The following is a 144,179-nucleotide window of genomic DNA, read 5'->3' on the forward strand; positions in this document are numbered from 1 at the left end:
TCGGATTGGCAGAAAAGAGCTAAATCCCGCCTAAATAGCAAGACAATTTTTGTGAAGCAACTAGAGGTAGACTGCAGAGCCAAGGCTGGATTGAACTACAACTGAGACCAGTTAGGTAATAGACGAAAATATAGTTCCTTGGTGTGATTCGTGATTTGGACAAAAAGTTGGCAACAGTAGTACGTACAGCTGGGTTTCCCTCCCACGAAGGAGCGGAGTTCTGTCGTCTGCTCAGTGCTCACCACACAAACGTCAAACTGACCCGAGAAAAGTGTGGTTCTTCTTCTTCCCCTTCGCAGATCACTGCAAAGAAACGGAGACAGATGAAGAATTGACAAAGGTCTACCACTATTCATTGGATTTTCGTGGTAACTGTCTCATGAGTGGTAGTTCTTTCTACGAGTGTTTGTAGCTAAATCACTGTGCTGATTGCAAGACAAGAACGAAATGAACAAATATCTAGCTCGAAAAAATATTTTCTTTACCGAAAGGGGGGGGGTTGTAATAACGTCTAGCAGGCATAATTGTCGTACTGATAGCCAGTAACACTTTTTAAAAAGTCACGCCACGCCATACTAGGATTGCACAATATAGAGAATGTCTCCAATTTCGTTAATTTTTGGTATACTAACTAAATTTGGCCTTCTAATCACGAATCTGTTGTTAAAATGCGGGGGTCACGTGAAAAATTGTACACTTACGTCTATAGCCTATATGTTGCCATGAACCATGCACGGATAGCCCCACAAACCATTCACGGATAGCCCCACGAACCATTTCCGGTAAGGTTAGGTTAGGCAAGCTTAGTTAAAATTTTATTCGCAATACAATGCGATACAGCTTTTTTTTAAAAAAATCTCAACTTACATCAGCTTTTTTCACGATTTCCAGACGTGACCCCCGCATTTTAACAACAGATTCGTGATTAGAAGGCCACATTTAGTTAGTATACCAAATACAAGTAACGAAATTGGAGATATTCTCTATATTCTGCATTCGCTCCTGTATTTATTTTATGAAGCATAGAAATATTCGCTCGTGCTCAGACCCTCTGATTGGGGGGTAGGGGGGACAAAAGCCTTGATGAAAGTTTAGTCGGAGAAAGAAAAAACATTTCATCTCACTATTTTATTGTATTGATGGGTACTAAATAGGGGCGTATGTTTGTGTGTGCCCGGACCCATCGAAAATCATTCTATTAGAAGAATTCCAGCTTTCATGGCACAAAAGTTCTCTGTGCCCCGTTTATTTTCTTTCTCTATGGTTCAGATTAATTTGCATATAAACATGATTTCGTACAGCAGATTCAAAACAACTACACATAATTTATTCATTTCCAAATTCCAATGTGCTACTATTATTCTGCTACCACATAAGTGTAACATAACTAGGCTTACGAATAAAATGCATGTTTTAATAACAAGTAATTTACTGAAGAACGAAGTTTGCTTGTTTGAGTTGGTGTCTGAGGTACACTTTATACACAGTAAGTCTAATCGGTACTGGACATACAGTTTAAAGTGGGATCCGAACCACTATGTGCCTCAACCGGATATCGAACCCGGGATCCCTTGATTGCAAGGCCATCATTGTGCCAGAGGCGTATCCAGAAATAAAATTTGGAGGGGGTCCATCCAGGGGTGCCCATCCCTCAAGGCAAATAAAGCATCAGCCTCCCCCCCCCAAAAAATAGTACGAGAATGGTTATCTCGCATTTTTGTTTTGTCATTCTTGGAATCGCAATTTCAGAATTAAATTTCTGTTGACATTTTTCAGAAGCAGTTTGAAATATTTGGCTGAACTTGAACTGTCCTCGTGTCAGGGAAACAATTTTTTTAATTATTATATTTTTGAATGCTCTAAGGCATTAGGTAATAACATGAATACAGATATGTATGTGTGAATGTGTGTGCCGGTACGATTGAACGAAGATTCAGTAATTAGTGGAAAAGCACTTTACATTATTATTATTATTTAGGTTTTTATATTCTTTGCATAGCAACTATGTATGTAAACATATCAGAGCAGAGTACGGACGCGTGTTCGTCGTGAATATCGTCGTGTGTACGTACAATGAAGAGGCACCACATGAAAATAACATTCGCCGGTGGATGCAAAACGTTCCGCGAGTCTGTTGAAGCTGTACGGGAGAACTACCTAAGGAGCCCCAAGAAATCAGTGATTGTCTGTGCTCGAAATCTAGGTCCGAAGAAGACAACAGTTCACAAAGTTTTGAAGGAACGTCTCCGTTTTACGGGTTACAAACTGCAGTTGTTACATGCAATCCACCCAACCGATAAACCCAACCGATTTGATTTTGCTGTGCAGATGCTTGGTGAAATGGACAATGATGATCTGTTCTTACAGAAGATGAGGCAACATTCCATGTGTGTGGTCATGTTCATCGACATCACATCAGAATATTGGCTAATGAACAACCTCATGCCTACATGGAGCATGAACGTAACAGTCCTAAGGTGAACGTCTGATGAACCCTCACACATGATGAAGTTATAGACCCATTTTTCTTTGCGGAGCCTACAGCGACATCAAACAACTACCTTGACATGTTGGAATCGTATGCAGTGCCACAAATTCAAGATGAAAGTGAAAATGTCATCTTTCAACAAGATGGTGCTGCTTCACACTACGGCAAAATTGTTCGTGAGTTTCTGGATAAGACATTTCCACAGCGGTGGATAGGAAGGGCTGGATGGAAGGCATGGCCACCACGATCGCCGGACCTGACGCCTTTACATTTTTATTTCTGGGGCTACGTCAAACAATGTGTGTATCGTGATCCTGTGAACGACATTCATAATTTGAAAGAGAGGATCAGAGTATAAGGGGAAAGGTTTTTGTTGGATTGGGGGTTTGCTTTGTCTATATTATGTTGCTTTAAAGTTGGTTTTACAAAAAGTTAACTTTAAATATATGATATATCAAAAACAGCAAAAACAAAAGAGAACCACGCTTTACGCGGCCACACGCAGACCCTATTCCACGTGTGGTGTTCCGTATAGTAACAGATATCCCCTGAGATATCTGTTAAGCAACAGACGAACTTTAGCCTAACTTTAATAATCGGTAACTAGAGGAGGGCTTAATAGGCTTATGATTCACTAAAATGATAGAAGGTCAGACACCTTTAAACGACATATTTATTCATTGAAAAGAACACCACTTGTGGCATAGCTGCCACCAAACATGAGCATTTCACTGTACATGGCACAAAAAAGATATACAAAAGATTTTGTACTTACATAGGGTAAGGACGGGGCAAACGGACACCCTAAGGATATATTGCAAAATAACTATCAAACTGTTTATTGAAAAATTATTTTTATGGTCGATATAGAAAGTGTGAACATTGAGCTAACAAATAGTACAATGTATAATTCAAAATAATGAACGTTGTCCTCTAAATTGTTAAATGAATCAGTGTGTGTAGCAGTGTCCGTTTGCCCCGCCATGGCGGGGCAAACGGACATGTGAGAGGGGCAAATGGACACTAGCTCATTTATGGACTGTCATGTCTCTCAGAAGAAGAACACACAAAGTATGGGTCATTTCCATTTGCAACACACTTTACGTGGAACCAGACAGAACACACTAAGCACTGCACCCAGTGTTGACCCTGCTTGTACACAACGTTGCATACACGGCACACATCTTTTGCGGTGCGTTTAACATGCTTTCCCAGTCTTGTTGTTTTATTAGCTGCAGTCGGTTTTTCTCTTTGAGGCGAGCGATGAAAGAAGGATCCGTTAATAAGTGCGATTCCCCCGTTTTTCTTTTCCTGCTCGAGGTCCCAGAAGTTGATGGCAAGATGTTGAGTTCTTGAAATCTTCCTTGGGATGAGGCATCGTCTGTCGCTAAAGGTTCTGGTGATCGCTGATCTTGACCATTCACTTCATGCACAGTTCCAGGAATAAATGCGTGCTCAGGCAGGCGTTGTGGATTAAATGGATGTATCCCACACGCATGAAACCCATTTAGTGCATTCCCCACTGTGGCCGCACGATTCCAAGCCTCTGCAAAAATGCCACCAAAGACCACTTTATTGATACCTTTCCCCGGATTTCTTCGCACGTAAACTCTACAGCCGTCGTTGTAAAATGTTTTAAGTGGCCCAAAGAACGAAACGTCGAGCGGCTGAAGTTTGTGTGTGCTGTGTGAAGGTAAACACAGAAGGTATACCTCCACTGCATTTTAAAGCGTAGTGTGCTGGCCAAATTTCGGAATTTGCACGTTGCTACTCACCCGTCTCTGTAAAGTGATCCGCGGAACAGACAATGTTCTTTCGGCTGTAGCTAGAGGCATGCCATCTTGTACTGCATTAACAGCCCTCTGCATATTGTCATCTGTCCAGGAACAGCGGTCTGTGGATCGTTCACGATGTCGCACTATCCTGTAACAAGGACACATTATTTTAGAAAGGCATACATCTGAAGGGTAAAACATGTATTACATACAATTCACACAGTCCTTTCGACTTTGAGTTAAATGTAGATTAGTTGCTGAATTACATAATACCTTATAGTATTTAAATGATATGCACTTTATGCATGTCCGTTTGCCCCAACACAAGCCTGTCCGTTCGCCCCGCCTGTAGCCTTGGGCTTTACATTTTCGAAAAAGCCCACCAGATGGCAGCAGCATGTTGCCACAGGCTGTATATGTCGAGGAGGCAATGACATATCGACACTACAAAGCGCAACTTTGGCGGGACCATCATAATCCAAGCAATCCTTATGTTCCGCACACAGATTTTTACTGTTTAGGTTTTTGCTAGTACAAATATCCTTACCTGGTCAGGTTTTACGGCTGGATTGGCGTCCTTCTTCAAGATTTCAACCGATGTTCAACACACCTTCTCGCCAACGTTCTGCTTCAAATCACAACGCCAACCGATGCAGTGTTGCAAACTTCAAAGCCAAATTATTCGTATTTTTCTTAGGGACTGTCCGTTTGCCCCGGTGTCCGTTTGCCCCGTCCTTACCCTATCAGCCGTTTTCACACTATATCACTCATACCTGGGGCCTTACACATGCTATTTCACTCTTTATTGCCACATCCCGACACATGGACAAATTTGTGGTATACCACACTAAAAAAAATTACTATTATGTGCTTCCTTGGTGTAACAAAGGCTTTGGGGGGTGATAAATGAATTTTCCTGGCTTTTCTTGGAAGGATGGCTAAGAACAACTTGGATATTCTTTGATATCCTATGGATGCTTCTATGGCGTCAGTTCTGCCGACCATGTGGTCTGGATTTCCACATGGAGTGAGGGACACAAAACTCGCTATTTTGCTGAATTTTCACTGGGATCCTTAAATGCACTTGTGGACACAATATCCCACTTGGTCACACACACTTAGGCCTGTGTTTACTGTAACAGGACCTTAGATCCTTTTTCCCTTTATGTATCCTTTGTTGTTGGCACAGGTGGCCATTCACACACTGGATTTTACCAGCAACTTCCAAGCTGACCTGCTCTCAGGTGGGTCTGTAATACAAGTGAGCTTGACTAGCAAGCTCAGAACACACTAGGCCATCTGAAAGTCTCCTCTGTGACGTCACAGCCTTGACGACTTCTCATTGGCCAGCTGGAGTCCTTTGAGATCTTTCCTTGTCTTTGGGAGAGTTGCCACTTTCTCCCACCAGATGGCAGAGTTATCAATTGCTTAAAAAGCATAAACAAAAGTGTTTTTCTCAGCTTTTCTGGCTTAGTTATGCCAGATAATTGCAAATGAGTTAACTTTTAACAAATTAGGCATTATTTTACCTATGGGTGAGTGTTATCTCTGATTTTCAGTAAAGAATAAAAGATTTAGTAAACATGTGATTTGGAGCACATGGTTTTTGTTCTCCAAAATGGCTACTGTTAGCCTAACAATGGTTGGTTCTTTATAAATAAAGCATTTCTACCCCTCCCATGAGTGACAACTGTTTGGTAAACATGACCCATGATTCTAATTGGGGGTGGGGGGTATAAGTTTCTGGGAAAATAGCTCTCACAAGCTTTCCCTGATGCCAACCTAATGGCCCTTGTACTTAGGTTGGCCTGTGGTTATTTGTGTGTGGGCATGTATGCCCAATGCTGATTGGTCATACATATCCCGGCCCCTCGGGAAAAAGAAAAAGGATTCGAGAAGCGATTCGTTTTTCTTTACCCTCACTAACCTTAAACACTATTATGCAAACACACAAAAATAAATATTCACGGCTATATAAAATTAAATTACACATATGCCGTTAAAAGAAACACTTGAAATGATCTTGCATATTGACATTAATATACTCCTGTAATAGACATGTTGAAAATTACCATACTTGAAATATACATATACATTGATGCACTCTTGGAAATATACATATTAAAAATATTTGTAATACATTGGGGACAGAGTTTCTGCCTCCTATTCCATTCCTATCCCTATTAAAGTTCTTGGGTGTCTTGAGTCATGACTACCCATTTTGATAAAGAATTTATATAGATGTACATATATATATATATATATATAAGATACTTTGATCACCGTACGTAATTTGTAAGACTGTTTGTTCTCTTCGCCTTGAAGGGAATGGATTACTCTACCCTTTCAGCACTTAGTCCAAAGAGACACATTTATAAAAAAAACCTTGAACACTGTTCTTGTGTACCTAAGTCTGCATACACACATTGGATTTTCTTTATACGTAGGTTTGGATATCACTTGTCTATGCGCACTTACACAATATGCACTATGGGTATGTCCTGGTTTTCATGGTTGTTAATTTCCGCTCGGTAATCTTGGGGGGTGACAACCACTATTCGAACACTCCCCATGCTTCCTGTGCCTCAGGGGGCATGGTGGATAGTTCCCAACATCTTGCTTGAGATGTATCGCTCTTCACCCCTAAGCCTGTGTGTTTTGGGATGGTGGCACACTTGTGATGGGTCACTGCACACTATCACTTGCCCCATTACTTACACAATTTGGCTGTGTTGGTGGTGAATTCCCATGTTTGGCTTTGGCTGTACCTTGGTTGTGTCGACATTTACCTTTGGCCTATTCAAACATGGTGGTAGTGGAGATGTTTACTAATTTTGTTTTGGCATTTTGAGCTCTGAGGGATGTTTCTTACCATACCCTCAAATAGAACAACATAAATGTGAAATACTCTAAATATAGGATATATTAGAACATTGACAGTATATAAAATGCACAAAAATGAAATATAGGACCCATATACTATTTACAACTGCTGTTCTGTATTCAGACAGAACTGAACCCCATCCACAACTTTGCTTAGCATTTTTGAGGCACTTTGGATGCTAAATCGGGATGTAATAGTTTGAGCTTGTCGATGTACAGGTTGTATACTTTGGGACTACATCTCCATAGCTTCATGTTATTTACATGTTGATTACTTATACTTCTACCATTGACACAATGTATAACATTAAAAATATTACATGTTACTTGACTAATACAAATAAATGGGTACTACACTGTTACAATTATCCCTAACCAGTTCCTTTTCTATAGACACACTGTCGTCCCTGTTACAGAATGGAACATTTATTAATCTATGGGGATTTACTTTACCCTCGCCACCATTAATTCCTACGAGAGCAGCGTTGGCTAGTTTCCCGTGGGTGGGGTGTATGGCATTATGGCGTCTACATCCTCCCATTGTTGAGGTGACTGACATTTGTTGGTCTCTGGCTGATGCTGGGTAAACCACCGTACCTCATCTAACGCCTTGAGAATTACGTCCATGCCCCTGGGACTGAGGTGAACCAGGTCAGGCCTTTTGTAACTGCCATACCCCATGGTTTCCTCAAATAAGGACATATTTAATTCTTGACCCTGGTGAGTAAACTTGGAAGAAACATCAAGCACTCTTATATTGCCTTTGTTCTCCAGTGAGGTAATTTTACCTAGGAGAGAATCATACCCTGCCCAGAACTTAGCTCTATTTTCCTTAGCTAGTCTGGGAATTGGTGGAGGTGTCAGAATGACTATCTTCTTGGCACCTTTCCTCTTAAGAACCCCTACTATGCACTCGAGGTTCCGCAGCACTCGGTCGCTGTCTTCCCCTCGGAGCATGTCATTTGTTGCAATCATCAACACTACTTTATCGTGCACACTTTTAGTACGACGGAGTTCACTGAGCAGCTGGCTAGAGGATTGTCCCGACTTACATAGCCCTACATGGTATCTACCGTCATAGTCCCTTTGGACTGGGTAACCAAACTTGTTTTGAGCTAGCCTAGACAACATTGAATCTCCAATGGCTTGATGAGCCTTAATGATTGGATGATGATTACACTGGGTTGAACATGGTGGGCTTAATCTAGGTTAGGCATCGCCCCTCCCCACTTCAGGACGTTGCCTATCTAGTTTCCCTGACTGTGGCTTTCGGAATGCACCTCAGCTATATGCTCTGTGGACCCGAGAGGTCTTAACGAACTCCTACCCTGGGGTTCTATACCCTTTCTTGGTCCTTTACCTTTTTTCCCGCTGATGGGTTCCTTAAACCTATTCTTATCCCTACGCCTGTACTGGTTAGTGTATGCTTTATCGGGATCTGATGGACCACTTGTGTCATCCTTCCCACGACTCACGTACGTCTGGTTGACGTGAGGGGTGGTTCTCCCATATGGAAGTCGTGCATGCCTTGTGCTATCCCTCTCAGGGTTTTGTGGCGCCTGTACACTTTCATACCTGAGTATGGAATTGGCCACTGCCTGTAAAGAGGTAAAGGGGGCTAGGACCAGCTGATCCCTTAAGCTACGTGGCAGCTGTTGGATGACATGTGTAAAAATCTGGTGATCTGCAATTTCTGGTAAGGCCAGTCTAAACATCTTCACCTGTTTCCAAAAATATTTATGCATTGATCTATGTAGGTTAGGGTTATATTTGCCATTAAGGGCTTTTGATAATGAGGAAGCCCTCCACCCATCACCTTGAAAATACTTCAGGAACTGTTTCTTAAAGTTCACATACGATCGGAACTTGTGTTCGTTCCTTTCGAACCACTGGCGTGCCTCGTCCCGCAGACTATACGACACTATTTTAAGGGCATCTTCTAGATCTATTTCTAGAAGATCAAGATCCCTCTCAAATTCTTGTAGGAAATCAGAGGCCAGATTATTTCCCTGACCGCTAAACGTGGGCAGTTGTTTTAGGTCTGAGAACCTAACCCTGGGTGCACTTTTACCCCTTCTTCGGTTTTTCCTTTTCCGTTGGCTTCGGAATTCTGTGTCCGAACCTCCGGATGAGGATTCCGAGAAGTTATGTGAAGCATGGTACCTTTGGGGGGAGGAATACCCACTACTATGATCTGACATTGGACCTCTGCTAGTGGCTTCGGGAACCTTGTGCAAGTGGTTGGTGGCTCCGACGGCAGACTCTTTACTTGGGTGAGGACTTGGCTTGGTGCATGGGTTTACCGGAGCAGGTGATTTAGTAATGTACCTCTCCAACCCCTCTAGGCACGCCAAAATTTTCGTGAGGGCTGCACTATCGTTAGCCTGTTCGGTTGCCCGATCCTCCTCACTATTGTCTGATAGCGGAAGGGCAGGCTGCGGAACACTCTGACCCTCGGAGATGCTATTGTGCGAACTAGGTTCTTTAACCATACAGTTCTGCATCTCCCTCCTCAATCGCTCAAGAATTCTATCTTCTATGGCGATGGCACTATCACTGCGGGCAATTTCCCTGCAAGTGTCCTCCAGGGCATCTAACCTGCCTAGGAGTTGTGCTACGGTGGTCTGGTTGTCTGTGCCATTTACCCCTTGCACTATTTCCCTCAATTCACTAACTTGTTCAGATAGCTGGACATAGTCCCTATTGACCTGTTTTTCCAGCTCGTTACATCTGATTTCTACGTTACTGATCCTGTCGGTATTTGACGATACCGACCTAACCAGTGCTTCGGAAGTTTTTGTCGTTACGTTGTGGATGGAGTCCAGTCTAGCCTGGAACTCCATACGAACAGCCTCCAGTTTCCTATGCATCTCTGCTGATGCCTGGACGATTTCCCTTCCCTGACTGTCAAGCTTTTGTCCCTGACTATCAATTTTTTGCCCCTGATTGTCAATCTTTTGCCCTTGACTATCAATTTTTTGCCCCTGATTGTCAATCTTTTGCCCTTGACTATCAATTTTTTGCCCCTGATTGTCAATCTTTTGCCCTTGGTCTTTGAGCATGGCTATAATTAAGGCTAGTTGGGAGTCTCCACTACCACTGGGGGATGACATATGGCCGGCTGGCCGTTCTAGTGACTTTGACCTTGTATCCATTGTAGTGAATCTGCTACCTCTGAGTCTCATAATCTCGTATAAGGGGGATTGGTTTCAGTTGGATTGGGGGTTTGCTTTGTCTATATTATGTTGCTTTAAAGTTGGTTTTACAAAAAGTTAACTTTAAATATATGATATATCAAAAACAGCAAAAACAAAAGAGAACCACGCTTTACGCGGCCACACGCAGACCCTATTCCACGTGTGGTGTTCCGTATAGTAACAGATATCCCCTGAGATATCTGTTAAGCAACAGACGAACTTTAGCCTAACTTTAATAATCGGTAACTAGAGGAGGGCTTAATAGGCTTATGATTCACTAAAATGATAGAAGGTCAGACACCTTTAAACGACATATTTATTCATTGAAAAGAACACCACTTGTGGCATAGCTGCCACCAAACATGAGCATTTCACTGTACATGGCACAAAAAAGATATACAAAAGATTTTGTACTTACATATCAGCCGTTTTCACACTATATCACTCATACCTGGGGCCTTACACATGCTATTTCACTCTTTATTGCCACATCCCGACACATGGACAAATTTGTGGTATACCACACTAAAAAAAAATACTATTATGTGCTTCCTTGGTGTAACAAAGGCTTTGGGGGGTGATAAATGAATTTTCCTGGCTTTTCTTGGAAGGATGGCTAAGAACAACTTGGATATTCTTTGATATCCTATGGATGCTTCTATGGCGTCAGTTCTGCCGACCATGTGGTCTGGATTTCCACATGGGGTGAGGGACACAAAACTCGCTATTTTGCTGAATTTTCACTGGGATCCTTAAATGCACTTGTGGACACAATATCCCACTTGGTCACACACACTTAGGCCTGTGTTTACTGTAACAGGACCTTAGATCCTTTTTCCCTTTATGTATCCTTTGTTGTTGGCACAGGTGGCCATTCACACACTGGATTTTACCAGCAACTTCCAAGCTGACCTGCTCTCAGGTGGGTCTGTAATACAAGTGAGCTTGACTAGCAAGTAGTGATGGGTCGTTCGTGAACGAGTCGTTCCTTTTGAACGACTCCCTCTTGGGAACTGTGAACTGCTCGCTCCTTCGGAGTGAACGAGCAGTTCCTCTGTGGTCGTTCCTCGGAGTCGTGAGCTTTGAGTGTACGTTGTCAACCGCTCCTGCAGTTCCAGCTCCGTCGATGACTCATGACTGCGAGAGAGAGCGACGGTGTTTTGTTTTGTTTCTGCTGTGTACGTGCTCTGGTTTTCTTGTGGTAGGTGGAGTAGTAGGCGGAGTTCCCTCTCTCCTAATTCTTTTCACTCAAGCTAACTCCAGCAAGTCCTCCCCCACCCCCCTCACTTCAGCTGCACGAAACCAACATCGAGAGGAGTTGATCGTTCCTTTGAACGGCTGCTTGAGTGAGCGAGCTCCGGTGAACTGCCTCCCGAAAAGGAACTGCCATGACAAGTGGTAGTTCCTCAGGGGTCGTGAGCTTTGCTTGTATGCTGCCAACGCTCCCAGTCGATGACTCACTCCTACGAACCTGCGCGAGAGAGGGAGAGAAAGAGAGAGCGCGAGAACGAGCGAGGTCCCGTCTTTTGTTGCTGGTTGTTGATAGTGGCGGTTTTCCGCTTAGTTATGCGTGCAACTCTGTTTACAACAGCAATGCTGCAGTAGCTCAACAATGAGGGAGGGATGATGATTTAAGAGGTTCTTCAGTTACCAATTTGGTTTTCCTGATTTTTTTTAAAAATACTTTTAGTTGAAACTTTTGAATTTCTCAAAATTTCGGGAGGGAACTGCAGCCCCATGAGTCCCCCTCGACCCAATCACCCATTCAATATTACATAAATTCTGAATTCAACCTAAATTTCAGGATCTTACTAAACATTCTGTAGATACTCTTGTGAGGATATCAGTAAAACACATAATGTTCGTTCACTTCCAATCAATATATAATTCACTATTTGATATCGCTGTGTAGACAACAATGAAATTAATCTAAACTATAAAGTATGGATAATATTGAGTAATCGGAACTCGACGTAGCTTATCGTCCCCCCCCCCCCCCTCGAGAGAATCCACTCCCAAAAAGGCCAAGCACGGAGAAGCCGGTTGCCTAGGGGTAGCAAGCGAAAGCGTGGGTCTCCGCCTCCCTGCCTCTGCCTGAAATGCGAGCGAGCGAAGGGTGCATGTTGACAGGAAAAGATGTCCTGTACGACTGGACAAAAAAAAAATCAGACTCTCAGACGTTTGGCAACACCGCTTTCGCCCCCCCCCCTTTTTCACACTAGCACAAGTGGAGACGAAAAGTCTGGGGTTCCTCAAGTCCAAACTCTAGCCGGAGTGACTTTAGTAGCTGTTTGTTTTCTTCCATTCTTGCGCGAAGGCGGATTCCTCCCCTCTAATTCTTTCCATCCCCTCCCCCGCCCAACGAAACCAACTTGGAGCTGTGTTGGTATGGTAGCTCCTGTGAACGACTCTTTCAACGAGCAAGCTCCAATGAACTGCCTTTCTAAAAGGAACTGCCTCGTCCGAGAGCATGCTCCGTGGCCTCGTCGTTCCTTTGAACGACTCCTGGTGAACGACTCCTTTCGGTGAGCGAGCTCCGGTGAACTGCCTCCCGAAAAGGAACTGCCATGACCCATCACTACTAGCAAGCTCAGAACACACTAGGCCATCTGAAAGTCTCCTCTGTGACGTCACAGCCTTGACGGCTTCTCATTGGCCAGCTGGAGTCCTTTGAGATCTTTCCTTGTCTTTGGGAGAGTTGCCACTTTCTCCCACCAGATGGCAGAGTTATCAATTGCTTAAAAAGCATAAACAAAAGTGTTTTTCTCAGCTTTTCTGGCTTAGTTATGCCAGATAATTGCAAATGAGTTAACTTTTAACAAATTAGGCATTATTTTACCTATGGGTGAGTGTTATCTCTGATTTTCAGTAAAGAATAAAAGATTTAGTAAACATGTGATTTGGAGCACATGGTTTTTGTTCTCCAAAATGGCTACTGTTAGCCTAACAATGGTTGGTTCTTTATAAATAAAGCATTTCTACCCCTCCCATGAGTGACAACTGGTTGGTAAACATGACCCATGATTCTAATTGGGGGTGGGGGGTATAAGTTTCTGGGAAAATAGCTCTCACAAGCTTTCCCTGATGCCAACCTAATGGCCCTTGTACTTAGGTTGGCCTGTGGTTATTTGTGTGTGGGCATGTATGCCCAATGCTGATTGGTCATAAGAGAAACTGATGTTCTGAGTCGTATGTGACAAGAATTGGAATATCGATTATATGTGTGTAGGGCAACAAACGGAAGCCACATCGAATTGCACTAAACGTGTAAGGAAACACTTTGAGTTTCTCTTCAATACAGTTTAGGTAATCACCCTTTGTTTTTGTTTTGTTTAGATATTATAGGACTCTGAAACCCCACCATGACTTTATGGATATACTGTATTTTGACTGAAAACCTTTTCACAGATAAATAGTGTAATTCAAAAAGTCCCTCTCAACTGCGGGTAGATGATCACTTGCTTGGGATGGGTCACTCTGACAGCTCCATTTAACTGACAAGGGTGAAGAAAGTAAACAAAAACATGAAGTGAATCATATTTTTTTCTTGAAATCATGTTTCACACACTGACAATAGTCAAAAACAGATTCTCAACTGACAAATCACTACCGAGTTTGAAACTTGAAAACTTTTTATTGATGTTATTTTAGAATCCAGAAACCGTACACACGGAGATAATTGTTATACACCTGTTATAATGTGTCTCATCGGGAAGTATGGTGAATTTACCATGTAGTATTTTTTTTAAAAAATAAGAAATTTGGGGATCCGGACCCTATGGACCAACCCCCTGGATACGACATTGCGATTGCTCCATCGGGGAGTCCCTAGAGAACGAAAGTGAGATAGTCCACTTACATAGGAAATAAACCCGCCGTAGTTGCTTGGAACTTTCGTCGGCTTGAAAATACTTTATTTGTTAATAGAATAATATTGTTTAATAGCGGTAATAAAATTTCTCAACATTAAATTTCTAAGTGGCAGTGTTACCCCACGTGCGCACGCCTACGAATACTACAGGAGAGAAAATCCATGCCAGATAAATCAAAGGCGTGCCGGAGAGTGATAAGTGTGTTAATCGCTTTCTTTTGTGCATGATTTTGATTTCAGAGGGAGGGGGGGCATTTAATAAAAAAAAAAGTAAATGAAAAAGATGTCCCTATTTTAAGAGCCTGGTGAGGATGGTAGTCATGCCTTGCCGTGGTATGACTAGTTTATTATTATTATTATTATTATTATTATTATTATTATTATTATTATTATTATTATTATCCAGTGGAAACACTGGCGGCGCCAGAGCTTCTGGCTTGGTGTCATATATTTAATTGGCCCAGATCTTGTAATAGAAAATGTATTTTGATCTTCACAGTTATTTTGGGATCCATACAAATGAAGTTCCCATCATAGTCATCATTAACTATACAAGTTAATTTTATATTTATAATGAAATATGTCTGTTGCATTTTGACAGAGTTGGTCGACACCTTTGTTGAGGTGGGTCATGACCCACTTAGGCCATGTTGCCGCCCTTGGAGGGAAAATTCCAATAACTCGTCTGGATCTGGAACCGCTGTTGTTGTTGGGATTGTTATTTTTGTTATTTAGCGTCGCTTTTCTGCTACTTCGTGACGATGAGAATGAGTGATGATTTTGATTAGATGAAATTGATGAAGGAACACTGACAAAGAACACCCATGCCCAAGCCGGGACTCGAACCCGGGGCCATCGATGGCGAGATCGAAATGCATTATTGAAATTGTTCTTATGATTCTTTAATTATTATTTGGGGGTTACCGTCTTTTGCAGTTTTCCCCATAGCAATTTACTGTGCATAATCTTTAATTTATTTATTTTTTACATTGTCTGCATTATTTTCTATACATTCCATTATTGATACTTTTGCTAGCCTATACTGAAATTCCACATTTACTAAGGTTATGTTCATCAACGATTTCAAACACTGTGAAAGAGGAATTGTACAATTTATGTTTTTGTAAAATGTCCCCCTTTACCATTATATACTTATCACGTTCAAATATAATATGATGCATATCTTCCTTATTGTCGGGGAGCGAGCCCCGTTCCGATTTGTATCCAAAAACTTTCGGTGGTTGGGTAGGTGAATTTGCAAAGGACACTCACCTTATGTAAACTACATGTTTAATGACAGACACATAAGTTTACATACATTACACATTCCCTGTCACACAGATGACAAGAGATAAAACGGTAGACACAAAACGACGTCCTGCAGCCATACTTGCTGCGCACTCGAAGACAAGTGTTGCCAACACCTACTTGGCAAATATAAAGAAAATGTCTTGGCCGCCATGTTGGATCCAAGTACATTGTGGGGGCCAACATACCGCCCACCTTGAAATATATAATTTCAAAAAAATAAAAAATACAAAAATAAAAATTAAATGGTACACTGCAAACAAAAAATATGAAAAACAATTTTACACATATTGTACACTATAACTATTTGAAATTATTGAATGCAAATGTTCAATTTTTAGGATGTCTTTTAGCTCTTTGTTTGCACCAACAAACGTAGTACCACAGTCACTGTAAATGTCACATTTCCTCGTCGAGAGACAAATCTTCTAAGAGCAGCTAAAAAGGCTGCAGTGGTTGCACTACTCCCTACTTCAAGATGAATAGCCTTAGAGGAAAAGCAAATAAACAATGCGATGTAGCCTTTGTAACTTCGACGAGAACGACCACTCATTTCCTTAAGAATTACTGGTCCAGCGTAATCCACTCCACATTGTAAGAATGGCCTATTAACTGTTACTCTTGGTGATGGCAAGTTTCCCATTAGTTGTTTTGATATGGTGGGATTATATCTATGGCACGTCACACATTTTTTCACTAATTGACGCACTCTGTCACGACCGTGAATTATCCAAAATTTCTGGCGTAGCGTTGCAAGAACCAGTTGTGGCCCTGCATGCAAAAGAATAATGTGCTCATATGCAATAATTAAGTCTGTTAATCTATGCTTTTTGGGCAGCAAAATAGGATGTTTGGCACTGTATGGAATGTTACTGTGTTTCAATCTGCCGCCCACCCTGAGAACACCTAGTTCATCAAAAAATGGATTTAAACTATGCAAGGTACTACCTGAAGATATGGGTAAACCATTGTTAAGAGCATTAATTTCACTGGCAAATTCACTCTGTTGCACAATTTTCACTAACACCAGAAGTGTGTCCCACAACTCCTTTGTGCTCAATGGACCATGCAGTTTGTTAGTTTTGTTGCGGGCATTGAAAATGAACCGTTTACACCAGGCCACTACACGTTGCAGTTTATTTAGAGAAGAATACCTCTCAAATAATGGGTTGTCTTGTGTTGACACAAGGCTTACAACAGACTGCTTCTGTTCTACACTCACTTCATTACATTCTTGTATGTCACACTTGTTTTGAAGCAATTGTAGCTCATGTAAAAATGGAGGTCCTTGCCACCATAAATAATGTGTCACTAAGCTGGAAGGGGGAATCCCACGACTAGCACAGTCGGCAGGATTGTCTTTACCGCTGACGTGACACCATTTTATATCACTTTCCTCTTGTATTTTAGAGACCCGATTCGCCACAAACGTTTTCCAACGACTAGGACATGAAGCTATCCAAGCTAAAACTATTTTGGAGTCCGAATAGGAGGTAACAGTTGAGAAGTTGACTGGCAATGCTTTTCGCACATAAGTAATGAGGCGAACCAACAATAATGCAGCACAAAGTTCCAGTCGTGGAAGTGTTATCTTTTTCAGAGGAGCCACTCTTGTTTTTGAGGCAACAAGTTTTACCTGGACTTGTTCATCAGCACACACACACCTAAGGTAAACAACCGCTGCATAGGCTGCTTCAGATGCATCACAAAACCCGACTAAATGAAGCTCGATACAGTCTTTTGGAATGATGCAACGTTCAATTCTAATAGTTTGCAAATTTGGTAAATCACTGCAGTAACTAACCCACTTATCAACTACATTAGTTGGAAGTTCATCATCCCAGTCAAGTTCTAATTTCCACAGTTCTTGTATCAATAATTTGGCTTTCACTGTGGTAGGTGATAGCCAGCCCAAAGGATCAAACAACTTAGAGATCTCTGAGAGGAGAAGTCGCTTGGTCAACACAGAATGCATAATTGGACTCACTACATTAAAGGAGAAATGATCCAAGGAAGGACACCACTGAATCCCCAATGTTTTCTTACAGTCACTGTCATTAAATTGAAACGGCACGTTTCTTTCAAGCAACTGGCTTGGAATACTGTCTAACACCTTAGGATCATTAGAGGACCATTTGCGAAGTTCAAAACCACCTTTAAGCAGGAGTTGGGTTAGTTGATGGTACAGTTCTATAGCACCCTCCGTAGAATCACTCCCACTTAAAAAATCGTCTATGTACACATGATTAAGTAACACATTTGAAGCAAGGGGGAAATTTGCACCTTCATCTTCACGTAATTGTTGCAGACACCTCGTAGCTAAGTACGGTGCACAAGCAGTACCATAAGTGACAGTCAATAATCTGAAGTCTTGAAATGGTTCACTAGGATCCTCTCTCCACACAATTCTCTGAAAGTCTGTATCCTTTCGATTGATTTTCACTTGTCTATACATTTTTGAGATGTCAGAAGTTAAGGCTACTTGATGTATTCTGAATTGTAATATCACACTAATGATATCACTTTGTAACTTAGGGCCAATCATTAAAGTGTCATTAAGAGAAACACCTGTAGACGTTTTACAACTGCCATCAAAAACTACACGAATAGGTGAGGTTGTACTGTCTTTAAATACAGGATGATGAGGAAAATAAAAGCTTTCACTAGGCACCTTATCTATTTCTTCAGGGGGGATGAGTTCCATATGTCCAAGTTCTCTATACTCAGTCATGAAAGCATTATACTGTTTACGAAGTTCAGGGGAGTGAGAAAGTCTGCGTTCTTGACTTTTAAGTCTCCTAACTGCTGTTTCTCTTGAAAACCCTAACACCACATCATTATTCTTAAATGGTAAGCTAACTACATAACGACCATTCTCTCGTTGTTGATTAGCTATGAAATGTGCTTCACACTTTTTCTCTTCTGACGTTAAATGATTAAGGGTTGGCAATGCTTCAAGTTCCCAGAAATTACGTACGTTAGTATTCAAATCACATGACACATGGAAAGATGAGACTGAGTTGGTATTTGCATTACCAACACTACCATCAATTTGCCCTGATAACACCCAACCGAAGACTGTTTCTAATGCTGATGGAGTACCAGGAGGTCCCAAGCAGCGTCCACTTCCCAACAACAAAGGAAAAATGTCGCAGCCTAGTAAAATATCCACAGGAGCACTCACGTTAAATGTAGGATCAGCCAAGGGTAAGCCCTGTATGTGTGACCAAGTGCACGCCCCTGGTGCTTGCACCCTTGGCAAATTACCTGTAATTTTCTTTACTACCACAGTCCTGACACTGTACAGTTGTGTCTTACACTTTGACAGAAACTGAACATTGGCTATAGCATTGGCTGTGTAAACACCCTTTTCAGTTATGCCAGAAATATTTATGTTAGTGCGTTGCTTAGGTAACTGCAACCTTTGTAAACACGTTTCAGACACAAAGGACACTTCCGATGCAGAGTCTAGAAGTACACGACAAGGCTGAAAGTAACCCTGTTTGTTTTTAACATTAACAATAGCAGTACATAACAATACTTGTGATACACCAGAGGATTTAACTAACTTGTTTTCTGCAACATGAGATGACACTTGTGGGGGAGAGGAACTGGTCGACTGCCCATTCTTGTTAGCCTTGTCAAAATGAATTAAAGTATGGTGATATTTTCCACAGACGCGACACCCGTTTGATGTACATACTCTTAATTTGTGCTGTTGAAAACAATTAAAGCAAAGCGCCTTCTCTTTAACAAAACTGTGCCTTTGTTGCACGGACATTTGAAGAAACTCTTCACACTTGTGTAGTTTGTGTTGCTTGGTGCGGCATTTCGGGCAGAAGGAAACAGCTGATGTTACAAAGGAAGAGGTTGAAGGCTTATTATGACTCACCGCCTTCCGCCGATTGTTGTTTTCACTTGCCATTGACGACAATGCACGCGCACGCTGATCTAGGAACTGGGTCAACTCGGAAAAACTAGGCACTTCTTGCGACGTGAGAGAGAGTTCCCATTGTTTTCTTGACTCAGGATCGAGCTTTTTTGTTGTATGATAAACAAGAATCGCGTCCCAAGATTCAACAGGTACACCGAGCACCTTTAAAACACGAATGCACTCATTTGTAGTGTCGATAAGACGACGTAAACTTGTGTGCGAGTTCTCATTCACTTGCGGCTGATTCACCAGTCGCTGGACAGTGTTGCTAACTAATTCCCTCTTGTTAGAATAGCGGTTGTTGAGCAACTCCCACGCATGTTGATAGTTTTCATCTGTCACTGCTAACGATTGTATAAGCAAGGCAGCCTCGCTCTTGAGAGAAGCCTTCAAATACTGAAGTTTTTGTGCACCACTTAAGTTCGCGTTTTTATCGACACTTGCACTAAACAAATCATGAAAACTTAGCCAGTCCTCCAGCGATCCACTGAAGGAAGGAATTTCCAATCTCGGTAGTTTAACTTCACCTACATGTTGCTGGGGTGGGCTGTCACGTGATGATGACGTCACTGATGTAAGACTTCCTGATGCCGTTAATTGTACGGACCGAAGCTTGTAGACAATCTGATCAAGTCTGTCTTCTTCCACACCTAATTCACCTTCATATCTTTCGAAGTCACTAGCGTCCCTTGTAGCAAGATCGATTAATAGTTGCTTGCAGTCACTTGATAGTTGCGTCGCTTTATCACCACACAAAGACATCGTGGCATTGTCTAAAGTCCCGGAATTTACACGATTCTCGAGACGCGTAATCTCACGTTTTAGCACTGTCTTTGCTGCGAGAATTCGCTCCATTTTGACGCGTTCACGAACCGCGAACCGACCGAAAATTGGCAAACCGGATTGCACTACACGCTGGTAACGAAAGATGCTTGTTCAGGCCAGCACCACGCCTTGATGACGTCAGTTTCTTTGTTCGCGTCTCGCGGGCGAGGAACTAACGAACGGAAAATACGAAAAGTGTGATAAGAAGTTCTGTACAGAGACTGTCTTTGTCACACAAATGCACACTCACAGTCACAGTTCACAAATATGTATGTAGAAAAACACAAAGTCACTAGAATCACTTTCACAGAATGTCACAAATCCGGCCCGGAGGACCATGTCGGGGAGCGAGCCCCGTTCCGATTTGTATCCAAAAACTTTTGGTGGTTGGGTAGGTGAATTTGCAAAGGACACTCACCTTATGTAAACTACATGTTTAATGACAGACACATAAGTTTACATACATTACACATTCCCTGTCACACAGATGACAAGAGATAAAACGGTAGACACAAAACGACGTCCTGCAGCCATACTTGCTGCGCACTCGAAGACAAGTGTTGCCAACACCTACTTGGCAAATATAAAGAAAATGTCTTGGCCGCCATGTTGGATCCAAGTACATTGTGGGGGCCAACACTTATTGTCACACATACAATAAGGATTTTGTACAATTTGAATATTTTATAAATTATTGTTTGTAGTATGTCCTGATTGAATGCGATTTAGTAATGCTACCACATCTCTTCTTACCTTTCACTTTTGTGAACCAGGGTCTGACTGTATTAAAATTATAGCTATTTTCTGATAAAATCTGCTCACATTTTGAAATCACACCAATTCCACCAATTTTCATTCATTTTTCTCCATCCTCTGTAAAAATTCCTTATTATTTAACAAAATATTATAAACAGCATTTGTTATATTTTTAATTAGAGAAATAAATATAACTGAAGGCCGCGATGGTCCAGTTGGTAAGACGTCTGACTGCCCTGCGGGAAACCCGGGTTCAATTTCTGAGGTCGATGAGGAATTTTTCCAGCGCTGTACCTACATGGAGTTACTCCGGGGTTCACCCAGCCCCAGCGTTAAATAAAGCCCCTATCACACGGAACTAGATTTCTATTTGGAATGCTCTAGTTGGCGATGAACTGATTTTCTGGGTCGTAATCATGGCCGCCTGGCTGACTGCTTGACTGGTTTTGAGGAATAGGACATGTTCTAATTGCTACTAACTTCTTCGACTAGATTCTGTGGAACAGCCAATCAGAGCAAAGTTTGGCCATGTGAAGATATTCTGTGTGTTTGTAAAATAGCCTTTTTTTGTCTGTGGCTTCCGAGTGCATACAACACGAAAGGCATGTTTACAATTGAAAAAGCTAAAATATTATTCCATACGTGTATAGTAAACGTTGTAAAGTATGTATTTTATCAGCGCCGTTTTTCTCTACCTAGAACCATTTAATGCGATGCGATATTCCTCTCGGTTGGATAGTTATCGTATTTTAAAAGTGTGAAGTGATACGATGTTTACATCTCGTGCGGCCGCCATTATAAGAACGAAAGACTATCGACAAGTACGGTACAACAAGTACCGTGTGAGGCGAAAACTAGCAAATGGGTAGCCAGTCCAGCGTCAACTAGAGCATTCCAACTAGAAATCCAGTTCCGTGTGATAGGGGCTTAAATAGGCCCCTGGGAGACTGGCAGGCAATCTGAGATAAAAGCGACAAATGGCCGGTTATTATGATCGTATAAAGCCCTACCTTCACATACTCCCCTTCCAGGGGCTCCCATTCCCCCAAGACCGTGCACGCATCCCCCTCCCCCAAAATTCCAAAAAGGAATTCTTCATCATAACCCCCGCTACACACACACACACACACGCAAATATAGTTAGGATAATCACGCAGTAATATTGATTTTTGTTTCAATGTCGATAATTTGACTTCATTTTCTAAAAATATGCATTTTCGAAATACTTAAGCCTTAGACAATGAAAATTGACAGTATTTTACAATTATCCAGTCAGTCGTAGCACAGGAACACATACAAACGAAACAAATCGTGCCTGAAATCATCCAACTCTAAAACTGAATCCGCATGACGGAAGTTACGAGCAGACTCGGAATTACCACAAAGAGACAACCAGACATTGCTTACCACTGGCCGAGATGCCAACAATCGAAAGGCGCATGAATGACATTCGAAACCCTTCGTTGCAACAGGGACGGCGCTACAGGGGGGCTGGGTAAGGGGGGGGGGCTGAAGCCCACGCAAAGCTTGTTTCAGCCCCCTGTAGCCCCCTACATTTTTGTAGGATGGTATATGCATTTCGACCGAAAACTTAAAAAGTAAGAAATTTACGTTTTCCATTCTAAAACTTCCATTGAGGCAAGTACAATGATCAACTGCATTTTCTAGTTCAGTTAGATCGCAAAGCAATTTTATTACGATGTGTTCTAAAATGAAGAGGAGGGGGAGCAGCTGGATAACAGTGGTCACTGATAATTTGATACTAAGTAATTGACCAGCATAACTCATCTATCTCTCTACAAAATCTGCTTCCAGTCTGGTAGCTGAACGCATCCAGTGACTGTGAGATTGTTCTTTGATTATTGGCATTACAGCTAAATGTGTACTATTATTAACCTCCATAAATCGTATCACTATACTTCGGAATAGGTGAAACAGGTGTGACAAATTAATTTGTATGAGTAAGACGCGTTCAAAATCTAAAGCATTATGTTTTTTTTTCTGTTTGTTTGTTCCTTAATTGATTACCGACAATCACATGTTGTTCTCTCATCGATTTCATTATTATATCTATCCATAACGTTGCAAATATTATAGAGAGAGAAATACGATGTTAAAGAATCAAATAGTTGACAAATTATAATTCTTAGGGCCGGTTGCACCATCGCCACTCAATCTGCCACTTTACAAAGTGTTGGATAACGACAGGCGGGAGATTTAGGCGGCGGTGGGTTGCACCAAGCATTTTTATCCTCCGCCTTGTAAGGTGGAACTTTCTCCTGCTTGCCGTACGACCTGGCAACAAAAACTGGAGAAAGTTGTGTTTTCGATTCTGTTTTGTTTGTTTATTACGTGCTAATGTCTGCTTGTCAATTCCAAATGCATGCTTTTTCAACTGAAATATGTTTAAAAAACTAAATATTTATTGCAATAAAATGAAACAGCTGATAGAAGTAGGTAATGCATGTGTCGTACTCTCATATAATATCAAATGTATGTTATATGATACAATATAACCCGTAATCTTTCGAAGTAGTGGGAAGCTTACAAAATTTTCAATTTATTTTTCACGTACTCCAATTAACATAATGCAAAAAAGAATATTCCTCGTCTTATCTTTCAGTAAGACATACGGTCACTTTTTAAAAAAATATTAAACACTACTAAACAGTGACCAAAATTTTACGAAGTCGTAACAAATGCAAGTTACATTTATTCAATTTTTAGTGCAAGGCTGACATATCTGAGTTTGTGTAAATATACTGAATGAGAAGAGCAATCTTCTATTCTGCTCTTACTAATTTATCATTCGTTTCTGTTAATAATTTATCAATCCGTAACCCCTTCTTTAGCGAATAGCGAGTATAGTATTATCAACGTTGACCATCTTATAGGTTTCTTCTTTATTTATAATGAAGCTTTTGTGCAAGATTAATATTGAAAGTTGGTTGAGTAATAACGATGCAGATGAAAATTATTTTTTTATATTCAAAACAAATTCGAATAGCACAAAAAAAATTGTTAATCAACGGTTCCATGTACAAGGTACATTTTGGGAATTACTATCATCGTAGCACAAAAAGGAAGAATCAAATAGTAATGTAAAGTACCGTAGTACTGTATGTATGCAAGTTTTATTCTTATTGAGAAAAAAGAAGAAACTCCAGGCTGTATATACTTTCAGATAGGTAGTTTCGTGCAACGTTATATGCTAGTGCAATGCAAGAACGTATATATTTCTTTACAAACAACACTAATATTAACCAGAAAAATATACCTTGTACATACGTACAAGCTGTGGTCCTTTTTAGACGAGCGGATAGGGACAGTATTAGCTTAAATAAACAAATTATAATTTGCCAAACCTATTTACATGCTTATTTATGCTATTATATGCCTACGTGGATAGGTTAGGCAGGCCAGGTTTGGTGTTGTTAGCATGTATTTCCCAAGGTGCTAATGCTGCCCCTAGCCGCTCGTATTTTTAGGCCAGTTATTTTGAAAAATCAAATACAAGATCATGTGTATTGCATATGAATGTTAAAAAAAAAAAAAACAGAAAAAACTTGAGTGCACGTTTTATGCATCTTCAGGCATGTAGATTCGTGCAAGGTTTATTACAATGGTGCATTTTCTTTGTATCTACGAAACGTAACACCATTCGGAAATTGTTCCTTGTATATACGTATCAACGCCGTAAAGATACTGCTGTACCTGTCTCTATTATTATTATTCTTTGCCAGTTTTAAAGTTAAAGTACAAAATCTCGCACAATGTAATTAAAAATATGTTACTTCGCATAAAACGTTTCCTCTAAGTAGTAAATACCGAAAAAAAACTTTGGCATTTACGTCTTATGCTCTCCCATGAATATTAGGGTAGGGTTGGTTAGGTTAGGTACAAAACCAATATGAAATTGTCCCTTGTACATGCATGTCAACATCGTAAGGATGCTTGTTAACAGTAAACTTTTTTTTGCCAATTTTGGAAGTTAACATACAAAATCACACATATACAATGTATACGTTTCTTAAAAGATTGGTATTATGTCGTATGTACTACTAGGTATGTAGTTTCTTGCAAGGTTATTATTGTAAATGTGTGTGTTTGTAAAAAACACACCACCATTCGGAAATTGTTCCTTGTACGTACATATGTATGAACTGGACGGTAAGAGTAGCTACTGCTAAATATTATACGTGCATTCTTTGCCAGTTGTTATTCGGAAACAACACATTACTTGTTTATTTGCAATGTTACATTCACACCAATGGCGACGGAAGTGACTCTAATAATATTACACGTGTTTTAATCTTAAAGATTACAAATTACTGGGATTGCGAAAAAGCAACTGATGCATGGTGTACATTTCGTGTATTGCGTTTGGTTGAAAATAATTGTTACAGCAAACACACATTCATTTATTTGGAACGGCATTTTAATACAATTTTGCAAGCATCAAACGCATTACTTTAACCTGGTTTTATTTTCTGTACCCGCATGCACTCAAATCCTACATACAAAATTACAGTGAAACTGCTAATGCTAATATCAATATACAACATTTTCGGAAAACACACGAAAATGACCACCTAATATTCATTTCTACACATATATTTACAAACGTTGCTTTATTTATTGCCGTTCCTGGGATAATTAACAAATCCGCCTTGTTTTGCTGTTATTTGGTAATGCAAAACATGCAGCAAACTTCCGCAATTTGCAACAGCTGATCGAGACTTTGCCATTTTATCAACTATAAAAGTGTAAACACAGATTATACTAGGTGCTGCACGTATCTGTTGGCTGCACAGTGTACTGCTTTTCCATGTTTACCTGGCACTTAACGCGTTAGGCGGAGCCCCGACCGCCACTTACGTTACACGGGACTTTAAGTGCTAGGTAACGTTAGGCGGACATTGAACAACCGCAAAATGGTGTTAAGTGGGGGATAAGACGTTAAGCGGAGATGGTGCAACCGGTCCTTAAATGCTAAGAATTGGAAAGAATAAAATTGGGCTCCCAGCACCGATAGTCTAGTGATAAAACTGCTGTTTTCATATCATGGGGTCGCGGGTTCGATCTCCGGTGGAGGTGATATTCCGGTAGAAGCTGTAGCTCTTGTGCCGATTAGCCTCTGTGTATATAGTGGTCCTTAATACAAATCCAATCAACTAATCATTGCAATACGGTGTACGCTTGGGCATTTTCTTCGGCTCGCCCTCCTAGCCCTACATGACTAATTAGAACTATTTTGCTATGGTTCATTCTCTCATTATAGCAAAAAAAAGTACTCACACTCTTTACATATACATAGTGTTACGTGTAGCAGGCACGTATCCAGAGGGGGGCTCAGGGGGCTCGAGCCCCCTCCGAAATTTTTCGATATACACTAGATAAAATGAGGTTTTTGGCTTGTGTATGTGAAATAAAATATTGTGATTACAATTTAAAAGATATAATTATCGAGGAAAGGCGGAGAATGTTCTAGAACCCTGAGGAATAACCCTGTTATTGATAATATTGTATGTAAACTTTTCTTGCTCTTTCGGTGTTGTCGCAATGAACTTGAGCATTATTTAAAGATTTGTCAGCATTTGGAAGTTGCACAACAAAGCACTGTTGAAGGCAGCGTCATGAGTCGGGCGATTCGTTGGATTACTAATTCTCTGAAAAGCTAGTGAGGGAACGTTCTTGAATAGGAGGTGGAGTCGAACTACAAAACATTTTATGTGCGGAACATTCCAGAATATAATATGGATATAAATACGCGGATTCAATTTCACGGTTGGTCTGTACAACAGAATCATTCAATAAGACTTCAGGAGTAAGTGTGACAGTCGATTAGTGATCAGTCAGTGTCTATTGACAGTTTTATAAGATGTAGAGATTGGGGGGGGGGGGAGAACTAGTGACACATTTTGCTGGAAAGTGCTGAAGTCTGCCACTATTACAAGTTCAGGTCCAAAGCTGAAGACATTTCCGACAGTGTAGTGCTAGTTTCGGGTCATGAGCCGAAGAGATCGAAGGTCATTAAAGTAAATATTTCAGCAGTAATGGGCATTGGAGCATCATTTTTAAAAAAAAAAAAAAAAAAAAAAAGGAAATAAGCTGCACAGATCGACTGAAAATCTAAGTTTTGAGTGACGATTTATTAGTGACCGGACCAAGTTTCCTGTATGCAGACCGAAAGTTTCGTGGGTTAAAAAAAGACTTTTAAATCAACTGTTTTGGAAAAACACTCAAACACTAACTACCACAAAGGGGCAGCCATGAAGGCCGAACATTTTATGAATGTCGAGAAGAGAAAGCAAGAAGATGTTGCATATGTGGAAATTTTAGCGGGAAAGCAAGCTCGACCATGACTCGAAAACCAGGGTCTCTGACATATACCGTGCCATTCTTTGTTCTACCAAGAGAGGTACCGAGTCGCCCTTGGCTTCGCTTGATCCTTTGCTGTCGCTGTAGAGCAATGACACGGTATGCCTGGTGTAGCCTGCATTTCCGCTAAAATTTCTGCATAGCACACCTCTTGTGTATGCCCAACCGTAAGATGTTGCCTGTTTAATTAACAAGCACAGAAAAAGGAGATAGAATAAAACTAAGGGACATTCCCACCGGTTGACAAGATATTTTTCTTCTGTGGTCAACACGAGCTGCCGTTTCAAGGTGACAATGAGATTGACCCACCAGGTTTCACACCGAAGCTACAAGCTATACGTGTCGCTTGAGGATTTCACAAATCGAACACAGGTTTATGCAGCCTGTCGTGCCGCTACGGTGTGAAAAGTTTCTGTTGATTGGGTCACTCATTGCAAACGACGTGTGCGTGCCTTCGGTCTGAATTCTTCTTAAATCTTAAAGATCCAAGTCACAAGGATGGAAAATGAGGATTTTTGTTAAGGTTACGTTTCGAAGGCAGGCGACAACACCATAAAGGATCATATCCAAACCTGGAAGAACACATTCGAATGGGCCGGACCCTGTGGCTGAGTGGTTAGAACATCGCGCTGCGATGACAAGGGTCCCGGGTTCGAATCCCACTCGGACATGGTTGTTTGTGAATGTCCATTCATCAATTTCATCAATCATCCTCATCTTCGCAAATTAGCCAAGAGGCACAAACCGCGAAGTAAAATAAAATAAATCAAATCAAAATATTCGAATGGATTGTCCATTGCATAACAACTTCGTGAAACGGACACATACTGAGATCGTTTCGGATCAAACTCAACGTTCGTACATTGCAACAGAGGAGTCGAGTGATAAAAAATGTCCCGATATCACGTTCTGAAAGAAAAAAAAAACAGCAGCTTAAACAGTGGCAGATTTAGGAGATAGTTGCTCTCCATTTTTAGCCCCGCACTATGGCTTTTTAATGCTAACCTTTGACTACCAAGAGAAAATAAACTTGTCTTGCCCCTTGCCCCCCCCCCCCCCCCGTTTTGGAACTGAATTGCCACCATCGACCTTAAACCTTGCGAGGTTCTATCTATACCCCTGTAAAAAAATAATGTTTAGCCCCCACCGAAAAGAATTTCTGGATACGTGCCTGCTGACGTGTAGTATTTATAGTATATCCAGCGAGTTGATGTTGACTGTAGTTTATGGTATATTTTGTACTGTTCATGATAATAGTAAGTGTGTGACATTATTGATGGCGTAGGAAAAGAAAACAATATTATTATTGCATTTTGTTTGACATAAAAAATCGTATCTAAAGTACTCTTGTATGATGGGAAAATATGCAACATCTCAGTGATTTATCTTTGGATTGGACTGTAAAATATGTCACTGGTAATATTATACCGCAGTAATCTTATTAAGTAAATACATTTTACTCGACATTAGTTAGCCCCCGAGAATTTGACTCCGAAATCTGTTGCTCCCCCCACCCCCAATTATTTCAGGCTGGCGCCGTCACTGCGTTGCAGCTGAAATTAAGAGACTTAAGAAAGAAATAGCACGGCTCACTTTCATGTTTGCTAACTAAACATAAATAATAAGTCAATCAAACGAAACGACCCCCCCCCCCTCATTTTTGCGTGAAGATTGGTAGCTAAACTATACACTTTTGTCCCCCAAAAAATTCCCATGACGCAGGCGCGTCATGAATCCCCCCCCCCCTGTGGGCACTCTTGCATACCCCATATATAGATAGACCCTCCATGCGCGAGTAGGATGCACAGGAGACGCGATTCTGCGCAGGTCCTTTTGCCTGTGGTCCCACTATACCTGGGCACTTCACTGCACATACCGTTCTCAAATTGAAAAGTTACCCTGAGGGAAATTTTTGTCTCATTCGAAAATTCCCCTCCCGTGGCAACACTTGCAACCCGACAAATGAGCGTCTAATCGCGCAGGTTGCACAGTAAACCCAGGCAAATTCAATATATAACAGAAAGTGAGTTACAATTGTATCATTTTTGTATACATAATCTATATTTCCCTTTAGTATCTCTGACACAACAGCGATAAAGAGCCAAGAAAATGTTTGGAAATGCAAATTTGCCCGACGTTGATTCCGTTGCTATGGGAACAGCTACCGCGCGCGTGGAAGCCACCTGCTTGTTTTTTTGATCAATACAAACATATTCTACTAGGTGATAAACAACCAGGGCAGTTCAGATGTCAAGAAGACATAGTCGGGAGTGCATCACGTAACAAGAACTGACCCGGGCGATAGACAGTAAGCTCTGTTTGTGCAGAACTTGTACATATTGTGTCGTATTTCTGAAGAAATTTATACCTGTCCACTTATGATTCGTCAGGAACGCCCAAGTTATTTCCACGTGCTTCGGGCCGGTGGTAAGGCCAATTGAGAAGTTTCTAAGACTTCGAGAACAACTGAAAAGTTCAAGCATCTGTAAAGTGGCAAAGGTAAGTGAGACTAAAGATACGTATATCGCTCATTACGAAGTTTTCGATATTTCTAAATATGTATTTTGCAATAACGTTTTGTTCATTAGATTTGCTGGTGAAGAGGTCATTGAACGACGGGCGTGAATCTATCTATAGCTTTTTTTTGTTTTTTCCGGAATGTGTGTAACGGAGATTCAATTTCTTAGTCAGGCGTGAGCTTACAAGCTCGATCTTTTACTAAATTAAGCAGCATTAAAATGATTTTGTTTTACTCAAGAAGCAAGGAAAATAGATAAAACTACCTGGAAATATATTGTATATAATCTATATATATATATATATATATATATATATATATATATATATATATATATATATATATGTGTGTGTGTGTGTGTGTGTGTGTGTGTGTGTGTGTGTGTGTGTGTGTGTGTGTGTGATGGTGTGTGTGTGTGTGTGTGTGTGTGTGTGTGTGTGTATGTATGTGCATGTGCATGCATGGGCTGCGGGAGGTGTGATCGAGCAGGTCCATGGACATGCCTGAAAATCAACCATTTCAAGCTAAAATAATTCAGGATGCTTATTTCTTTATTATTAATAACGGAAATAAAGTTTCGTTAGTTATTATTCGAACAGAATAACGAAGTAAAAGATGGACAGTAAAACATATATTCTACCATTTAAACCAAAGAATAAATGGTTTCACAGTTTTCAGAATTCAAAAAATAATTTTATGTGAGTCGTTACACAACACAAACACTATGGTTAAAATTTCCTCCTAACTTTTGATATTTTTTCTTGAACGAGCTGTGTAAAGTTAATAACAAAATAGAATAACTGTGCATTTCAGCACACAAACTGTATGAAACGTAAAATAATAATAAAATACAGTTGTGCTGGATATTCACTTGTCTGGTGGATCGAGTAGAAAAGTCTCCACAAGGATATACTATTTTTAATAATAATAATATTAATTCGGAATAAAGATGGTTTATTTTTATTAGCTTACAAAAGTTAATATTGTATAATAATAATCATAAGCATGATAATAATAATCATGCTTAGACCCGGCCGACATGGAAATTTTCCCCTGACGCCTGAATTTTTAAATTCAGTTCTAAAAATATATGTACTTGTATTTCATATTTCGAGCTCGTTTATGGAAATTTTCATTATGTTTTTTTCTTAAACAACGAGTAGGCTTACAATATGTGTTTCTTAATGTTTGTGTGTTTTCTGTATCACGTGTATCATTAAATCATCATAATAAACATCCCATTATACATTTTTGCACTGTTGCCAGCCGAAATTTAAAATATACTGCGATATGGTGGAGTCGGCCATATATTAGAATGTATTGCATAGTTATGCATGCAATTACAAGTTGAGCCTTCTTTGGGAAGACCACTCTGGCGCAAGAATTAATTATTTTAATAATGTAAAGGGCAAAGTTACCCTTGCCATGAAGGCACATTTAGGGGATTTCGGGGTAGGACTGTCGTTTCTCACCAGGGTTGCCCCCAGCATCCATTGATTTCAGGATGGGTGAGCCCCAGAGCCGCTTTATGCGGGGAAAAGTCCGGAAAAATTCCGACCATAGATCACCCACTCCGCGAATCGTACCCGAGTCTCCCGCGTTTCAGTCAGACGCCCTACCGACTTTTTTTTAACATTATTCATTTTTTTCTCAGATTTCACATTTGTAAATTTTTACTAAATTCTCTGTTTTCTCATTGGAACAAACACAAACATCCATGACCTAACCGGGATTCGAACTCGGGACCTCTGACATCGTAGCGCCTTCGGTGATCAGTCCCCACGGAGGTCGAGGATCGACTTCAATCTTCTATTGAAGGTTTATCAATTGCCTGACCTCCCTATGAAAAAATTACCTCATGTGTGTGCGTGTATGAACCTTGTTTTTCGAAATCAAGCGGGTGGCCTCCCCGATGGCGTAGTGGTAGCGTCGTCAAATTGTAATCAAGAAGTTCCGGGTTCGATACGCGGTGGAGGCACATAGCGGTTCGGATCCCACTTAGACTGTAGGTCCAGTCCCGAAACACCGAATCATTGTCCGAAATTTCCTATAAGTGGATGAAAATTGAAAACACATTTGGTATGCATACTGTCGCAAAATAATTCAAAGTATATTATATTTTTTTCATGTATTACATGGAAAACCTTACGGTAACCATACATTTTATGCTAAAAGATAACATTTTGGCGAAAGTATTATTTTATAAATTATATACAATAACCACGAATGGGACACATACTAAAAAGTATATCGAAAGTTATATTTTGGTATTATTTCCCTTCACAATTTTCCCACACTGGTTCTTCCTCGAGGGGTGTAAGGGATGATCCTCTTAATGTAGTTCACTTGTCAACGTCACTTCTACGTAGTACACACTGGACTGCATTTTGTAGACTATCGAGGACCTGCTGCCAGTATAATCTTCTTGGCACTGTGCGTGCGTTGTCCTGTGTTTTGTCCTTACGTGTGCTGAGTGTCCCTTTACAGCATAAGCTCTTAACTGAAGTCAGAATATTTTAGTCTCCGACATTGCAGTTATGTTAAATTAGCCATATTTTAGATAAGGTAAGGGGATGGCCCCGATCATAACAGGTTCAAAATAGCCTAAGTGATGACGCATCCAAAATTTTAAATTCAATCAATCAATCAATCTTCTTCGGAAGTTGAGCCTCACCCGAGAAAAAAGTATTCTGGCTATACAGGATGTCGCACGTAAATTGGATTCAAATTCACGACTAGATTCAAATTCACATTCTGGCTATCCTTCCATCTACCCTTACTGAATACACATCATGTATAAAAAAGAGAAGTACACGACAGTCGGAACGCCTAAGGGAGGAGGGGCAGGAAGCCAGCCCCGCCTCACAGTTTTTAGAAAAAATACGCGGAGATCCGGGTTCGATTCCCAGGGTGCGTGATCTAAAGTTGGAATTTTTTGGGCTTGTCCCTGCACAAATCGGCTTCGGTGTTTACTCATTTCGACCTCCGTGGCGGGGTAGTTAGCACAGCGTTTGTCTGAAATGAGAAAAATTGGGTAAAGACTGATATGTGTGAAAACTGATATATGTGAGGAAAAATGAGAATAACCAAGGGAACCTACCGCTTAGGGGTTTATATTTATGAAGAAAAAAAAACAGCGGAGTGGTTAGCACATCGCGCTACGACGCTAAGAGTCTCGGGTTCTAGTCCCGGCCTGGTCATGGATGGTTGCGAGTGTCCATTCATCAATTTCATCACATCATCACTCATCCCCATCTTCGCAAATTAGCCAAAAGTGGCACAAAAAAACGAAGTAAAATAAAGCAAATCAAATTATGAAAAACAGCCTCAAATTCAAATAAATTAGTACTTGATACCAATCTAGAAGGGGTTGACTGACCCCTGACCTTTCGACCCTCCCTTGCGTTCGAGACGCCCATGATTGTGATACTGGTTATCTGTGACTTGATTGATTGATTGATTTGTTGTTTTAAGTCCACTTTATGCACAGTAAGGCTAATCGGGACTGGACCTACAGTTTAAAGTGGGATCCGAACCACTTGTGCCTCCACCGGGTGTTATATGTGACTGTTCTATGTCCTCTGTAAGAACGAAGTCAACGTAAACAAATACGTATGGCTACTGAGAAATCCTATTGGTTACTTCAATGGCAGCTGTGCAGGAATCTTGCGCTCAGGAATATAGTGCATGCGACAAAGCCATTCCACTCAATGTAACTGCTATATTGAACTTGAGCGACTTCATAATATGAACTGTACAGCTACGACCAATGTACGAGGGATGATCGAAAAAAAAAAAAAGGAATACAAAGCCTGTAAATTCCAGTCGGTGTTTATTAGACGAATACGAATGAACTCGGGTGAAAGGATACTTCATAGACTACTTGTCAACATAGTCTCCTCCCCGGTTCAGGTAATTCTCCCAGCGCTACACGAGGTTCATTATGCCTGTCTCAAAGAACTCAGGGTCCTGTTGTTGGTGCCAGGCCCGTACTTCGTACTGCACAACATCATCCGAGTGAAACCGACGTCATTACAACGCCTACGAACAGCGATTCAGAAGAAGATACTCGAACTTCTTACCGCAGGAGTCGTTCTGCTGCATGACAACACGACTCCACACAAGGCTCACAATACACGTGACGTGGTGGCAGGTTTTGGGTGGCATGTGCTCCAACATGCACCACAAATCCCGGGCCTTGCTCAGAGTGATTACCATCTCTTTGCTCTTTTGAAGAAGCATCTCGGATAATGTTGTGTAGCATGAAGTAAGGGCTTGGCTCCGACAACAGAACCCCAAGTTCTATGAGACAGACATCATGAACTTCGTGATGCGCTGGGATAAATACCTGAACCGAGGAGAAGACTATGTTGAGAAGTAGTGTATGAAGTATCCTTTCACGCGAGTTCATTTGTATTCGTCTACTGGAATTTATATACTTTGTATTCTTTTTTCCGACCATCCCTGGGAAAAATAACACCAGAACATGCAGGAAACGAACTGTTTCTCAGACGTCACGTGGCTTTGTTTGCAATAAGAACTTCTTTTTGCAGTGGATGGAGAATAGTCCGTAGCCTGAATTACTCCAAACGCAGTGAGCGGAAGGCGCACATTCAGGCTCCATTATCCGTTCCCTCAGTTCCAATTACCCGGACATTGAGCTTGAATTCAGTCTGCAATCCCAAGTGACAATTGGGGACCAACTTTCCTTAAGAAGCTAGGGATTCGTTCGCTGAAATTGCTTGAAACTCTCACACGCCGGTTTTAATTCAACCACTCTCTGGACTCGGGGGGAAGAAATTTTGTAACAATCTTCGGAGGGCCAAATAAAAAGAAACCCCCGTACCAGCCGCCACTGTTTGATCGAATTCCACTTCCGTCAACCCCATCAAGAGAGTTTAAAGAGACCAGGCTTCGATTAATGCTTTGCCAGGTGTGAAGAGCTTTTCTCCGTCTCACGCGATTCCGTATTTTTCATTTTCCGCTTCTCAGCGTGCACAGGGTGGTCCGAAAAAAAAGGACCACGGGAAGGGAAAGGGAATGTGCCATTGCAACATGAGCGTTGGGCATGACCTGGTTCTGAACTTCCATAACGTGTTTTGAAAGTTAAGATTTTTATACGAGGCACGCTCAGCAAGTAGTACCCGTAATAAAAGAACGAAAGAAGTTAGTTGAACAGAACCTTTTATTCTGAAAGTACAACCTTGAGTTATTTTTCTACATAGGCACCCAAGGCATTGAGGCTCTTACATAAATTTGCCGTTGCGTAGATACCAATTTTCGTTTCGTCTCCCTCTCTCTTAGTATCACGTGTTCTACCCTGCTCGAAAACCTTCGCTATTGTTGCCATATTGTCATTCCATTCCTGGACACACTCGCGCAAACATCATTGAAAACAATTGAATAGCGCTCCAGCTCGCGGTTCACACCGTTCGGCAGGGACGGTAATGTGGCAATATAGCACGGCGTAGTGGTTGCTTCTTTTATGCAGTGCATGTTCATTGGCTAGCTAGTAACTAGTGTTGCCAACTGTAATAATGAAGCACTATTTCTGTCACGGAAGGGGAAAGGCAGGTAAAATGACGGTGAGTTTTGTTGGATTGGAAGCACCATATTTATATTTTATACTAAGTATTTTACCGGTTTGACGTTGTGTGCGTGTATTGCGTGTGTGTATGTGAAAGTGTATGTTTGTTAATGAACGTTAAATTCCATAATGCCTCCAGTTCTGTCAAAGTTGAAATCAAAAACCTTGCATAGCCAAGCTCGGGAAATTCTAAGCAACGTGCACGAGTTCATGAAGGAGGAAGCCAGTGAAGGTGTTAGTATCCCAATACAGCATTTTGGCAAGAGAGCAGCGGCTGCGACTGGAGTTCCTGAACGAACAATCAGGGCTATCATGAACGAAAGACAATCTCCTGAGATGTCAGAAGGCCCCTCCACATCATTCCACACTCCCGGGAAAGAACGACAAAGACCAGCGACCAAATCGTCAGTGGACGCTTTCGATGAAAACGTTATCCGTAGGCGCATATACGACTACGCTCTGCGTGAAAATGAAGTGTCGAGATTGAAAAAATTGCATGTCAAATTACAGGCGGACATAAATTTTGCGGGAAGTCAAGAGAGTTTGCGACGTTTGCTGCGAAAGATGGGATTTAGGTGGAGGAAGAGGAGGCTGTCATTTTTGCTGCTTAATGCGATGCATATTGTTTACTGTGTTAAAATTGCCATGCTTTGATGGATGACAAAGTTCATAGCAGGGCCGGCGGAAGGGGAGGGCGAACCGTGCCACCGGCCAGGGCGGAAAAATTTGAAGAGAAGAAAGAAATAAGCCTATTGAAAACTGTGGTCGAGCGAGATATTCTTTTGCGCTTAATAGTATTGAAATAGCATAAGAAGTCTCATTATTTATTTTATATTTTGATGTTTTACTTAGGAATATATTGATTTTCAATTTCCCGTTGCTGCGTAATGGCGGGGGGGGGGGGGGGGTCGAAATGGAGCGGCATCTACCGCCACCGCCCAGGGAGGCAAAATTACTAGCGCCAGCCCTGGTTCATAGCAAAAGAAAAAGCCGCGCAGCTTATCGTCTAGTGGCAGTATATGTACTTGTTATTGTTGTGGAAGCCGGTATCGTTTGTAAATGTAGAACAAAGGCAATCGACTTTCGCCGATCACAGAGAGGAAATAATAATACTGCTTGAGGAGGAGTGTTGTGGTCCAATTGTCGCGGTTTAACACGTTGGCATGTTGTTATCTGCCGTTGCAGTTCCGTACCAGTGTATACGGGTTTTGGGAGTGAAAAGTTAGAACGCCACCAGTGCATTAATGCAATGAAAAATAATATTTTTTTTATTTTGTTTGAAATCACTCAAATAAGGAATCGTATGAAGAAGTCTTCTTTGCAGCATTTTTGGTAATTTTACGTATGTGTTAGTTCATATTTTACGAATTTTTAGTCCATATGTATGTAGCTACATACAAAGCCACTTGTTAGTACATATTAATCCTAGTCCTGGTATAATGCATGACGTTTAAAACTCAACGTTAGATAGACCTGAATTCTCTAATTTCCTTGTTGTACGTAACAGCTGTGCATCGGCGCACTGCAGCGATTTTTCTATCTGCTCCATTAGCAACACTGCTTCTTTAGTTCTGTCGCGCATCGCACGGCAGAAATATCTGTTCTGGACTCTACTTTCTGTACGATTGGTTGATTTGGTGTATTTTACTTCGCTTTTTTCTGCAACTTTTGTCTAATCGTGAAGATGAGGAGAGCGATGATATGAAGAAATTGATGAAGAGACACTCACAAAAACAACCATGCTACAGGCTGGGAACCGAACAGTTGATCCTGGCGTCGTAGCGGTGCTACCACTCCGTCACGGAGATCGGCTAGTTTCTGAACGAGACTTGTAGATGGGTCAGTATTAGGATCATAGGCATCGCCAGAAATTTTGTAGGGCAGACAGTTGATACAAAATTAAATAAATGAAATAATAATAATAATAAAGTCCTCTTGCACTTTGCACCATGTCATAAGGCATAGGAGGATGTGGGGAGTAGGGCCCCACACACTCTATCGATCTAGGTCATGGTGGAGGTGATGTGATCAGCACCACGCTCCGGCCGCCTTTTCCCTCAAGGTTGCCTCCAGGTACCCATTTAAGTAAAAATAATGTTAATAAGTAATAATAATCCAACAAACAATTATTTCGATTGTCAACTTATTATTAAATTGTGCAAAAAAAAAACCAAGGTTGTTTTGTGACATGTAAACATGAGGAGTGGTTGGAATCTCTTTTTAATTACAAACTCTGTAATTTAAGGAGTAAAGAAATAAGTGTATTTGTACAGAAAATACTCTCATCGAGGGCTGCTTGATAGTGACTATTTCTTTGAAAGCTATTGCTTATAAGTTTCTTAATATTAGTACTGCATAAAAATCTCTTATCTCAGTAAACAATAACATGCCGATTGACTGGTACGAGTAAAAGCTAGAATAAATAATTTAAATGATGTGTTGTGAGCTCATTGCAGAAATAGTTTTGGCCATGTATTTGGTCATTGTTGTGGTCAGCACTAAGGATCCAAAACTATTAATACTATTATTATTATAGTAGGGAGACCAGCCCCAGCGTTGAATAAATAGGCCCCTGGGAGACTGGCAGGCAACCTGAAATAAAAGCGACAAACGGCCGGTTATTATGATCGTATAAAGCCCTACCTTCACATACTCCCATTCCAGGGGCTCCCATTCCCCCAAGACCGTGCACGCATCCCCCTCCCCCAAAGTCCCAAAAAGGAATTCTTCATCATAACCCCCGCTACACACACACACACGCAAATATAGTTAGGATAATCACGCAGTAATATTGATTTTTGTTTCAATGTCGATAATTTGACTTCATTTTCTAAAAAAAAATACATTTTCGAAATACTTAAGCTTTAGACAATGAAAATTGACAGTATTTTAGAATTATTCAGTCAGTCTTAGCACAGGAACACATACAAACGAAACAAATCGCGCCTGAAATAATCTAACACGGAAGTTACGAGCAGACTCGGAATTACCACAAATAGACAACCAGACATTGCTTACCACTGGCCGAGATGCCAACAATCGAAAGGCGCATGAATGACATTCGAAACCCTTCGTTGCAGCAGGGACGGCGCTACAGGGGGGCTGGGGGTGGCTGAAGCCCACGCAAAGCTTGAGAGAACAACATGTGATTGTCGGTAATCAATTAAGGAACAAACAAACAGATAAAAAAACATAATGCTTTAGATTTTGAACGCGTCTTACTCATACAAATTAATTTGTCACACCTGTTTAACCTATTCCGAAGTATAGTGATAAGATTTATCGAGGTTAATAATAGTACACATTTAGCTGTAATGCCAACAATCAAAGAACAATCTCACAGTCACTGAATGCGTTCAGCTACCAGACTGGAAGCAGATTTTGTAGAGAGATAGATGAGTTATGCTGGTCAATTACTTAGTATCAAATTTTCAGTGACCACTGTTATCCAGCTGCTCCCTCTCCTCTTCATTTTAGAACACATCGTAATAAAATTGCTTTGCGATCTAACTGAACTAGGAAATGCAGTTGATCATTATACTTGCCTCAATGGAAGTTTTAGACTCAACCCACCAGAAAGCGTCGCCGCAGTGATAGCGTCGCCGCTTGTAATCAAGGGGTCCCGGGTTCGATACCCGTTGGAGGCTGGTTGGGATCCCACTTTAAACTGTAGGTCCAGTCCCGTTTAGCCTTACTGTGCATAAAGTGGACTTACAACACCACCTCAATCAATCAATCAATCGACCCACCAGAGGACAGAATATCCGTACGACTGACTTTATTTTCTTCGTCGTTAATATAGTGAAATTCATAAACATTCTATTTTGGTGTTAACTTTTGCACGTCTTGTTCAAAGAAAAATGCTAATATGACAGGGGAAAGTTTTAGTTATGAAATTAGTCACGTCCTCACATAAAAATCAGATTTGTGGAATTTTGAATACTAATGAATGAAATCATTTCTTCTTTTAAGTGGTATGTATATGAAAACCTGAAGTTCTGCATTTATTACTATTTTTATCATTTAGTTATTCTGCTGGAAGACTAATTGATTGAACTTTTTTGTTAGCGGATATCATTTTTTTTCTGTAATTTGAAATGAATGATGATAATTTCTACAGGAGCGATTGCTCACCTTTCCTTCAGGCTTTACTGAGACAAATTTACCCTAACGTTCAATGAATACTTACTTAGTGCGCACGGGTCATCTTAATACTCATTTGCTAAAGATCTTCCATTTTCTCCCAGTGGCAATACCTTTTCACTTTGTCCCAGAATCGTGCAATGAAGAAGATCCATAGGTTCGTTTAAGTTTCCAAAGGAACCAATCAAACATTGGCGCGCCAAGAACAGGGATACTGGAGGCCATAAACCTCGTTTTGGGCCAGGTTTTGAAGAAAAATTCCAAAGGGAGACGAAGCGACAGGCGACGCTTGAAGATTTTACTAACAGAACACAGGCTTGAGCAGCCTTTCATGGCGCTACGTTGCTGTTGATTGGCTCGTTCGCAAGCGATGTGTGTCGCGTGTCGCTTCGGTCTGAAATCACCATGAGCCGGGAAATATTGCAAAATATAGACTGCTCAAACAAGAGGTACATAAGCCCTTCATTGAGGTCATATCCCCCTCTCCCTTGAATAGCCACGTCACTGTTTTGTTTAACATGATTGCTAGCGTGCGGATTTACAAGAAATAAACCTTGTCAAATAGACAGACAAATAGGCAATTAAAGGCATTATGAGGCAAAAAAGAGGCATTGAACACTAACTTATTAATTTCTTATTCTGTTACACATTTATTGATTTGCACTTTGTGTATTCTGTTGTATTTTTCTTATATCTGCGTCGCTTTTCTGTTACGTGTTGCTAATCGCGACGATGATAATGAATGATAAAATTGATGAAGTGACACACAGAAAAAGTGATTTTCTTCTGACAGTATTCTTGAGAGAGGTACTATCAAAAGAAAGCGGGAATAATAATTAAAAAGGTACATAAAACTACATTTTGTACGATTAAGCAAAATGGGCAATAAAACTAAACATTTATAGGCATTCGAACAACATGATACAAATTCAAAACATCAAAGCCTATATTTCAATAGAAAAGTATGAGAGTAGCAAATATATATATATAAAGACATTTCCCTAATTCTTTTCTGCAAGAAAGCTCGTGTCCGTTAGAACATATTACTAGACTAGACGACGGAATAAGATTACTGAGCTCTAAAATCTCTGGTTGGATCTCTGTTTAAAATTTATAAGTACAACTGATTGTGCAGTCTGGTACGTTGTGGGCCTGTGAGAAAATGAACAGTCCCTTTCCATCCGTCCGGCAACGAGGAACATGACTTTACATAGGATATGCCTGGTTGAGTTGTGAGAAAACCGCAGTATGTAACTGTGTAGTGTGTCTCTTGGGTGTAATTTGCAGACATAAAGTAAAAAAAAAAAATCTGTTGAACGGCGGGTTGCACGATAGAGTACCAGTGTGTGCCATCATCTCCAATAGTCCCAGGATCCTTTAATGATTTCTATCTCCAAGGATATAGTAGGGTTCCAGACGAGCACAATTCGGACGATAGGATGGGGTAAAAAAGATTTACCAGGATTTCGAACAGCCCCATAATATTTGTTTTTGTGCTTGTATTTCAATGGTTAGCGTTTATTTTCTAAATATAGCTTATTCATTTTTAAAATACTGGGCAGTATATAAAAGAATTTAAGGTTATTGTATTAATTGATCCTTTCCCTCCTTGATACTAACAAGGCTCTGGTGACTGGGCCTTCTCTTCACCCTTGAACTTTGATATGTTTCCATAAGTGGTAGCAGGGGAGACGTGATAGCAAATCCTTTGTTTTATTGTTTGTTTCGTTTAATATATTAAATGTGACTGCCTTCCCAGAAATAATTTTCCTCTTTGCTTGCCCACTTATTTTCTTATTAAATATTATTATTTTTTGGCACAGTCACCATTTTCGAAGCCCACCTCTTTCCTACTTCTATTATATATTAATGTTACATTTTTTCGAATTTACGAATGCATCTCTTGTATAATGACCATAAAGATTTGTTGTCTTGCGGCAAACAAAAAAGGAAAGAAAAAGGGAGAAGAGTGTTTCGGATCCCACTTTAAACTGTAGATGCAGTCTCGATTAGCCTATCTGTGCATAAAGTGGACTTAGAACTCAAAACATTTTACAGTACTATTCCAATGCAAGCAAAATGCTTTTTTATTTACAAGCATCTGACCACTAACACCAGAAAGTTTGTTTTGAAGATATAAAATGACAAGGCTTTTGTAGAAATATTTGTCACTGAATGGTTGAAAATATTTTGACATTATTTGTGTAAGTTCTCACCTTGCTTTGAATTGCTGACAACATAATGGATTAAAACATTACAAGATTAATTAGTCATCTATTATCTCTTCTGCTTTCAGTTTAAGATGTCCGCCAACAGGATGAGACCCGGTAGAGGCCTTCTTAGGCAGCGCTCCTTGGATACCCCAAATCCCCCAGCGAAGAGAGCTCCCCTGAAGAAGCAGCTGTCGGAAGACCATACCCGATTGAACCGCACTAAAATGACGCAGAATCACAGGATGAAGGAAGAGGATGAAGCAGACGGAGTACTGTGGTGCGGGGACAGGCACAATGTGGGTCAAAACACAGACACTACCTTCCGCGTGGTCACCTGTTACTCCTCTCACTTCCCGCAGGACAAAGAGGTGTCCACAAGAGTCCTAACCACGACACGTCCCCGTCCCGTGAAAGTGGCGTGGGTTGAACGCGCGGGGTCTGCAGTCCGGCAGCCCCATTTGCAAGACGAGATTCCGAACCCAGTGGAACCGAAGGATGGTAACGTAGAGCTGGTGGCTCGTCGTTTGGAGATACCTCGTCCGAGACCTCAAACCAGGCTGCACAACCTTCCGGCCATTGGTGAGAAAGAGGCCATTCTATACTCTCGACAGCAGTTGGCTGAGAAACTACGGAAAGCTTGGAGAGAACGTGAAAAGAGTCGCACAAATATAGACATTTTCCTCCATCAGAGTATAGACATTGCGAGTGAAGATGAACCGTCTTATATGAGTGGACTGGAGTCACTATCATGCACAGCTCGATCAAACATAACTAATAACAATCATAATGCAGAAATTGAGTCAAACACAACTGCAAATCCTGTACCCAAGAATGAGTCAATTCCTAGTGCCAAAATACCCACAGTTTCCACCGGCAGATATTTTTCTCTTAATAAAATTGATAGAGTCACATCCACGGAAATGCTTAGTTCAATTTCGAGCAGGTTAAAGGAAGACTCAAGTGTCGCGTGCAAAAAGTCTAACAGCAATGATACCACGCTGACTAACATCAAGAAGAAAGAATCTTGGACTCAAAACAGCTCGAGTGGAATTTCAGGTCAGCCAGAAAACAAAGAAACGACGAAGACTGCGCCGGACACAGAAACAGTGAACACGACGATGACGAACGTGAAAATTCCTGAACATATTATGTCAGAAATTTCTCCTGAGCCGACGTCTTCCTTGAATGTGACAGTTCCAGGAGCTTCAAGAATATCAGTGGTACAAACTGGCAGTATTTCAACAGAAGATGTAGCAGCAGAGTCACCTTCAATAGCTGAGAGGTCCGTGAAGAAAGTTACACGTGAGGACAATAACACCAAGTATGATTCACAAGATGACAACCCACGGAAACAACAAAATGTAGATGTAACTGTTGCTGTTTCTAAGTTGTCTGAACTTCAAGAGAATGAATCTTTAAATTTTAACTGTGCAGTGAAAAGTGTAAATGAGAATCGAAAGGAACCTTCTCAAGTTGATGATGTTCCGAAAGTGTCAAAAGGTGCTCCTATCATTACCACAAATACTGAGGTAACTACAAAGGCAGACACTACTAACTCAAATAACGCACAAAGTGTTAAATCGCACAGTAACAGTGCCCACGAAAGAAGAGTTCTTTTCAAAAACAGCGTGAATAACAGCATATCCACGATACCCAAACCACCAGACTATAAAACCCGAGCCAAAAGCGCGTTCGTTACCAATAGATCCATCTCACTACCTCATACGGACAGTAATTACAAAAATCTTCTCTCCTCGGTCAACAAGAAGACTGCAGCTCTGCTTGCGGGATACCCTAAGAAAAACAGCAATGGCACGATAGACCAAAAGTCAACAGAACAGAGCGGTAAAAATGCGGACTTACCAAACAGACCATTGAAAATCACACAGGGCCGGGAGAGAACCTTAAAGTCAGCACCCATCAGGCTTCGTCGACCGAAGACGGCTCGAAGGAAGTCAGAGGATCTGGGCGATTCTTCCGATGGCGAGGAAAACCGCGGGAAGAAACCCAGCAAAAGTTCACGTGGTCGGCGGGGTTTGAGATCCGGGGCTGAGATTGTGACCATGGTGTCCCTCATAAGCCCCGCTGTGAGCGACACCGAAAACGAGGTGATGCCCTTCGACATCGAGAAGAGCCTTGAGTGGGAGCAGAAGAAGACGGTCGAAACGAAAAAAGAAGAGGAAGAAGAGAAGGACATGAAGCCAGAATGGTATCCGACACGAATATTCATCAAGAAGCCGAAAGCAGGTAAGTTATCCAATTAGCTAGTTCTAGGGACCTTGATTTTTCGCAAATTGCGATAAGAGCAAAAATTGTTAATTGTTGCAAAAAACGGACGGGCGGGAGATACTAAAGCAGACATTCGTAATTTAAAACAAACGTGCAGTTGGTGGAGATGTAACGAACGCTACATAGTGCATATTTCCTTGTAAACGACAAATAAAATTGGCCACAAACATGCTGTGCGCATCCTGACTTCAGATGAAACCCACCTGTAGCTTGTAACAATAGGATACTAATGAATGACTTTATTCCAATTAAAAGACAATTGGTTATTTAGTCCATGTATTAACTATCCTAGTGGTGATATCAGCCTACACGAGACTTGGCATAGTATGAACTCAAATGTCTCGTTTTCTTTTACCCTTGGAGAATCTTGTCAACCTAGTTATGGGGAGATGATAAAATGAGGGCTGACAATTCACCCTTGTTGCCAGTAATACTTGGGTCTAGTGGGAGGGTCCCTGGCTTCCTCCGTTAGTTCACACCCTGCCTCATATTGTTTGAGGTGATCTCATGGAGTGAAACTAGAATGATTGGAGTTGCAACGAGAAGAAAACTTAGCGATATCAATATGAGCCCGTTAAATCTTATTGACACAGCACTCTACGTTCAGGGAACTCACGTACCCGGGCGGGGGGAGATGATGGGGTTGCAGCCCTTCCCAAAATTTTTATAAAATAAAAATAATAAAATGAAAGCAGTAAAGAATTCGGGGAGAAAACAAAGTGATAAATGGAGAGATCCCTTAATATGATCTCCGATTATCATTTTTGTTAATGCACAATTTTTAAAAGGAAGGTTACAAATGGTAATTACGGAACATTTTATAATGTATCCCCTCTCCTTAGAATTCACATTTACAATCCCAACCCCTTCCGAAAAAATATCCTGGTATGCTAGTGGCAGAAGGGGATGTAGCGGGGGACGATATCCTCCATCTAGAAAAATTTACACAAAGCATCACATAGCTACCCCTACCTAAGACTTAAGCAAATATCTTCCCACCTAACAATTTCCACTTGAAGAGCTGCAGTCAGCTACAGAGGTCAATATTGGGAATCTAAGGCGCATAACGAAGAAAAAAAATATGTAACGAACATGCATCACGCATGCTTGAAATAGTTTAGGGTCGTTGCAATCTGTGTATTTTATGAGTACAAGCCGTGAATAGAAAAGCACTTTACTGCTCGTAGATTAATTTCGTTCCTATGATGGCTCGTAAGCTGAGCCAAGCTTCAACGACTTCCCGTTTAATTTCGGTGGGAAATTATCAGGAAGCGGGCTCCCCTACTTCACATTTTTATTAAATCCATCTACCAGGTCCCTCCGGATGCCGGGAAAAGCTGCAGTCTGCAGTGGCACATTACGAACACGAGTCAGAGCTGTTTTTATGGAGGTTTCTTCGCATGTCGTGTAGCTCTCTCTTAAAAGTGTGAGCAGCGAGCATTCTGGCGTCGGAACAGCGGAAACAGTTCATCTCTGTGCGAGGGAAAGGTTCTCTTCAGGGTAGAAATTCCCCAACAACCACTGCTACTACTGCTACTAGGGGTCTCACTCATCACACACAACTTGGAGTCCACTCGTGTTGTGACGTCATTGCTGTATGCCTTCATTGTTAGGTTTAATTTTCTTAGCAAAAACACAATGCAATATTTCGGTGATTGGCCAAAAGTATTTTTGCTAAGGAAACTAAACCTAACAAGACTAACATAACAACGAAGGCATACCGCAATGACGTCACAACACGAGTGGACTTCAAGTTGTGTGCGATTAGTTAGACCCCTGTTACTAGGGGGCAGAGCTGTAGCTAATGGTGCCTTCCTTAGAGTATAGAAGGGAACAGAGAGAGGGCAAGCTTGTTTTCTGGGCAAGGAGAATGAAGCCGTGAGGGGAAAGGGGTGAGGTAAAAACACCATCTTGGGATGTGCCACAGTTACAGCTGATACAGTGGTGGAAGTAGGGATTTGAGCGTGGAATGTTCGTTTATAGTACATACTATCTGTACATTTCAGTGACACTGCGAGTAGATAATAAATAAGAAGATATGCCTCTGTGCGCAGCTTTCGGATGCAACAATAAAAGTGGCAAGAAATGTTTTAAAAAAAGAACGAATTGGGAGGTCCCGAAATAAGCATACTTACAACATATTTACGTTTATTATACACGCATTTCTGTTGTGTTTTTATTAGTGGTATTATTATTAACGGTATGTATAAAATTTTAAATTGTGACGTATCGGATTAGCGAAAATCGTTAGCACGTTTCATAAAGGTAACTATTGCAAATGTTTATCCGTGTTGAGAACTTTGTGGAATGTAAATTCATTGAACGAACCAAGAGAGACTTCAGACACGGAAAAAGATAGATGTAACTAACTAACTAACTAACTCTCTAGCCTTCTTAAACCCGAAGGTTCATGGCTGCAGCAACACAGGCCTTCCATGTTTCCCTATCTTGAGCAAGATCTATATAATCTTTTCCATCCCTACCGATTTCCTTTAGGTCCATCTCAACGTTGTCCCTCCATCTTCGTCTTGGCCTTCCTACAGGTCTCTTACCATCTGGTTTCCCAACAAGAATCCTGTGAACTCTTCTTTCCTCTCCCATTCGTGCCACATGGCCTGCCCACCTAAGTCTTCTTGATTTAATTATTCTAATAATATCTGGACATGAATACAAATTATGTAGTTCTAAATTATGTAACCTTCTCCACTCACCTGTCTCCTCATCCCTTTTAGGTCCAAAGATTTTCCTAAGGATCTTATTTTCAAATACTCTCAATTTATGTTATTCTTTCAATGTAAGGGACCAAGTTTCACACCCATATAATACTACAGGCAAAATTACTGTTTTGTATATTTTAACTTTTAGTTTCTTAGATATTAAACGAGAAGACAAAAGTTTATGAAGAGAGAAGTAACATGCATTTCCTGAATTAAGCCTACTTTTTATTTCCTCTTTAATATAATTTTCATTTGTTAATATTACTCCTAAATATTTGAATTTGGAAACTGGTTCAAACGAGTTGTTATCAATAATTAGATTTTGATTATTACCTAACACTTGGTTTCGGCCTGTAAGCATATATTTAGTTTTCTCTTTGTTAACTTCCAAACCTATCTCTTTAGCAGTTTTGAAAAATATTTTAGCATTATTCTTAATTGTATTCACATCATCCCCCAGTAAGTCTACATCATCTGCATATGCTAACAACTGAGTCTCACCATTTAATTTTAGTCCTTCTTTAGTTTCTTTTACCTTCCAAACAGCATATTCTAAGGCAAAATTAAAGAGCAATGGAGATAATGCATCTCCTTGTTTTAACCCATCATGAATTGTAAATTTGTCAGACATATTAATACCCACACGAATTTTACTTTCTGTTTCACTGGTGCATACTTTTATCATACTAACAAGCTTCTTAGGTATTCCAAACTCTACTAATATATTATATAATTTATCTCTTTTGACCGAATCATATGCTTTTTTGAAATCAATGAATAGCTGATGGACATTTTGATTATATTCCCACTTTTTTTCAAGTGTCTGTCTGATGTGAAAAATTTGATCTGTAGTTGACCTGTTACGTTTAAATCCACATTGATAATCACCTATAATTTCATTAGCATATGGGGTTAGTCTTGTTAAAAGAATGTTAGACAATATTTTGTATGTTGTTGAGAGTAGAGAAATTCCACGGTAATTACTGCAGTTCATTTTATCACCTTTTTTAAACACAGGAACAATTATGGATTCTTTCCACTGTTGAGGGATTTCTTCTTTATTCCATATTAAACAAATTAATTTATGAATTTGACATATTAATGAATTTCCACCATATTTAATTAACTCAGCTGGTATTAAATCAATGCCAGGTGCTTTGTTATTCTTGAGCCTCTTAATAGCATCTTTAACTTCCGTCAAGTTAGGTTCTGGAACTAAAGGTTCTGCTGTGTGGACTTCATTTACTTCTGATTTATCTCCTACATGGACATTTAAAAGGTCATTAAAGTAGTTCTTCCATCTATTTAGAATATCGCTTGGGTCAGCTAGAAAATCACCGTCTTTATCTTTTATCAAGTTTACTTTAGGTTGCCTCCCCTTTCTAAACTCATTTACACCTTTATATAAATCTCTGATATTTTTATTTTTGCTGTTTGTTTCAATTTCGTTAATTTTGCTTTTCAAGTAATCTCTTTTTTTACTTCTAAACGTGCGGTTAACTTCTCGCTTTATTCTATTATAATTGCTTAGATTTGTATCATCCGAGTTATTTAACCACCTAAGTCTAGCCTGATTTCTTATTTCTATTAGATTATGACATTCATTATGAAACCATGGCTTACTTTTTCTTGGTTTATGGTATTCTATACTTTCTTTAGCTGCTGATTCTATTGCATTACGTATGTGCTCCCAATTCTTATTTACGTCTGTTTCATTTATATTTTCATCATCATTTAAATCCTGCAAAACATCAAATCTATTTGACAGTTTAATTTGGTAATCTTTCTTAATTTTTTCATCAACAAACTTTCCTGTATCAAATTTTATAACTTTTAGATTTTGTTGCTTACGATTTATCACTGAGAGTCTTTCTCTTAATTTAGCAATTACTAAATAATGGTCACTGGCACAGTCAGCACCTCTATGTGTACGAACGTCAATTATACTAGTATGCCTTCTCTTATCAATGAGAATATGATCTATCTGATTATGAGTTTTACCATCTGGAGAAGACCAGGTATATTTATGGATATCTTTATGTTTAAAAGTGGTACTTTTCACAATTAAATTCTTTGAGGTTGCAAAAGTAATCAATCTTATACCATTATCATTACTTAATTCATGAAGACTTTCTTTACCAATCGTGGGTTTAAAAAAGATAGACGTGTCGCTTGGAAACCAACCATCAGAAATAAATGAGACCTTCCGAACCGAAGCGACACGCCAAGCTACACGTGTCGCTCGGACTGGGTCGTTTTCTTAAGAGGCCATATCATGGGCAGCGGAAAAACAGATCTTCATTCAGTACTCTTTTACTCGAAAACTATTTGAGACATTTGAATGAGCTTTGTGGTGAATTGATTAGAAAGGATGAATCTTAACAGTGAACATTGAAATATTTTTATCACTTCCATATTTTAAAAGATATTAGCTGTCAAATATCTCAGTTTTTGAATCGGCATATAGAGCCCGATTCTAAGTTAATGTAAAAATTTAACCTTTCAAGGCTTTCTTGCATCCTTCCTGAGTAAACTGATTTTTGTTTTTTTTCAAATTGAGAGGCCCATTGTGACAATACGCCATTGCACACATTGATATGCATTTTCAAACATATTTGAGAATGGCTTTATTCGAGTCATAGCGGGGTCTGGCGGGGTTATGTTCAAGTCCTACAAGTTCAGTCGTCTGCCGATAGATGACTCTGACCAGGTTTTACTACAGTAAGCGTTGCCTGGCTTTCTTCTTCTTCTACCCTTGGCATTGTCTTTTCCCTTGGGGGCGGCTTTTGTTATTGTTTTTTGCTTCAGACTGAAGGAGCCCGTGTCGCTTGTAGCCTCAAATAATGGAGCGTTCATATCTAATGTACACGCGACTCATGTCGCGTCGGAACTTCCCAGCCAACGTTTACACCTGCCTTAGCGGCAAGACAGGACGCACAAGGGTGCATTCGTTAAATCCTCAAAGCGGCACGTATCGCTTGTTGTTTCGGTATGAAATCTCTATTCAGACCGAAGTGACAAGCAACACGTGTCGCTTGGAAGCGAACCCTTAGAAATCAATGCAACTTTTCGAAACGATGCGACACGGCAAGGTGCATGTGTCACCCAGACTGGTTTGTTTTCCCAATAGCGTTTATCGTGTCGCCTTGGTCTCTTTATAGCGCATGCGCGGTGAATGCTTGCTTTTAGGGAGATTACATCGAAATGTGACACGCGGCATGTGTAGCTTAAGGATTTCACCAATCGAAGGCAGGCTAGTGTGACCTGTCACGCCTCTATGGTGTGAAACGTTGCTGTTGATAGGCTCGTCTCCAAGCGGCATGTGTCGCGGGAGCACCTGAGAATTCACACCGGAGTGGCAAGTGACACGACATGTCGCTTGAGGATTTCACCAATGCAGCCTTGTGCGGTCTGTCCTGCCGCTAAGACAGGTGTAAACGTTGGCTTGCTCGTTCCAACGCGACGCGAGTCGCGTGTACATTAGATCTGAAAACTCCATTATTTGAGGCTACAAGCGACACGAGCCCCTTCAGTCTGATGCAAGAAATAACTGTGCATGCGCCAACAAACCGAGGCGACACGATGAACTGTATTAAGACAACGGCCCAGTCCGAGCGACACATGCAGCTTGGCGCGTCGCTTCGGTTCGGAAGGGCTCATTTATTTCTGATGGTGTAGCTTGTCATGTCGCTACGGTGTGAAACGTTTGCTGTTTATTGGCTCGTTCCCAAGCGACACACGTCGCCTGTCGCGTTGGTGTGAATTCTCACCAAAGCAAAATATTCACCTCAGATGCGCAACACATCGAAGCGACACTATTTATGTATGGTATTGGGAAAATGACCCAGTCCGAGCGACACGTGCAATTGTCGTGTCGCTTCGGTTTTAAAAAAATGCATTCATTTATGAGTGCCAAGAGACACTTATCGCTTGTCGCCTGTCGCTTCGGTCTGAATGCTTCCATTGAATGAACGGGCTCCTGTCTTTTGTCGCCTATCGAGTGTCGCGTATCGCCTGATGTTTCGGTCCGAAATCTACCTATAATCTCGACTTAGGCTTACTAATTGAGGTGGCGTAAATTGTGTTATTTCGTGTTAAACCTTTGTACATAGCTCATATTTTTATATAATAATGTTTTGCGATGCATTTACGAGTGTAGGAGTTAAAATGCAATTCCTATTTTGATTCTATTGTTATTTCATTATAAACTCTTTCTGGTATAATACTAACGTAGCATTACATATGGTAAATGAACATGTCCCAGTACATAAAAAGGTCTAGATATCTTAGTAACTCCTAGTTTTGACGAAGAAACAAAGAGCTTCGTGTTATTTTTCTGACGATTTAAACATAAAGAAACATAACAAGCAGCCTTACTTTTCCCGACAAAATTCCCTCTCCGTGAATGTTAACAAATAGACGCAACAGCCGTGTGGAACATCCCAACATGGCGGCCGCCGCAAGCTATTTTGGCTTCAGCTGACGTCACACACGCTCTGTCTATACCTTCTATACTCTAAGGGGCCTTCTCATACGCCGAACGAGCTAAAAGATAAAAATGTAAACATCGTGGGGCGCCTCGTGACAGCATTGGCGCCCTATTAAATTAATGCAGGGCGTATGATTCCTCGCGCAACTGCGAGCCCACAGCTCCGGAAAAAGCTCGGCAAGGTCAACCCCGGAAGCCCAGCAAAGAAATCGCGGCGGTTGCGCGGGGAACCATCCTCCATTTATTCTTGTCGGTTTGCAAAAAAACTGTATGCAATGCTAATTAGACAATATTCATTGTCTAGTGCTTTAACACGACAGCTGGGAACGACCCAAATGACACCAAGTGCTCTTTGTGTGTAAACGAACGGGTCATTCCACATAAAATCAACGCAAAAAACAAAGATTTTGTCACCCACAATCTCAGATTTCAATGAAACTTGGTGTACACCTTTTACTTATGGTTGATTGATTGATTTGGTGTTTTAAGCCCACTTTATGCATAGTAAGGCTAATCGGGACTTGAGCTACAGTTTAAAGTGGAGTCCGAACCACTATGAGCCTCCACCGGGTATCGAACCCGAACCTCCTGAAATATTTTCACTGTATCCCAAACGGTTTTAATTTTACAGCTCTCCAAAATTTCATTAAATTTGTGTGGTCTGTCGGTCTTGAGACCCTCGGCACAAGATACCCTTGCTTACATTTTATTATTAAATTAGGCTACAAGTATATTATTAATCTTTTTGACGCTTTCATAAAATATTTTGAGTGGTAATGTATTATTTCTGAAATCTCATTATTTCATTGAGCTTTCCGTAAAATTTGAAAGAGATCTGATCATTGGTTAAGGAGGGGAAAAAAATAAAATGTAAGCAAGGGTATCTTGTGCCGAGGGTCTCAAGAGTGACAGACAACATAGATTTAATGAAATTTCGAAGTACTGTAAAACGAAAACCGTTTGAGATACAGTGGAAAAGTTTCAGAAGGTTTCTTTCAACCATAAGGGAAGGATGTACACCAAATTTCATCAACATCAGAGACTTAGGGTGACATGCCTCTTTGAAATTACGCGGAATGACACACATTTTTATTATAAATGTAGACGAGAAACTCTCGATTTCTGTGAAAATAATGTTTGAAATGCATCAGCGATGTAGTCCTGGGTAAACGGAGGTATACGTCGGATACAACACCTTGTAATCAAGGGGTCCCGGGTTCGATACCCGGTTGGGACACATAGTGGTTCTGGTCCCACTTTAAACTGTAGATCCAGTCCCGATTAGCCTTACTGTGCATAAAAAGGACTTAAAACCAAATCAACCAATCAATCATATGGCAAATCTGATTGATTGCTATAATGGTTTGAAAAATGTAATTTTCTTCAATGTTCAAGAAAATAGATCAGTGGACTGGTTGTTTCACGAACAGAAAATGAGCACGATTTTTCAAGGTCGAAGGCGAAATGAGGTTTCCAGGTAAGCTTCGACCAGAAAGCATGGGGATTCGGACATGCAAGTATAAGTCACAAGTTCTCCGTAACTGCAGAGCCGTGACAGTCCCCTCGCGGAAAAGTTTAGGAATCTCGCTCAAATAATTAAGACCCAGAGACAAATTGAAATTAGTGGCATGATTCTGGAACACGCGAAACTCGCTTGGTGTGAATGTTTCCTTCGTGCACTTGGGAGATGCAGAGGACGCCGATGTCGTGCACCTCAGCGCTCCTGGCGGCCGTGACAGACAACTCACGCCACCACCTAACTTCTTGACATCTGAACTCGCGCCTTAATTTCTACGGCTTCCAAAAACCTGACACCATCATTCCCGCCTGAAATTAAAACGGACCATCATTTTTATTTGCGGGCGTAAAAAAAACTTCTCAAGTTTTTGATTGTTCGTGGCTGTAAAAGGGAAGTGGCCTTTTGCTGTGAGTGACGTAAGCCGAGTTCGAACACGCAATGACCGTTTTCCTCAGTTGAGGGTCTCCAACCAGTGGCGGATTGAAAACTACTATTTTCTGTAGAAGTGAGCCCAGGTTGTCTTTAATGACTCTTCAAGACCATTACATGCAGATCCGTACCTAAGGGAGTGAAAGGGGGACAACAGGGGTACTTGCCCAAGGCGATGGGTTTCAAAAACACCCGGAACCAGCCGGGTAGAATAATCTATGGACAAAATAAAGAAAATTTGTACAGTGCAATTAACACTTTTGAATCGGAAAATAAGTTATGTGAAAATGTAAAGAGACGAATTATTTTTGACAATCTGAAATATAGATTACTTAAATCATGCTCTAAGCTAGCAAAGTACTGCATTAACCAGTTTCTTAACGTTTCGATATCATTCAGAAATAGTTCATACACACAAATCCTTTACCCCTCTCTTTCTCGTAAATTTATCAAAAATTTCTTGGAAGTGTCAGTTTTAGAGGTAATGAGCCTTAGAGAATAGAGTTTCTACAATTGGATATTCACCTAAGCTTCCTTTCGATTTTCTGCGACCCCAAGGGTCCCGGGTTCGAATCCCGGTCGGGCTTGGTTGTTTGTGAATGTCCATTCATCAATTTCATCATTTCATCACTCATCCCCATCTTCGCAAATTAGCCAAGAGGCACAAAACGCGAAGTAAAATAAACTAAATCAATCAATCAATCAATCAATTCCTTTTGATTTTATCAGAGTCAAAGTTCAAATTCACTTTTTGCTCAGATAGACTCATCCGGATTGATCCTGCAGTTAAATGGGATCCACTTCACTGTGCAATGTGCCTTCAATGAGAATCGAACCCGTGACTTCTTGATTTCAAGACAACATCATTACCACTATGCCATCAGGGAAGTCCATACGTACACATGGAAGAATAGTTAAATTACTATTGTTTCTAAAAACTGAGGGATAAATGCAGCGGCGGCGCCAGGAATAATCGTCTAGGAGTGCTGCGGAATGAAATTTAGGGGATGCTATGTTGAAAATATAGAAAACGTCAAAAGTAGGATTTTTATAGGAAGGGGGTGGGAGCAGAGTAAGTTTTCCTATCTTTCCAGAAACTTACATTTTACCTTTATTATTGCTTCTGTTGTTATGCAAATCATAAAATTTAAATTGACTTGAAAATACTTTGGCGTTGGTGCAAAGTTCAGGCACGAGTCCACTATTTAAATAGAAACTGGATTCACCTTAAATCCTTTCTATGAACATCAGACATTTTGTTGATAAACAGTTTTGTCTTCTTGTTGTTTTTCACGATGCATAGATATCGGAGAATGTTCAGTTTGTGTGCGTTGGGTAAAGGAAAATCGCTATGTAACCTGAAGTTCTACAATTTGCAAATATAATAAGACGTACATTTTCATGTAATTATCAGATTGCTTCCCTTACATTGAAGTGTACCTTAACAACGAAAAAGAACACCAGGGTCGATACAATTCCCGTTAAATAATTTCTGGGACACACAACCCGATGTTCTACTGAAAGCAACTAAAATTTTTGTTGCTGCAGTGCGATTTTGAGAGTAGAGGAAGGGAAGAACAAGTAGGTGGAAAATAAAACAGTCTTTTATCAAGATTGCTAAAAAAAATTAAAACATGAAACAACTCACACTGAGCTGTAGGCAATTATCGAAAATGCCACCGAGATAAACACAAGTACAAACAATTCTTAAAAACTGTTGGATAAAATAATAGCGGTATCACTTCAATACCTAACATTCGACGCTCAAAGTTACGACATTGTTTTAATAGCATAACGTAATACAGGGTTGCCCAAAAAAAGGTAACCGAACACATAAGGCAACGTTCTACATTTCGGTTACCTTTTTTGGGCCACCCTGTATAACATTTCATAAGGTTGAAAATATGTTTACAAAAGGGGGTGCGGAAGAAAATTAAGGGGTGCGCAAGCTACCCTTCGCGCGCCCCTGGATAAATGCCACTCCTCTAGCGTTGCCACGGCCAGTCATGTAAACCTTGCCATGACCCCGAGGGTCATTTACCTGGGAGAAGCACACAAAATGTCATAGCACTTAGCCAGAATTGATGTGGAGCTGGTCCCCGCCCCCACTACCGGAAGGAAGGTAATTTTTCCAGCGTTCGCAGTGTCACACAACCGCAGGAGTTGCAAACATTGCGTGACTTTGACCAGGGGATAATATTGACTCAGTGTAAGTTTCCTCGTGGAGAAACGGTGTGCAGAATTGCCTTCATATCTAAAATATCAGTATTCCCTATAAGCTACTAGATAAAACTATTTTCTAATCAGAAAATGTACCTTGGCTCGATTCCAGCGGGGACGAACATGGACGCAAAGATGAAGATATTTTACCATAGTTGAAAGTGGTGCTGTCAGCACCAGGCTCCGACTTTTCCTACTTTCAGACATTATGTGAATTAAATTTTTTGCTTTGGAAGGATGCAGGAAATCTGTTTTCTTTTTTGGTCAGACAAATGCACCACATCCAGCTACACTCCTGCCTAGCCCAATGGCCAAGAGTTCGAAAACACCATCACATAGAAGATATGTGGAATATACACAAAGATTACATATACAGGGTATAAAAAACACGTTAATATACACGTCACCAAAACAACAAAATACACGAACCTAAAACCGACCGGTGTAATCAAACTAATAAATAACCAGATATAATTAATAAACATAAAGATCAAGTAATGAACTTATTATTACAACCTACAGTTTGAAGTGGATTCCGAACTGCTATGTCTCCACCTGGGATCGAACCCGGGACCCCTTGATCACAAAGTGACAGCGTTATCGGGCAGGCCTGTACTTTGCTCAAAAGTTATCTCGTGAGATAACTTATACTACGAGTAGTTTTTTTTTTATTTCGCGGTAATCGATTTAGTTCTATATTGTTGCGTGTTGGGACTGAGGGGTAAACATCAATATTACAACGTAAACAAAGTACCTCACAGCATCGGTCGGTGTCTTTATTATAATTTCTCCGCTTCATCTTTCTCCACCTTAAGAATAATTTCTGCGATTTCGGCGAAAAATTGCCGAGGAATTCAAAGATCAACAGCGAAAGAAAATTGTGCGCTCTCGTGCAACGCAGATAAAGGAAAAGTTGATAAATGATGTTGACCTCCATTGTTATTCGTGATTGCGTGAACACTAGCTGTCGGATGACGCTTATATCATGGAAAATAGATAGTAGGGGGAGGGGTCATTTCATGCGAATATATTATTAATGCTCTGTGTACAGAGCGGAGACTCTTACAGCAAGAACAATGGTAAAACATCTATCTGGGTTAAAGAATTTAGATCAGGTTCTATACAAGCAGTGTTTCGTCCATGTTCATGTTGCATGTAGTTTTTCTTGTGTATGCTTGTATTCATCTTAAAATGTTTACGGACTAAAGATTGGAAAGTAGGTACAGTCAACGGCAATAAAAATGCGACACTTAGATCTTGAAATACTCGTTTCCCTGCATTGCGTTATGTGTTTTACCTAATCCTACGGTGGTGACCGAATTTCAATAGCAAATTCTGACGTCATTGACTTAGGCAACACACGTCATGCAGGAAAGCGAGTATTTAAAGATCTAAGTGTCGTATTTTTATAGCCGGAGCTAGAGGTGTCTGGAAGGGGAGCAAGAGGCGACACGGACCCCTGGAAAATTAATGTCAACTTAAAATTATATGCAGTAAAACCTCGTTAATCCGGACTAATTGGGGATAAGTTAACGGAAGTCCGGATTAACTGAAATAACCTAAAAGAACAGTAGAAAGTGCATTAAAACTCCGTTTATTGCAACAAAACAGGTTTATTATAGTGTATTTAAAGGGTATAGGCCTAAATATATTATATAGTACAGTAAAATGTAACAGCAATATGACGAATGCGATTGTTAACTTCTAGCTACATTTAAAACCTTGCATTCTGCTTTTTTTTCCTTCTTTTTTTTTGTCTTTTGCCTGTCCGGATTAAGCGAAGTCCGGCTTATCGGGGTCCGGATTAACGAGATTTTACTGTATTTCAGTAGTTTATGTTCAGTTATTGTTAGGGCGTTGCAGGAATATGTTACCTTCAATCTGAAGGAGTATTTTGGTAGGTCTTCACCTTCAAGTGACAAAGACCATCGACTATTAAAATTCCTTATTATTTTGAAAATAGCAAAATAAAACATGTCAAATCCTTTTGCTGCTTGTTTCATGAAAGAAGGTGCAAGGAAGGAGCTTCTAGCTTTTAAATAACGTCATACATCATAACCCTATTTTCAGTACTTGAGTGCAATATAATAATAATGTCGGCAGGTCCCAAACCAAAGGATAGCCTAGCTCAAATTTTATAAATCTCTTTTTGGTGAGAGCTTCTTCGATGGCGCAGTGGTAGCGTCCTCGCCTTGTAATCAAGGGGTCACGGGTTCGATACCTGGTGGAGGCACATAGTGGTTCGGATACTACTTTAAGCTGTATGTCCAGTCCCGATTAGCCTTGCTGTGCATAAAATGGACTTAAAACACCAACTCAATCTTTCTGGCGAGGACTGTAGATGATCCATGGCTGTTTGAAAAATAGGTAATCCGTAGTCCTTAGATTATTTTGAACGAATTCTTAATAATATTTTCTTTTATTATTTTTTTACATATACTTTTAATCTTTTTCACCAAATTTAAAGTTAAGCCTTCAGTTTCATCCGATTATGTTCTCTGAATATGTCGTAATTCTTTGCCTGTTAGTAACCTTATGAGCGGTGAATACGAAATCGAATATTAACACCACTACCACTATGTAGAATAACATATGAAAAGGGTGGAGAAAAGCTATCTTGCGTGCAGGGAATGTTGACGGAGAAGTACGTATATACATTCCGGATAAAGAATATGTTCATATTGAGCGTATTTTCTCTAACCTAGTAATTTTCTTGGACATTCGGAAAGCAACCGCCTATCTCATGATCTCGATTTGGTGCTTTGTATTCTTGGAAGTTTCAAAATATTGTTGTGTTGACAATTTCTAGGAAAAGATTATCCAATAATATTGTATGTATGTCATTTCCTGTTTTCACATAAGCCGTGGTGAGTGCAAAATTTGAAACATTGTTTAGTTTTTAAAGTAGTATCGATAGTAAGACACGATTTATACATATGGAGGCCCGGCTCAGGGTTAAGAAACATTTCGCAGCCCTCTACTGACAACTACAGTACTATATACGAGGGCTGATTGAAAAGTAATTCAACGGGAGGTAGGAGTTACAATACCGCGCCGATGTTTGTTAAAGTCATACATTTAAGTGTCTGAACCTGCAGTTGGACTGTCGTAGTAACAGCGAAAGGAAGCACCTCGTACGTGTCGTCATGGAGATGCGTAAGACAAAACGGCCTGCTACGTGTCTCAAAATCGATTTTGAAAGTTAAGTAATGCATTGAATGTGAAGGATGCTACTTCGAAAGAGCACAAATGTTTAGAGCCTTTGGAATCTTTCAGTTCTGATTTTAAAAATCAGTCTAATTACTTTTCAATCAGTCCTCGTATATAGTTATAACTGTTGGGCCAAGTTATGTCAGTTATTTCAGATATTTCATAGCTGCTACTTCTCAAACTTTAGTTGTTTTCTTTTAAAAATTATGTCTCTTTTAAAATAATCCTTTTCTTTTCAGTGGCGTTCCCTTCGCAGATGAAGGGCCGGGGTTGTAACCCTCCATAAATCCGGACCTTGAAGAATTAGCTGCTATATTTGTCAATTGTTTCGATTATCTAGAATGTCCGTATTAACGGGAAATAGGTAATTCAGTATAAGGAGAGCAAACAATAGTCACCTTCGTGGATTTTAATAACAATTTCACACTTGAAAAATCAATCTGAATTGAAATACCCTCCGCCACTGATCAAATTAGTAATATAGTTTTTTTTCTAAATTGTTTTTTCAAAAAATCTTTCACAGTTCTTCTTTCATTCAATGTAACATTTGCTATAATACCCCGTCGCTTCGAGAAATAAAAAATGTTGAAATTATTATTTTATGCACACTCTGCACTAGAAAGATTCATAGGGTACCAAGAACAACATGGAAATATATATTATTTTCAAAGCGGCTCTGACTCCAGCTTCTACTGGAATTTGAGGATTGTACATTTAATTGTGACCCCTTCAGTGTCCTTTCAGGCAGATCGTCCTCGAACCACCGCAATCGCCCCAAGACCGAAGGAGGAGCCTCGACGAAGAGCACCTCCCCCTGTCCCGACGCCGGCGTCTGTAGAGAGGAGGACCTCCACCTACGATCCAAGGGTGAGAAAGAGGCTGATCAGGGCAAGAACGGCGCCGCAGCACGAAAGGTGAGTGACGAAATTAAATAGTGCATAACTAATCAATGCCTCTTCTGATATCGCCCTTTAGCCTTGTTTGATGCATAACCATTTACAGAGCATCCCGGTCGGGCTTGGTTGTTTGTGAATGTCCATTCATCAATTTCATCCTTTCATCACTCATCCTCATCTTCGCAAATTAGCCAAGAGGCACAAAACGCGAAGTAAAATAAACTAAATCAATCAATCAAAAACCATTTACAGAGCGACCACAAGGAAAAGAACATTCGGTCAAAATTCTTCGCGCATCTTCCCCTCCATCGATTCAACGCCAGCCATAAGGAAGCCTGCCTGCTCCGTTGTGCCCCTCCCCTCTTCGCGGGAGTACGATGCACAGGTGTCGCGGGTCTGCGCAGGTTCTTTTGCCTGTAGTTCCACTATAGTAAGGGAATTCTATGACTATGTGATTCTAAACCTGGTTTAAAGGTCCTGCAATTTAACGTAATGAGTTCCCCATGTGGAAGCAGTATGTGTTTCCCTCATTCAAAATAACTTAAGACCTTCAGAGGGAAACCTTGATTTTTCGCAAACGCGACAACACCGAAAAATATCAATTACTGCAAATAAAAGTGTCTATGTATGTGCAGTAATATGTTTCGAACATTTGTCATCCATTTGAAATCGCGAATTAACGTAAATTTGCCACAAAATGCGAATTGAGGCTTTTTTCGCGAATTTCAACACATTCTGTGCTTGTGCTCCCCTCACGTCATGAAGGTGTAAGGGGGGGTGTGGAGTTAGGGCCACGGCCGAAGGTGTGGGTGATGTGATCAGCTCCACGCCCCTTACCCCTATTTTTACGACGCTGAGTGGGCTCCGGAGCCACTTGAACAGGTGAAAAAAATCACGGTTCTCTACCGCCGGGGATCGAACCCAGGACTCTCGCATGGAAGTCAGGCGCCATAACGAAAAATACCACGAAAATCCGCCATTTTGTGTTTTAGGCTTAAAAAATAAAATGTACCATATTTACGCATGAAAAACATGCATGTTTTCCAAAATTGTATCCAAAATACAGACGGGAATCTGATGAAATATCGAGTGAGCACGTACAGTCACAAGCGATATGTAACATCAGTAGTTACCGTGAGAGATACATTTCACCGAGCAAAGTGGAGAGGTGTGTGTGTGTGTGTGTGTGTGTGTGCAATGAACACTTATGAGTTCGTAAAATTTTCTTTTTCCATTACCGAATGAGGTGATAACGGATAATAGACAAATACATTTCTAACTTTTGACTGATAGATTGCATTGTAGGATTTACATTGATTCCCAAGTAGCCAATTTACATTAGGTCCATTGTTGGAAACTCGTTACTTTCGTGACTGAGTTATTGACTTTGTGGGAATCGATTGTGCATTGTCCACAGTGACGTTCAAATGCGGGTACCTTTCTTCATGTTTGTCGTATTGGAAATGAAAGCCACTGGCTAGCCGTGCTATTCATTTTGTACAAAAGAGATGGAACAGGGAGTGGAGTGGTTAGTGGTGGAAAATTTTCCAGGAGGGGAACTCATGGTTGAGTTCTCAAGTATATTGTAATCCACGCTTTTCTGCCACTTTTGGCTAATAGTGAAGATGAGGATGAATAGTGATAAGATGTAAAGGATGAAGGGACAAAGTCAAAGTTGGCTTTTAAGTCCGCTTTTATGATCAGATAAGCTAATCGGGATTGGGCCTATGGACCACTGTGCTCTTTTCCTCAACCGGGGATCAAACCCGGGACCCCTTGGCATTTCTAAAGAAAGATGACTGTAAACGAACATACAATTCACATGCCATGTACTGATAAAATTAGCTATTTTCCCCGTCTTCCAGGACATAGGCGTAACTTGGCTGGGACAAGGGAGCGCTTGCCCCCCCCCCAATTTTCTGGTTTATTAACATTTACAAGTTAGGGGACATGAGGAGCAAAGTAATAAAGAGTAATATTTGTGATTTCACAAACGTCACAGTTATTTAGAAAATAATCCTGGACGGTGTTTTTATGGGGGATGGAAAACTTTTCGAGTCTCTTCCCCCAAAGTTAAGACCCAGTTTTTACTTTACCCTCTCAAAATTAGGCTTGAGTTGGTGTTTTAAGTCCATTTTATGCACAGTAAGGCTAATCGGGACTGGGCCTACGGTTTAAAGTGGGATCCGAACCACTGTGCCATGTGCCTCCACGGTGTTTCGAACCCGGGATCCCTTGATTACAAGGCAACGACGCTACCACTGCCCCAACGGGGAGGCCCTCAAAATTAGGCTCCAAGTCTGATTCTGCCCCCTCAAAATTAGGCCCAGTTTGATTATGCCCCCTCAAAATTAGGCCCAGTTTGATTCTGCACCCTCAAATTTAGGCCCAGTTTGATTCTGCTCATCAAAATTAGACCCAGTTTGATTCTGCCCTCTCAAAATTAGGCCCAGTTTGATTCCGCTCCTCAAAATTAGGTCCAGTTTGATTCTGCCCCTCAAAATTAGGCCCAGTTTGATTCTGCCCCCTCAAAATTAGGCCCAGTTTGATTATGCCACCTCAAAATTAGGCCCAGTTTGATTCCGCCCCCTCAAAATTAGGCCCAGTTTGATTCTGCCCTCTCAAAATTAGGCCCAGTTTGATTCTGCCCCCTCAAAATTAGACCCAGTTTGATTCTGCCCTCTCAAAATTAGGCCCAGTTTGATTCTGCCCCCTCAAAATTAGGCCCAGTTTGGTTCTGCCCTCTCAAAATTAGACCCAGTTTGATTCTGCCCCTCAAAATTAGGCCCAGTTTAATTCTGCACCCTCAAAATTAGGCCCAGTTTGTTTCTGCCCCTCAAAAAATAAGGTCCCAAGTCACGTCCATGTAACAGGATGGAGTAAGTGACAACTTCGTCCCTAACACCCGCCTTCCTTTGTGAGTTCCCATCTTACTTGTCAGTTATCTCGAATCCTTTGTTCATTTCTGACCATCAATCTTGCAGCGCTTGAGGAGAAGTGTGTTTTATGACTGAAGTAATTCATTCCGTATGGTGTTGTGATGTCATAAGACCGATTACGCACATCCTGGTCCTTAAGAGAAGCGTCTGCCAAGGAATTCAGCGAACTCCGCGTGGGTGCGGAGACAAACTGGAGATAATTGTTCCACCCATGAATAGTGTTGTCAAAAACAAGGTTTGTGCGTCTAGCATTTAGTAATCGTTTGTCTATAACGAAAGGGCATGAAACTGAACACGGGTGTCTGAAACATAATACATTCGCGGTATGACTTCCATGTTATGCAGTTAAAAGTCGCACATGTGAAAAAGATAACAATTTTTGTACAGTCGAGGGCACTTCTGGGTTGTAACCACCCCATTGACTTTCAATGGGATCAGTACAAGCCAGAAGTGTCCGTAAATTTACCATGATACAGATATACGCACTTCATACTTTATTACTCCGAATTGGAACATTTTGTGTGTACTTATGGACTCCTTTGTACCCAACTATTTAGCGCTCTAACTTTCGGTGCAAGCGGTCCCGGGTACGATTCCAGGTGGAAGCCCCCCAATTTAGGTGTTTACCCAGCATGGTGACTGGTCTGGCCTCGAAAGCCAGAAAACAGCGGCGAAGGGACTCAACGAGCTGACCACGCATGATCTTATTAAAAAACCTTTCTGGCCGGCCCTGGTTCTTACAGGGCTGTTGCGCCATAGAGAGTAGTTTAGTTTATACACATAAGAATCTATCAGAAAAATTTATCTTGGCCAAATAAAACAGTTAAATTCGGTGCTAAGTTCTTACCAGCTTACAATGAAATCTATCTAAATATTTGCTCTCTTAATGCTAAACACATCAACTCCAATTATTAAATTATTCTTTTTTCAAATGGCTCTTTTTGCATGATAATACAGGGAATAAGAAATATACGCAGTCGCCTTATAACAAAGTCTCGGGTTTTATACCCAACAGAGGCGCATACAGGTTCGGACCCTACTTTAAACTACAAGTTCAGTCTCGATTAACCTATCTGTGCATAATGTGGATTCTAAACAATTTTTTTACAAAAAATGAGTAAAAATGTCACTTTTCTCCCACATGTGTTAATAGCTTACATTGATATAATGGATAATGGAATGAACACAACGATATGCCTGTACTTTACCCAGCATTCGAACTTAGAATCTCTTGCTTCGTAGCATGTTACGCTATCCTTTATCCGCAGAGCAGTGGCATAAATAGCACCCCCGCAACGGGGGGGGGGGGGGTGCGCACGGGCTTCGGGGGCACAGTAGGAATGATAAATTAAGAAAGACCGATAGTTCACAAAAGTTTTCCTTTCGGCGTTAAAATATATTTTCAACCAGACATTTTATTTGTGTCCTTACAACTGCAAACAGAAAATATTAATCACTAGAAAAGTAGAAAGTGAATTAATTAACAGATTAGAGGAAAACCTTCATTAGCTGAATAGTTCAAGTCATTGGTTACGTCACCGAAGGGTAGACGACAGGCAAGAAAATACGCTTTTCTACCGTCTTTTAGAAATTATAGTAACTCAAGTAAACAATAGATTTCAGAGTATGAAACAAATCGAAGAAAGATTCACCTTTTTAAGCATCACTGCCCTAACGGAACACACCGACAGTGCTTCCATCAAAAAACGCAAGGGACTGATAATGGGCATTTAAAAATATAGTAATTTTTGTAGTAACAGTGTATTGTCATATGTAATTATACGAGGGTCATTATTTATATTTTGAGCCTTGGCAACACTGATTGAAGTTAGGCGCGATTTGACGTTTGCACGGAATCGTCTGGCATTATTGACCATAACGTACTTCAAATATTTTGTCAATAGCTTCGTTTGTGTTGTTTATGTTGCCTTGGAGATTGCGCGACAACAATAAAATGGAATTAACTCGTGAACATTTTCGTGCGATGATTTTTTACGATTTTGGACGTGGATTATCAAGACAAGAGTGCATCGATCAACTTACTTCCACATTTGGCGATGAAGCCCCATCCTTTGCCACTGTGGAACGCTGGTATAACGAATTTAATCGTGGCCGCCATTCGCTCACCGACGAGATTCGCGAAGGTCGTCCAAAATCAGTTGTTGTTCAAGAAAACATTGATGCTGTGCAAAACCTAATACTGCAAGATCGTCATGTGACATACTGTGAGATTGAGGCAACCATAGGCATTAGTTCCACCAGCATATATAAAATATTACATGATCATTTAGCTATGAGAAAGGTATGTTCTCGTTGGATCCCACACAATTTGACAAAAACTCAAAAACACGCTCGCGTCAATTGGTGCAAACAAATCCTCAATAAATACAATCGTGGTGCTTCAAAAGACGTATATAAGATTGTAACAGGTGACGAATCATGGATATATGCATAGGAGCCGGAACGTAAACAGCACTCGACTGTATGGGTGTTTCAAGATGAACCCAATCCAACAAAAGTTTTTCGCGCTCGAAGCACATCGAAACAAATGGTCGCCTGTTTTTTCTGGAAAACTGGTCATGTGGCAACTGTGCCTTTAGAGGAACGTAGAACGGTCAACTCTGAATGGTACACAACAATTTGTTTGCCAGAGGTCTTCGGTCAAATACGGAAAACAAACAAACGCCGTCGGATCATTCTTCATCAAGACAATGCCAGCTGTCACGCATCTCGTCTAACAACCGACTTTATGAACAGTCAAAAAATCGAATTGATGGGTCATCCGCCGTACAGTCCTGATTTGGCACCCAATGACTTATTCTTGTTCCCGAATGTCAAGAATAAATTGCATGGACAACGATTTTCGTCGGCGGAAGACGCCGTTGATGTGTTCAAAAACCATATTATGGAGGTGTCTCAAGAAGATTGGAAAAACTGCTTTGACAAATGGTTCGAACGAATGCAAAAGTGTATTGACCATAAAGGAGAATACTTCGAAAAACAATAAAGCAGTTTTCAATGCCAAATTCCTGTTTTTTCATTGTTAGGCTCAAAATATAAATAGTGACCCTCGTAATGTATACTTTTCTACAATTTGTCTCTTGTCTTAACCTTTCGTACCAGTTTTCACATTGATTCAAATTAGCCTACATGTAGGCTATGTATTTTCATATTTGTGTGTGTGTGTCTAATATAAATGTAGGCGTGAATTAAAATTTTAGAAGGAGAGCTTTAAAAAAAGAAAAAAAAAACGAGTAGGGGCGCATAACTGAAAGTTGCGGGGGGTGCAAAGCGTGACTAGCATTGTCTTCTCACTAAGCTGGTAACTGAAATAGAAATAGTACCACATAAAATAAAGGAAATTTGAAAAAACGCATTTATTAATAATATTAGGATAATCATCTCAAACTTTTTAAAAAAAATAAGAAGAAACTTATCTGCCTTGATAAAGTTGTTATCCTACGACACTTGGCATGGATCGCGATTTTTCTCCCGTACAATATAGACGCGAACTCTGCATTTTCTTGAAATACCCAGACACAAGGAAACCACCAGATCCCATACAAACTCGCAAAGTATCGTGCGTCTTTCAGTATTGAAATGTTCACATTCGAAGTCTCTTATTTCTTTTGTCTGTTGAAGTTTCTGAACTGAAGGAGAAACCGCATCCACGTAGTGCCCGACACAACAAGGTACGGGATGCTTGTATAGCAATATTCTGCTTTGGAACGGTCAAGGAATAAAAAGAATCAAAGCTAGTATAAGGAGAAAACACGTAAAGTTGGAAGGAAGTTTGGAAGAAGGAAGGAGTTATATTCCTTCTTAAAATAAGAAAGCTACATTTAAAACAATTTTGGATACATAGAAACATGCTGGACCTATCTTCTATTATGATCAGAAGTCATGATTTATTTTAGTGTTAATGTGTGTATGTTGCTCGCAAAATATAATATTGTGCACAAATTTCAAAGATTTCTACTATTTGTTTATGAAACATCTAAAAGTTTACCGTATAATAATTCACAACGAATTGTATACAGTTCATACATATGAGGCATTCCATTATCGCGGGTGGGATGCACAGTCTACATTTTTTACATTAAAGTAACTATTCTTCTGATAGTAAAGCAACATATTTCTTACACTTTGTGTACAATGAATCATGAAACTAAACACTGTTGATTAAACAAAACTACCCTTAGAATACTTTCATACAAAACACTTCCCGATGGCATAGTGGTAACGTCGTTGATGTGTAAAGGGTATCGTGTTCTAAGCACATAGTGGTTCGAATCCCAATTTAAACTGTAGGTCCAGTCCCGATTAGCCTTTCTGTGCATAAAGTGGACTTAAAAACAAAGTCAATATATACAAAAATCAATGGTTATTTGTTTCCTCTGAACTTGGAATTTAATATATTAGGATCATACTATTTTGAAGGACAGTACCAATGAAGATTTATGTACACTACGACTTATGATAATATGATATGACTTATGATTACATCCTTTCTTATTATTCAATAAATATTCAATTCTTTATCTATTTGACATTAATTTTCTTGTTTTTATACAAATTGTATCGATCTTAAGTACACGCAAGCTACATAATAAGTATGTACTGTTACATCTATATTCTTATGAATACGTAAATATGATTAATTCAATCAATCAATCTTCTTTACGTATTCATGTACTGTAATAATAAAAATGCAATATTATTAAATTGACATCTTTAAATTAATATTTAATCTAATTATAATTTAATTAGTTTAATTTAAACATTTATATTATTATTATTATTTCTGAGCCTTGGGCCGGACCCCACCCCAAATCTATTTCTCGATACATGCGTGTTGTAGTTTCTACCCAGGCGATGTATAGATTAGTCAGGGGAGGCAATATATGTTATGAAAAATAAAGACATGAAAAAAATAATATCAGATAAAATATGCTAATGTAACTTATTTTGGATGTATGTAGCTCTATGCTCGTAATAAGAAGTAAAATTCGCCCACAGTAAACAAATTGTTTCAACAAAGGGATGACAAGCTCAAACAATATGGCGAGTGGTCTCTATAGCTGATTTATGAGCTCAATATACTAGGCAGAGCACGACAATGGAGTTCTCTTGATGAATCGAAGTTACGACATTTAGTAAATGAACCAGTGCAATGCAAGCAAGCGATAAAGGGAGAAGGGATGAGAATATGTCGTGAATGGCGTCAGAAGTAGCAAATAGAAATTTGTCACGTAAGGTCTTGGAAAGTCAATTGACTAAGACAATATATAGGCATGGACGTCCGCAGGATTTTTTCCAGGGAGGGGCAAGGAAGGTATTTTTTTCCAGGGGGGCAAACAAGGCACATTTTCCCCAAAAATAGTGATGTTCCCTAAAAAAACATTGCTTAAATTTGAATTTATGGTCTTCATGCAATAATTAACACATATAAAAAAAAAGGTAAAGTGCTCCCCTGTGCATAGCACCACGCCATGAAGGCGTATAGGGGGTGTGGGGGTAACGCCCCACACTTTCTTGATCCGGTCGTGAGTGGGGGTGATGTGATCAGCATCACGCCCCTGACCTCCTTAACCCCCCAGGGTTTCCCCCAGGTACCCATGTTATTCGACGCTGGGTGGACGCCGGGGCCGCTTCCAACGTTAGAAAAGTTCCCGGATTTGAACCGGCCGGGGATCGAACCCGGGACCTTTAGCATGGTAGTCAGACGCGTTACCGACTGAGCCACCGCGGCCACCAATTAACACATATTATTGTGGCTAAAATGAAATTATATGTGTGAAATAAATACATAATTTTTGGTTGACTTTCATTTTCCAGGGGGGGGGGGGCACGGCCCCCCCTTGCCCCCTCTTCCGGACGCCAATGTATATAGGCTATAATAGAGGGGAGTGGAGTGAACTAAACACACGGCCATGAGATTAGGCGGATGGCAGAAGTTCGCGCTGTTGCCACGTCGGAGCACGACACCATGTCTTCGGTGGTTTAAGAGAAGGGAAAATCTCGTTGTAAAGTTGCTCCTTGTAATCCGTGAGATACATACTGACAATATTTGATCGAGAGGCCAGGGATGACACAAAAGTGCCCCGGAGAGAGGTCGGTCTGACGCTCGACCTTGGCAACGCAGCCCCGGTTGACGTTGCCACACAGTGCGCGGGAACCAGCGACTTTTGTCCAGTTCTCGCTTTGCTGTTCCCATATGTGGCACCAGCGCAATTCTGCTCACCCGCCGTGCGTTTAGACAATTTCAACACATTGAGGATACGGATTTTTTAACTCATATCTCAATATTATCGATTTTAAGGTTGTCAATGGCCAGTTAGAGAGAAACCTAATTCTCAAATGGTATCGGTAATTGCAACGGTTAGGCCTACTAGTTACTCTTAAAAGGTATCACTTGTTACTTTTGTTTCTTGTGTGATACCTTACTAAATTGATTAATTGATTGATTTTACTTCGCTTTTTGTGCCACCTTTTGGCTAATTTACGAAGATGGGGGATGAGTGATGATATGATGAAATTGACTCACAAACATCCATGTCCAGGCCGGCATTCGAACCCGGGACCGTGACGTCGTAGCGCGATGTGATAACCACTCCGTTACGCGGCCGGCTTATTAAATTCATAATTGGTCAATTTACAGAACTTGCTATCTTACAAATGGAGATTGGTAATAATCTTTCTCAGAAACAGTGGCGGTGATTAGTTGGGCGTGTGGGGGGGGGAGGCAGCTACCCCACACTTTCTACCCCAGCACTATGGGCTCCTAATGCTAAACCTTGTATAACAACAAAAAGTAAACTGTCCTTTACAGTAAACTGTACTCCCAGTTTTGGCACGCAATCGCCGCTACTGCTCAGAAATAACTAACATTGTGATTGACAAACACCTAACCTCCCCTGCTGACCCCAAATTAACGACGCCTATGGTTTCGTTTATATTTTATACAGGATTGTTGTTGTTTTTTGGGGTTTTTTAGCAGCAGCAAATTGTATACGTCATCATATTTTGATATGTTCTAGTAAATGCCTTCAAACTGTGTACCTCCAATTCGTAGAAAGATGAGATATTACCTTTGGTCTCCTCTTTACGTATCCGACGTTTTTTATAATAAAACTGCTCCAAAGAAAGACTGTAATCCCCAAATGTCTCCTACCCGGTACGTCAACTGCTTGCTCTGGTTGTGGGCCTGATTCATGTGTGCATAGAAGATTTCAGTATTTTCTTCCCTACTATAGTGAAACCTCGATATTACGTTTTTCATGGGACAAAGCTGGAAAAACTTAATATGTGGAGAAATGTAAAATCGGAAAAAAATTATAACACTGGACCATTAAGATTGAATGTATAATGTGGGAAAATATAAAATTCGAGAACGTATAATCAGGGATCTACTGTATTCAATTAAGATGTTAAGCTAATAACAATCGCCACCGACACTTGGAACCTACAATGTTTCTATCCCAGCATTTTAGATACATTTTTCAGTACAGTAAACATGAAAGTATCAAACAAAATCAATTTTCAACATGACTGAATGAAAAATATTGGTTCTCTTTAACTTTTTGCCGGCCCCATTGGCGGAATGGTTTGTACGTACATCGCGCTACGACGCCAGAGGTCCCGGATTCGAATCCCACCTGGGTATGGGTGTTTGTAAGTGTCCATTCATCAAATCATCACCCATCCTCATCTTCGCAATTAGACAACAGTGGCTCAAAAGCATAGTAAAATAAACTAAATACATCAATCTTTAACTTTTGAGGGAAATGCACCCCGGGCTAGTAATTAAAAATCAATTTTAATGTCAAAGTTTCATCACATACCGTAATCCAACTTTAGAGTTTTACATGTTTTTGAAATCAGGAAAAGATCGATCCACCATAGTGTGTGTGTTTGTGCGTGTTTCCGATCAAATTGCGTAAATTTTGAAAGGTGCACTTAACATTTCGAACTCCAGTCCAACACTGGTATAAGAACGACTCGCCGTTGGGACTAAGTTCGTTATTTGCTGTTAGCCACATGATACAGACTAACCCGAAATGGGGTCAGTTCAACAAGCTCTCAAGACAAGAATAAAAGAAACTTCTAAGCAGCTCCTTTCCCCTTCTACTGCTTTAAAAAAATTTGATTTTTCGTGGTTCGGATTTGTTCCGTCTGTTCCACGCGAGTTGCCTCAGCTGAGGGATTCCCTCACCGCACAGACAGGTAGCGACATCTCGGTTCAGATCGATCAGTTCTCGAGAGGGAGACAGGTTTTGGAAGTTTTGGGCCCGATGTCTTTTATAGGGAGCAATCGCAGCGATAAAAGGAAGAAGAAGAGCCGTGTGTATTTTCTTCGTGACTGTCTCGTCCAATAAAGAAGAAGAAGAAAAGAAACTGACATATATTTGTAATATTTTGAAATAGTGTTTACCATCGTAATAAACCAGCCATCACTTTTCTGAGATTGAAAGCCTGCCGTGAGCTTTCTTTCCGATTGACTTCTGGCCGTTTTGGCTCCCTGTTTAAGGCACCGAACCAATACTAAGCACAACCATGTACTTGTCACGTGCTTCTTGTAAAAGCTGACTTCTGCGACGAGGTGGTTAGTGTAACGCGTTACCTAGTCGGAGATCCTGGGTTCGAGCCCTGAAGAAGAAGTGATTCTTGGTTTTAACACAAGCGTGCCCACGGGGGGGGGGGGGGGGAGGTGGGCTCTAACTTAGAAATGTATTGTAGAGCAATCTTATCGCCGTTATTACCCTCCGAGTACCAACCAGGTCTCCGAGATCCATAACTGAATTCATATGTCTATCTATACTTTTGCAAGGAATTTTGCAGCGACTATGAGGTCATGTAACTTTGTTGCAGTTTCGGTGAAGATTAAATGTTGAGATTATTTTCGTGTTTGAGTTTGCCAGTAGACTTCTTCTACAGAATATAATAGCAACTGGTACCAACTGGGTCTCTGAGACCCACTGACATTTTCCATTTGAATATGTAGATGGCGCTGGGGAAATGGCGCTCGTTGCCCTGAAACTATTTCGCTATTTGTCGCACTAACAATGTTTCTTGTTGTATAACATTTTTGCTTTCAATTAGGTTCCTGTCTTATTTGTAGCGGGCGGTCTTCACCTCTTTTTGACCGCGCAAGTTGTTTGATCATAATAACAAATAATAGTGTGGCCTGCGCGCAAATTGTGTCGTACTGAGAATCACTTACACGGAAACGTTTATTTCTTCATTCTGTTTTCTAACTTTTCGCCAGCGTCAGCAAGATGGCTCGACCACTATGTGAAAGCGATATAGCAGACTTACTTCAAGAAGACTTGCTAAATTCTGATGAAGATGACAATGGAAGTGAATATGTCTCTTCCGCGGATGAGAATGAAGAGGATGCTGTTATCCCTTCCGATTCTTCTTCCGAAGATGAGGGCAGAGACATTGATGACACTAGTTTCAACCTCCTATCTATAAAAAAAAATGGCGAAGAAGTTTGGTTGGCAGAGCCAGCAGATGCTATGTTATCAAGAACCCACCAGAACCGAGCCGATTTTCCAACAGAGAATGCAATAATGAAAGTTCCTCTTTCTTGCTGCTCTTCCGACGCCAACTGCTGGAGGAAATATGCAAGTGAACTAATCAAGAAGGATTGGTTGAAACTAGTGTCATCAATGTCTCTGCCCTCATCTTCGGAAGAAGAATCGGAAGGGATAACAGCATCCTCTTCATTCTTATCCGTGGAAGGGACAAGAAACATTGTTAGTACGACAAATAGCAAAAGAGTTTCAGGGCAACGAGCACCATTTCCCCAGCGCCATCTACATATTCAAATGGAAAATATCAGTTGGTCTCAAAGACCCAGTTGGTGCCAGTTGTTATTATATTCTGTAGAAGCCTACTGGCAAACTCAAACACAAAATTTTCGCCAGCGTCAGCAAGATGGCTCGACCACTATGTGAAAGCGATATAGCAGACTTACTTCAAGAAGACTTGCTAAATTCTGATGAAGATGATAAATTGCCGGACTCACTATATATACGCCCGCCCCTCTTTCGTACCCACCGATATAATAAAAGAGCGAGATGAAATGAGATCCCCCCCCACTTTCATCAAGGCTTTTGCCCCCTAATCAGAGTATCTGCGCACCCCTATAGGTTTTATGTCTATTTTATGCTCAGATAGATTAGTCGGGACTGGACTTATAGTTTAAAGTGGATTTGAATTTGTTTGATTTGTTGTTTTAAGCGCACTTTATGCAAAGAAAGGCTAATCGGGACGGAACTTACAACTCAAAGTGGGATCCGAACCACCGTGCCATGCGCCTCCACCGTGTATTGATAACAAGGCGACGATGTTATCATTTCGCCATAATGGAAACCAAAGTGGGATTGGAATCCATGCGAGGATCAAACATTGGAGTCCAACATGAATTTGAATTGGTGGAGAAAAACCAGGGTAACACTTTGTGAATCTGGAGTTAAGGGCTGCTACTTTTGATTTATTTTACTTCACTTTTCTTCCACTTTTGTCTAATCGCGAAGATGTGAATGACTGATGACTAGTCGCTACGGTGTGAATTCTCCCTGACATCCCTGGTCACACCGAAAATGACCCAATCGGATCCCTTTGTGTGCAAGCACAGGCTCGTGACTACTAAGAACCTCAAGATGTTTGTATACCATGAAATAGAAATCATTTAGAACCCAGCTACTAGGGAGAGAGAGGGAAAGGAAAAAAAATTGAAGAGAACTTTAAATTTGTGCATAAAAATGTTCAAAATAGTGAAGCTCCCCTCCCCCTTCCCCCGCTCCCTTCAATTAAGGTACCTCATACCGTAAATGGCTTCTTACGTGAGGAGGTCTTCCATATCAGTCGTAAATTACTTAAATCCGAGGAGGGGAAACTCGTGACAGGTGACTAATCGTTAATCGAAGTGGCAATTCGGCGTGGAAGCGAACCTGGCGGATGACGCATGGGCGAGTGAATGGAGCGGGTTGACAGGCCGAGTGGAGGTCACGCCAAGGGGAGAACGAAGGGAGCTTCCTCGTTCCGAAGGGGGAACCAGGTCACTCGGCATTAACGTGTTTTCTATTGACATGCGAGGTGAAAAGAATACGGCGGGAAAGGAGAGTGATGTAACTTTCGCCTGAAAGATTGGGATCATCCGAAGAAGAAATGTTGTCCTTGAAAGGTCGACGGAAGGACAAACACGTGTTTTCAAAGAAAGACAATTCTATGTAACATGGCTGTCCTTGGGATGGGGCAATATTCTCTTCATGTACTTACGCAGGGGAGGAGAAAACAAGGTATTTTTCCCCCCAAGGGGTGGGGACAAATTTCTTATACAGTAGAAACTGCATAGCCTATCCCGGAACCTCTATAAGAAAGAAACCTGTAAATACGGGGGAAAAAAGTCACCATAACGGACCGATTTTATACCTGAAAATGACCTGCTTAAGGCGGAAACCTTAACGCGGAAACGGAACACCATTTAAAGACCAACGAGATGTTTTTATTCTCAGTAAGACGAATATTTCTTCATTTACTATTTCCGCTCGCAAGAAAACAATGCAATACTGTAAGTGGAACACGCCTCTGTTGCTACTCGCTTATCAGTAACATTGTCGATATGAAAGAATGCGCTACAATACTCATAGCTGTTACGATTCCATTTCTTTCTTTCATCTCTTACCCTCCTTCTATTTTTCTTGTTATCTCTCTTTGTTTCTTTTTTTTTTCTTAACTTTTATCTCAATCTTTCTTCACCTCTTATTACATTTTTTAACCTTTCTTTCCCTCTATGCTAATCGCGCTACGACGCCAGGGGTCCCGGGTTCGAAGAGATACATAAGTACCTACTGTACGTTCTTACAATACTGTAAAACGTGTACCAACATGTTGTTTAGTTGCATAATTGTAATCTCTGCTATGCTTATTGCGACTGTATCGCATTTTTATTCATGTACGTACATGCATTAGTACTCTACATTATAAGTAATGCGAAATGTAAATCTGTCTTTCCATTATTTCCTGCAGCGCTCTATACTGTATTTAAAGTCAACCCTGTATAAGAAGGAAAACTGTTAAGACGGAAAAGTTTGCTCGGAACCAACATGTTTCGGGATAGACAGGTTTTACTGTATAACCTTTAAGAAAAGTTTCATAAGGGAAAAAAAACAATCAAGGGTTTTATAAAGAAAAAAACAAATGAGGCACATAATGTTGTCCTCTCAAGAAAGACTGCATCAGCAGGCACGTATCTAGAAATATATTTCGGGGCGGGGGGGGGGGGGGGGAAGACAAGAGTCTGAATAATAATAATAATGTTTGATTTAAAATAATTTTAACTAATAATAGCATTAATTAAATATTCAAATTAATAAACATTATGCTTTTGTTACATGAATAGGTAAAAAGACGGTATAAAAATAGTGATATAACTGCAGTATTCATTGCGTATGTAGCTAACATTAGGTTAAGGTCGGCAAAATTTGTTAAAAAAATGCCCTGGCAACGGAATTAATGTCAAATAGATTAAGAACTGAATATTTATTGAATATCAAAAAATTTGTTAGATCCGTTGACGAAAAGTAAAGTTCCTGGTAATATTTTATGCATATTATTATAAGTAGTAATAGATCTTGCACAATTCATCTTTGGTACTGCCATTCAAAGTCGTATGATTCCAAAATAATCCGTACCTTGCCTTCCAATAAGTTTGGCGGAAATATATAATCCTCGATTAAACAACAAGCATATTTCCATTAATTAATTTTAGTTATTTTATTATTTCATTATTTAAATTTAATACTCAGTAAGTCTTTCGGGGAGTTCCGGACCCCTTGGGCCCCACATAAACACGTTCATGCGCTTCGATTTGAAGTTATCATATTCCTGCAACTCTCTTGCAAATCATTAATATGTATTACTTTGAAATAAATGAAATTATATATATGAGATATATAATTTTTGATTGACTTTCATTTTCCAGGTGGGGGTCATGCCCCCTTCCTTCCCGAATGTTCATGATTCTCTTTGTGCTGTCATAAAATTCATATAACGTTAGACATAGACACAGTACTTGTGTTCGACTTTCACACACGGATTGGAAAAATCACACCATCCTAACCACCGACAAAATTGTATGAACGTATGATCTCTTTCACAATTAATACAATGGCAAACACACACATACACACACAACGCATTAATTCATCAAAAGGAAACTTCGTTTTAAAATCTCCACTTCAGTAAGGTCACCGGTCCAGTTCAGTTCCAATTAGCCTATCTGGGCATAACGTGGACAAACTTTGACTGTGAATTATTTTGGATAGGGAGATAATGTGCACAAAAGACACTTTTTCCGTTTGGCTGCTAAAAACGAAGTTATTTAAACTGCAGCATCTTGCGTCTGTCATTTATTTGAGAGGGGTACATGGTGTACAACTTGGATCAAAGGCTTTAGGGGGATACCGTACACTCTTCCAAAAATTTGGGGTGCAAATATAGGTTCCTGCTCCACTGTTTATTTCTAATCATTTCTGACTCAATAAGATTTAAAATTTAAAACGTGGTGGCTCTGTGAATTGTAGATATCAAAATTATTCTTAACACTATTGTTGTGTGCGGACAACTCTTAATTGTTGTTTCTTTTCAGAGAAAGAAACGAGGACGAAGCTCAAAATGAAACCCCGCCAACGACTGATGTTAGTGCAACCGTTCCGTCGTCAGATGACACCACTTTTGCTCAAGACGGTCTGGCAGTGTTTCCAACCGAAACGGCATCAGTGGGAAACGGCGATGTAGCTGGCACCACTGCGAACGGAGACGAGGACGAAGGAAATAAGGACGATGAGCCGCAGTTCACAAGCCCCAAGGAGAAGGAATGCTGGCATCTATATCAGAAGATGTGCGAAAAAGGGCTGACCGTGTCCTATGACACGGTGCTCAGGTCAGCGTAGTATAAGCGTTTTTTTTCTCTTTCCTAACTCGTAAGTCGCGATAGTTCAAAAATAATAAGTGACGCGATAGTGGCGTGATCGTCATGCCAAGTGAGCATCTTAACGTGCTGATAAATATATAAACACAGGAGGTTCCCGAATGCTTGAGGTTATCCACCAGAGAGATATCCACCAAGGGCCAATGCGAAATTTTGCCCCCCACATTACAACGAAAACCTAGAAAACCAGGCTTTATTTCGTGATTGACTTAATCATGTTGGCAGGAAGTTCATAAGGGAAGGGGGAGGAAGATTATGACTAGGGAAAGGATTTTAAGCTGCAAAATTATGGTCCGGAAAGGCAAAAAGTGGGGGCAACTGCCCGCCCCCCATATTCGCCGCCACTGGTGCCATCTATATATTGCTGAGTGTACCCTTACAATCTCAGATTTTGACATTAGTAAGGAGAGTTTAGTCCTCAGACAGATGTTGATTTCAGCTACGGAAGTTACTCGGGTTCGAGTCCCGAAGTGGGTGATTTTAAGTGAGAACCTTTCCATCAATATTCCCGGATGGAGCGACTCTGGGATTCACCCAGCCTCTAATAAATAGCTGATGGCAACGGAAAGGGAGGGGGTAAAGGCGGCCGGAGCTGATGGTACTGATCACATCACCTCAATAAACGGCCGAGATCGTGAATGTGTGAAGCCAACCTTCACATCACCCACGTGCCTTCACTACATGTTACAATCAGCCTTACCTTTATACGCTCAGAGACACACACACATACTTATAAACGCATACATGTAAGGTGACAATAGGGTCACAACAAATCTCGAGCAGCATACATTTGCAGTGATTTTCGTTGAATGATCAAGTGTTGATTGTGGAATTCCTGTGGGCAGGAAATATATACAAAACATAGGAAGCTGTGATTTCCTGTTTATGGACATTTTCATTGTCATTCTGTAAAAGTAGGAGCGCCGCAAAGTTTCCCGTCTCTTTCATAATCTATTTCCGCCATCGCATTTTTCCATACTTGTGATTTTTCGTTGTCTGAGTGGCAATTCGTCAATAAAAGATGGATTCCATGTGAATCATTATTTTATTCTATCTTCCAGAGAATCTAATACACGTAAAGGTATCAAGGGATATCTAAATATGATAGAATTTTAACAAAATGGGCATGTCCAATTACAGAGGATGTTAGTAGAAAATGCTGAATGGCATACGCAGAATATGAAATTTACCTCCCCCCCACCGAGATATCTGAGAAATATTCACATAATTCGAATGTTGAAACTGTAGCAATATTTTATTATAAGTAATATTGTTTTCTGTGACTTACAGGCTGTAAGTTATATCAGTTAACTGCCATGTGCAACAAAATAAAGATAACGTTTCTACCACAGGAATTGGAATCATCTTGCCGTCGTAACTAGGGGTGTGCGGGATGAAAATTATTGGTCAGGATGGGGTTGGGAAGAGACATTTTTATAATCCCGATGTTCGGGACTGAAAAAAATCGTCATTCCCGAACCAGCTAAGGAAATTTTCTGGAAGGCAAACTTTTGAAATTTCCCGAAGATGTGAATTATGCACACTATCCCCCTCCCCCTCCCTCCAAGTGATTCTTTTTGCACTTCTGGAATAAAAACTAAGCAGATTAAGTTGTATCTGTTTCATGTCTGTGCACCTTGGAATAGTACAAAAAATTCAAGACTTGTTCATCATGTTTATCGAAAGAAAGCAGGGAGAATTCAGTTTTTCTTTAGTGGACGCAAGTCTGAATTTGTCCTCAGCACCGAGGTATTTTCATTCAATTTCAATTTTATGATTTGTAAATATTATTATTAATGAAAGGTAAAATGTAAGTTTCTACAAGTTTCTTGCCCTCCCCCCGAGAAAAAATCATGCGGGCTTCCTTGTCCCTTTGAGTCTCTCTTCCTCCCCCTCCCGAAACAGTCAGGAAAATGAAACAGTTCTTTCACAACAATAATAGTAATTTCCGATCGTGATTTTTAGCCCATCCTGTACGCACTCCATGTCCATGTTTTTATATCACTTTTCTCTCCCTCGATTTCGCAATCACACGTGCATTCGTAGTCAATAAATCCTTATTTCCCCGTTCGTGATAGCCAGAGATAGGGCACTATGATCAATAAACGTCGAATGTTGTTTTACGTGTGCCGCTTGGTTCATGTTTCTTCGAAGGTATCTTCTGATTTCAGTTGCAAAATCGGAACCGGGAAGAGACAGATAAGCGAAAAGGTCTGCAACCTTTGTCGAGGTCGAGTGCAAATCCATGTTTGTATACATCTTTGGTTGCATGAGCTTCTTGTCTATGTCCTTCAACTCTGCTGACGTATGCTCTTCTGAAGCCTACTTTATTCGGCTGATTCAGTGATCGTGCGAAGATAACGATCCTGACTAGGCTTAGGGTAACGTTCTGTGAAAATAAGGGGTCCTTAGTCAGGGGCCAATTCTTTCCCAAAGATTTCTCTTTATTTATGAAGTAAAATTATTTTTGTACAAAATAAGCATGATAATTCATTACACCATGAAAAGGATCGTCTTATATGATGATTAGAGCCCGGAAGTTTGGCAAAATGCCTCTTTTTATTTACTGCATATATTGATAAAATTTTTCCGGATATACGTTTTTTATGTTGTTTCGAATGTTTTAGAAGCCTTTTCATTTTGCCTATTTTGCCTATTTGGGACCCCACTGCCTATTTTTAATTATAATGCCTTTTTCTGCCTTTTTTCAATGAAGTTTGACCATTTTTTTAAAAAAAATGGCATTTATTTTTCTTCCATTTATTACGTGAATAATTTTCGCCTTATTTAAGTAATATTGAACTCACGCATGTTTCAACATTGCTGAAGGAGAAAAGTGTGAGAAAAAAGTATTTCATGCTGAGTTAGGATATTACCTTTCGGTTAACATTTCCTTGTGCATGATTGACTGCTGAAGTGGAGAGGTTGATTTCGAACACAAAGAAGATATTTCTGAAATCTCCCTCTCGAACCCGAAAATTTCAGGAAGTTGCGCCTGAGCTTAGTTTACCTCCGCAACCAGTCTTGACAAGATGGGGAACCTGGATATCACCAGCTAAATATTATGCTAACAACGTTGAAAAAATCAGTGAGGTGATCGATGCTCATCCAGAAAATGAAGCGGCTTCAATTCGTGAAGTGAAAAACTCCTGTGCTATTCAGAACTGAAGAATGAACTGTCGTTTATTTTTGCACATTATGGTGCATTGCCAGAGACAATTACAAAGCTAGAAAAAAGAGGTGAGACTCTTGTAGCATTCATGAAAATCTTCGAGGAATCTATGCAGCAGATGATGGAAGTGCCAGGAGAAAAGGGGTGAGCTGTTGCGGAAAAGTGCTAACGGGTAGTGAGTGCAAATGAGGACTTGAAATAATTGAAAACAATTTGTGATATTCTAAAAGATGAAAATGCTGTTACCAAAATGAGTCCAGCTACATTAGCTTGTTCTATGAATGCTCCAATAACTTCTGTCGAAGTAGAAAGATCATTTTCTATTATGAAAAACATTCTCTCTGACAGACGACTACCAATGAATGTTGAGAACTTAAAAAAACACCTTGTAGTTATGTGCAATCAAGACGGAGAAAATTGAAATGCTCTTCCCAATGTAGATTTTAACATGTTGCCAGAAATTATATATAAAAGTAAGCGACTTCCATATGTGCCATTTTTTCGGTTTATTTTGCCTCTTTTTTCATTTTTAGTGCCTATTTTCCACATTATAAATGCCTTTTTGCCTGCCTATTTTAACGAAAACAAATGCCTGAACTTCCGGGCTCTAATGATGATCATTCGGACAGGAGCTCAACAAGAGAAATAACTACTAATACTACTTCTATAAAACAAACTAAAATAGTATTAAACTAACCAGGGGTGCCCACAGGGGGGTTTGATGACGCGCCTGCGTCATGGGAATTTTTTGTGGGGACAAAATTTTATACGGATTCTATATCAAATCTAGGGTAGCAAGGGGGGACAAACATTGACGGCCAAGCGCACCTTCAAGGGAGGGGGCACGGAGGAGCAATTAATTACCCCTTCGATTTCAAATTTTATACAAATAAAAATTCATTTTGTAAAATTTTCTTGCTTGCTTCGCTCGCATTATCTGCTTTTCTCGTTTCCGTCAAGTTTAGAGCTGTAGCTAGGGGCGGCGGGAGTCGGCCATGGGCGCCGAATGATCTAAAAAAGTTGTAAAAGAGAGAATGCCATGGCATCCAGTGAAATTATTTGCGCCCTATTAAATCAATATTGTTCTCAATTGCAAAAATTGGATCTGAAAATTTTGTTGCTCGCTTCGCTCGCATTTTACTTGTTTTCTGTGATGTAATTTATTGAATTTGTATTGAATAAGATTTGAATACGTACACAATTTAGTGTTAGCTTGTTGCATATAAATTTTCTATTTTATGTCGTTTCATGTTGCATATGTGTAAAACATGTTCTACATGGAAGTTACACATGTATCTTCGGGATGCATTTATCATTCAGTTTCTGCCATTCAGAAATACAGTTTGTGTGCTTGATTTCCATTATTAGCTAATGTGAAATTGAAGGGTGTTCAAAGAATATTTTAAATCGTTTGTTCCCAACAAATGCTTTAGCACAGACTTCTACCCCCTTTTTTCGTAATTTATGAGGATAATAACGTCTTTGATACTACTAGTACTGGTAGTAGTAGTAGTAGTAGTAGTAGTAGTAGTAGTAGTAGTAGTAGTAGTAGTAGTAGTAAAGCCATTATTAATGTTATTATTATTGGTACGTTTATCCTGGTAGGCTACTTGCTCCCCTCAGACAAAAATCCGTGGTTGCACCTCTGGTATTATATTTTTCCGCAAATTTTGTCTGACAAAAATAATTTGAGTAATTAATTCGGCATAAATGGTGGGGGATGATCTACCTTTTTGGAGGGAGTGCGTCATGGGACTTGGGGGGATGGGCACCCATGAAACTAACTACTAAAGGTAAATCAAACCGACTACTACGTGCAGTCAAGTCCCTGTTGAACTCGTCCACTTAAACAAGTAGCAAGGTGTAGGGCACTCTGACCTGTGTGAGTGGGTGACGTAAGAACACACTGCACCATCTATTGGCATTTACATGAATTAAACCTTTTGCTAACAGCCAGAGATTGAAATTCTTCACATTGCTGTAATACGTATCAGTAGTTCAGCAATTCGCTTCTTTAAACAGCAGTTTTGTCCAAGGTGGAGTTTTTAAGTAGAATTTACTCTTACTTTGTGTAATTAGTTCTTAATTCTCGTCAGTGAAAGTATAAACTTTTCAAATTAGTTTTAAAAAACGTTAAAATGAGTACATGAAAATTGCACTGTGGAAATTACACAGTACTGTAATGGACGCCCGGAAGGGGGGGCAAGCAGGGGCCACGCCCCCCTGGAAAATGAATGTCCGCCTAAAAATTATATATTTCACACATAATTTCATTTCAGTCACAGTAATTTACGTTATTTTTTATAAATTCATTGAAGAAACATGATAATTGCAGACTGAAATAGTGTTTTTTAGGGGGCATTACAATTATGGGGGAAAATATGCCTCCTTTGGAAACAAATACCTTGCTTGACCCTCCCTGGAAAAGATTCTACGGACGTCCATGAGTACTGTTAAATTCACCGAAACGTTGAGCAATAAAAGAGGTTTAGCTACTAAAGAAACAGTAATTAATAGGTCTATTGATTGCTACATGCAGTAAGTGTTTTCAGCTTATCAAACCTTCGAAACAAATCCTGTAATTTATGTATAATAATAATTGCCCTCCACACAGGGTGGTCTTTGAAGGGGGGAGGGATAAGGGAACATTCTTTCCTTCCACAAACACACATACACACTCAGTTATTACAATATTAGTTTACAAAAGAAATGTACATTTAACTTGTGTTGGTTAATGCTGTTATGCAATGTTGAAATAATTTCTCTATTGCAGGGGAATGCTGACTCCGACTGAGTATAGACTAATACGTCAGAGTTCCATGTTTCCTGGTTGCTGAACAAGAAGATTCCAACTGTAATATACCAATCTCTATTTTATTTCCTATAAGGAAGAGAGATTCATATGATTAGAGCAATGTGGAAGTTACCAGACATGGTTTACAAATATACAATAAGCAATTATAAAATGGAAATTTTTAGCTGTATGTATGTATGTTATGTCATCTTCATTAAGTCTTCCGGTAACTGGAAAACATTCTATGAAATGGTTTCTAGCATCTACGAAGGAATTGCAGGTAATCTAGTTTGAGGATACTGGTGAAGAATCTGTAATGAATTGCAGAAAGATTAGAGATTACTGGCCTCTTTGGGCATTGAATTAAGAACAAAGTTTTGCATACACCTAAGTGCATTTTCCTGCGTATTAAGTAATGTTTTCAAAACGTTAATTCATCACTCCCCTCTCCCCCTCGAGCACATTGCATCGTGCCATGAAAGAACATAAGGAGGATGTGGAGGTAAGATGCACACATTTTCGATGCCATAGTTGAAGGTGATGTAATCAGCACCATGCTCAGGCCGCCTTTACCCCCAGAGTTGCCCCATGTATCAATTTATTTGAGGCTGGGTGAACCCCAAAGTCGCTTTAGGCAGGCACAAGACCGGAAAAATTACGACATTAGATCACCCACCCCGGGTCTCTCGCGTAGCAGTCAGACGCCCTATAGACTTGACCACTGCGGCTCCTCTGAAATCTATTTGGTGCATATTTTGATTTCGAATGCATGTAATTGAATATCAAGCTTGAATATCAAGTAGCTACATTTACTTAGAATCCTTTTCATCACTGGTAAGTAAGAATATGAGACGGGTTGCTGTGTCTGTATTTATACTACGTCACGTACAGTGGGATCCATGAGTATTACCGTGCAAATTATCCATCAGCAGGTTCGTGCACTTTATTTGACCCAATAAGAGCTTCAAGAATTAAAGAAATCTCAGAACAAGCTGTTGACAACTTCTGCACCAGCATACATAAAAATCAATCGCTTAACAACACATAGGATGTAAGAGAAAAAATAATGAAAATAGTAATGGACCATTTGCACGGTATTACTCAATACTCATGGATCCCACTGTACTACGTCTCTGATTAACCAGACGTCACTGGTTATGAAGTCGCTTAGTTTTCTGGTTTTCTGTTCGCCCCAGCAACTTAGCATGGATCGTGAAAGCGACAGATAAAAAAAAAAAATAGTATTGTGTAAAACACAAGTTTCCCATAACCATTTGCGGCGATTAGGGGGAGGCGAGGTGGAGGGGCAGTTGCCCCCTCCCACCACTTTTTGCCACTTTTGGTCCCGCACTATACTAAATCTTATCTACCAAGGGAAAGTAAACTGTCCTTGCCCCCTTGAGTTTTGGAACCCAATCGTCGCCACTGTCCATGACCTAATGCAAAAAAATTGATCCATTTCTTGTAGATGCATTACGTTCTAGCAGCCCCAGCATTTCAACCACTCGGTAAAGGATTTTTCACTTCACTGACAAAGCAATGGCAATACTGGCAGCAGTCAATGGTTGAACCCATAAACAGCAAAATATATTGGTTGTGATTCACAAATTTTAAAATTACAATACGTTTAGAACACGTTTAAACATACTTTCCTGAATCAATAAATAAGAATAAAATAAATAAAATGAACATACGACATTTCGACTAGCCACACTAAAAACAGTTAAAAATGTGAGGAGGTGACGTTTAGCAGTGGTGCCAGATACAGCAATGTTTGATTGTTTCAACCTTTCGCTGATTTTTCCCCTGTTTTTAGAGTTGTAAAAAAATGTCTACTGTACAATTTCAGGAGTTAAAAAAAAGTAATATGCAACGGTAGAAATTTGTTTACATTAACGTATAATGATTCATAACGTTTGTACTATTTGTTAATATTTATATAATTCGAAAATTATAGAATTCCCCAAGATTAATCATTTTATGGATGTCATGGAAAATTTGTCTCATTGCATATAAATATAAAAGTACTTAATACAATAAAAATTACTGTGTTGTAATTTACATGCTTGTCAAATATATTTTCATAAACTAAGAAATTTGAGCAGGAAGTGAAGGGGTAATTGCAATTTTTGAATGCAAGACGAAATTGCAGAAAGTTCAAAATTCGAACAATGTCAAAAGAAACTAACAGAAACTATGCTGTTTAAAACTGTGATATATTCAGCACTATGAAACTAGTTTCTTTTTTACCAATATATGCGATCAAGTAGGTTATGGCATCGCATGCAGAATGTTACTTTTATATGCATGTATTTTTGTGTGCATTCAACCGTGTTACACAGCAAGTACACTCATGAACATAGCAATACCCTAGGTATATTATCATTGTAACAATATGTGTGTGCTCAATGTGTTATAACTACAGGATTACGCACAATGTAGATATTTATTTTAGTGGAAAATAATATATTCAAATGTATTTTAGTGCGCATGTGAAAATGATTTTATTATAGAACTATTTTGGATAATCAAAAATGCGGAGAGCATGTTTAGTATATGTTTGCGTATTAACTCAAAGTACGTACGTTGACTCAGTCATGTTTTTTTCCTGCGAGCTTTTTTAATTGAAGGGTTAAAGCCGCGAAACCTCACCAACTTTCTTTCCCCAACTTCTCTGAAAATAAATGTCCTGTCATTCTTGTTTTGTTTGAAGCATTGGTGTTGAGTCTTAATTTGTTTTTGCTGGTAGTACCATACATACAAGAAAATGTTTAAATAGAAATATGCAGCTGTTTATAAAAAATACATAAAATATTACACTGAAACAATTGAAAATGTTTTTGAAATGTTATTATTGAATAAATTATACTACTTTTAAATGTAGAGAAGTGTTTACATTTTCTTCCATTTAGATAATGTCTAGACTTTGTTACAAAAGTTTGTATTTGCACAAATAAGAAAATCGACACTGGATATATACCAGTAATTCAAATTGCGAATTATTCTGCAACAATAAGCTCCATAATGTAGATGAATAACAAAAATTTTACCAGTCTAAATTTCGTAGAGGCTGATACCATATTACTGATGATTTAGATTGATTGATTTGCTTTATTTTACTTCGCTTTTTGTGTCACTTTTGGCTAATTTGCGAAGATGGGGATGAGTAATGATGTGATGAAATTGATGAATGGACACTCACAAACATCCATGCCCAAGCCGGGATTCGAACCCGAGACCCCTGGCGTCGTAGTACGATGTGTGTAGTGATGATTTAAAACTCAAAAGACAGTAAGGGAGAATTCACACCGAAGAGACACGTGACACAAGAGTGTCACACCGAAGAGACAAGATGCCCTCGACACGCGGCAAGTGACACTTGTTTCTTTACTCAAATCGCTTAATGATACCGATATAATTGCATTAAGCAGTTTATTATTCACCCGAAAAAAAGTAACAAGAGACGCGTTTTAAAATTTGTGCAACTCGGGAGAGGCATGTTGTGCATGAGAAAACAGGAGAAATCATATGCACTGACCTCAAACTGTAGGTATACGCTAGACTTTCCAGTCTGGATAAAGCGAAGACCTAAACACTAGAGAAATGGTTCTCAACCTTCGTGTCCGACCCTGAGGCTGAGTGGTTAGCACATCGCGCTGCGACGCCAAGGGTTCCGGGTTCGAATCCCGCTCGGGCATGGTTGTTTGTGAATGTCCATTCATCAATTTCATCACTCATACCCATCTTCGCAAATTAACCAAGAGGCACAAAACGCGAAGTAAAATAAAATAAATCAAATCAACTATCGTGAAACCATGTCCCGGTATTTTTTTAAGTCAGTGCCCTTAGCCCAATAATTTTCCTCGTAAATACCTTTCCAGTATTTGAGATTTTTTGCATGAATTAACATGTGCAGTCATGGACACTTCTGGGTTGTAACAATCATATTGAAAGTTAATGGGATTGTTACAACTCATAAGTGTGCGTGACTGAACCCATGAAATTGAATATTGATAAATAAATTCTGGCATAATCAAAAAGAGTAATAATATTTAGTTGGATTACGTGTAGGATTGTTGACAAATATAAAAATATGAATGACGAAGCGGTAACGTCGTCTCCTTGTAATTAAGTCATCCTGGGTTCGATACCCAGTGGAGGCATATAGTGGTGCGGGTCCCACTTTAAACTGTATGTCCAGTCCTGATTAGTCTATTTCTGCATAGAATGAACTTAAAAACAAAAAGTCACAACTCAAATATGATATATTAGAATTGTGTTATTTGTCATCCAATTTCATCTGAACCTTTCGCAGCTCAGTATACGAGAGCCCGGCGGTTGAGATACGATGCATTGCACTAGCTAGAGTACTTTAACACGCTGACTGGTCTATTTTGGACTAAAGTGTCTCCATGTGCTGGCTTCTTAAAATAAAAGTAGTCACGCCCTAAATGGCCAAATTACAGCCGATAACTGCATCAAAAACTTGATAAAGCGAAAAGAACGTTGTGTCTAAATCTTAAAACATTGTACGTACATATCGATACTTTATTATATCAACTAATTAGAGGTTCAAAAATGTTGTGAGGCCTCCGGTTGGGCTCTCTGAAAATAGCTCATTGGGGTGATGTATTCACTGCGCATCCGCGAACAACAAACTGAGGCGACACGATGCACGGTATTGAGACGGAACAGTACGAGAGGCACGTAAGCGACATGCGACACGTGCAGCTTTCTGTGTTTCTTCTGTTCGAAAGGTCCAATTGATTACTGAGTGTTCGCTTTCATTATTTTTTCTTGTGTGCTAAGGAGACTGATCGACCAGAGAGTTCTGGTCCTTCTCCCTTCTGGCACGATTACTATGCACACATAAGCACGTAGAGATAAACAAGACTGAGTCAGAAAACTTAAAAATTGTTACAAAGTATATTGTTGAGTATTTATTACAAATCACTGTAAAGATGAATGCTTATGAATGTCTGCAAATTCTAGAAAGACAGGGGACTATGTACCTAGGTATATAACTTAAAAAGGGCTTATATTTCACTTACATTATGCCGACTTTTAATGCAGTTCTTCCAGTGTTAAATTTTATAGGGCATGAAATTTGCAACGATTGATACAATTGATTAGGGAAGAAATATTTGGTAATATTTTTTTCCTTGGTTCTTGCTGTAATCGAAGTGTTTACACGTGTTGATTGTGTGTGTGTGTGTGTATTTTGTTTTAAGTTTAATATATAGCACTGCCGAATATTGACCAAACAAAATGTACTATAATAAAAACTGTTATAGTAGAACCAAAGAGCAAGTTATTTAATACTGATAGTACAACTATTGATCCTTAATATTCAATGTCTTCAGTGGAAATACAGTATGATGTCCTACGTTTATTTTAATATTTATAGTTGGTTAAATATAACGGGGAGGGGTAATCCTACTTACCCTAATTTCAATTGAATATTTATTGTGTTAGATGTCAGGAGAGCTGAGGTGCACGTTCGCTCTTTATTCTAAATTTGATCGAAAATTTTGCAGCTTTACACATTAATGAGGATGATCGACATCTTTCGTTGCTGCATAATCCAAGTTGGCAGTGATACACTCTGTGACAAAACAAACGCACAACGTTGTTGTAAGAATGAACAGAATATCGTCGACGTATCCTGCGTAAACATTTAGCTAAATTAATTATAAACGACTATAGTTTTTCAATTGTACTTATAGTGCAATGGTGCAGTGGTAGCATCATCGCCTTGTAATCATAGAGGTTCGGATCCCACTTTAACTGTAGGTCCAGTCCCGATTAGCCTTACTGTGCATAAAGTGGACTTAAAACAGCAACCCAATCAATTGTACAGAAGGTCGTTTCATGTCCATGGTAACAAAGTTAGGGGTGTAAGGGGTACCTTCCACGTAGGCGCCCAAAAGTCAACCTCACTTCCACGTAGTGCACCCTGGACTAAAGACTAACGAGGCTCTGGCGACTGGCACTATGGCCAGTATAATTTTGTGTGTGTTGTCCTGTTTTTTGTCCTTGTGTGTGCTGAGTGCCTGTTTACGGCCTTAGCTTTTAACAGGAGTCAGAACATTTTAAGCTTTTTATTTGTGCAACGCTAGAGTTGTTATTTGTAATGATAAGGGGCTGGCCCCCGTATAATGTGACGGGAGCAAAATAGCCTAAGTGCTGCCGCTCCCAAAATTTTAAATAAAAAATAAAGAATAAAAAAAAAAAATAAAGAATGGTAACAAAGTTAGAACTCACCTGACCTTAAGAAAAACCATGACGCCACGAGCGGTGGTGCTCCACGTGATACCCCTGTCTTGCAGCAATGGCCCTGCAGCGGAGTTTCCATTGGAGGAGACTGCGTTGAAGAACACATTGGTCCAAACGATCATATTCCTCCTGACAAGCTTTCCAAAGACCCTCAATTGTGAGGGGCCGTCTGCTTCCCAAGACTCGTTTCAACAACGGAAACCCACAAAAATCCATGGAAGAGGCATCGGGGGATTTCACAGGGATGTCTGTAAAGGGGATTGCATGAATGCCCGTTTCACGTGCCATCCGATCCATGTATGCCTGCGTGGACTTCGCCGTATGACTGGAAGCCTTGTCCTGGTGCATGACAACACGAGATGTGTCGCTGCCATAGAGAGAAGGAATATCATGTCTGTAAAGTGGCTCCAAAATATTCGTCTGGTAATAGGCTGCATTTATTTTAGCCTTTTTTCTCCAGTCTGCGCAGTGGAAGTTTGTCGTTATGCCAGTAACCACCAACAACCATGAACCCGCGTGGAAAACTTTCAGCACATTCACGTACCCACTCAGATCGACCTCTTGCATCACGTGGACGATACTAGATGGCCCTTTTTTTTTTACCACATCCCGACAGATACACCCATGCTTCATCCAGGGACACCACATACTTCCAGCGGTCCCCTGCCAGATGGCGTTCGTAGAGTTTCCAACTGTTGGTCTTCCTCTCTTGGACATGTGAGGCACGCAACTTACGAACTTGAGCCTTGTGCTTCTGCACAAGTTGTAAATCTTGGGCTATGATGCGATTTACAGTTGCAGGGAAACATTGCACTGCCTGTGCAATCACTCTTTGCGTTGCAGGGTTTTCACATCGCACCAAGGATCTCACTTTCCGCATAACATCGGAGGAACGCTTGGGCTTCCGATATGTCCGAGGCCCACTTTGACTGGTTCCAGCAACAGGTACAGTGCAAGCTCTATGGCGATTCAACACTGCATTGATGCCCTTCTTTGACACATGGAATGCTTTCATGTGGCACTGTTTAATTATCTGGCTATAACTATAACCAACGTCGGAAAGGGCACAGATGTACCCCTCCCAAAAGACTGGAATTTTTGGTGCCATATAAACACTCACTCACACACCAACCATCGTTTTTGCAAGTCAACACACAGTACTTTCGTCCTACTGGCTCTGGCTGCTCTCTGCTATGCCTACGTGCTGCTCCTTGGTGATCGAAATCGTTACCATCAACGTGAAACAACCTTCTGTACTTACGATGGTGAATTTACATTGAAACTTTGCGACAAGAATCTCCAGTATATTGAAACTTGATATTTTGAAGTATAAGTAAATATGCACGAGAGCTTCTCAAAATATCAATGTATAAGACTCAGTTATTTTTAATAAATGCTTGAATAGATTTATTTTGTACATCAAGACATGAATTTTAAAAAAACTTTACACCTATAGTTTAAACATGCTGAGATTTATAATTATTAGTTTACATTTAAATCTATATTACAAACACAATATTAAGTCAGAGAAAAGCAGTGCAATCTCGATAAGCAAGAATCCAGAAATATAGGATAAATCACTGCCTTGGCATTTTAACCCTTGTATGGCAAATAATTAGCAAATTGTTGTTGTAATTCTTGGTAATTGGGATTAATGTTGGACTGTTGCTGAGAGTTATCTTCATCAATTGAATTGTCTGCTTGTTCCTGCTCGCCTTGTTCTATGTCAGTATTACTTTCTTCTTGATCCAATCCCTGTTCATCCTCCTGTTGGCCTGAATCACTTTCTAAATCGTTGCCTAAGCCAAGGTACGATACGACTGTGTTCCACATCGATTTCCAACGACTTGAGTCACCTCCTTGTGTCTGTAAAGGAAAAGAGAATCGTGGTGTTAAGTTCGATATTAAAGCTAAAGCCATGAAAATAGTCCAGTCAAGGTCACGCCGCCCATCTACAGTGTTGCCAATAAGCAACAATTTCAACCGACGAAATCAACCGCATACGTACAACGCGCCAAGTGTCGACTGAGCAACTTAGAAGAAGTGTGGCAACCCTGGAGGACCAGGGGTGTGGAGGAGGCAAGAGGAAGCTCCCACCTTGACTGGTCTATTTTCGTGGAGAGAGCAATAGCAGCAGGGGTGTAGTGTCTATGTGCACGCATAAAGAACGATATTTCATATCTCTACACGTAAACAATGAAAACTGAGGCTCTGTCCGAAAGCTCCAAAAAGCAGTCTTGTCGGAAGTGATGTCACCTATTTCAATTCGAAAGCGCCAATTAAACGAGCACCCGAGACCGTAGCTTGGAGCACACGAGGTTGCAGGCTTGAATACTTGACTAGTACACTTAATGTTCATTTGTTTGAAATCATGAAAGTTGAAAGTCGGCCAGATGTTGATTAAAGTTCTTCTAATGTGTGGAAATGTAAGTATAAGAGCATTTTTAAAAGCTATGTGAAAAGAGAATGTTTATAACGCGGGAAAAACAATGTATTTTTAGTTTGATCTACTGATCGTATTTGGCGCTGCCTGCAGTCGAAGTGCAATTCGAAAGATTTTCGCTTCCAGTCCAAGGCTTCAAGACTGAATGCGAGACCATTTTCGAAGTATGCTCGCTTCAAGTACGGTGTTGCACCTTTCGGACAAGGGCTATGTAATACGCATACAATGTAGGGAATGTAAACAACATGGCAGAAATCTTGGGCTTAACCACAAGCGTTGAAGAAGTGAGCCCAAAGCTTACACCTTACACCGCACAGCCGCGGTGCAGGACAGATATGAATTAGGGAACCTTATCTTCTGACTTCCCCTCGTGTATATAAAGTTCTAAGGTTGTCTTTGTTTTAAAATGTATTTCTTCCATTACCTCTCTATGCTTCTAGGCTATATTTATACATGTTCTGAGATTTTTACCGCATTAAGCATTAATCGCAATTAGTTAAAGCAAAAAATGGATTTTCATCGAACTGAACTTGTACACACTTAATATCGGCGATGCATTATAAATATAGAATATCTACCTCGTTCAATTGAGCATGTACCTCGTCTTGGACATCATCATCATCATCATCATCATCATCATCATCATCATCATCGTCGTCGTCGTCGTCGTCACCAGTATCTAGTAAATGTTCATCATCATCATCATTATGATGCACACTTCCTCCCACTTCCGATCCGACCTCTTGCTGCTGTTGATCATCTGAATCATCCTTACGTATGTCGAGGCCTCCGTCTGAATCATCATCTTGATCAGTCACTTGGGAATCTTCTTTGTCAATTACTTGGGACTGCTGATCTTCCAAGTTGCCCAGAAGAGATTGCTGTGACTAAGGAAAAAATCGAGAGTATAAAGGCAAAGTGAGAGCTATCAATAATTTTCTTTCTTAAGGTGGAGTTGCTATATGTAGGCTATATTTATTACCTTCAAGTACTATTATTTGCTACAAGCTAACATTCAAGTGGGACAGGTAGGTTCTAGAAATATATTTCGGGAGGGGGGGAGTCCGAATCAAGTGTCTCACAAAAATGATGATAATGATAATAATAATAATAATAATAATAATCTGGATAATTAATACATTTATTTTTCTTGTATGTACGTATTGCTTGCATTGTACGATTATTTCTCTTGTAGTTCACGGCTGTAACAAGCCCGATGATAAAATTTGATTAAATCCTCATTTAAAATAATAATAATAAAAATATTAACAAAAACAGACGGCTTGTTTCACAGTTAAGTTGCTGTGTTCCAACAATCAAACATGATTGGCAAGATTCGTGAATAACTGCTCCTTTTTATTCTTTTTTGTTAAATTGCTCCCATTATAACTAGCATTAATCAAACTAAAAAATAAGTGTCTGATGATGGGAGCGTGTGTTCTCCTGAAACGTTACAACAAAAAAATGTTTTATGCTTGTAACAGCCATAAACAATAAGATAAATAATATTAATACTTTAATATAATTCATGTGTATATTCATAATAATAATAATAATAATTAAAATAGGTAGATTGATTAATATTGTTATATTACATGAATATGTAAAAGGACGTTAGGATACATATATAACAGCACGTATTCAATACCTAACTTATAGTGCAGTTAATATCACTAAAATGTATATAAACACAACTGTCCTTTAAAAAAATATTTAAAAAAAATAAAATCCAATGTTTATTAAATAAAAAAAGATATTAAGTCCAACTGACAGAAATGAATGTTCCTCATTAATATTTTGTGCATATTATTTTAAGTAGGAGTGTGCATAGATCTTCTTATGCAGTGTCAATTGAAAGCCGTTTGACCCCAATCTAGTCATTCCATTTGTGTAAGTTCGGCGTATTTACAATACAACCCTCAATTATGCAACAAATGCTAAACAAACATATATTTTTGTGTTTAATTTTTAGTACTTGGCAAGTATTTCAGGAGAGTTCGGACCTCCTGGGCCCCTCTGAACTTACTCTCTTCCAACTACGAGTTGATGAATGACTAGATAATGTTTTGATTTGACTTGAATTGCTTTATTTTACTTCTTTTATTGTGCCACTTTTGGCTAATTTGCGAAGATGGGGATGAGTTATGATATGATGAAATTGATGAATGGACACTCACAAACATCCATGCCCAGGCCGGGATTCGAACCCGGGATCCCTGGCGTCGTAGCGCGATGTGCTAACCACTCCGCCACGGGGGCCGGGAGGCTAGATAATGTAATATGTTATCGAGAGCCTATTTTGATGGTATCAGTAGAAAGGCTAAGATGACTTGTTCAGTCACGAACAACATTATATACGCATTCATGGAATCATATTTGTGAAAATATCTCGGTCAATGGCAATAATCTATTTTCTAGATCATTGGTGTATCATCCATTCCAAGCCATTTTTTTATAAGCGTGATCATTAACATATAAGGAAATTGAATATTTTATAAGATAATAGATGTGTATTAATGGTAAAAGATAAGAGTACATTTTCTACGTATCTCGTATTTATGAACAATTCTTAATATTAGAATGCTTGGTGATTATTTATTCAGCCGTGGGTAAGTGCCTACAATTTAAAATCATCCATATCGAACTCGAACACAGTTTCTAGGAATTCGGTATACAGGGTTATACGTCAAAACATCGACGCAAAAACATCGATAACAAAAACATCGCCTACATTTCATCGACAGTACAAAACATCGGCAGTACAAAACATCGACAGTACAAAACATCTACAGTACAAAACATCGACGGCAAAAACATCGACACCAAAAACATCGACGGCAAAAACATCGACGACAAAAACATCGACGGCAAAAACATCGACGCCAAAAACATCGACGGCAAAAACATCGACGGCAAAAACATCGACACCAAAAACATCGACGGCAAAAACATCGACACCAAAAACATCGACGCCAAAAACATCGACGCCAAAAACATCGACGGCAAAAACATCGACGCCAAAAACATCGACGCCAAAAACATCGACGGCAAAAACATCGACGCCAAAAACATTGACGCCAAAAACATCGACACCAAAAACATCGACGGTAAAAACATCGACACCAAAAACATCGACGCCAAAAACATCGACGGCAAAAACATCGACACCAAAAACATCGACGCCAAAAACATCGACGCCAAAAACATCGACTCCAAAAACATCGACGGCAAAAACATCGACACCAAAAACATCGACACCAAAAACATCGACGCCAAAAACATCGACGGCAAAAACATCGACGCCAAAAACATCGACACCAAAAACATCGACACCAAAAAGATCGACACCAAAAACATCGACGCCAAAAACATCGACGCCAAAAACATCGACACCAAAAACATCGACACCAAAAACATCGACGCGAAAAACATCGACGGCAAAAACATCGACACCAAAAACATCGACGCCAAAAACATCGACTCCAAAAACATCGACGGCAAAAACATCGACACCAAAAACATCGACGACAAAAACATCGACCCCAAAAACATCGACGACAAAAACATCGACGGTAAAAACATCGACGGCAAAAACATCGACACCAAAAACATCGACGGCAAAAACATCGACACCAAAAACATCGACGACAAAAACATCGACGCCAAAAACATCGACGGTAAAACATCGACGCCAAAAACATCGACACCAAAAACATAGACACCAAAAATATCGCTATTTTTTGTCATTAAAACCGTTAATTTATAATGCAGTCAGGCGGAAAGTAGGAGGAGCAGTAGAAAGACTGGGGTGAGAGTAGTATGTCTATGGGGGTGAGTAACAGGGTGGAAAGTAGAGGGGCGCTAAAACTCCAACTCGCCCAGGTGAAATTTATATCTTGATTCGTTCCATGAATTGGATTTAGTGTTGTGATAATAGCATCATGAAGCTACAGCTCTTCTTTCTTTCGACCAAACATGCCTACATTGGTCGATCTTGTTTTTAGATTCCTTATCAGCCATGGTTGTTGTGCAAGAGCGGTATTTTCATTGATTCGATAATTTCGCGCTGCACGCGCACCTTCTGACATCAAAACAATATCATTATTAGCACTTGATTCTTGCCCCAAAGCTCAAACAATGGAATCTTAAACAATGCGAAGTGTCATGTTTCCTTCTGCTGTCTAGCAATCTGCTTTTAACTTCATAGACGGGATAGTTGTATGCTCATTATATTGTGAACGTGGAAGAAATGTTCCTTTATGACTATGGTACGAAACCGACTGAGGCCCCCTTTGCTTTACCTTCCCCGCCCACCTTCACGCAGCGGTATCTGCGGACCCCTTGTGACAGCCACTGGACAGAAGCCTTCAAAACATCCTCTCTCACAAACATCAGGGTTTATCCGCAACTGATATCAATTCTGCCAGTCACACCAGAAGGGTTGCTAGAATTTTTGTCACAAATGTAGATTGTGCATGAAGTGTTTTTAACAAACAACGTGTTTTATTTTTTAAAATACACAGCCTTATATGAACTTAAGAAAATAACGAGAATAATTTAAGGAATTCCGTCGATTGGAATTTATTTAGTTGTAATTTTTTGCTACTAGTTTGTGTTAGACATAAATACACAGGTTGTCGCCATACACTTGTCTAGAACTTGTTTCTGGGAATGGCACGGAATATAGAATATATATATTTACACGTATATCCTGGCCTAGGCATGTGCATTCTTTGCGAGTGTCCATCAATTTCATAATATCTCTCATCCTCATCGTCACGATTAGCCAAATGTGACAGAAAAGTGAAACTAATTAACAAAAATAATATATACCTATTAGGGCTGAGACTATACCGATGTCGTTGTATCAGTATCGGCTGATAACAATAGTATCGACATCGGAAAGTATCCGATGGATTCAGTGGCGGCGATTGGGTTCCAAAACCGTGGGGCAAGGTGCCAAAACTGGGGGGGGGGGGGCAAAGACAGTATATTTCCCTTTGTAGATGAGGTTCAGCACACACAGTGCGGGGGCAAAAGTGGCGAAAAATGGGTTGGCAATTGCCCCCCTCGCCCTCCCCCCTAATCGCCGCCACTGGCTGGATTTTACTTTCAGATACTGGCCGATACTTTTTCTGCGTTTGAGAGTTGGCGTGTCCATAAAAATACCACGCAACAATTTCACAGAGTCTAAGTTTCTTGGGTGTTCAGCAAAATTTAAGTTTCCATTGATTTTGTGCCAATATTGAATGAGAAAACTATATTTTGCGATTCCTTAACACATATATTTATATACTGGTACAATTTTTTAATAGTTGGATGTATTTGGTGGTTGTGGGGTTGTTGTTTTGTTGAAGGTTCAAACGGTGACGAAGAATATGCGCATACAGAGTTAAATGTGTATAATTCCCCTATAAATCGAATCGCTATTTTTAGAATAGGTCTAACAGGTGAGAAAATATTTTTTTATAAGCAGGAGGACGTTCAACAGTTAAAGAACCTTTAAGCTACATTTCTGTTTGTTAGTTAGTTCCTCATTCGAGTACCGAATAGCAATGTTCTCGCATTCGTGTCATAAGTGCCTTTCACGGCCGAGGTGGCCGTGGAGCGACGGAAAGCGCGCCGGGAAGTAGGAACGCGTCTTCCGGCAAACTGGGTGCAACATCCGCGTAACTGGAACCGCTAGCTATGTAATTAAATATGCTCGTACAATTGCATTGACAGTTACAATTAAAAGGAACACATACCGTGTTACAAAAGGTGTTTGAAATGATGTACTCCTGCATCCAGACATTTATAGGAAATTTTCACTAACACGTATCAGTTCCTCTTTCGAAATTGCTTCAATTTATTTCTTCATATTTTCTTTCAATTCTTCTGATATATGGCTTCCGGTATAAAAGCTTGGTAGCTCGCCACGATGACGTTAGAAATATGTCTGTTTCTTGTGCAAGGCGTCGGAGAGATTTCTGAGGAATATGTTTCAATCGTGTTCCAACGTCGTCTAGTTTATCCTCAGCAAGCACATGCCGTTTTACCTTAACAAGAGCAGACCCTATTTTCCTAAATTTGTTCACAAGTAACAGATCACTGTCTCTGTGTGAAACGGGAACATCTGGGAATTCTACTGCAATACGCATTCTAACTTCCCTACAAGAATTCGTAATGACGTAAGAGTCGTATATAAAAATTCGTTGTTTAAAATTTTACGGATAGCGTGGTATTATTAGACTGCAGAAAAAAAAAACTGGCAAAACGTAAACTAAAACAAAACCAATCTAAAACACTTGTTAACAATTTAAGACTTCACAAACACGTGCAAACTGGACAACATCTGTCTGGATACTGAAGGACTGACGTGTCCAATGCCAAGGTCAGCGTACAGTTGTGGGTTTAAATGCCGGTAGATGTGCTCTTACTTTCCGACGCGCTAGCCGCCTTCCAACGGCCACCTCAGCCGTGAAAGGCAGCGTATACATATATCCTTTTCGCTAAAAATTCCGAGAGAGAGAAATACAACGTTATGAAATCAAGGAGTTAACAAACTATGAATTAGAAATATTAAAATTGAGTTCCAGACCCAGGTAGTCTGGCAATAAGACTGCTGCCTTGTAACCAAGTGTACCCGTGTTCGATCCCTGGTGGGGGTACATTTCATTAAGTGGCTCGAATTCCAGTATAAAATACTGCAATTTGTGCAAAAGTCAGCACGCTTGGGCAAGTTAATGTTCTTCGGAGTCTTAGGAGTAGCTATGCCTACATTCCCCAAGCGTGCTGATTTTTGCACCGTATTGCAGTATTTAGTTGGTTGGATGTATATTAACCTCATTTCTGAGGTTAGAAAATAATTTGTGCACTGTCATAGTAGCCCATTTCGATTCCACCATGTGAAAGCAGAAGAGCTACATGTGAAGAGAATATTAAAATTATGATTTTTTAATTTCTAAATTAAAGGAAAGCTTTACTAAGGACACTAAGTGATGTGTTAATTGGATTTGGCCGTTTCAATTCAGAAAGTTCCCAATTTATGAACTACGCAAAGATACAATCTTTCGCCGCTCACTACTGTCGTGATATGGAAGGGAATTAGAAATAATAACCCTTCAGCAACTGCATGCAACAGTTAAATGCAGTGGAGGCGATTGGGTTCCAAAACTTGGGGGGGGGGGGGGGGTCAAGAACAATTTACTTTCTCTTGGTACATACGGTTTAGCATAATGCGGGGGTAAAAGCGGCAAAAAGTGTGGGGGGCATCTGCACCTCCATGCCAACTTAATCGCCGCCACTGCACTAATCGAGAATCAAAAAGTTTTTCCATCCCATAAAAATATTATCCAGGACTATTTTGTTAAATAACTGTTACATTTGAGGGAATAAATACAGCACTCAACTTCTAGTTACCAATCCCATTACGAAGGTAACCCATGATTTGCTGCAAAGTAGAAAAATGTTCTTTCACATTTAACTAGTGGCGGAGATTATGGGGGCGTGGGGGGGAAGTTGCACCCCCCATACATTTTGCCACATTTTCTCTCGGGGAAAGTAAACTGTCCTTGCCCTCCCCCCCCCACCAGTTTTGGAAACCAATCGCCTCCACTTTTAGACATCATTTTGCCACGTATTATCTATTTTTTTGTTTGACGAGGAATTTCTCTATCCAAGTTCATGGGCGTAACTTGGAATCTAACTTTAGGGGGTCACAATCGAACTTGCCACTTAACTTTTTTGGGGAGGATTCAAACGTTTTCTAGGCCATAAAAATAGCGTCCAAGATTATTTCTATTTTGTGAAACAACTGTCACATTTGTGAAATCATAAAAATTGCTCCTCTGGCCCGAAGAGGTCAATAAAAGTACCATTGACTTGTAAATTTTAATAAACCTGAAAATTTTAGACGGCCAATGCCCCCCTTGCTTCCGCCATTCTCATTTGCGAAAGCAGTTATCTTCTATTGCCTTCACTTCAGTTACTTTTGTATTTGAGACTATTTCCTGATGTCAAATATTTATGGAAAGAATTTATGACTGTCAGAGCATTCGCACAGCAAGCCCATCTTGTTACAGATAGGATCCTTAAAGGAATAAGTTTCTATCCTTCATCTCTTAAGATGCTTTCGAAGATAATATGCCTTGTTGGGCTACTTGGAATTAAGCTATATATGTATTGCATTATTTAAAAAAAGATCACACTGTTTAAATTATATGTGACTTTAAATTAATCTCTCAGGTTCAGATTCAAAACAACTACACATAATTTATTAATTTCCAAGTATGAGCCATTTATTCGCCAGCCATATTAAGCTACACAGCTCACAACTCACAACTCACAACTAACGTATAAAGTATGAGTGAGTGTTAATTACAAGAAATTTCCTACAAAACGGAGTGGAGTAGTTCAATTATATACAAAGTAATACAAGCAATCCCCTCTCCCGTGTTGCTTGGACATGTATCGGCTTAAAAATAGGTAACATTCTTTTAGAGTATAATATTATAACTGCAATAAGATTATATTGCATTTATAAGTAAAGGATTAGGGGTGGGACAGTCGGCCACCCTTACCTCCCTGTGCGCACGTCTATGAAAATGAAGCTTAAAGGTTCGTTAGGTGTTGAACGTCCTCCTACTCATAATAAAAAAATATTTTTGCACCTTTTAGTCCTATTCCTAAAAATAGTGATTCAATTTTTGTAGCACGTTTGGTGAATTATGATTGGTCAAATGGAAGTTTTTTAATGGAAAATATTGAGTGAGAAAACTTCTAGTTTTTCAAATTTTTGGTCGAAATGCGTCTAACCTACTATAATAATCTTGGGGAGAAAGGAGCCAGAGATGTTTTGTGGGGCTTCAGTCCCCTAGCCCGCCTGGAACGCCGTCCCTGATGAGGTGGACATAAGGGAATAAGAGCAAATATTCTGAGGGAAAGTGACTCACTAGATGGACAGTTTGGTTCAGATGGTCATTGATACCCATCACTATAACATTTGTAAGAGTGCAGTGAAAAATTTAAAAATACTTTCAATCACCAGTTACTTTATTTGCAAAATAAACTAATTTTTTCAATTGTCTCTGCAATAAAAACAGTGTTACCCTGTAATCAATGGGTCCCGGGTTCGATACCCAGTGAAAGCACAAGTTGGTTCAGATCCTATTTTAAACTGTGGGTCCAGTCCCGATTAACTTCTCTGTGCATAAAGAGGATTTAAACTATTATTATTATTATTATTATTTTATGGGTGCACATGTAACATTGAAATTTTCGATATTTGGAATAGCCTATTATTTATTTTCTACTGTATATTAATTTTTTTAAAAGTGAAACATGCAATTCGTAGTTTTATACAATCTCAATTGTTTGCAAATATATTTATAACAAAAAACAATATATATTTAATCGTAATAATTGAGGATTTGGTATTTTAGACCTTTAATTTAACATATATTAAGAGCCCGGTCTCTGGCACCGTGAGCGATCAACAAGGTAATTTTTCTCGTGTGACCCACGAAGGGTTAATCGGAACTGAACCTATAGTTTAAAGAATCCATACCACTATGCAGCTATCCTCCACCGGGGATCGAACTTCGGACCCCTTGATTCAAATACAACAGCGGTACCGATACACAGTGACGGCGCTTCGTGGTGCGGCACCGAGGGAAAATGTCTGGAGGGGAAGGTGGCAAGACAATATTGCAAGGGGGCAGTTATATTACTTGCACCAGTGCATGAACCGAAAGAAAGTCACTACGGAAAAGTCAAGTTGTATCTGGTCCTTTCGGTCTCCTGCGTTTAATAAACAAGGAATAACAATAGTCGGTGGCCTTTCATCTTTCACACGGAGGAGCCTTCCTTTCCCTTTCCCCCGACCACAAACGCTGCCGGCGAGAAGTCATAAATGGTTACCAGAAACTAAACAATCACGTTCACTGCGGAATCTCATTGTTTGTAATTTTATCAATAATAATAATAATAATAATAACAACAACGTCTTTATTGAGAGGGCGTGTTTCGAACTCGCGGGCCGTTCTTACAACAATGACCATTGTACATTGGTAGCACGGTAGCACTATAAGTTGGCAACTTGAGTTCGCTCATTACGCATTGTTCGTTTCACTGAAACACTTTATAATTTATTTTAGCCATCTCAAAATATTCGGGTTTAGATTTGAATTCCTTAGTGTGGAAAACTTTGTCAAAAAATGATTTTCCCGTCGGTTTTTGGTGTCGATGTTTTTGCCGTCGATGTTTTTCCCGTCGGTTTTTGCCGTCGATATTTTTCCCGTCGATGTTTTTGCCGTCGATGTTTTTACCGTCGATGTTTTTGCCGTCGATGTTTTTGGTGTCGATGTTTTTGCCGTCGATGTTTTTGCCGTCGATGATTTTGGCGTCGATGATTTTGGCGTCGATGTTTTTGCCGTCGATGTTTTTACCGTCGATGTTTTTGGTGTCGATGTTTTTGCCGTCGATGTTTTTGGTGTCGATGTTTTTGCCGTCGATGTTTTTGGTGTCGATGTTTTTGGTGTCGATGTTTTGGTGTCGATGTTTTTGCCGTCGATGTTTTTGCCGTCGATGTTTTTGGTGTCGATGTTTTTGCCGTCGATGTTTTTGGTGTCGATGTTTTTGCCGTCGATGTTTTTGGTGTCGATGTTTTTGCCGTCGATGTTTTTGGTGTCGATGTTTTTGCCGTCGATGTTTTGGTGTCGATGTTTTTGCCGTCGATGTTTTTGCCGTCGATGTTTTTGGTGTCGATGTTTTTGCCGTCGATGTTTTTACCGTAGATGATTTTGGCGTCGATGTTTTTGGTGTCGATGTTTTTGCCGTCGATGTTTTTGGTGTCGATGTTTTTGCCGTCGATGTTTTTACCGTCGATGATTTTGGCGTCGATGTTTTTGCCGTCGATGTTTTTGGTGTCGATGTTTTTGCCGTCGATGTTTTTGCCGTCGATGTTTTTGCTGTCGATGTTTTTGCCGTCGATGTTTTTCGTGTCGATGTTTTTGCTGTCGATGTTTTTGCCGTCGATGTTTTTGGCGTCGATGTTTTTGCCGTCGATGTTTTTGCCGTCGATGTTTTTGCCGTCGATGTTTTTGGTGTCGATGTTTTTGCCGTCGATGTTTTTGCCGTCGATGTTTTTGGTGTCGATGTTTTTGCCGTCGATGTTTTTGCCGTCGATGTTTTTCATGTCGATGTTTTTGCCGTCGATGTTTTTGCCGTCGATGTTTTTGCTGTCGATGTTTTTGCCGTCGATGTTTTTGGTGTCGATGTTTTTGGTGTCGATGTTTTTGCCGTCGATGTTTTTGCCGTCGATGTTTTTGGTGTCGATGTTTTTGCCGTCGATGTTTTTGGTGTCGATGTTTTTGCCGTCGATGTTTTTGCCGTCGATGTTTTTGCCGTCGATGTTTTGTACTGTCGATGTTTTGTGGTGTCGATGTTTTGTACTGTCGATGTTTTGTGCTGTCGATGTTTTGTACCGTCGATGTTTTGTACCGTCGATGTTTTGTTGGCGATGTTTTGTCGCCGATGATTTGACGCTACACCGGTATACAGTACTATTACTGTAGCAAGTAGATTTTCTAACCTCAGATATTCGCCTGAATTTCTTTTTAAGAAATATATGATATTTGATTGATTTATTTGCTTTATTGTACTTAACTTGTCTATAACTTTTTGGCTAATCGCGAGGATGAGGTTTAAAGGTGAAAAGATGAGATGGATTAGGGGACAGTCACAAACATATATGGATGACACAACACGAGACCCACAGAGAATTATACTGGCTGTGAGTCCAGACGCTAGAGCCTCGTTAAGCATATCGCCCACTGAGATGCGGCAACAGAACTTCTGTTGTCTGCTTCTATTGAAATCAAGTGGTGTACGAGGGTCACTATTTATATTTTGAGCCTAACAATGAAAAAACAGGAATTTGGCATTGAAAACTGCTTTATTGTTTTTCGAAGTATTCTCCTTTATGGTCAATACACTTTTGCATTCGTTCGAACCATTTGTCAAAGCAGTTTTTCCAATCTTCTTGAGACACCTCCATAATATGGTTTTTGAACGCATCAACGGCGTCTTGCGCCGACGAAAATCGTTGTCCATGCAATTTATTCTTGACATTCGGGAACAAGAAGAAGTCATTGGGTGCCAAATCAGGACTGTACGGCGGATGACCCATCAATTCGATTTTTTGACTGTTCATAAAGTCGGTTGTTAGACGAGATGTGTGACAGCTGGCATTGTCTTGATGAAGAATGATCCGACGGCGTTTGTTTGTTTTCCGTATTTGACCGAAGACCTCTGGCAAACAAATTGTTGTGTACCATTCAGAGTTGACCGTTCTACGTTCCTCTAAAGGCACAGTTGCCACATGACCAGTTTTCCCGAAAAAACAGGCGACCATTTGTTTCGATGTGCTTCGAGCGCGAACAACTTTTGTTGGATTGGGTTCATCTTGAAACACCCATACAGTCGACTGCTGTTTACGTTCCGGCTCATATGCATATATCCATGATTCGTCACCTGTTACAATCTTATATACGTCTTTTGAAGCACCACGATTGTATTTATTGAGCATTTGTTTGCACCAATTGACGCGAGCGTCTTTTTGAGTTTTTGTCAAATTGTGTGGGATCCAACGAGAACATACCTTTCTCACAGCTAAATGATCATGTAATATTTTATATATGCTGGTGGAAGTAATGCCTATGGTTGGCTCAATCTCACAGTATGTCACATGACGATCTTGCAGTATTAGGTTTTGCACAGCATCAATGTTTCCTTGAACAACAACTGATTTTGGACGACCTTCGCGAATCTCGTCGGTGAGCGAATGGCGGCCACGATTAAATTCGTTATACCAGCGTTTCACAGTGGCAAAGGATGGGGCTTGATCGCCAAATGTGGAAGTAAGTTGATCGATGCACTCTTGTCTTGATAATCCACGTCGAAAATCGTAAAAAATCATCGCACGAAAATGTTCACGAGTTAATTCCATTTTATTGTTGTCGCGCAATCTCCAAGGCAACATAAACAACACAAATGAAGCTATTGACAAAACATTTGAAGTACGTTATGGTCAATAATGCCAGACGATTCAGTGCAAACGTCATATCGCGCCTAACTTTAATCAGTGTTGCCAAGGCTCAAAATATAAATAGTGACCCTCCTAATGCCCACTGCAGGGAAACGCGTGGAATTTCCGTGCCAGAAGTCTGCAGGTTATCTTACGCGTAAAGGGTATCGCAACTGAGATGCCGGAAAAGCGTCTGTTGCGTTCTGTTGCCGCGTCTCAGTGGGCGTCAAGCTTTAGTCTGCAAAATGCAGTGAAGAGTGTACTACGTGGAAGTAAAGTTGACTTGTGATGGGCGTCTTCAAAAGGGATCAAGCGATCCCAGGTTCGATATTCGGTGGAGGCACATTGCACATTGATTCGGATCTCAATTTAAACGTAGGTCCAGTCCCGATTAGCCTATCCGTGCATAACGTGGCCTTAAAAACTCATTCAAACAAATTCTTCAGAAAGGGTAACCCTTTACACCCCTGGATATTTGAAAAGAATATATACAAAATTGCAACATAGGCCTACTTCTTCGAGCAAAATGATTATTTATTCTTATAAAATATTTTCAACAGTTCTTTAACGGTTCTCTGCCATACATTGGTGATGACGTAATTCACTTGAAAATCCCCGTCTCGCCGGAAGTGGCTAAACCACAACGATAAGGAAGTTCGTATCCTGGTTTCTGGCTCCTTTTCTTTTTCTACCCTTGGCTACCAACTGCAATTTTCGCGTTGAGAATTTCAAGTAGCAATCCTTCCCATACGATTGCTCTCTTCAAAGAAAAGAAATGGAAAGGCAAAATTAACCTGCCCCGCCTTTGTACTCATTCCCAGTAGGACTTCCAAAATTCAGCACTGACTGCATCCTGGGGAGCTACTTGGAAGAAATGGCAGCCGACTTCGGCGTAGAAAGCCACAAAAGAATCAGCGCTGGGGCTCAATCTTGCATGCAATGAATGTTTTTAGTTGGAGTGGGGTTACAAAGTTCAACCTCGCTCATACACACACACACACACACACGCACACGTTTCGGGGAAATGCGTTAGAATACACATCTTTACACCGACAAACAAAATAGGGTCTGGAGAACTTTCATCGGGTGCCCGAAAAGAAGAATCATCCAAAATTCATTCTAGAAAATAGCATATTCTAGAAAAAAATCCATGGACAAAATGCGGCTGATAGGTACAAAATAAAATAAAAAGAATTAATAAACTCCATAATTTGTATTCATCTCCAGATATTATTGGAATGATTAAATCAAGAAGACTTAGGAGGGCAGGCTATGTGGCACGAATGGGAGAGGAAAGAAGAGTTTAGAGGATTCTTGTTGGGAAGCCTGATGATAAGAGACCAGTAGGAAGGCCAAGACGAAGATGGAGGAATAACGTTGAGATGGAGCTATAGGAAATCGGTAAGGATGAAAAGATTGTATTGATCTTGCTCAGGAGAGGGACAGATTTAAGGCTTGTGTTGCTGCAGCCATAAACCTTCGGATTTGATTGATTGATTTGCTTCATTTGACTTCGCATTTCGTGCCACTTTTGGCTAATTTGTGAAGATGGAGATGAGTGATTATATGATGTAATTCATGAATGGATACTCACAAACGCTCAGATGAGGCACATACGATTAGTTATGTAATAATGAAGCAATGATTTGAAAGGCAAAAATACAATACCCATTACCTGTTGAGAGTCATCCTCTTGAACTGGAGCCCCATGGGTACTGAACAAAAGAACGCTGAACAGTATAATTAGTGATAAGGGCGCCATCTGCAAAACAAAACAAATCCTTGTCAGTTTCTCTGTTTTCACCATTAGAAATTACACTGCACAAGAGAAAAAATATTTTCACAGATTCAGAAATTAGTAAAATAATATAAACATATGCAAACTCTGTCAAAATTATATGACTCATTCAGTACGGTTATAGGATTGATCGCACAGATATATGCACAACACAGCACAAACCCCGCAGAGGATTATGCAGGTCCATGTGCCAGAGCCTCGTTAGTCTGCAATATTGCAATTTCCGGTATGTACTAAGTGGAAGTGAGGTTGATGTTGGGGTTCCTTCTGGGGACACCCCTTTCACTACGAATAAGAATATGAAAATATAATGAATTCTGGTTACAATGAGGAAACAGGAAAAACAACATTCTTGGGTTCATTGATTTGGTTTATATTACTTCGCTTTTCTGTCACTTTTGGCTAATGGCGAAGATGAAGATGAGTGATGAAATTGATGGAGACTTTCACAGAGAGAGATTCGAACACCGGACTCCTGGCGTCGTCCGCCACAGAGGTCAGCTATCTTGGGTTCATGCAGTAATAAAATTATGCAATCATTCAATCATAGGAGTCTTTTATGGCAAATGTAACATGACCATTAGAAAGATAGGATGCATTGCCCCCAAACCCCTTTAATGAACTAAAAACTGTCCACGAATAGATCGTGCAAGAACAGGCTTGTAAACATAAAACAAGATTAAGGAACATGGAACGAATTTATATGTAAATATTCATATTTATGTATGACGCTGAAATCAGTTTTATTTGGTATCTTTGCACATCATGGCATTTAGACTCGAAAAATTGAGTTTTTATTTTCCATATTTGTACATATATTAAGTTTTGGCTCATATTTCAGTTATTCTTACATATTATTTCCATGTTTCAGGAAATTTCTCAATACATACTCCATATTTGCGCAATAACTACATGTTTTCGTGTGTCAGAAAGAGTAGGTGAATTTCTTGCGAATAACTGACAAATTTGAAATACACTCCCATTACTTCATGATATATTGAACGCAGTTTTAGTCAATATAAATCCATCTTAATAAATAACAGAAGGAGCTTCACCTTCGAACACTTGCAACAAAATTTTGTTATTAATTGTTTTGGAAACAGAAAATGAAAAATTGTGTTGTTTTACAAATAATGCCAATATATGAATATAGTATATTTATATATATATAGTATATATATAGTATATAGTATATAGTATATTTTAGTGAAAATAATTAAATATTTATTTACATATTTAGCACATTTTTACTACATGTAAGCCTTGTAATCAAGGGGCTCCGGGTTCGATACTCGGTGGAGGCACATAGTGGTTCGGATCCCACTTTAAAACTGTAGGTCCAGTCCCGATTAGCCTTACTGTGCATAAAGTGGACTTTTAAACACCAAATCAATCAATCAATCATTTACTACATGTGAACCCATTCCCTGCTAAAGAATATCCAATAAATACGAAAGGAAATTTCTCACAAAGTTCGTGACTCTTAATTCTACGTCTGGCCATTCCAAGCATCTCATTTATTAATTAGAAGAATGATGGGATAATTTGCGCTTTTCTTGTAAGCTGTGGGCAATGACACAAGAGAAATCAGCAGGGTGGGTAAAGTCTTCCAGGAAAGAGGCGAGGTGGGCGGAGATTATTGCCTGCATCTACGTCACTGCTCTTCATTAACAAAGGCAGTAATTCATCCGCAAAGTACGTGAGCGAAATAAAACAATGCGGCTGCTCTGGTCCGATTCTAAACAACGAAAGAATCTAGAAGTTTATGTCTGGAGAGGTTTTCGCGTAGTTTGTTTTCTTAAGTCCACTTTATGCACTCGTCGGACCTTTAATTCGGATTCAAATCAGTGCTCACCGGGGATCAAACGCAGGACACTTTGATTACAATTTGATTTGATTTGATTTTTGTTATTTTAGTGTCGCCTTTCTGCCACTTTTGGCTAGTCGCGACGGTGAGTTGATGAGATGAAATTAATGAAGGCACACACACAAGCTGAGGCCTGGGTTCGAACCCGGGTCCCTGGCATCGTAGCACGGTGTGCCAACCACTCCACCACGGAGGTTGGCCCCTTGATTTCAAGACGATAGCATTAGCCACTACGCTATCTTGTAGGGAATTGTCTCAATCTGTCTGTTTATGGAGTAAAATATATTTATATCACATTGAAAAAAATATAATGAAATAACACATAGCAATACAGAGCCAGGCGAAGGTCAAGTTACATGCGTGACACACTCTATGTGACACACTAGACGTCGTCTTATGGAACTGGAAGCGTCAAATTGAATATGCATTCAAGCAGATGGTGTGCACATTGAACATGTACTGCCACTGTAACCATTACGGGTCATCAGAACTGCCGCGAAAGGGATTAAGCACGAAATTGACATTTTCGCGGTTAATCCGTTTCGCAGTTGTTCCTCTCGCGCTTATTCCTTCGCGGTTATTCCGTTCGCGTTTAATCCGTTTCGCGATAATCTTTTCGCTCTTATTCCGTTCGCGCTTAGTCCGTTTCGCTCTTATTCGTTTCGTGCTTAATCCGTTTCGCGGTGGTTCCTTTCGCGCTTATTCCAGTTTTCAATTTTGGTTTCGGGATTAATTCATCTCGCGGTTGTTCCTCTCGCGCTTGGTCCGGTGTTCAATTTTGGACTCGCGGTTAATCCGTTTCGCTGTTAATCCGTTTCGCGGTTAATCCGTTTCGCGGTTAATCCGTTTCGCGGTTGTTCCTTTCGCGCTTATTCCGGTGTTAAGTTTTCGTTTCGCGATTAATCCCTTTCGCGGTTCTTCCGGTGTTCAATTTTGGTTTCGCGTTTAATCCGTTTCGTGGTTGTTCCTTTCGCGCTTATTCCGGTGTTCAATTTTGGTTTCGCGGTTGTCCCTTTCGCCCTTTATCCGGTTTTCAATTTTGGTTTCGCGCTTAATCCGTTTCACGGTTGTTCCTTTCGCGGTTAATCCGATGTTGAATTTTGGTTTCGCGCTTTATCCGTTTCGCGGTTGTTCCTTTCGCGCTTAATCCGATGTTGAATTTTGGTTTCGCGCTTTATCCGTTTCGCGGTTGTTCCTTTCGCGCTTATTCCTGTCTTCAATATTGGTTTCGCGCTTAATTCGTTTCGCGGTTGTTCCTTTCGCGCTTATTCCGGTGTTGAATTTTGGTTTCGCGATTAATCCGTTTCGCTGTTGTTCCTTTTGCTCTTATTTCATTTCGCGCTTAAACCTTTCGCGCTTAATCCGTTTTGCTGTTATTCCTTTCGCGCTTATTCCGGTGTTGAATTATGGTTTCGCGCTTTATCCGCTTATTCCGGTGTTCAATTTTGGTTTCGAAGTTGTTCCTTTCGCACTTAATACGGTTTTTAATTTTGGTTTCGCGATTAATCCGTTTCGCGGTTGTTCCTTTCGCACTTATTCCTGTCTTGAATATTGGTTTCGCGCTTAATCCGTTTCGTGGTTGTTCCTTTCGCGCTTATTCCGGTGTTGAATTTTGGTTTCGCGATTAATCCGTTCCGCGGTTGTTCCTTTTGATCTTATTTCATTTCGCGCTTAAACCTTTCGCGCTTATTCCTTCGCGCTTAATCCGTTTCGGTGTTATTCCTTTCGCGCTTATTCCGGTTTTGAATTATGGTTTCGAGTTTAATCCGTTTCGTGGTTGTTCCTTTCGCGCTTATTCCGGTGTTCAATTTTGGTTTCGCGGTTGTCCCTTTCGCCCTTTATCCGGTTTTCAATTTTGGTTTCGCGCTTAATCCGTTTCACGGTTGTTCCTTTCGCGGTTAATCCGATGTTGAATTTTGGTTTCGCGCTTTATCCGTTTCGCGGTTGTTCCTTTCGCGCTTAATCCGATGTTGAATTTTGGTTTCGCGCTTTATCCGTTTCGCGGTTGTTCCTTTCGCGCTTATTCCTGTCTTCAATATTGGTTTCGCGCTTAATTCGTTTCGCGGTTGTTCCTTTCGCGCTTATTCCGGTGTTGAATTTTGGTTTCGCGATTAATCCGTTTCGCTGTTGTTCCTTTTGCTCTTATTTCATTTCGCGCTTAAACCTTTCGCGCTTAATCCGTTTTGCTGTTATTCCTTTCGCGCTTATTCCGGTGTTGAATTATGGTTTCGCGCTTTATCCGCTTATTCCGGTGTTCAATTTTGGTTTCGAAGTTGTTCCTTTCGCACTTAATACGGTTTTTAATTTTGGTTTCGCGATTAATCCGTTTCGCGGTTGTTCCTTTCGCGCTTATTCCGGTGTTGAATTTTGGTTTCGCGATTAATCCGTTTCGCTGTTGTTCCTTTTGCTCTTATTTAATTTCGCGCTTAAACCTTTCGCGCTTAATCCGTTTTGCTGTTATTCCTTTCGCGCTTATTCCGGTGTTGAATTATGGTTTCGCGCTTTATCCGCTTATTCCGGTGTTCAATTTTGGTTTCGAAGTTGTTCCTTTCGCACTTAATACGGTTTTTAATTTTGGTTTCGCGATTAATCCGTTTCGCGGTTGTTCCTTTCGCACTTATTCCTGTCTTGAATATTGGTTTCGCGCTTAATCCGTTTCGTGGTTGTTCCTTTCGCGCTTATTCCGGTGTTGAATTTTGGTTTCGCGATTAATCCGTTCCGCGGTTGTTCCTTTTGATCTTATTTCATTTCGCGCTTAAACCTTTCGCGCTTATTCCTTCGCGCTTAATCCGTTTCGCTGTTATTCCTTTCGCGCTTATTCCGGTTTTGAATTATGGTTTCGCGCTTTATCCGCTTATTCCGGTGTTCAATTTTGGTTTCGAGGTTGTTCCTTTCGCACTTATTCCTGTCTTGAATATTGGTTTCGCGGTTGTTCCTTTCGTGCTGATTCCTGTCTTGAATATTGGTTTCGCGCTTAATCCGTTTCGCGGTTGTTCCTTTCGCGCTTATTCCGGTGTTGAATTTTGTTTTCGCGATTAATCCGTTTCGCGGTTGTTCCTTTTGCTGTTATTCCGTTTCGCGGTTAAACTTTTCGTGCTTGTTCCTTCGCGTTTATTCCGTTCGCGCTTGTTCCGTCTCGCTCTTATTCCTTTCGCGTTTAATCCTGTGTTACGTTTCGCGGTTGTGCTCTTTCGCGCTTAGTCCGTTTCGCGGTTAATCCCTTTCGCGGTTATTCCACCGCCCCACCATTACACATATCAACCATATGTATGTTTGTATGCATGTATTTGTTCTCCTATGTAACCTGGCTTTTGCTTCACCTGCATAACGCAAATCTGAAGGTTTAAAGGTGGCCGGAGCGTGGTGCTGATCACATTACCTCCAAAATGGCCCTCACATTCCCTAAATGTACCTTTTTGGCATGGTGCTATATGAACGGAAAAAGTTTACCTCTTTTTTACCTGTATAACGATCACAATAATGCATGATGTGCACAAGCTCTCATACAATGTAAGTATGAAGCAAGAGGTCGCAGGTTCGAATTTTGAATTTTTGTGTTTCATTAATACCTGGAACCTACTAAAGAAAAGTATAAAAAGCAGCGACTACCGAGAATCCTATTAATACGAATCTACTCTATTTGATTCTGTCACCTTTAAATAAAAGGTCCTTGAACCAAGGAGGGGCTAGAACAAGAGAGTGCGGTTGAAACACACACGTGCTAATAGGTTTGGTAACGCAGTTTCTCTTGGCACCCCCATTTGTACTTCCATTTCACATTCTGCTGCTTTGTGCGCAATTGTGTCAATCACAGTTTAAATCAACCTAAAAGTTTAAACACTTGTGAAGATTTAATTTGATATACAGAGTAATTTAATTATGCAATGCCTTTGCAGTGTCAAAAGTATTAGAAAATACGGATTTTTAAAGTTGAAAAGGAACTGACAATTGAAATACCTTTATCAACTCTCATTATCAGGAGTTTGATTTAAGCTTTGAAGCTCTTGACTTTGATATGTGAAAACCTGAGCTCGATTTATAGTTATAGTTATCGTAATAAAGATATATAAATATTACATATGTTCATCACGCTTACTGAAGGGAAAACGGTATAAGGGGTCAAAACTCCTCCCAACGGTTTGGTAAACAATTTACATTAATCATATAATAAAATAAACAAAAGCAAACATTGAGAGCTTGAAAATGTATTAGTAATTTAGAACTTGGAAGCCATTTTTAAAACTTGCTAGTAATTTTTCACAAGGTGCGTGTCGGGACATTTTATCTCATAAATACCTATAATGTACTTTAATATACTATTATGGAGAAATAAACTCTGTGTGTCAAGCTGGAAGTGTGAAAAATACGAATTTAAAAATGTAAATGTTTGTATAAGTAACCATTTCAGAATAAAACCTATTAAAACCACAGATAAATGTATTATAATTAGGGAAAGGAACTTTAGGTAAATAAATGTTTTTTCTGCGATAAGATAGAGACCCTCATTTTTGCCAAAATTCTGATCATAGCCTTATATGTCAACACAGCAAATTTTATTTTACATAAAAACACATATTTTCCAGTTTTCCGTATGTAAATACATATTTTGCGAATTTTCATTTTAAATACATAAAATCGCTCATTGACTTCATCTACCTCGAAATCCTCCAAGGAAAAATGTTTATTCTCCGCACCTCTTTCATATCGAGAGTGCTAGGTTTGTTTTGTCTTTGAAAACGCTCGTTGGCAGACTTCTGGCACCTCGCCTACGATCCGATTGGGAGAAAATAGCTGTAAGTAGCTGGGGCTGGCTACACGTAACGATAGCAAGGCTTTTTAATGAAGCAATGCAGCTATTGTGGCCAGAAGGCATAAAATTTGACAATGTTCTTCTTTTGACAGATGCTGCAGCTTACATGCAGTGGTCTTGCCGTTAGCTATCCCAAAATGGTGCACGTTACATGTGTGGCGCATGCGTTGCATAGAATATGTGAAAAGATAAGAGCTCTTTATCCCAATGTGGATAAACTGGTTTCAAATGGGAAGAAAGTTTTTATCGAGTCGCCTAGAAGAATAGACATTTTTAAACAAAAATGTCCTGAGGTTCCCCTTCCCCCTACACCTGTAGTTACGCGATGCAGATGTTATGCCCAGAACTTTGAAAAAAATTGTATCTCTTGTAAATGATCTCGACAAAGAAGAATTCTGCAAGAACTGTTGATGGAGCCCTCCTTAAAAGTCGAATTGGCATACATCTCAACAAACCTGTCCATTCTCGCTAATTCCATATGAAAGCTTGAATCGTCCGCGAGAACTTTGGCAGCTTCCATTGGTGAAGTACGTATAGTAGAAACGAAACTGAAAGAACTCACTGGATCTAAATGTCTAAATGTACAGAATTTTTGGGGAAAAACCAAGGTTTTCAAACATTGTGCCAAATTGCATGTGTTTTGGAAGGAGGTGAAGTAGAGGAAGAGGAAGCTTTGGAAAACTTCAGCGTTAGTGACATTTCGTGCTTCAAATATGCAAGAATTGTTTCTTGTGACGTGGAGCGATCTTTCTCACAATATAAGATGCTTTTTAGAGATAATCGTCACAGATTTACAATGGAGAATTTGGAAAAAACTATGGTGATTCACTGCAACTCTTCCAAAAAATAGCTCGCTAAGAGGTAATCATTTAGAAACTAATTTCAGGTGTTTAAAATGCATGTTATAGTTTGTTTTTGTTACCAAATGTTTTTATTTTTGTCACATATTTTCCTGTTTTTATCACATATTTTCAACATTTATGACACATAAAAAATAAATATTTCTGAGTTTTTTAGCACATAAAGTTCCGTTCCCTAATTATAATACGTTTGCCTATGCTAAAACCATAATTGTATATTCAATTTAAATGTAAAAAATAGAAAATAATTAATTAAATTAAAGCATCACCCCACGCCCGTCTCCATTTTGAGCACTGCTGTCCCCTTGAGAAAAAATTGCGCGGGCGGCCTTGATTGTGGCATGTTCTCATGTTGCGGCAAATCGGACCCCGCAGCAGAAATACAAAAGTGTGACGTAGACGAAGGTGCCAGCAACATGCCACAACATAGCGAGACAGGTGAAGAGAAAGAGGCAAAGATCACGAAAAAGGTAGAGAATATTGAAAGGTAAGACGGGACACAGTGGCAAAAAAGGAGAGAATGTAAGACCTGAGAAAGAGAGTGAGAGAGAAATGTAGTGGAGGGGAGGATCAGAGTGGAGCATGCTTCCTTATGGGCCGAGTTGAACTGAAGAAGGGAAAGGTGCGCGGAGATTTTGGCGAAAGGTTCTTTTCCTTGTCGTCGCTCTTATATAAGAGACAGGGAAAGCAGAAAGAAGGTGTAAACAGAAGGCCTTGCAGAACTGAGGGGAAAATACATACAAGCAGAGAGTGTAAAGGCGAAAGGGCAAGAGAGAATAACGGGTATGAATATAGAGACGCATGTAGACAGGCTGGGGATAGGAAGAAGCGGGAATGAGAGAGGTGTAGACAAAGTGACAGGTTAGAGTGTGAAAGGAGAGATAGACACGGTGAGAGGGAGACAGAAAGATAACCGGTTTGAAAAAATCTGAAAGATGCGTACCAGGCCCGTAGCTAGAATTTTATTTTCGGGGGGGGCTCATATCCCTAATCAGCACGGGCGTCGCCAGAAATATTTGTAGAGGGGGTACAAATAGTAGAAATAATAATCACAATAATAATTATTGTTATTTTACAATAATAACTATTATAAAGTATTAAAAATTTACCAATTTCAATCCAAATTTATTGTTATTATTACATAAATTGAGAGACTTTTCTACTCGATCCAACGCATCAGTGAATATTTAACACAATTTTTGTCTATTATTTTTCTTATATTTTATACAGTTGTGTACCGAAAATCATAGTTATTGTATTTTGTTATTAACTTTTACACAATCGTTCAAAAAAGGCTTCAACAGTTAGAGGTAAATTTTACTCATAAAGTTTATATTCTGTGACCTTCACAAAGAAAACTATAAGTTTTAGAAGTTGTGGATCCATTTATTCTTTGGATTAAATAGTAGAATATAAAAATATAAACTGGTTCCTCTATTATATACTAATCTTTTTTCGATATAATGCAGTTTTTACTGTGATTATAACTTTATTTCTGTTATTAACAATAAAAAATAACATTTAAATTATTTGTAGGATTTCGGGGGGTGCTTCAGCCCCCCTTAGCCCTCCCCCTGGCTACGTGCCTGAGCGTACGTATATAATATAAGCTGAATTCCAAGAGTACACAGCTAAAGAAATGTGAGACATACAGTTATACTACCTATAACCAACATAAGTCTATACTTACCTCAGACAGGAGACAACCACAGTGTTCCTTCTATAGTGATGGCTTCGAGAATACGCGAAGAAATATATTTTATCGCTTCATAAATTGTGGCTAGGCTTCCTGTCTTGTGGTGTGTAGCTTCCTGTTACCAAACTGCCAGTTCCGCTACTTAGGTAATTTCTTTAAGCTCTACACCGACCTGCGAAACCAGAAAGATAAACTTCAGCGAAGTACTGAAATACACACATACGAAATAAATGAGTACATCATCCTTTTGCCCTAGCAACACCTTACATTCTACAAGGAACCACAAAACAGTATTCTGTCGTCATGTGGAATGACATACGAGAACTCCTGATTCCAGGGACACTACAATGCCTTGCACTTTATGCATATTAGAAGTCAACATTATTTCACTGATAACAGATAATTTCAACCAGAGGCGCAACCACGATTTTTTGTCTTGGGGGGGGGGGGCAAGTACCAGACCAGGATAAACATACCAATAATAATACTAATAATAACAATAATAACAATAGCAATAATAATAGTAATAATAAGAACAATATTATTATTATTATTATTATTATTATTATTATTATTATTAGTAGTAGTAGTAGTAGTAGTAGTAGTAGTAGTAGTTGTTATTAGTAGTAGCACTAGTGGTATTATCAAAGACGTTAGTATCGTAAATTACGCAAAAAGGGGTAGAGGTCGGTGCTAAAGCATTTGTGTTGGAACAAACGATTTGATTTTTTTTTCAAAACGTTAAATTTCACATTAATAATGGAAAACAAGCACACAAAACTGTATTTCTGAAAGACAGGAAGAAATGCATGATAAATGCATTCCGAATATAATACTTTTTTACATGTAACATGTATAAATTTCATGTAGAGCATTATGTTTTACACATAGTATGCAACATGGAGTGACGTAAAATGAAAAAAATACATATTCAACTTTCCGACACTACATTGTGTAGTACGTATTCAAAGTTTCTTTAACACTATTTATACAACATATATTATTTAAATACATTAAAAAAATCGATTCATCCACCTCATAATAAATCAACAGTAAAAAGAATATAAATTGTCTCTCAAATGTGCACTCTCCTTTTCCTCCAAATAATTGTTCATGCATTTATGACAAAATCAATGAAGAGAAGTCTTTCTTATCTCTCTGGTAATTTACAATGCATTACAGAATACAATCATATATTGCAAGCGAAGCGAGCAAGGACATTTTAGATCCAATTTTTTGCAAACTGAAAACAATATTGATTTAATAGGGTGCAAATAATTTCTCGGGGCGCCATGGCATTCTCTCTTTCACAATTGTTTTAATTTAGATCATCGTTTCTCAACCTATGGAGTGTGGGTCCCGAGGGGGCGTTTGGTGGGTCGCGAAGTTGGGCTCGAAAATGTATTCACTGTGTCTTAAAAACTTATTTTCTGGCTTAGACGCCGAATGATCTAAATTTTAGATCGTTCAGCATCCAGGTCCGACCCCCTCCATCCCCTAGCTACGACTCTGAACTTGATAATACTGAGAAAAGGATGTATTTCACAAAATATATTTCTATTTGAATAAAATTTGAAATCGAGAGGGGGAAATCGCCCCTCTGTGCCCCCTGCAGCTGCCCTTAGCAGTCAATATTTGCCCCCCTTGCCCCCTAGAATCGATTTCCGTCCAAGTTTGGGGGGCAATGCCCCCCTTGCCCCCCTGTGGTTGCGCCACTGATTTCAACGACTGCGTCTTTGTAAGAAAATAATTAAATCCTTTATAAGGGAGTAAAGCCTCGTTTGCTTGCAAGAATGCTGTATACAGACTGTACAGTGAGATGCACAAGTATTGTTCAGCAAATTGTCCATGATAATATTTCTCTTACATCTTGTGTGTTTTTAAGGAATGGATTTTTAAGTATGCTGGTGCAGAAATTGTCAGCAGCATGTTCCATGTTTTGTTTCCATTCGTGAAGCTCTCATGGACGATTTGCTTGGTAATATTTGTGCATCCCACTCTACTGCTTGGAAGAGAGGAGGGTACAGAGCAGTGACGCAGGAACATTTTTGATTGTAGGGGTACAGACCTCTCTGTCTCTGTGTGTGTGTGTGTGTGTTGATTGATTGAGTTGGTGTTTTAAGTCCACTTTATGCACAGTAACAGTAAGGCTAATCGGGACTGGACCTACAGTTTAAAGTGGGATCGGAACCACTTGGTGCCTCCACCGGGTATGGAACCCGGGATCCCTTGATTACAAGGCAACGACGCTATCACTACGCCATCGGGTAGGCCATGTGTGTGTGTGTGTGTGTGTGTGTGTGTGTGTGTGTGTGTGTGTGTGTGTGTGTGTGTTTGTGTGTGTGTGATTATATTATCTTGATTTTTGTTATTTTTTGGCTAATCGCGACAATGATGATGAGTGGTACAGTTTTATTACATTGATAAAGAGACATTCACAAGGACCACCCATGCCGAGACCGACAATTATGTGACTTGTTTTGACCACATTTCTGTGCGTAAAATGAATTAAGCTTACAAATAATAATAAACAGACCTCATATTTGTTTTTACATAATGTTAGAAAACTGAAATCAGGACGCCCTGGCGTGTTAAAAAAGAATGAATCGCATCAAAGTGAGGTGAAGATAAGAATCTAGCACAGCGTGAATGAGTGGAGGAAACAAGCAGAATCAAATTACGTATATTCTATAGAGGAAGTATTTCTGCTTAGAAGTATAGTTTTCTTGTGTCAATGAGTTTCGAGACCGCTAACCGCAACCTTCGGACGTATAATATTACTTCCTTTCTCAACTATATTACTTCACCGTGTGAAAATTTCAGCGATTAACAATGGAATGTGCTGCTCTGAGTAAAAGAAAGTGCGTAAGTGTCACCGCAATCATCATTATCTAACGATTTTGTACCTAAGGAGCAGTAGCAGCGATACTAGCTTTTCCTGTCCCCTTGCTCGAGTTTCACAAAATTTGCCTACAGTTTCCCGCACGCAAACGCAACAGGTGACCGACCTTGTACCGCCTAAAACTTCAACTCTTAAAAAATGTAATCGACAGTGTTTAAGGCAGCGATTCTCAATGGGTACGAGGGCCACTATTTATATTTTGAGAGCCTTGGCAACATTGATTGAAGTTAGGCGCGATTTGACGTTTGCACTGAATCGTCTGGCATTATTGACCATAACGTACTTCAAATGTTTTGTCAATAGCTTCATTTGTGTTGTTTATGTTGCCTTGGAGATTGCGCGACAACAATAAAATGGAATTAACTCGTGAACATTTTCGTGCGATGATTTTTTACGATTTTCGACGTGGATTATCAAGACAAGAGTGCATCGATCAACTTACTTCCACATTTGGCGATCAAGCCCCATCCTTTGCCACTGTGAAACGCTGGTATAACGAACTTAATCGTGGCCGCCATTCGCTCACCGACGAGATTCGCGAAGGTCGTCCAAAATCAGTTGTTGTTCAAGAAAACATTGATGCTTTGCAAAACCTAATACTGCAAGATCGTCATGTGACATACTGTGAGACTGAGGCAACCATAGGCATTAGTTTCACCAGCATATATAAAATATTACATGATCATTTAGCTGTGAGAAAGGTATGTTCTCGTTGGATACCACACAATTTGACAAAAACTCAAAAAGACGCTCGCGTCAATTGGTGCAAACAAATGCTCAATAAATACAATCGTGATGCTTCAAAAGACGTATATAAGATTGTAACAGGTGATGAATCATGGATATATGCATATGAGCCAGAACGTAAACAGCAGTTGACTGTATGTGTGTTTCAAGATGAACCCAATCCAACAAAAGTTGTTCGCGCTCGAAGCACATCGAAACAAATGGTCGCCTGTTTTATCGGGAAAACTGGTAATGTGGCAACTGTGCCTTTAGAGGAACGTAGAACGGTCAACTCTGAATGGTACACAACAATTTGTTTGCCAGAGGTCTTCGGTCAAATACGGAAAACAAACAAACGCCGTCGGATCATTCTTCATCAAGACAATGCCAGCTGTCACACATCTCGTCTAACAACCAACTTTATGAACAGTCAAAAAATCGAATTGATGGGTCATCCGCCGTACAGTCCTGATTTGGCACCCAATGACTTTTTCTTGTTCCCGAATGTCAAGAATAAATTGCGTGGACAACGATTTTCGTCGGCGGAAGACGCCGTTGATGCATTCAAAAACCATATTATGGAGGTGTCTCAAGAAGATTGGAAAAACTGCTTTGACAAATGGGGAGTGAATGCATGGAGGGGAAAACGCAGCTACGGTTGCCAGCTGTATGCAGCAGCGCCCACTCGTTTTCTCCCTTTTTCTCTACAGTTATTCACAGCCTTGGTCATGGCCTTGGTCCACAAATTCTCGAGAAAGAGCGTACTGTATGAACGTGCCGCAATATTATGCATATTGAAACAAAGTGCAGCTATCCAAAAAAGTTCGAAAATCGCTGGTTCAACGTAACCTATGAGTAGCTGTGTTATGTTTATTTAAATATACGGAGATCGCGAAGAACCCAAATATTTAGCGTTAGTGTGACCAGCGTTCGTTGAATGGCTTGTCATCGAGCAGTTTCACCGTGTATTAAAAAAATATGCTATTCACACACAGTGTGTGATTGGGTTCCAAAAGTGGGGGCGGCAAGAACAATTTGTTTTATCTTGGTAGACAAGACAAGGTAGAATAAAGAAAGAGAGGAGAGGGATAGAGCAGATAAAGAAAGGAAGAGGAACAAAAAACAGAAAAGAGAAGAACAAGCAGAGTAAGAAGGAAGCAGAGAAAAAGAAAGAAATAGAGAGAAGAAGAGAGAAAGAAAGAAAGTGCGAAAGACAGAAAAAAGAAAGAAATATGTAGAGGAAGAAAGATCGATTGATTGATTGATTGAATTGCTTTATTTTACTTCGCTTCTTGTGCCACTTTTTGGCTAATTTGCGAAGATGAGGATGAGGGATGATATGATTAAGTTGATGAATGGACACTCACACACATCCATGCCCAGGCTAGGATTCGAACCCGGGGCCCCTGGCGTCGTAGCGCGATGTGCTAACCACTCTGCCACGGGGGCCGGCGGAAGAAAGATCGAGAAAAGATATAAAGAAGCAGAGTGAGAAGAAAAATAAAGAAATATAGAGACACTAACAGAGATAGAAGAAAAGAAATGGATTTTTTTAAAAAAAAAATCAATAATACAAGTTTTATCTCCAAATTAATTTTGATAGATAAAACATAGTTGACGTTCTCTGCAAAGTCTAAGTGAACACGATATATATCGCCAAAATATGGTGACGATATATCGTCTAGTTGTTACCGCCTGGACGATATTTTTTCCAATATCGCGATATATATCGTATCGGCGATATCATGTCGACGATATATCGTCACGATATTTGGCGATAGATATCGTGTTGGCGATATATGGTCACGATATTTTAGCGATATATATCGTGTCAGTGATATATCCTCACGATATTTGGCGATATGTATCGATAGCCTATATCGCCGATATCACGACACGGAAAAAGTATCGTATCGTATCGTCTGTGACGATATATCGCGATCAAATTTGCGATATCGTCCATCCCAAATCAACACTGAAATTAACTTGCAGCTTTGCTAGCGTTATACACATTTCATCACACGACTCCCGACCTAACACGTTACGGGTTAAGAAGTTACAATGACCTAGAACGAAGCGTTAAATATAGATTAAACAAATAAAATTAAAAAACTTTTACAGAACGTGGCAAATTTGCACCAGAGTGAAACAACGTCAGCCGCAGTGGGTGTTAATCTCTAGCGCCGCGCGGAAGTGAACCGTCAGTCGTTGATGAGTGCAAGGGGGAGAGGCACGCGATAGAAATGGCTCCGATTTCGAGCTCATTCAAGTACGGACTGTTACTTGTTTTTGCACTTGTGCTCTTGCCTTCAAGGACGATCGGTTGGAAGTTACTTTCGACTGCTAAAGTCACAGGTCAAGGTCATTCAACACAAGCTGTTTCTCTCTCTCAGTGCATATCGTTCTGCAGGAAGAATCCGACATGTGACGCTATCAATTACCACACAAGTTTGAAAAAAGGAAAGTGCAGGCTATTCAATAGATGTGCAGCAACGAAAATTGTTGAAGCTAACTCGGATTTTTACTTCTATTCTCTAAGACCCCAAGGTAAGTCTAATGTATATACGTACAGTGAGATCCATGAGTATTACCGTGCAAATTGTCCATGATTATTTTCTTTATTTTTTTCTCTTACATCCTATGTGTTTTTAAGCGATGGAGTTTTATGTATCCTGGTGCAGAAGTTGTCAACAGCTTGTTTTGAGTTTTCTTTTAATTCTTGAAGCTCTTATTGGGTCAAATGAAGTGCATGAACATGCTGATGGACAAGTTGCACGATAATACACATGGATCCCTCTGTACAAAAGCACTTCTGATTGGAAGTTTCTGACGGTTAGGTTGATGCATTCGTTGTGCTTCCCTCTCTTTTAAACACAAAATCAGTAAAGTAGCATGATTTAGGGAGAAGTTTAGCTTATTAAACGAGCCCTTTTCATCATTGTTACCAAAATTACAGCAAGTATGCATACTAAATACAACATTCATTGTCATTTCGTTTATTAGGATCTGGTCAGGGCCGTACACAGCCCTCCCCCCCCCCTCGAACTATGAAATATTTAAATGTGAACTTATAAAAAGATATAACATCGACGAGTTTTCAAATTTGTAAAATTTCAATATTGTTCTTGCATAAATGAATGTGTTTGTGGTGTGGAGAGGCACACTACAGAAGTCTGCATTCTGCAATATTGTGTAGTTTTAGATCTACAACCGTTGATGCAAGGCAGCCAGCAGTAGGGGGGCGTGGGCACTTGTGAACGTTAATTTTTCTTTTGCACTTTTGCCCCCCTGCTGCACTATGCTAAGTCTTGTCTACTAAGAAAGAGTAAATAGTCCTCCCCCCGCCCAGTTTTGGCACTCAATCGCCGCTACTGGCTACGAAAATGTCTCCTTCTTTTGGTTAACTCACATTTCGAGTTCTTTATTATAATAATAACTGCTAATACGTATAATTTAATTTATGAATATATTATTTTCTGAACATAAGAACACACATAACTATTCGAATACTTCAGAGAATTGAATGTAAGCAATAAGTAGGGTGGCTAATTGTTGGGATGAGGTGAGTTTAATATATATTATATATTGATGCGTGACAAGGTTTTAAAGAGGTACAGTCAACAGCAATGATAATGGTAGGAAAATTGGCCACCGCTATTTTCATTACTTTTTTATTTTACATCCTGTGTTGTTTTAAGGAATGAATCTATGTTGGTTCGAAGCAGGCATAGTTATCTTATTATTGACGTTTTTATTTCAATTCATTATCATCACATTGTGTAATTCAGACCGAATGAAAATGATGGTGGACAATTCGCCTACTGTTTCTTTCGCGGTTGGGTGTACGAGGTAAAACACAATTTTGGATCTGGTCCCTCCCTCAAAATAATCCTGGGTACGGACCTGGATGTGGTACTGAAGTTTTATGATATACGTAGGAATAACTAATATAAGGTGGGAACAGTGATGTCGCTAGGAAATTTTGTTCAGGTTAGTGTTCGAAGTAAGGGGTAGTGTCCCCGTAGCCCAAAGTCTCGATCAAACATCCACCAGTTAAGTAATTCCACTTCAAGCGCTGGTACAGATGGAATCAAGGTGGATGACATAGGTGGGCTTGCTGGTGCTGGAAACATTCATTTGCCCCGCTCCTGTTCTTTCTAACTGTCTTTTAGTTCTTCTTTGTTTTTCAATCTCTTTTTCTATCTAGATTTATTTCTAAATCTCTTTCATTCTGCCTCTGTTCATCTCTCTCACACACACTTTCTTTTTCTCTCTCCCTCTTTCATCCTTTTTCTTTCGCTTTTTCTTTCTTTATCTGTTTTCCCTAATCTTACTTCCATACTCTTCATTCTCCCTTTTCGTTCTGTTTCCCTACACCTCCCCCCTCTCTCTCTCTCTCATTACTTATCCTTATAGCCTATGTAGAGCCCGGAAGTTCAGGCATTTATTTTCGTTAAAATAGGCAGGCAAAAAGGCATTTATAATGTGGAAAATAGGCACTAAAAATGAAAAAAGGCAAAATAAACCGAAAAAAGGCACATTTGGAAGTCGCTTACTTTTATCTATAATTTCTGGTAAAATGTTAAAATCTACATTGGGAAGAGCATTTCACTTTTCTCCGTCTTGATTGCACATAACTACAAGGTGTTTTTTAAGTTCTCAACATTAATTGATAGTCGTCTGTCAGAGAGAATATTTCTCATAATAGAAAATGATCTTTCTACTTCGACAGAAGTTATTGGAGCATACAGAAAACAAGCTAATGTAGCTGGACTCATTTTGGTAACAGCATTTTCACCTTTCAGAATATCACAAATTGTTTTCAATTGTTTCAAGTCCTTATTTGCACTCACTACCCGTTTGAACTTTTCTGCAACAGCTGACCCCTTTTCTCCTGGCACTTCCATCATCTGCTGCATAGATTCCTCGAAGATTTTCATGGATACTATAAGAGTCTCACCTCTTTTTTTTCTAACTTTGTAATTGTCTCTGGCAATGCACCATAATGTGCAAAAATAAACGACAGTTCATTCTTCAGTTCTGAATAGCACAGGAGTTTTTCACTTCACGAATTGAAGCCGCTTCATTTTCTGGAAGAGCATCGATCACCTCACTGATTTTTTCAAGGTTGTTAGCATAATATATAGCTGCTGATATCCAGGTTCTCCATCTTGTCAAGACTGGTTGCGGAGATAAACTAAGCTCAGGCGCAACTTCCTGAAATGTTCGGGTTCGAGAGGGAGATTTCAGAAATATCTTCTTTGTGTTCGAAATCAACCTTTCCACTTCAGCAGTCAATCATGCACAAGGAAATGTTAACCGAAAGGCAATATCCTAACTGAGCATGAAATACTTTTTTCTCACACTTTTCTCCTTCAGCAATGTTGAAACATGCGTGAGTTCAATATTACTTAAATAAGGCGAAAATTATTCACATAATAAACGGAAGAAAAATAAATGCCAACATATTTTTTTAAAAAAAATGGTCAAATTTCATTGAAAAAGGCAAAAAAAAGGCATTATAATTAAAAATAGGCAGTGGGGTCCCAAATAGGCAAAATAGGCAAAATGAAAAGGGTTCTGAAACATTCGAAACAACATAAAAAACGTATATCCGGAAAAAAATTATCAATACATGCAGTAGATAAAAAGAGGCATTTTGCCAAACTTCCGGGCTTATATGTATGTGGGGACCCTCTATATCGCTTCCTTTCTTTCTTTTCCTGTCTTCTATTTCATTCCCTTCCTCTCTTTTCGTTTTCTTTACCTACTTTATTTCTCTCTCTCTCTCTCTCTCTCTCTCTCTCTCTCTCTCTCTCTCTCTCTCTCTCTCTCTCTCTTTTTCTCCCCTCCTTCAGTTTCTCAAGCTTGTGTATGTTCACATTGTTGACAAATTGTACGTATGTAGGAAACTTGATCTAATTTTTCCCGTACATGTCGTTAACAGTTTTATCATAAGATTCTCAAAGACAATAAATGAATGAATACTTGGGCAGAATCATATTTGAAGCAAGCTCATGCTCAAGAAACTAAAATGGATGGAAGAGTTCATTTTTTGTTGTTGTTTGAGTACAGTGATCGCATTGTATACTTTTGCAATTCCATTTTGTAGGATACATAAATCACTTTCAAGCAGATAAATTATACAGATAAATATATTATTTGGTTTACTTACTCATTTTTAAGAAAAATGTACCAACTTTTTTTTTACTTTCTCACTGATTTTAGCTGCGAGTGTTACAATAATGTCTACTGGACGTGTAAAGTTGATAGCAGTGTTGCCAGTTCTAGAACGCCTCGGTAACCTTGTATGTTGTGCATACTTTTGTTTGATTGGTGAAAGTTTTCGAAAGTATTCTCGACGTCAGTGAGGGCGGAAGTGACTTGATACGCTCTTACCACATCACACAATTCTTATTACATGCGGAGGCATTTTTTTTTGTTGTTGTTGTTTTCTAGTGCGGTCAAACTTAAAAAAAACAACACACATTCCAATATTCTCGGTGCTTCGAAACCAGACTTTTTACTGTTCAGATTTGTAACGCAGATGTTGATTGATTGATTTGCTTTAACTTACTTCGCGTTTGTGCCACTTTTGACTAATTTGCGAAGATGGGGATGAGTGATGATACTCGTATGATGAATGGGCACTGACAAACATCCATGCCCAGGACGGGATTTGAACCCGGGACCCCTGGCGTCGTAGCGTGAGGCAGAGTTGCCTGGCTGTTGTCTACCCACAGCAGTGTTGGCGATTAGGGGCAGTTGCCTCCACATTTTGCCACTTTTGCCCACGCACTATGGGCTCTTAATACTAAGCCTTGTCTACCAAGAGAAAGTAAACTGTCCTTGCCCCAACTTTTGGCATCCAATCGTCGATACTGACCCACAGGAAAGACAAATTGTCCATCAACACCATGCTCATACACACTGTGTTTCGCAATTTGAGGTTCAGTAATTGAAATAAAGCACCAATAAAACTGAAGACAATCAGCATGTTGCTTAATAAAACGTAGGATGAAGACAAAATTAAAACGGTCAATTTGACTAATTCCATCGTACGTTATGGTCACACTGGATCCGGCTTCTGCCGAACTTTTACAGGTCTCCCTTATCACACAACGTAAGATCAATCTTGCTCAAGTTGTTAAGGTTAGGCTTAGTTCTCTTAGCATTACATTTGTTCTATTTATGCTAAGGTAACCAAACCTAACAGACCTAACCCAACAACGTAGGTTTTCCGCGTCTGACGTCAGAACACAAAGTTGCTCTCGCGTTGTGCGATAAAGGAGACCCAACTTTTACACTGCCGTGTTCTACCTAATTCGACTGACCGACGTTCTGGCGATATGGTGGTCACATTGCATCAGGAAATTGGTCGGTGTGGTCGTAGAATTGGATGTGCAGAATGCCAATTGTAAAACTCGTTAGTGCTTTGCAACTCCACTGTAATTTTCAGCCACACTTTCCTGACACCCGATTGAGATAGTTCTTGTTTGATGTGTGTCTAATGGTTTACGTTCATAATCCAAGTCAATAAACTTGCCATTGCTGGTACCAAAACAACGCAAGAAATCAAGTATAAGAAGCTCACGGCACCACACTTCGGTCGAACTCGACCGAAAAGAACCATAATGGTTTGATTCGAATCGTCATCTCTGTGGACACCAGAATAGCTCGTCTCCAATGCAGTAAGGGGGGAGGGGGATACCGGGAGTGCCATAGGTGCATCCCAACCCCAAGGCTTGTCCAAACATCCCCCCAGCTAATATTTTCCATTTCAATGTAACCGCCCACACATATATACAGGGTGTTGTTCGTTCTGGGTCTTTTTCTGCCGCGTACGCCAGCGTGCGGCACGGAAACTTTTTGATCGGGACCGAATCGGCACGTGATTTTTTAAAAATTTCCATTTTTAGTAGAAATTTCAAATTTCCACACAGCATGATAATATCGGATTCTACACCCTAATTCGCCCTCAGTTGGTTGTTTTTTTTAAATTTCTGTAATAAAAACTGCTAACATCAAGAAATTTCCCTCACTTATAGTGTAGCAAGTCCTCCTCCGTGGCTGTGCGGTCTAAGGCGCTGTGCTTTGGGCTCCGACTGCGGGACGGCATGGGTTCGAGTCCGCCTGGGATTTCGGCCTGTGTATAGGACCGGTGGCAACCTACCATCCTGAGGAAATTTGAGAGATACGAGTGAGTAGCGTAATCCGGTCTGAGAAATCTCCTATAACGGCTGAGGGTTCGACGTGCCGACCCCCACGTCACCCCATTACCTATTGAAGAACTCCACACCACTAGGTAGGATTCTGGGAGGGCAGTCGGAGGCACGGATTATTATTATAGTGTAGAAGACATCGAGAATTAACTCCTTTCAACCACGATTGTTTGGAATTTCTCGAAGTCAGAATGGAAACTGGATTTTTCCCGATTCCGGTACCGTCTTTTCGGAATCCCGCACACCGCCTACAAAATACAAACAAATAATGAAAATCTTTCAAAATCCCAAATATCAACTTCGTTCCCCTTTTCCAGTATATTATTTTCAATAAAAGGGTTCCGAACATTCTGCATATCAAACTGTACCCCGGCACTCACGATTTTGCTAATGTACTCGTAATGTAACTACTACATCGTCAGAACGCCCATCGGTCGAACTCGTCAAAAAACAGCATTCTAATAGTTCAGAAACTGGATCTAATGTGGCTACAAGGTGAGCAGTTTGGCGATATATCAACACGATATTTGGCGATATATATCGGTCGGCGGTATATCGTCGCAATATTTGGCGATATATATTGTGGCGGCGATATATCGTCATGATGTTTGGCGGTATAGTATATCGTGGAGACGATATATCGCCGATATCACGATACGAAAAAAATATCGTATCGTCTGTGATGATATTTTCTTGACGATATATCGCGATATCAAATTTCCCAGATATCGTCCATCCCTAGTTAGCAGCCGATTGTACAGTCACAGACACTTCTGGGTTGTAACAGCTCCATTGACTTTTGGTACCGTTCCAACCCAAAAGTGTTCGTGAATGTACGCCTCTCGTCTCCAGTTGGAGTACAAATAATTCAGAAAAATCTACATTAGCCTATATGCATGATATTGATGTGTAGCAGAGCAATGTACAACCAGTGGTCGGAAGTAGCGCGCTACTTGTAGCGTCGCTACTGTAGCTAGCTACAGCTACATTTTTTCTCAGCATTTTGAGGTAATTTTTTAATGTGGCAACGGTGTCAAAAATAAATGACAATATTGCTTACTTTTCCAAGAGACTCAAAAAGACAAAGTCCATTACATGCAAATACAGATAATCTAGATTATAAATATCTTTATATCGCAGATTATAAATAGCTGTGTAATTTATTTCATTAGCATCTGAATAATTCTAATATCCATATAACTAACTGGCCTATATGAATATATTCAGGCTAATAGCCATTTATTTTAGCTGCATCGCTATTTTGGGGAGAATCATGCCGCATTTGCTACACCGCCAGGAAAAAATGCCCCGTTTGTGCCACCCCTGGAACAAATCCTGTGGATATCGATGGCGTAACAGACAGCAAAATATCGATAATTACTGTGTAAAACACAACTTACATTGCAAAAACGGGCGATCCATTTTCTACTAATCTGACAAAGCAATAGTGCCAGCAATCCATGGTTCAGTACGTTAACAGCATTGGTCATTGTCAGTGTATAGGATCACACCGGCAGGAAATTATTGTTACAAGAACGATTGTTTCTGGAATTACAATTATTTTGGTCATGATATTTGTTCGCAAATTTGAAAATTACAATATGTTTAGAACACTCGGGTTTACACATCAGTTTCCTCAATATATTTTATCATATTGTAAAAAAAACGTACAAGTTATTGACTTTCCTGCAGAAATGACATTTTTTTTGTTAAAATACACAGTTTTCAAATTTATGTATTTTTCATACTTTTGCGTCCCTTTCCTGTAACTTTTTCTAATCATGGCAATGAGGAATCATTGTTTATTTAGTTATTTTCTTATCTAAGGCCGTTTTCTGCCACTTTTGGCTAATTGTGAGAATGGGGAAGAATGATGAGTGGGGAATGGAGGAGCAGGAGGATCCCATCTTCCCAACTAGGAGTCTTTCCTAGTGTTTGTTTTGAGTCCACTTTATGCACAACTCAACTGATCGAGACTGATACGAACCACCATGTGCCCTCCGCCAGGTATCGAACCTGGGGCAATTTGAATACAAGGTGACAATTACAATTTCCACTGTGTCTTCGGGGAAGCATTTTCAACAGAAAGACTTAAGTAAAGCATTGTTCCACCTGTTTCTCATTTATACCATTAGAAGCATCCCCCAGCTATCCTCAAGGTTCGAGCAAATATCCGCCATCCCCCAAATAACATTCTGTTTAAGTTAAGAAGATATCACATTTTTATCTTATTCCCATTTTGTGCAACACGTTCTAGTTAATTTCGATACATGTGATATTCTTCCAATTAATTTTAAAAAGAAGTCTGTCGCATAAATATTTTTCAAATGACAATCAGAACATCACGGATACGTGTAAGTGTAAGACCTAGTTTTTTGAATTGATATGCCACTTACAAAGGTACTTTATTCTCAAACACTTTATTAAAATTATGTAACTGAAGTAACACCGCTATGAAAATTATAGAATGAAGGGAATCATGGTAATAAATAACAGAATCTATTTTTTTCAGTACGTACAACTATCATACTGGGGCTTCTTTTGAATAGCCATATAGTTGTTTAAGTTTTTAATACAGAAGTAGCGCAAAAGTAGCGAAGTAGCGAGTAGCGAACAGGAGTAGCGTAGCGAGCTACTTTTTGGTAAATGTAGTTGTAGCTGTAGCGAAGCTACATTTTGGAAGAGTAGCTCTAGTTGTAGCGAAGCTACTTATAAAATGTAGCGTTCTGATCACTGTGTACAACCCTAAGCAAAATATAAGAACACATGCTACTAATGTTCATGTGAGATGCAAACGAATTTTGAATATTTTCAAGATTTTTCGTCATGGTGTTTCCAACTCGTTTAATTTAGATGCGCTCATCTTATCATCCGGACCGGACCGGCCCACCGGACAAAAAGGAACAGAAAACCGCAGCTGAAAATAGTATTCTGACTCATGACTAGCAAAACGGAACAAACCATCATCCCCGAAAGTTTCTACAACAACAGGACGGGAGAATCCCGTTAAAATAGGGTATTTGGACGTGTGACATTATACTGTAATTTGTAGTACGTAAGCCTATATTTTTAGAAACTCAAGCATCGAGCAGGCTAGTTGCCAAATGTGAAGTAACCTTGTTAGAGATTGCAGATTAGATCTCCGCCACTCCCCTGATTGTCGCATATGTCAAAACAAGAAAATAGAATTTCTGGCACTTCTAAACCGGAAGGTTATTAGAGCCCTGGTGAAGGTTTCAGCATTTTTCTCATCAAACCTGTGTTACGAATCACCGAAATCTAGAGAACCAGGACATTTCAAGAGAACAGTTGTTTGATATTTTGATTTGCTGCATCAACTTACCGAAAATTAACAACTCTACTCTTGTGAAATATATTGAATATTTTCCTCGTGTCTTGTTGTTTTTCACCCAAACTATTTTTTGCTTATCCAAACATTTTTTCTCTGCAATTTTTGATAGTCAGTATCCAGTAAATGTCTACATTTTATCCAAAGAATCATAATATTTTTATCATTATTAAGTAATTCAATTACTTTAACAATGAGTTAGAAATGAAATAGAACTAATTTCCATAGTTCAATCCTTGTGATAGACAATAAGATTATGTATAATAAACTGCTGGTCATTAGAATTACACCACCACAAAGGACGTCCGCAATGGACTTGACATTTGCAGAATGCGTAGATCATGGGGGTGGGGGGGGGGGGTTGGGCAACGATTACCAAATTGTAAATGTAATAATTTCGCCCTTCTGCCACCAGTGTTCTGTATAATAAATAGACCTCGGATTTTTAGGTTTCTAAAATAGGCTCTAAAAATCCTAAAATAGGTTCGAAAAACCTTAAAATAGGTTCTCAATCCTAAAATGGGTCCTAAAATATTTAGTTAGGCCCGAAAAATCCTGAAGCAGGTTCAAAAAACTTAAAATAGTTCAAAATTCCTGAAAAATGCCGATTAGGTATAGTCACCTATATCCTGAAATACGCACTATCTTGCATAACGTTATGTGTGTTGCCTAACCCTACATCAATGGCAGAACTTACCATTGGAAATTTGCTATTGAAATCCACTCTTCGCCGTATAGTTAGGCAACAATCTTTTTTCATGTTATCCACAGTCAAACTCCGCAATTTTGTCTGTGAGGATCATCTTATATGCTGAAAATAATCTTTCAACAAAAACATAGTCAGTGCTGCAAACTTGAATGCTGAAATGTTAGTTTGCCACAAAGCACCGAAGTGACGCGAAAGTGAGCAAGACCACACAGATCAGACCATTTTGGATTGTACAGGTAGCAGTGGCATCAGAGATTTTGCTTTGTTCAGAGCTCTGAAAAATCAGCATAGACTTGGGAAGGAAAATCGACAGGGAATACGTTTCAAACACGTTCGGCATTAATTTTTTTCATGACCAAACAAAGCAAATGCCTCTGTGTGACATAAAAATTCTGTAAAACCTTTAAAAATATATAAAAACCTAAAAAAAAAGGCTTGATTTAGGCGCAGAAACTTAAAAAAAAGGTTCTAACAAGCGAAATAGTTTTTTTTAGAAACTATAAAACTTCATCAGTTGCGTTTTTTAACATAACTTAACGCTGACATAACTTATTATTTCTTACATACCTGTAAAGGAAAAAAATAGGTTAAAAACCTAAAATCCGACGTCTAATAATAAATATGGTATTGATAGTTCTTGTCTTTAATTGTGTTACAATTTTAATAGCCAACAGTTTATTTTTGTGAAAATAAGCTTATATTATTGGGTCTTAAAAAACTTTAAAATAGCTTCAGTTGGAGCATATTTCATTGCTTTCTACTTCCGAATTCCAAAGCGCTTTCTTGACGAAAAAAAAGCTTCATATCTCTTCTTATCTACCGACCTTCGAGCTGAGTTAATATAAATAATATGACAACGTGTCTAGGAAGAACCCACCAGATGGCAAATTTACTTTAAGTGATAATATCCTTTGTATTATATCTTTATTTTGTTTCTAGAAATCACGGAATCTTAAGACTGCGTTTCACTTGAGTATCTCTTGTTAACCGCTCTCGTGCACGAATCAAATGTTTATCTTTATGACATTTCGCATATCTTATCCAAGCGTTATTTGTGGGATGTTTATTTGTTTTTCTTTAAATTTCGTTACTCATAAACTAGATAGCCTACTTAAAAGCTCTATTCAGAGGGTAGAACTTCTTAAATGTCAACAACTTCTCTTCCACGTAGTACATCATGGACTGCATCTTGCACACTAACGAGATCTTACGTCTGGACCCGGAGCCAGTATCAGCAACGTAGCTAAAGCCATGAAAACAGTCCAGTGAAGGTCACGCCGCTCACTTACATTGTTGCCAATAAGCAACAATTTCAACCGACGAAATCAACCGCATACGTACAAAGCGCGAAGAGTAGACTGAGCACTTGGAAATGTGGCAACCGTGGAGGAGGCAAGCCGAAGCTCTAACCTTGACTGGACTGTTTTCGTGGAGAGAGCAATAGATAATTTAGCGCGCTAGGCAGGATTGTGATTTGGCGCCACCGCACCTCCGTATTACCAAACACTTAACATTTTTTTGTGCGTCCTTCGATATGGTATGATATTTACATCCTACAAATTTTGAAATGAGAAAACAGAGATAAACTCATTATTATATTTAACCATTCGTAGCATGAATTTCTGATTTAAAAAAGAAAAGTTTAGCATATTCAAGAATATTTCAATTGTGTCTTACCGTCTGATGAACATATTTTAAAACGTACTTTGGAAAAAATTGTGGAAAGAGGGGGGTAAGCATCGCTCTTCAGGAGAGGAAGAAGAATATTCCTATTTTACCAGAAATTTCTGAAAGAAATTCAGGTTGTTGATATAATTTATTTAATTGATTGATTGATGTTGTTTATTTTACCTAGATTTTCTGCAAATTAGGCTAATCGCGAAGATGGGGATGATAGTGATAAGATGAATTTGATGGAAATCACAACACACATGGACAGCACACAACACAAACCCCACAGAGGATTACACTGGCTGTTGGTCCAAATGCCAGAGCCTCGTTAATCTGCAAGAATTCAGTTCATTAAGGTTAACATTTGAGTTAGGTTACAGGAAAGTCAGCTTACACTCCAGATTAATATACAATTGATTAAATAGTCATTGTCACAATACAATCAATATTATTATTGTTGTACCTTAATGTCAGAAAACTATTATTCCATTCTTCTTTTTCGCTTGTTGGTAACTTTTGCGGCATTTTATGTGGCTTTAAGTATATGTTTGTCCATTTATGCACAGATGGGCTAATCAGGACTGGACTTACAAAATGGGATCCCAACCGCTGTGTGCCTTCACCGGGTATCGAACCCGGTACCTCTTCATTACAATGTGTTATCGTTACCATTACATTATCGGGAGTCTCTTTTTGTAGTTTTTAAAGGAATTTGAGCCGTTTTGAGGCTTCTTAATTGCATTTCTCTCCTTAACGGTCGTTCGGTGAATATTAGATGTGCTATTTACTTCTCACAAAATTTCAAATATGCCGTGACCTTTTTTTTGTTTTTGTTGTTGTCATTTATGAAAGATTCAAGATTTGAATATCTAAAGTAATTTTATATCATTTTTTTAAAATATGGGAGTTATTTTTAAATAACCTTAAGGTAATTTTTGAGAACTTTTAGGACATGAATTCCGAACCCTATGAATATAGAATTTGAAATTGAGGGAGGAGGGGCAGTCGCCCGTATTTTCCCCTCCCTCCAGACGCCATTGCCTGCCCGTGTCCATTTTACCGCTAAACTATCAAGCAAAGTGTTACTCTGCAAGTTTTCGTTACTCATAGTTATTTATTTTAAAAATTAGCAGTCAATTGTGATTCTAAACAAAAACGGATATACCTAACCATTCTGTATATTGTTATGAAGTGACAAAATAGGTGGAATATAAATCTTCCTCTTCTATTTTATTTATACTTAGTAATTCACTGTGTTATTCGTGATCGTACAAAACGATCTAGTGAATGAACGAAACACACAACACTTGAACGTGTCTGAAAGACCCAAACAAGCCTCTATTCCCAGACAAGAAAAAGCTCGTAAGGTAACACGTGTGTAAAGGTCATGGCAGAATATGTTGAAGTAGCAGATCAGTTTCCACACACTCATTTGTCCACTCAGCTTCTTCCGATTCCGTATAGGGCACACATTTACATTCCTTATTATTCCTTCTAATCTTCCGCCTGCTTATTTGCCAATGAGATTTCAGGATAGAAAAAGGTTCCACTGAAATCAATAATTTTTCTGTTTTATTCATGTCATCAACGGATTTTTACAATTCGTTAGATCAGATACAAATCTCGTGACTATTGTCCATCTTCGCAAAAGTTGAGGAATTGGAAAGCTTACAGAAGTCCTCAATGTTTGAACCTCCAAAGATTACTAGAAAGGTTTCGCCTTGTCTGGGGAAGGGGCCAATTTTGAATATGACTTAAGGAAAATTATTATTAACTTTGTGTCATGTTTCCCCTTTCTCTCTTCCTTTCCTTTAATAGGGGTATTACACATAACTTCCATCTGTACTTCACATAAATTGCCGGACGAGAAAAATCATCGAATCCTGCTGATATTACACTTAACTTCCCCAATCATGGTCGGTAAACGACTCTGTGTTCAGGTTACGTTTATAGTCCCTGGAAGTATGACTGTGACGACACTCTATGGACCATGTCTCCTTCCTACCCCTCCATGGCGGAACGGTAATCACAGCGTGCTACGACGCCAGGAGTTCCGGGTTCGAATCCCGGCATGGATGTTCGATTTTATCGCATCATCACTCATCCTCATCTCTGCGATTATCCAGAAGTGTCAGAAAAGCGAAGTAAAATAAACCAAATCATCAATCACAGCCTCCTTCTCTAACTGCTCCACTGAAACTTTCTGACCAAGTGCTGGGTCTAGTGTGAGACACATCCAGCTGCTAACATTCCCTAAAACTAATTGCTAAGAGCTCTAAGCCTAGCGCTCCAACCCTAACAATTCCTAACCTACAATTCCTCTTAGTTCTAATAATGATTATGTAGTTACGTTAGGAGCGGAAGGTTTTAGAGCTTTTAGCAAATAGTTTTAGTGACTGTTAGCAGCTGGATGTGGCCCGCACCAGACCTACCAACTGCTCGACTGACAAAAGGGTCCTCCCCTACTTCCGGCGATGAATAACCAACCGCTCAGTTTAAGTTTCTTGCAAGGATCCTCCAATGGGACGTTTATACAGAAATACATGCAATACAAAAGAAGTTCACACTTACCATTTAAAGAAGCAGAAAAACAAACCAAAGTACTGTTGAGTATGCCTACAACCTTTACCTTGAACCCTCTCACAATTTTATGTCACGTTACTTCATTCCTGATATTCGACTGTTCTGTCATCTAAGTGGAAACAATAGTTCTAATACAGACACATAGCACGTACAGTGTTTGAAGTCTAAGAAACATTTGTACGTGATTGGCAACAAACTTCGTAGCGTTATGCAAGAGATAGAAACCTGTCTGAATATCACGTTACATAGTTCTTACACGTTTGTAGATAAATCTGGTAGTGTATACGTGACTAATTGCCTAGTATGGAGATGGGTATGAGGCATGACGTTCAAGTTATATCCCAGATTTGCAAATATATGGCGAACTACCAAGATGATTTGGGATCAGTTATGAGGCAACTGTAGGGTGTGAAATCCTGGAGGGGACAGGTGGATTTGCCCCCACGAACAATCTTGTCATACAAATCTATAAAACCAAAAGTTTTCAGGGGGAGAGTTTTGGTTACAACAACGAATATAAGCAATTTCTTCAAATATACATTACTAAGGATAATATCGATATTGTAAAGTTCCTCGTGCATATAGCACCGTCCCATGAAGGCACATGTAGGGGTGTGGGGTAGGGCTCCTCACATTCTCGATCTCGCCCATTTTTGAGGTGATGTGATCAGCACCACACTTCGGCCGCCTTTACCTTCCAGGGTTGCTCCTTCTCAACACACACACGAAAGAACGAAGGATAATGTCTGCTGTCTCTGTGTGCTTTTGCGAATATTCATGCTCTCTCTTTCTCTTTCAAGAGACCATTGCCGGCCTCCGTGATGGAGTGGTTAGCACGGCACTCTACGACGCCAGGAGTATTGGGTTCGATTTGCTTTGATTTTTGTTGTTTAGCGTAGTTTTTCTGCCACTTTTGGCTAATCGCGACGATTGGGATGAGTGATGATATGATGAAAGTGATGAAGGGACACACAAGAAACACCCATGCCCAGGTCGGGATTCGAACCCGGGACCCCTGACGTCGTAGTGCGATGTGCTAACCACTCCGCCGCGGAGATTACATCTGTTGCCTGCTATGTGTATCTCGTTCTTGATAGAATTTTATTTCTTAAATTACAGTGTTGAAGGATGGCTACATGTTTGACAACGGTAGCCAATCATGTTTCAAGATCATCCATACCCAGATGCCCTATGCCGAGGCCGATGCTCGGTGCCAGGAAGAAAATGGCCGCTTAGCTGCTCTGGCGGACGAACCTAGAAACGAGTTAGCAACCGAGCTGCTGAAAGAGTCTAGAGCTCAGTACGCTTGGATCGGATTACGAGACGATGGCAAGGAGGGAGATCCCACGCACAGCGATGGTGAGTTGTTATTTTAAAAAATAATTTATCAAAATTATTCTGAAGATTATGTCAAGGAAGCCCTTGTCAGATTCTTTCTTCCAGAGGGGCATGGCATACATTTAAGTATGGGCCTCAGCGGGTATAAAATGTAATAAAATAAACCAAATTTATTATTATTATTATTTATAATTATAATAATAATACTAATTATTATTATTATTACTATATAAATGGGGATACTTTACTACCCGATCCAAGAAATGACTGAATATACACCATAACTGTTTTCCATATTTTCTATATTTCATGCAGTTAGTGTACTGAAATGTATACGTAGTTGTATTTTGTTATTACCTTTTACACACTTCGTTAAAGAAAAGGATTTAATTTTATGCATAAACTTAATGTTGTGTGACCTCTGACCTGAAACTATAACTTTTCTAATTTTGGAAACTGTTGAACCATTTATTTTTCGGATTAAGTGAGATATGAGAATATAACATCTGTCCTGTATTTTACACTAATTTTTCGATGTAATGGAGTATTTACTTTCGTTATTCTGTTAGAATAGTAACTAAATGAACTTTATTTCTGTAGCAATCTATCTGTTTTCTGTAACTTGAAGTGGACGACAATTTTCAGGGGAGTGGAATAGGTAAAAGTCACAGGGGGTTTAGATCTGGACTGTATGCAGGTTATGGGAGCAATGGAACATTGTGTGAAGTCAAAGATTCCCGTGCAGACAGAACAGTGTGCGTTTTGGGTTCTCTATGTATCAGCTTGTTCGAGAAATTAAACTCTAGTACGTTTCACATGGTTGAAATGCATCTTTTAGAGTATTTTAGACGCAAAATTTTAATTTTTCAAAAGTGTAGTAAATATTACCATAAGACGTGCGCTGGCCATTTGCAGATTTTCACAACTTGTAGTCTTTGAGGATTTATTTTCTAAAACTCAGCTAAATCTGTTTATCTCTTACTCTTACAGGATCGTCGGCAATAAGCCGAGGTTACTTTCGTCCGGCGCCCCAGTTTTGGAGGAACGACACTACAAGAAACTGCTGGGCGCTGCAAGACAACGGAGAATGGGTGGAACAGTCCTGCAAGACTAGTCAATTCTACAGCATTTGCGAAATACCTATTTTCTAGGATGCCCTGATGAAGATGTAGATTGACAAAAGGCCCCGAAGGATAGCAACTGGTTACATGAGCGATAATGAAACATGAGAACAAGTTTAAACGCTTATTTTTAGGATCTTGAACCAAGATTCGCGATTTTATGATATTTTTTAAAATAATAAATACATTTGAAAGTTCCTATTCTATATTTTCCTTTAACTACAGTCAGATCGGTTGTAGTGGAGATTCGACCCAAACCACCAATCCCGACCCAGATACTTTACCCAATGTTCTTTGCAGTGAAATCTCAACTTAGATTTTAGTGAGAAAAGAGGAGGCAAAGGAATGATGGATTCATTTGGTTTATTTTACTTCGCTTTTATGACACTTTCGGCCAGTAGCGTACGCAGGATTTAATCAAGGGGGGTGTTATTTCAAAAACTTTCTACAAATTCACATTACCATTGTTTTATTATACTTTAATTAATTAATTAATTAATAATAAGTTAATTAATAATTCTTATAATTAATTAATTAGTTTAATTACTACTAATGCAGCTGCTATTTATGAAAGATATAGAACAAAATTACATTTCTTTTGTTTCTTTGTTACAAAATAATTGTCTAGTCAATGGTTATTTGTATATGATAAGTGAGACATTTTAAGTGTGAAGAAAATCCATAAAAACAAGCCAATATATTAAATTTCTTGAAATAATCGAAATATGAAACTCATTCAAGGAGCCGCGCTGGTCTAGTCTGACAACTTCGTGGGATATCCGGGTTCGATTCCCGGAATTGGTTGGAATTTATCCAGCCTTGTCTCCGCACCCAGCCTCATAGCAATGGGTACCCGAGAGCAACCCTGGGGGATGAAGGCTGCCGGAGCATGGTGCTGATCACATCACCTGCAAAATAGTTCGAGATCGAGAATCTTTGGGGCCCACCACACCACTACGTGTGCCTTCATGGCACGGTGCTATATGCACGGGACAAATTACATTACCTTTACCTATGGAATTCGCCCAGGATGATGATGAAGCGCGAGAATACATGTTGCTAAATTCCACTGACAGGCATGTATCCAAGGAGGGGGCTTAGGGGGCTCGAGCCCCCCCCGAAAGTTTTCGGTTTACACTAGATAAAATGAGGTTTTTGGTTTCTTGTGGTGTGAAATAAGATAATGTGACGATAATTTAAGGAGAGAAATAATTATCGAGGCAATACGGAGAATGTTCTGTATCCTTGTTATTGTTAATAGTGCGTGTCCAAGGTGGAAATCAGAGGGCTCGAGACCCCCCTTTAGGGTTTTTTTCTGTTTACACTACATAAAATTAGGATTTAGGCTTCTTGAATAATGTGATGATAATTTGAGAGAAATAATTATCGAGAAAAGACGGAGAATGTTCTATAACCCTCTAATTATTAATAGCGCTTATCCAAGGTGGGAATCAGGGGGCTCGAGGCCCCCCCCCCCCCCCACCTTCAGGAAATTTTTCTGTTTACATTAAATAAAATTAGGATTTTGGCTTCTTGAATAATGTGATGATAATTTGAGAGAAATAATTATCAAGAAAAGACGGAGAATGTTCTATAACCCTGTTATTGTTACTAGCACGTATCCAAGGTGGGAATCAGGTGGCTCGAGCCCCCCTCACCAGGAAAGGAAATTTTTCAGTTTACGCTTGATAAAATTAGGTTCTTGTCTTCTTGAATAATGTGATGATAATTTAAGGAGATACAATTATCGAGGCAAGACGAAGAATGTTCTATAACTCTTTTATTGTTAATAGCTCAAGCCCCCCCACCACACACCCACCTTCAGGAAATATTTCTGTTTACATTAGATAAAATTAGGATTTTTGCTTTTTGAATAATGTGACGATAATTTAAGGGGAGAAATACTTATCAAGGCAAGACGGAGAATTTTCTATGACCCTGTTGTTGATAATATTGCACGTGCACTTTTCTTGAGCTTTCAGTATTATCGCAGCAAACTTGAGCACTATGTAGAGACTTGTCAGCATTTGGAAGCTGCACAGCAAAGGTATCGCCACACGTAGAGTGATTCGTTGTAATTTTTAATCTCTGGAAGGCGCGAGAGGGAATGTTCTTGAATAAGTGGAGTCGAACTACTGGCAATATTTATAAATCGTTTATCTGCGCAACGTTCTAGAATATACTGAGGATATAAATACGCGTTAATTAGAACCATTCCTAAATAGAAATTCTTTGACCGAACCTTGAATCCAATGAGAAAAATGGCGTTGTCTCTGACATCATTTTCTTTTAAGCGTTCAGTTCAAGGACTTGTTCATGATTCATTTGATCGTGTTAAAGGTGCTTTACTTCAGTCTGTAATACGAAATTATAAAAACTTCTGGTGAGTTGATTTTTAAAAATGTGTCCGAGATAAAGAGTGGCGTGCCAACGATTTTCGGCAGGGAGAGGGGTTACGCATACTATTTTTGGTGGTCAGTCCTCATTTTGCCATATTTTCCTGTTTTTGACGTTCTTTTTTAAGGACTGTGTCAAATGGGGTTATGACCCCACCAACCCTCCCTTGGGCACGTCCCTGGAGATACCTAAATGAGTAAGCATTTGATCATATTGGGAGAAGAAACATTAGATGTGTTGGGAACGGAAGGGTTTTCACTGTGCAATAATTGTTTCGCGATCCACCTGTATTCTATGGAAAACTTCCTTTGTTTCGTGCCGAGATATGACAAGACTGCGGAAGCTGTGACAGACAATTTTGAACTCTTGCGAGTGCTTAGGCCTGAATATGAACAATTGGTGAGTTTCGGCTTTTAAAAGAGCTGCAAACATGGGAGGACAAGACACACGAGTGGTGTTCAGGCTCGAATCAGAGAAATATTCGAGAACTGTCTGCGTCCAGTTCGCAGCACACAGTTTGAATCTCGTGTTGTCGAGTGGATTGATAGTCCATCCCGTGCATGTGTAACAGCTTCGTAAAAACACTTTTGGTTACCTGGTACACAGATGTTTTGATGCCTGATGAGAAGAAATGGACGAACATACATACTAAGATGGTTCCGGCACACAAGGTTAATGGAAACTGAGGAGTCGAGTGGTAAAAAATGTTCCGATTTCACGTTCTGATTAAAATCACAGCCTTAAACAGTGGTGACGATTTAGGGGATAGTTGCTCCCCATTTTTTTGCCTCCATACTATCGCCTGTTAATCCTAAGCCTTGTCTAACAAGAGAAAGTAAACTTTCCTTGCACCCTCCCCCCCTGGTTTTGGAACCAAATTGCCACCACTGACCTTAAACATATAATTGTGAGGTTCTATCTATACCCCTTAAAAAAATTGTGTTCAGTCCCCCCCCCCGAAAGGAATTCCTGGATACGTGCCTGTCCACTGAGTCTATGTTTTCGTTGAAAAGTAAGTTTATAGACATTCCAACACATTTATCACTTCTAGGTGATTCACAAAGCACTTCTTCAACATTATTTAATGATGTGGATGTAGACTCAGCATCACTTGAGAGTTCACAAGGGGATGTGAAATCAGTACCGGGAAGAACGTTTGCAATAAGGTCGGCACACTGCGACGAAGCAAGGAATTTTCACAATTCTCGCGAGAGTCACTGCGCGACTTTTTGCAAAAAAAAAATTGCAAAATTGAACTTTGCGGCCGCTTAGATTGTGTTTGGAATGTTGTTTTTTTCTTCATGCTGCATGGGAATAATAATTCAAATTATTATTATTATTATTACTGTCGCAGATCTTTGACTGTGATAAATTAGCCATTTTTAATTTTTTTCTACAGCATTTTCCATCATATTTCAAAAGCTCAAGGGGGGGTTTCAACCCGGTAACCCCCCCCTTGCGTACGCCACTGCTTTCGGCTAATCGCGAAGATGAGGATGAATGATGATAAAATGAGATGGATGAAGGGAGAATCACAAACATTTATGGATAACACAACATGAGCCCACAGATGATTATTCTAGCTGTGGGTCCAAACGCCAGAGCCTCGCTAGTTTGCAAAATGCAGTACAGGGTCCGCGAAAGGTGAGAATGAGTGATGATGTGGTGAAATGGATGAAGGGACACTGAAAAAGAACATCCTTGCCCAGGCTTGGATTGGACAGGAAACCTGGCGTTAGGGCGCTGAGGTAACCAATACGCCACGGAGAACTGCGCGTCTGAAATGGAACTCAAGAGCAGGAAACAGCTGATTGCATCACCCACGCTCCCTCCCGTTGCCCTTACGGTTGAATATTCGACGACAGTCTGCAGGGGGGTGTAAATATGGATTTTTATATGAACAATAGAATGACAATACTTCAACATAAGGGAACAATTTGTAGCTCTACAAGAAGCGAAGTCCAATGGACCTTTCGATCAACTACATCCAAAGTGTCGAAGAAGGAGGGTGGAATGTTCAGCATGGTCATTTCCTAGAAACACTAGCTTCCTTGACAAGGCTTCGGTCAGCTCAACCTTGTCCTCCTTCCAGGGAGAAATACCGCACACAGTGATGACAGTTCAGCGTTTGAATACCTGAATAAATATTTCTTAAATACGTTACAAATTTGTTTGTAAATTCAACCCCTGAGTCAATGAAATTGACATTTTTTGGCATTTTACTTTCGATTCCTTCATGTGAAAAATGTACGATAAAAGTAAGGGAAGAAATTCAAAGATACAGGTTTGACTTCTTGTTGTGAATTCTGTTACTATGGTTAGCAACACTATTTTCTATAACTGGCGAGATGGATGATTTTGGAGTGGTAGAGAAGAGAAAAGTCCAATGCCTCAGTGTAGCATCTCAGTTCGTGTGTTGTCGTTCTGCTTAGTGTAACAATGTCTGAAACTTTACTGCAAACTTGGCTGAAGAAGATAGAGAAATTGAAACCAAACAGAAAGAAACCGAAAGTGGTGAGTAGAAAATCAGTGACACTATATGTAGGTCTAGGTACAATTTCTTTGAACGGATATTCATAAGTACCAATATAAAATTTACTGACAGAGTATTCGATATAAAATCGCAAGTACAAGTATTTCATGAAGAACCTAAGCTATTCATTCACATCTATAGTTGATGTATGTGACCATTCTTGTGACTAAGAGTTCTTACCTTTGTAAAATATATATTAGAAAGAGAGTTGTAAAAGTGTGGGAGGTCGCGTGAGGTTTGCCTGGGCGCAAAGGACAAATGGGCTGCCGAACAAGCAAAACAGATATAAATAGAAAAGCGTTAACGTTGTAGTGCCCTGTGAAATTACTGGCATCCTATTAAATTGAAGTTGTCAGTTTGCGAAGACATAGTAAAAATTGTCTTCCTCTTTTTATCTAGTCTGTTCCCTGACATAATTACATATTTTTTTTAAACTTTTCAGAGGAAGCAAAGGAAGTATAAGGAATTAAACATAAAAATAAATTTTATTTACATAAAGTCCCAAATTTATATCTGACCATAGGCGCGGCACTGCCTGCTGGAAAATGTGGAGAGAAAAATTTCGCTTGTTTCATTGTGCTCTTTGTGTTGGAAAGTGAAATAAATGCTATTCAATTTCTAAATAATTGAAAATAAAGCATGTTAGCTGCAAAGGGAAGGCAAGGAATTTTCACTTCTAATTACCTCAAATTAGAAGTGAAAATTCCTTGCTTTCCCTTTGCGCAGCTAACATGCCACTCGTTTAGTATTTGAAAGATAAACTCTCAGCAGCGCCAACCATACTTTCCAAAATTTTGAAGACTTCAATATGAAATTCCTTGACCGATTTCATTCAAAAGCAATACCAGGTATCTATCAAACGTGCTTCCAAACTTCCCACTATATTTTAAAGTCTTCATGGCCATGCTCTAAATATATAGAGTTTCATTACTTTATTTTAGTTTGTGAATCATTGTTTAAACAGAGATTTGAAAACACCAGCAGAATTTGGAACTCACTCGCAACATAGAACTATTAAAATTATATTACTATATATGCATATTTTCTAACTGAAGCTAGAACAGGAGGGGACAGGGAGCATGTGCTGAGGTAAAGAGGACACCGAAGGAGCAAAGCATAATTGTGAAGCGTACACATCGTGGGATACTGTGAAATGAAAGTATTGTTGCTATGTTTAATTAATAATATACATTATCAGTTTGCAAATATAAATAGTTATAAAAATTTTCATGCTCGCTTCGCTCACAGTATGGTCAT

The 144,179-nt window shown here is 39.7% G+C and overlaps 4 protein-coding genes across 5 annotated transcripts; 2 read left to right on the forward strand and 2 right to left on the reverse strand.

Moving 5' to 3' along the window:
- Positions 1-15,871: 15,871 nt before the first annotated feature.
- Positions 15,872-20,218, reverse strand: LOC146005472 (uncharacterized). Its single transcript, XM_083144716.1, has one exon. It carries the CDS (start codon positions 20,216-20,218, stop codon positions 15,872-15,874), a length of 4,347 nt encoding a protein of 1,448 aa, XP_083000842.1.
- Positions 20,219-29,602: 9,384 nt separating this feature from the next.
- LOC146005229 (uncharacterized) lies at positions 29,603-83,815 on the forward strand. Its single transcript, XM_083144310.1, has 5 exons — positions 29,603-29,917; positions 41,963-44,126; positions 59,486-59,666; positions 76,248-76,541; positions 82,535-83,815. The coding sequence occupies exons 2-5, from the start codon at positions 41,969-41,971 to the stop codon at positions 82,596-82,598; spliced, it is 2,697 nt and encodes an 898-aa protein (XP_083000436.1). The 5' UTR covers positions 29,603-29,917; positions 41,963-41,968; the 3' UTR covers positions 82,599-83,815.
- A 6,408-nt stretch (positions 83,816-90,223) lies between these two features.
- Positions 90,224-115,541, reverse strand: LOC146005409 (uncharacterized). Of its 2 annotated transcripts, none has more exons than XM_083144646.1 (4): positions 115,366-115,541; positions 106,016-106,102; positions 91,853-92,161; positions 90,224-90,697 (listed from the first exon to the last, which is right to left on the reverse strand). In XM_083144646.1, exons 2-4 carry the CDS (start codon positions 106,100-106,102, stop codon positions 90,425-90,427), a joined length of 669 nt encoding a protein of 222 aa, XP_083000772.1. In that variant the 5' UTR covers positions 115,366-115,541; the 3' UTR covers positions 90,224-90,424. The 2 variants fall into 2 exon arrangements, with proteins under 2 accessions (XP_083000772.1, XP_083000773.1); XM_083144647.1 differs by having other exon boundaries at positions 91,874-92,161; positions 115,366-115,539.
- A 5,599-nt stretch (positions 115,542-121,140) lies between these two features.
- On the forward strand, positions 121,141-138,189 carry LOC146005408 (conglutinin-like). The gene is made up of 3 exons (XM_083144645.1): positions 121,141-121,546; positions 136,653-136,892; positions 137,862-138,189. The coding sequence occupies exons 1-3, from the start codon at positions 121,243-121,245 to the stop codon at positions 138,020-138,022; spliced, it is 705 nt and encodes a 234-aa protein (XP_083000771.1). The 5' UTR covers positions 121,141-121,242; the 3' UTR covers positions 138,023-138,189.
- The last annotated feature ends 5,990 nt before the right edge of the window (positions 138,190-144,179 follow it).

This window comes from Lepisma saccharinum, chromosome 23, assembly GCF_977018435.1.
Source record: "Lepisma saccharinum chromosome 23, izLepSacc3.1, whole genome shotgun sequence".
NCBI lineage: Eukaryota > Metazoa > Arthropoda > Insecta > Zygentoma > Lepismatidae > Lepisma > Lepisma saccharinum.

Bases quoted from the DNA above. Each gene is read 5' to 3' on its own strand.
- LOC146005408 (XM_083144645.1), top strand. From the start codon at position 121,243: ATGGCTCCGATTTCGAGCTCATTCAAGTACGGACTGTTACTTGTTTTT. The intron at 121,547-136,652 runs GTAAGTCTAATG...CTTAAATTACAG, and splicing joins CTATTCTCTAAGACCCCAAG to TGTTGAAGGATGGCTACATG. The intron at 136,893-137,861 runs GTGAGTTGTTAT...TTACTCTTACAG, and splicing joins AGATCCCACGCACAGCGATG to GATCGTCGGCAATAAGCCGA.
- LOC146005472 (XM_083144716.1), bottom strand. From the start codon at position 20,218: ATGTCTTTGTGTGGTGATAAAGCGACGCAACTATCAAGTGACTGCAAG.
- LOC146005409 (XM_083144646.1), bottom strand. From the start codon at position 106,102: ATGGCGCCCTTATCACTAATTATACTGTTCAGCGTTCTTTTGTTCAGT. The intron at 92,162-106,015 runs GTAATGGGTATT...TTTTTTCCTTAG, and splicing joins AAGAGGATGACTCTCAACAG to TCACAGCAATCTCTTCTGGG. The intron at 90,698-91,852 runs GTAGATATTCTA...TTTCCTTTACAG, and splicing joins TACATGCTCAATTGAACGAG to ACACAAGGAGGTGACTCAAG.
- LOC146005229 (XM_083144310.1), top strand. From the start codon at position 41,969: ATGTCCGCCAACAGGATGAGACCCGGTAGAGGCCTTCTTAGGCAGCGC. The intron at 59,667-76,247 runs GTGAGTGACGAA...GTTTCTTTTCAG, and splicing joins ACGGCGCCGCAGCACGAAAG to AGAAAGAAACGAGGACGAAG. The intron at 76,542-82,534 runs GTCAGCGTAGTA...TCTCTATTGCAG, and splicing joins TCCTATGACACGGTGCTCAG to GGGAATGCTGACTCCGACTG.